The sequence below is a fragment of the Lepisosteus oculatus genome, chromosome 11 (assembly GCF_040954835.1).
Source record: "Lepisosteus oculatus isolate fLepOcu1 chromosome 11, fLepOcu1.hap2, whole genome shotgun sequence".
In the NCBI taxonomy this organism is placed as follows: Eukaryota; Metazoa; Chordata; class Actinopteri; order Semionotiformes; family Lepisosteidae; genus Lepisosteus; species Lepisosteus oculatus.
In genome coordinates this window covers 32,107,335-32,230,927 of record NC_090706.1, presented here as the reverse complement: position 1 = coordinate 32,230,927, position 123,593 = coordinate 32,107,335, and the positions used below count along the sequence as shown (strand labels likewise).

Genomic DNA, 123,593 nt, shown 5'->3' with positions numbered 1-123,593 from the left:
CAAGTGAAGTGGCTTGCAGCACGCACATATCAAGAAATATCTTTGACTTTTTTTAACACACAGTGGTTATTGTGGGGAGTTTTTTCTTCAGGAAAAAAAAATCTAAACATCTTATCGTACTCCAAAGCACAACTTCTTAAGTTAACCCTGCTTGCTTCTTTCTCTTTGCAGAAATACAGTACACACAAAATAATATTGAGCTGTATCACCACACACTGATGTGTTGACCTTCTTTTCAAAACAGAAAATGTACATTGCACAAGATGTGACATTTGTGCTCAAGAATCTGAAAAGACTTTTAATGCCGTCACAAGATTGGTTAACCACAGAGATTAACGTCATTTACCACAGAGCTAGGATGGTATAACTTATGATCTTTTGGTATTAAACTAGTGCAATTGCATCCTTTTATGTAGTTCATTTTTCATGTCTGAGTTTCATTAGTCAGCTCATGTCACAGATTCTACATCAGCTTACGCATCACTGTTTCATCTACTGACTGCAGGAATTTGACATAAAGGAAATGATTTGGTAAAAGATAATTATTATCAGGTGAAACTGATTTTGATGGCTTTAAATTTGCAATTTAACATATTTTTATCATTTTTTAAAATAAAAAAAATGCTCTGCTCCCACTAGTTTATGCACATAAGCATGTTAGGAAAGGAAAAAAAATGCAGTTTTTCAACAATTTTCTGCATCTGCTTTAATTCATACCACTGTAAATTCTGGTTTTGCATCTTTCATGTTAAGTGAGGTAAGTGAGGCAGACATTTACTGTATATTAATTAGTAATTTCTAATAAAAGTTGACTTCATGTGCACTAATTGCATGGTGATTAATAAGTAATCATTTCAAAATAAAGGTCTCAGTTGTGGAACAGAAGTATTAGTCCACTAGAGCAATTTTCCACATCCACAAGCTCTCTGTAGTGTTTTTAAAAACCAACAGGCAATTTGTAAATTAACCAGATAATTATCTTAATGATTATGGCAAGACATTTCTGTGTCATCTTTTGCCATCTGTGACAAACTGTTAAACATGAGCTATTCATGTAAAACATAACTTTTGTTTTAATAAAGTGTGCTTAATAATTAGTTAAGAAATCTAACAAATGTAACTAGCCCACTGGGATTATTCCATAAAACAAAGCCTTGTTAGTCGTATTTTATAAGGATATAATCTTGCAAAAATGTCTTGCACAAATGAGATAATTTAGCCTTCTTGAGCTGTGTCAGTTCAACATACCCAGGTTCCACTATTTATCCCTAGATCCAACAATGTTTGAGTTTGTGTCTTATTATGTACTTGTGATCTGTTGGGATGAAAAACATAATGGGAATGTAAGGGATGTATTCTCAGCAAAAATAATAATAATATGAACGACTTCTCTGTTCATACTGTTTTAAAACACCATGGTAAAAGATATTGGGGAATAGCTTTGAAAGCAAAGGAATGTAGCTTCATTTGACAGGGGACCAATGTAGTTAAAATACTTCAGCCTCAGGCTGACAAGGGACAAGGGACTTTGTTGAGATTTGACTGATGACACACTTCAGGCTACAACTGACTATTATTGTCTAATGTCTAAAAATGTTTTGTTCGATGTAAAACAAGCATACATTTGCTGTTGAATCAAGCAATATTTTTCATTCCATATGATTTCTATCTGGTATTCTCTATAAAGGGCTTTTATTTCTCATTTGTAAATTTATTACACAAATTACAGAGGACAGACTATTTTATGAAAGAGAATTATAGAGAACAGGTTTATATGAAACTGAGTCATTTTTTCATGATTTTTGGCTTTTATTCTTATGTTTTGATCAACAACTGTTTTGAATCTCCTTGCCTTACAGAAATTTGATACTCATTTAATAATTAAAATGTGTTTGTGTTGCCGGAGTAACAACGCAAAGAACTCAGAAAAAATACCCCAAAACAATAAGAGCTTCGTTTGTGTTTGCTTTTATAACACACAGCTTCACCAGCACTTGGCTTCTTGTTGTATTTTCCACACAGTATATCCTTTCATACTGTATAATAAAGAATGAGATATGTTTATAATATATTTAATCATATACATTTTATTATTTTAAGAAAAATATGTTTTAAATTATTTAAAATATATTGATATACATATACAGTACTGTATATATAATTTATATGTTCTGTTGTTTTCCAGACATGCTCCAACTGCAAATACAGGGAATGTGACTGATCACTGCTGGGCACTACCATACATCATACATACTCAGCACCTACGTGTGTGCGTTTGTACCCCTGAATATTTTTTGGTTTTAAATGAAGTGACACCCACTCAGTTCCTGCTTGAACTTGTTGCTTGCAACTAGAGGTGCACTTTGTTCGTGACACTGAGGTATTGCACGGGTAGTTGCCTTAAAGTCATACTGCTCCCTATGCAGTAATCGGTAACTGTACAGGACCAAGCAATCTTAAAGATATCCTCACGAACTGAGTCACTATAATTTCTACAATTAGGTATGAATTCCTACAGCCTGAGGGCCAGAGGTTTGAGCACAAGCTGTGCCACTTGGCAACATAGCCAAGAGAATGGGATTTGCCCTAAAAAGTCTAGAAGAGGTACAAAATAGGTAAGCACTTCTAAGTAAAAAGCACAGTACAGTACATTGTGTAGCACAGAGCCATTGCTACTTTAATAGCAATGGCAATTAGCATCTGCTATTAGCAACTAGCAGAGCTATCACATGTACAAATATCTGGTTGATTTTCTAAGATTTGGTTTTAAATCCAGAGATGTTTGTCAGCCACCCTTAGCCTCCAAAATTAACCGTGGTTTCCTGAAATTCAAAAATCAAACTAGGACTAGAATTGTGTATATTGCAGGTAAACAATATTTTTTATGGCATAGTTATTATTGAATAAGACAAGTAAAACTCTAAACAAACAGAATTCCTATTGATACTTATTGTGGCTTATAATTTCATACTCAGTTTTTATTTTTAAATGGAACAATTTGAAAATGGAACAATCAAAACAGACATTCAAATATAAATGAATGTGTTAAAAATATCCATTTGTTCATTTCTGCTTACAATTTGCTTGGAATCCATGTCACACAGATCTATTATCTGAATTATTCCAGCATTCATCAAATTTTGCAGAATCACAAAGATATATTGGTGGGAATGAAATATGTAGTGGTAAGAATGGAACATCATTTTTATTATCTCCTTACTTACAAATTAATTAGGAAATAATAATGCTTCCACTGATGTTACAGTATGTCCCATAGATGCCTTAAAGTGCCAAGTGTTAAAGGAGTTTTGTCTCAGAAAAATGCAGTACTGTATATTTCCTGCTGCAGTTTTAAGTTACAAAAGAGGTAAGCACTTCTAAGTAAAAAGCACAGTACTGTACATTGTGTAGCACAGAGCCATTGCTACCTTAATTTAAACAAACTAGAATAGAAATGTAAATATACCAATTACTTTAAATTCATGTGTCTGGCATAGACAAAAAAATGCCTATAAAAAGACAGATAATGTTCAAACGTAATGTATTCCAGCTAATCTATATTGCCACATTCTTCGTAAAACCAAATTAGTCTATCTCCATCAAAATCAAGACAGGAAATCATGCATGTTGATAAGCTGTTTTTTATGTTGGTGTTGAAATAAGGTCTTTGAAAAAAACTCTCAAAGATACAGTGAAATGATAAAAGATTTTTAACTCTTCATGTGACATACCAATACCACATAACACAGATACGGCCTCAAAAATTACTTTTAACTAAATTAAGCAACACCATTAATCGCTTTGTACTTTTCATGAAAGAATACATAGAATTTGAACAAACCACTGGGTAATATTGGTCAATGCAGGTGGAAAAAAGTGTATGGTGCAGGTTTGCGCCTGTTTGACCTAATGAATTCCGATGCAGTGCCTGAGAAGCACATGTGCTGCAGGTGACAGAATGTGAGTCGAACAGGTGGCAGCACTAGCAGCAAACAGAAGTAGCAGGACAAGCTAGATTGGATTGGAACTCAACTGGTTGGCAGTGGAAGGCGTTGGGATCTTAGAGCTACTGGTTAGTAGTTAGCTGTGCTGACTAGCTTGAGATAGTAACTCTGTGGTGGACAGTGGAAGGATCTGGGCCAGCTGCAGAGGAACCTGAAGGAAGAGAGCTAACGGTTACATCTACCAGCTCATTTGAGATTGGAACTCTATGGTGGGCAGAGGACCAGAAGAGCTGTGGGCCAGAGAGAAATAGCCTGAGGCGGAGGAGAGCTGCAGTTTGCTTTTACCTAGATAGGAAGAAGTTTCGAGCTGAACCCGAAAACAGGTGGAATTTAAGCTATGTACTGCATGTGGCTGGAAGCTTGGGAGAAAGAATAGTTGAAGGATGGTACTGACAAGTTAGACACCAACTGAAAAGGGCAGTAGGGTAAATGGGGATAGAACCCATCACTTGTCTATGCCAGGCTAGGTACAGCGTGGGGGTGAACAAGGAAGCTTGGATCCTATGCAGACTGCCTACTTGTGTGCTTGCACCCATGGGACAGAGTAGGAGTCAGCAAATGGATGGACAGCAAAAAGAAGGACTGATGAAAACATACAGTACATAAGCTAGGACCATAGATGTGGTGGGTTGAACATTTAACCAGAAACAAAGAGAAGGGAGAAGAGGGGAGAGTAGCATGGGTGAGGATGGCAAGAGAGGGAAGATGCAGGGAGGAACTTCCATGGGGAAATGGGCCACAGATCCTCAGAGTTTCTGAGAGGCTTGGTGACATCAGAAGACTAGAAAGAACTTTGAGATAGATGTGCAACAGGAAGTCCCAGGCGCGACAATAATTTACGTAGGCGAGAGGAAGTGTGTGAGATTAGGATCTACTCTTTTTCACAAATTTCTATTATAAAACCAAGGAATATAATGTCTAAAATTTGTGCTGCTCCGATTCAAGATTGAGACAGTGAATTTCTAAGCCCAGACTGTGATTGACGTGGATAGTGATGTCTATTCTGATTTTTTATATCAACAAGAACCAAACTGTTAAAAAAAATGATTATAGGCTACTCAGCTGAGTTACAAGGATAGTAATAGCTCAGTGCATGCATTCCTAACTAGTACTATCAGGGATAATGCAGTGCACTGCAAAAGAGGAAAGCGACCTCAATTAATTGTGATTAAAGATAGTTTTATTATATTATTGTAGTCTTGACTTAACATAGTCTTAGTTGATTCTTGATTTTGTAACACCTGATAGAGTGTCAACAGTAGCCAATACATTTACTGATAGAAGGAGCCAAAAGATAAGAAAAGCCCAAAGTCTTAGCTGTTTAGACATGTTCTTTTTGAGGTGACAAAAACATGATAAAATGAAAGAAAGAAACAAGCTTCTACACCACCTCCTGCCCCTCCACCCTCTTCTATAATACTCTCTCTCTCACACACACACACACCCTTAGGAGAATGGAGAGGAGCTCCTCCCAATAATGACTGCTCTACCACGCCTGATTTAAAAAATAAGCCAAGTGCAGTGCAGAAAGAGAGGTCTCTGCTGCAATCCTTGAGTGCATTCATCCTGTCAGTAATGTCTGTCTCTTTCTTTCATTTGCTCTGCGAATGCAAGCCCTGGATGCAAATTCTGTCTGAGCCTGCATAAATATACTCTGTGAAGAGTGGAAGCCAAATTAATCCTTTTCCTTTTTACTACACACAATGTATGGAAACTACCATGGATTGATCATGATATCAAGCTCCAGATGTCAATGAATGAGGGAGAAAAAAATGAAACAGGATTGTATTGCACATTTCAAGGAAATAATACATGTGTAAGTGTGCTTCTTTTAAAGCAAGTCTGAAGATCCGTTCTTGTTTGGTTTTGAGGTAATCTCAGTTCAGTGGGGAGTTCCTTCTGCTGGCATGAAAAATTACTCTCTGGCATTCCGATTGCTGATCAAAGGCACAAGCAACTTATGCACTATGTGGATGTTTTCTGTTTGTCTATGGATTCTCAATGTTTTGCCTTTCTGCCTTCAATATGAGTCTGAACAGGAGTACTATCAGGATGTGGAAGAAACAGAGGTAAGATGATCATGATGCTTCTGGACTTATTTTTGAGAGAGATATTCATGGTATGGAGAATACTTCTGTTTACAGATCTCTTCCAAAATAAAGACAGGGGCAGTTAATATAATCCAATGGCACATGTTTGCCAAGTCATAAAGTGTACCTCTTTTTAAGAAAGCTAAATCTAGTGTATAAGTGTTGTGTGTATTTATCTTAAGCACATATTTCTATTTCAAAACTGCACTTTATATAAACAACTGTGTTTATATATATTTCATTTTTCTTAAGGGTTTTCTTATATAATTTAAATTCTCCTGTGGTTTCACAATTTGACCTGAATGATTTCTCAGTTTGCTGGTTAAGATTTCTAACATGTGACACCTCTCACATCGGCAGTTAGGGAGTGATCTGCACAGCCAGTGGGGGACAGTGTCCACTGTAGATGAGCTGCTGGATCTCTTGTATCCAGAGTATGGCCTGGTCCAGCACTGCCTACGCAAGAAGGCACTGAACACGCACACATCAATCCAGGAGGAAGGGGACAGCTGGGGCAATCAAAAAAAGGCAGCACTCTACATCGCAGACAGCGCATTTGACCGTAAGATGGGCCCACTTTTGAGGCTCCTTACCTATGGAAGGGATTGAAAAATATTAATTTGCCTTATATAATGTACTCTTAATATAAGCTATCTGAGCTTTACTAACTTTCAGTGTTTCCCATTAATGTCTGTTTATGCAGTGAATGACAGCCGTTTCCCCAGCTATTGTGTTCCTTAATTATTTCAGATCCTATGTAGAGATTGTTGTTTCAAGATTGATTTAAATAATTTGCCTTATTAGTTTTTTGAGCTATCCACCAAATGTGGTTATTCTGGCCAAAAAATAAAAAGTAATAGTTAATCATGCCAACTAAGGATTTTATAAAAACTTGGTTCCCATGAGTAAATGTGTTGGGCCAGCAAAGATCTTTTGGCAGGTACAGGTATTTAAAAAAACCAAAGACTTTTTCAACAAATTAAGTCAAATACCCTCAAAGGAAGTACAATCCACATCGGACAACAAACATAAAACATTTAAAAGGTCATGCTGAAAGGCAAAATTGGCACCCTTACAGTTACATTTGCCTGCCAAGTAGAAATGAGCATAATGTACTTTTATGTACTTTGTGTACTTTATTGATTTTTTTAATGATTATTAGTTAAGGAGGTTTAAGCTCTCTGTCATCCTTTATTTCAGAACTTCTCAACAACTTTAAATGTTGTTTTCCATGACATTAAATCTTTAAACCTGTTTTTTTTTTCTTCTTGGTAAAATAACCCGTTGGCAGAAATGTTGAAGCTAAATCAGAACAAATTGTTTAAATCACAGATGAAAGAGTCTTCTTTTATTTTAAAAAACAGAGAAAAGGTGATTCATGAGTTTTTGAAGTGCCTTACTTAACATTATTGTGTTCTTATTTGTAGTGCTTCAGCAAGTAGTTATACGTACAATAGTTAAAAAATAAAACAAAAGCTTCCAAGTCCTCTTTGATATGAGCATGTACCTCAAAAATATTTGTTGTTTCTCAGTTATTTTGGATGAGATGCAGAAGACCTTGTGCACTCCAAGAGAAGTGTTCCTGGATGTTTCTAAAGAATACCCTGAGAGTACCACCAATTTCTACCTGCCTCGCTGTGTCTCTGTGCACCGATGTGGTGGATGCTGCAAAAGTGAAGCCCTCCACTGTGTCAACACCAGCTATACCTATGTCAACAAGACTGTAAGAAATTAGATGCTCTGTGAAAACAAAAATAATTAACCTTGTAGTATGTCTTGCACAAATACACTTAAATTTAAAAAGCTGTAGCATGTAAAACCTGGATGGAAGGTTAGAGTAGCAAAGTCCCTTTTTTGCAATTCATTTTCAGCTTCTACAGTACGTGCCTTAGGTGTTGTAATTCACTTCTTTAAAAGCATATGTGAAGGTGCAAATGTCTGTATATTACAACAATCTTCCAGTTCTTTGATAATTGCATTACTTGTGTTGCATACACACATCATAATGCATTTTTGTTTCTGTCTAGTTGATTGAACTCTCCATGCCACATATGGAAAAGACAGTTGTTATGGTCAGTTTTGTCAACCACACAGAGTGCGAATGCCAACCCAAGCGATCTCCTCACTCTGTCATCAGGAGGTCAGCCAATACACCGTAAGTGAATGCTGATTTTACTCCCATATGAGAAGAGAAAAAAGACACTTGCCAATTTTCTGTGGTTTAATGTACTTTGTATGTACGTGTTACCTTGTTTGCTACCATAATTAGCAAAACACACTTGAGAAAGAGTACAGGGTACAAAGAGAAAGAATACAGAGTACTACAGAGTAATGTGGAATAAATCAGTTCCACTTAGAGTCAAAGTAACAATAAAAGATGATTGTATTCTTAAATTGAAGGACCTAGTACTAATTCAGCAAGTTAGAGTAATATTTGTCTGTATCAATATATCTGTAAATCTGCACTAAGCTACAAGATACTAGATAGATACTAGATAGGTAAGAGAGCTTCCACTGATTTGAATTTTTTCTTATGATTTATACGACTGTTTCAAAATAAAACAGAAGTAAATTAAATTAAGAATCCGAAATGCAGTACACGTTATACAAAAATTAAATCAGAATCTGTAGTGGTTGTTTTATTTTCGTCGGATCAGTTGGATCTTAATGAATGAGACGGAGGATAAACTATGTAGAGCCTAGCTGAGGGAATGGCAGTCTCACCATTAAGGCTTCCCATCTCCCCTTTCATTATTGTGAGGGGTGAGCTAGGGAGTTGCTATTAGGGTGTAGATGGAGTAGCAGAAGGGATATGACAGAGATGATCAAAGGGAAGTTCTGGGTGTGAGACTTATACTGTACATGTAAGTATGTGAGTAGAAATGTGAGAGATTAGGATCTAATCTTCCTCTAGAACTTGTTATATACTCCATGTATCAGTGCTCTAGGAACATTTCTGAAGACCAAGCATTATAATGCATTAATCCCAAATAAATTGTGCTGTTTTCCAGATGTCCTGAGACAGACAGTACCTGTGCCGCTGGTCTAAATTGGAATCCTGTTACTTGCCAGTGCATGTCTGACGACATGAGCCTCTTCTCCTCCACAGAGCCAGGTAAGCCGGACAACGCTCATCAAAATCAGTTCCAAACTGGTGCTCCTAGCTTGGAGTCGAAAGACCATAGAATATATTCCGAAATGAAAGAAGGAATCCTTCTTTAACCAGACCAATACCCCAGAGAAACCTTGCAAACCATTGCTTCTTCATTAGCAAAACATCTAGATCTTTCAACTAAGCATTTTAACTAAATGAATGGGTGTCACAGTAAAGATTTTAGTACACATTTTTATATAGTTTTCACAAAGATGTTGTGATCATTTTAGAGGGAGGTAGTGCTTTTAAACAGTTAACTAGAAACTATGATTTGTCACTATGTCACTTTGCTCTTCTCAGCAAAGGCAACATGGAAACAGACCTGCTAAGAGGAGAGCTCCTTGTGAAATACTCTACATATGGCTGTCATCAGTCTCAGTTGTTGTAAAAATCAAATTTATTCTCTTTGCTTGTCCTCTCCCTTTTCCATAGACCCACTGGCTGAGGCTCTCATTGACCTCTGTGGTCCTAACAAACTGTGGAGTGAGGAGCACTGTGAGTGTGTGTGTCAGAATGGGCTAACCCACTTGAGCTGTGGAGAAGGATGGAGGCTTGATGAGGTTGACTGTGAATGTGTCTGTGAAGAACAAGCGGCTTTGGAGCCCTGCCCTCCCCACCAGAAGTGGGACAAAGAGCGCTGTGGATGCGTCTGCCAGGCAGACTGCCCAAAGAGTCAGCCTCTGAACCCCGGGAACTGCCAGTGTGAGTGTAAAGAGAATGCGAACACATGTTTACTGCAAGGGAAGAAGTTCAACCCTGAAACCTGCAGGTAATTTACAAGGACTCTATTAACCGAATTGTACAGTATGTCAATAATATGCAACATGTATAATTTCATAGTCCTCTGAATTGCAGAATGTGATTACCAACTCCCACCAATTCAGTTAGGAGATCAAAACATCGGTGTGCATTAACAGATCAAGTACATTCCTGTCCACTTTTTTTTTACATTTCCAGTAACGTCTGTTTTTAATGCACTCATATTAGAGGATATGTACATTGACTGACTTCTATAAAACCACAGAAAGTAAGAAGTAAGTTGAAAATAATACCACTTGCACTTGGACAATTACAGTATAGGAAAAAAACAAACCATTTTTGGAAAAGCTTTGTGCACCAGTTTTGTTTCGATGTAAAAAAAAAAACTTTCTTTTTTGATTCTGCAGGATTCCGTAAATTCTTCTTACTTTAAAACAGTCTTTTTCAGCGACTTAACAAAAAGATGGCCACACACCAAGCTGACTGAGGAATCTTAATGAGTCTTTTAAGAGCATCTGCTGCCTTTGAGTACAGACAATAAGAGAAAGACTTTAGAGCAATAACGTTTGTGTCTTTTCTTTGTTTCAGCTGTTACCGGCTACCCTGCAGGACAAAAAACAGGAAATGTCCATCTGGATATTATTACAGCCAGTATGTATGTCACTGCTTACCAAACTTCATGAGGTCATATGAGCAGTATTGAAGGGAAACATCACTGGGCACATTTATAAGGGAAAAATCACACAACGTGATCCAAAGACATTCCCAATATTTATGTCAGACATCTAAGCAGTAAATGAAGCACTTGGGTATGGTCAGTAGTAAAATCACACCATTGTTTTGAACAGACTTGTATTTAATCTGAAGGTCAGTGCTAACACACAACATATCAACTAACTGGGGGAAAATTTTAATTTCTTAATAACTCAGCAACTTCAGTGGAGTGTATATTATTTGTTCTTACTTGTTTACTAGTGTGCTAAGATTATTAAAAAATGGAAAAAATCATAGTTTTAATAATAGTTTTAATTTAAAGCAAATGAATGTGTCAGCTGACCCTTTTTAGGGTGTTTGATTTATATACAATAGAGATGTAATTCCTTTATAGTATGTTTTCAGCAATGCATATACTGTATGACAATGCTTTTAAGCAGCCTTAAGGGTATTTTATACAGATTGTGGAGTGTCAGACACAGCATCATGTTATATATGATATGCTGCAAGATATGTACAAATGGAAGTAGAATGGAGATATAATATATATACTTGAGAGCTACACAGGCTGAAAGGTCTCCTCATTGCTATGTTTGTATTAGTTCTTATGTTCTTTTTTTTTAGAGCACATGTCAGTAAAACAATTTCACTTGTAAAATGCTAAGCATGAAGCCAGTTTTTCCCTGGAAACAAATTGTCTTTTTTACTAAATTACTTAATTATAAGAAGATAGTGTGGCTAATAACCTCACAAAATAAGATGTAAATTAGAACATTATTTTTAAAAATCCTACTCTGAATTTCTAACTTATAGAATAAGATACATAACTGATGTCAATCCAAAATGAAAACTGCTTTCATCCTCAATATTTCATATAATAAAAAAATATTTATTTCTTGCTACAAATAATGCTCTCAGATTAAGTTAATCCATTCTATCAACTCATAGAAGAATGATAGATATTCTACATTAGCAAAAGAAAGAAAATGAGCTAAACTTATACTTCTCTGTTTTAATTTTAATTTGATTTCCTGTAGCTCTCTGTTCTAGTAAATGTATTCATCATCACTAACATAGATATATGTGCAGGTCACAAAACTTGTCATAAAGATGTATATTTGTACACCTATTGTGCTTAAGATAGTGCTGGACAAATGTTCGGAGCAAACTGGAAATGTTATTGTAGAAAATTACTTGAAAAAATAACTGAACCATCCACATAATTTGTAAACTATCCTTCCGTTATCAGAACCGAACCAAATAAAAATTAGTTCAGCAGGTCAGTTAGATCCTAATTAATGTGATACAGGGACAAAACACTGTATGCTGGGAGTATTTGGAGTGCCCCTCCTAGCTGGGGGACTGGTAGCCTAGCCATGAGGATAGCTGTCTTAACCTCCCCCCCACCCCACCCTCACTATTGCATGGATCGAGCTAGGGAGCTGCTGCAAGGTTGTAGATGGGGAGGCAGGGTGGAGATGCAGGAAAGATACGTGAAGGGAAATTCTGGGTGTGAGACTGATGTATGTAGGCGAGAGGAAATGTACGAGATTAGGATCTAACCTTCCTCCCGATCTGCTGTTAGAAACTTCATAAATGGAGCAGTTATGTCCCATGTGCTTGGTGTCCTGTCTAGCACCACACATCATCTCAGGTAAGGATTTTAAGTGATAATTTAAATCTCAAAGAACGATCTGAACTATAGCTCCCTAAGTTTTATTTTGCTTTAAAGCGAGCTGCTATTTTTAAAATCAGATTCAAGTTTTCATATATATATCCTTTTTTTTTTTACAAATAAATCACTTTGTGAATGATGCTTTGTAGATACCTTATGTTGTACTACTACTTTCTGTGCTTTTGTTTGTCACCAAGCCTTTGATAATAGGCAGAGAGCTGCTGCAATCAGCACAGGTCAAAAAGTGTGGATCAATACTGAGTAGTTAGCACACCATTACATGTTAGATTTTTGTTAGTTATTTCTAATTTGTTTTTTTTTTTATTTGTCCTTTTAGTACCTCAAACTTTAACAGCTCTTTTGCATTGAAACTGAGAAGGAAATACTTAGGGGCAGATTTTTTTACTGGGCAAACTGTCCATCTCTTTTGTTTACTATAGACTGGGCAGTTTTCCCAAAGTAGAAAACAAGAACCTTGGTGTACAAAGCTGTGAAATTTAAGAAGGCTAAAATACGTTGTATAACATTCATGTTTTATATGTACAATTCAAGGGCTTCTTCTATTAAAGTCATGTTTATCAATGTCCACGTTGTTTGTATATTATTCAATAAAATTTGCTTTTTATTAAAAACATATGTGTTGTCACAAAAACTAAACATGGTGTTTGTTTTTTCCTGAATCTCAGGAAGGAATCACAAATAAAATTGCTGCAGAATTAATTTGGGAAGGAGTCCCCACCCTTTTTAAATGTTGAGTTTAGTCTACATTTTGTGCATCTGATAATAGAACTTAGGATCAAATGTAAACCAATGCTGCATTGCTAGAGGGACTGTATATTCGTGTGCTTCTCAGAAGTCATAGTGAAATACTGTATCAGAGATCTGTGTTTCAACATAGTGGTGTAGTGGTTAGCTTTCACAGAGCTTGGGCCCTAGGTTCAATTATGTACCAGGGGTGCTATTTGCATAAAGTGTGTATGTTCTCCCAGTGTTTTTATGTGGGTTTCCCCTAGGTGCTTCGGTTTCTTTCCAGTCCAAAGCCATACTAGTAGGATAATTGCCTTCTGGGGAAACTGGCCCAAGGTGCGAGTGCATGTCTTTGTTTGCGTCTGCGTATGTCCTGCAGGGATTGGCGTACTGTCATAGACTCCAGCTTGTCTCCGCCACTGTATTAGATAAAACATGGAAGGTTGGATTTGCATTTGCATTAAAAGCAAAAGAAGCACAATATCAAAAATACATATGCTTCTTTTTAGTCTACATTAGACTATTTATTCAACCTTCTATTCTTTTGATGAAGCGTTTAAAATGTACACATTTCACATAAAGCCATTTACCACCTAGTATCCTTATAACAGTTATTTACCGGTAATCACAATCATAAGAATCCTGCATAACACATCCCTTCTGTTTTTAGTTTAACAAGATTAAGTCAGATTAAGACAGACAATTTTAAAGACCACCTTGTGAAATTTAATAAATGTATATTCTATTTCTATAATACATAACTCTAAGAATATAAATATGACAACTACAGTATAAGATTTTCATTCACTAAAATATTTTCATTCATCAAAAACTCACAAATGGTTAATATTACTGAAATAAAGTTCATCAGCACTGCTTTGGAGTAGAAGAAAAGGTTTCCCAATGCCTTTCCATTTCAGGAGATTACTAACCCATGTTTAATAAATAAAGGAGCTTGTATAACAGACTAAACACTCTTTCTAAAGTAACATTATACCCAGCTTGTCGTACTTTCCATAACAGGAAATACTTTGTGTAAGCCCATAACTAAGAAAGACGGTAACATGCAAGTGATCTTGAAAACAGCTCTTAAAATGTCTTTAATCTTAAGTAGTGAGTGGGACATCCTTCTTTTACCTAGATACTGAAAAACACATTAGACACAATACTTATACAGCATTGGTTTTCAAAGGACAGTGCATCTATCTGGGTACATTAAATAAAGCAGAGCCTACCTTTGAGGAACCACTTTTGTCACTTTGCAAGTATATTTCAATGCTAATATAAACCTGTAACATAAGAAATACATAACTATATGTATTTTGACTCGTATCATCTCTACATAATGTGTGTTGCGTTCTTAATTCAGTTAAAATCAATTGATACCTTTTTATGCAAATCTTCACATACTGGAACTACACAGATACACAGAAGCATTAATATCTCAAAGGTAGATTTTTATAATAATTTCTCATATGCTGTGATGAGCACTATCAGGCTGTGTCAAGCAGTGCATTAGTCTCAATTTTAACAAAATAAATGCAGTTTTAAATATTAACAATATACTGTATAGTCTTATTTTAATGCAAACACTAAAGCTGTTTTACTAACAATTGTTTGTATAGCCAAGAGTGTTTTTATTTTTTCACAACCGCAGCCACTTGGCCTACAGATTCATGTACAACAGCACAACACTGTAATATAAAAACAAGTACAAAGTACCTTCATGGAAGGTACAATTGCATTCACTCTGACCTGTGAATAAAGATGGATTAACAAACCCATGCCTGTAGTCCAGGGATGGTAAGCATTCAGCATCCATCCAAAAGCCTGTATAATGAGGCAAAGTAACAGAGCCCAAACATGCTACTTTTCTTGAATGGAACAGGAGCCACAGCTCACAGCTTCTCATGAATCCAACAGCTAGGAACAGATATTCAGAATACAATAAATAAATATTAACGCACCCAGATACACAAACAATGAATACAAACCAGATTTCTGTCAGTTTCACACAAAACAAGCTGTTTTAACATAAATTCAGTCCAAAGATATAATTACCTGTACAGATTTCATATTCACATAGTATTTTCATTTTTTCATACAGTGCATTTAACAATTTTTAAACACCCTATTATCATGGTTCTCAAAACAGCAAATCCAAATAATCATGTAGGCCAAAGGGACTGGAAGGACAGGACTGAGAAGAAATGGAATAACAAGGAATTAAAGGTACAAAACAACCCTCAGATAAGACAGATCTTAACTTTAATTGTCACCACAATTTAATCCTATTACAAATAAATCACATATCTGCTTTTAAGAATAGTAAAGTCAAATAAATGACAGTTTTTAGCCTTGCATTGTGCTGAACTGTTGGTTTCTGAATGCTGAAGTCATTAAGGAGGTGACCTTCCAATTTTTCCAGGAAAGATTAAGAAAATTACATATTTATTTAATTAATTTAAAGAGAATGATTTCTACTGATGCAATGATAAGTAAAATGTTTAAAAACACACATATTAAAGAAAGATTTACTGCATACCAGTACAGTATTGCAAGGTACTCCTGCCCAGCTGCAGACATGTGTAGTCAGGTGTTTCAAATATTTATATAGAATTCCATGATCACTAAACTTCATGTTTTTTCAATTATCAACAATAACTACAGAAGATTTCTTTAAGAAGACATTTCTTTTAGTGATTTAGGCAGCGAATCACTGCACAAACGTTCTCCTTTACAACATATCTTAATAATAACTTATGGCAGCACCCTGGTTCATTTCCGTTATTGTCTGAATAAAGCACAAGTTTAACACTCTTTGTACCGAGTGTGGAAACAGCCCAGAATACATTGTATGCTTTGTGTGCCGACTCAAAATGTCTTCTATTCCTTTGCTTCACAAAGGTGGTTAAACTTCTGCAAAGAATTATTGGTTTAGCTTGGTCATTGTTGCAAAGCACAAACAACAAAGGAGCTCCAAATCAATGTAAACGCAAGAAAGAACTACAGAGCCATTTGCTCAGTATGACAATGGAACATGTCGATGCATGAAGAATGTTTTCTTATTCTATATCCTGAATATCTAACCACCATCACTTACTAGCTAGAATCAAGTACTATTTTGCTGCACCAAAACATTATACTGCAGAATACCCATGCTCTACCGCATATCCCCAAGATCCAACATACAAGGGGATTTGATGGCTGTGTGAGTAATCTGCTGTTGAAAGATTGAAAATAGAGAAAGGACAAGGAAAACGTTCTACTCTGGTAGCACTGTCTCTTCCTCCACCTCCACTTCAGTATTGATCTGTGCTACACCCAAGCGGTAAAGAGTGTCTCGAATCACCACTTCCCCTGGCTGGCAGCTCTGCAAGATATCACTTATCTGCTGGTTAACAATGTCCTTGCTGGTGAGGAAATCAATGAGTCGGTTATAGAGGTAATAGTAAGCTGCATTGTCAAAGGCGAAGGGTTTCTGTCGGACAGCACTGGTCTTGCTGTCTTTCAGTCCACTAATGACAGACGTGTAGGGCTCCAGCTCTTGGCACAGCGAGAGGCAGTGGTTCCGAGCTGTGGGGTCTCCCGACTCCTCAAGGTCCTCCCTGGAATGTACGACCCAACGAGATGGAGATTTTGTGATGGGATGCACAAGAGAGCTTTCAGCCCCAGAAATGTCCATACTGTACTGCTGGTCCTGCAGCTCGGCACAGGATACATACTGTAAAGAAGTATGAAATGAATGCTTGAAAATACAAAACACTATTTCAGAGTTTTGCGGTATGGCAGCTATGAAATTTACTAAAAGATGGGTAATGTGGAAATCAGGAATATACAAAGGTGATACATTGATTTCACATTTATTTCAAATGGAAGCAACATTATTGCCATTCTGTTGATTCAGTTTTAGGAAAACATGCAAACCTCATGCAGAAAATTATACTTAACCTCCAAAAACAACAACAACAACAACAACATAAGGCATCTGTCATTCAAAAGAAACCAAAAGGCTGAAAGAGCTCAACAACTAACCAATGACCTCGGGAGGGAATTAAAATAAAAGAAAAAATCCTAGCAGTGAAGTTGGACCACTTCAGTTTATTTGGACATTTAAGCAAGACTATGATGGGAAGGTAGTTTTATGGAAATTGGGGAGCAAACATTACACTTAACACCGGCACAGAGTAAAATTCCAAATGTATACTGACCTCTGGGTCCGCCATGGGGTCCGAGAAACAACCCTGGTTCTTCCCCCACATCTGCGCTGCCAGTTCAGGGTACCGGACATCTGTGCAAACAGCCACCTGCCGGGGAGCGTCTGTTACGTACACTGGGGGCCAGTAGCGCGAGGACACCAGCAGATCCACATGGTCACGGGCAGTTTCTCTTCGTACAATGTACTTTGAGCCACAAATGACCTTACAGACAGGGACAGAAATGGTATCTTTTACAAAGAACAAATCACATTCCACAAGAATATGCCTGTAGCAGATGATTAGCAAAGTTGAAAACACATCACGAGTAATGATGAGGTGAACATCTTAAAGAAATATAATTCGGAAGGTAATTGATACTCGAGTATTTCACGTCATTTTTAGAAGTGTTATAAATTGAAGTTGGTAGTATTTTGTGAGTCCCACACCCTAATATGGAATATTATGCAACAAAGTCAAGTGGTACAAAGGAACAGGTGAAGGTTAATTCTACGCTAAATAGAAAAAACAAAACGTTTCGGCTATGGAGCGAAGAGGCACACCTGAAGAAGCAATGCTGAAGAATAAGGCCGAAACGTGTTTCTCAACCCCCCCCCCCCCCCATGGAACAAACCTTTACTCGTTCCTTTGCAGCCTACGCATGCTGACAGAGCTACCAACTTTGTCAAGTGGTACAGTCAATAAAGACAATTTCAAGATAGTTTAACATAAATTTGGCTGTAGTTCAAAACAAAAATTAGAATATGATAAAGACATATTAATGTTTTCAAAGTCTAAACTGGGCAAATAAAACCAAAAACAATTGGTTCAACTTCTAGTTCAATTACCTGAGCTCTCATTTGTAGAAACACTTATTAAATTACCTGGTGAGGACAAATCTTGTAGAATTTCCCAGCTGTTAGGTGAGCAGGAGGTTGCTTGGCTGTCAGTATGCCATTCTGGATATAGGCATAGAGAGCACATATTGCCATTCCCATTTGCTTCTGAAAAAGCAGAAAAAAAGAGACATCTTTAGGAAAGTATTAAGATGGCAAAACCAGGAAAAGTTAGTTTTGCCATCAGCTGTCCCTAATTAAATGTTTAGATTTCAGAGAACCTGATAGCATTTAAGTGCAGAACTAGCAAACTAAATAAGTCACTTCTAAGCATTTTAAGGTCACTTGCTATCTCCTAAATCAGAATAGTGACAGTAATGAAAAGAACATTCTCAAAATGTTCCACACGCAAGAGAAAGACTCATTTTGCTATCCAAAAACATTTTTCCAATCTCAGAAAAAATAAAGGCTTTGATTATGTTCAGTTCTGCGATTTCAAATATAACTATATGGTTTACAATGACCCAAAACAAACTGAAAAAATGGCATTTTTACTGGTATCAAAATACTGCCTGGAAAACCTTCCAGTGGGTAAAAGCCCAGAAAGCTGCATAATTAAGAGGACCTCGTACTACATGAGTTTTTATTTTTAAAACATTGAAGTGAAATTTCAGAGTAGGGTATTTTTCATAACTACCTTTTGTTATGTAGGCCCATACAAACACAACTAATTAGCAACAGAGACTGTCACCCCCTTCCAAACAACAGAATGGCAAGGAGAGGTAGCAGCTTCTTCCTACACAGGCTACAATAGCAGACAAGTGACTGTCCAGTGGTGACTCACAGGGGGCACTATCACGGCTCTCTGTGGCAAATTATTGTTCGTTGCCTCCGAAATCCTGTCTCTTCACTAATGTTCACGAGAAATGACAGCAGCCGAAAGCTTGGGAGAAATCAGAATCGTTTATTGGGATGTGGAGATTTGGCGTAACCCGCTTGGCTGAGGGCCAATCTCCCGGCCGTTGGACGGGGAGGATAGGACCCCCATGCGACCAATTGGGTAGCTGCAAAGGTGGAGAGAAGGTGGAGGAGGGATGCGGAAAACGAACAAGGAAGAGGAGAGGGTGACGTTTGATATATATGGAGACCGGCTGCTTACGTCAGGGTAAGTGGGTGGATATCCTCCGGGTGACGTAACCACATCGATAATAACATCATAAAATACCAACATCTATAAACTTATTCTCTAAACTGATTAACAGCTTTATCCTTCAGGCAGCTAAAAAAATTAAGCGTGCCACTTTAAAATGACACAGAGGTTCACTCTGCTCTTACCGAATTACAGCCATAGTAGAGTGTAAAAAAATGTTTTGCTCTAGTGCAGAGCGTTCTGCTCTGCCAGGCCAAGCCAAAGACATCATCTGTCTCTTTTCATACATAGCATCCAATCCAGTCTGTGTAAAACAGAACTTGAAGCAGAAAGCTTCATTTTTGGAGTAGGGTTTTTTTTTTCAGAGTATGCTTGGAATTATTCACAAAGCACAAAAACAGTAAAACACAAAATAAGCAAGGGATAGTGCTACCATGTTATTCTTTACTACAATCCTTCAGGCAGCTAAAAAAATCAAGCGTGCCACTTTAAAATGACACAGAGGTTCACTCTGCTCTTACCGAATTACAGCCACAGTAGAGTGTAAAAAATGTTTTGCTCTAGTGCAGAGCGTTCTGCTCTACCAGGCCAAGCCAAAGACATCATCTGTCTCTTTTCATACATAGCATCCAATCCAGTCTGTTTAAAACAGAACTTGAAGCAGAAAGCTTCATTTTTGGAGCAGAGTTTTTTTTTCAGAGTATGCTTGGAATTATTCACAAAGCACAAAAACAGTAAAACACAAAATAAGCAAGGGATAGTGCTACCATGTTATTCTTTACTACAATCCTTCAGGCAGCTAAAAAAATCAAGCGTGCCACTTTAAAATGACACAGAGGTTCACTCTGCTCTTACCGAATTACAGCCACAGTAGAGTGTAAAAAATGTTTTGCTCTAGTGCAGAGCGTTCTGCTCTACCAGGCCAAGCCAAAGACATCATCTGTCTCTTTTCATACATAGCATCCAATCCAGTCTGTTTAAAACAGAACTTGAAGCAGAAAGCTTCATTTTTGGAGCAGAGTTTTTTTTTTCAGAGTATGCTTGGAATTATTCACAAAGCACAAAAACAGTAAAACACAAAATAAGCAAGGGATAGTGCTACCATGTTATTCTTTACTACAATACTTGGTTTACTGCTGGGTTGCAGAGAGTTCTTTCTCTTAGTATAATTCTATTATTTCATGCTCTCCAAGATTGCTTTTGTAGTGTTTAAGTACTTGCTGTTAACTTATTTTTAAATTTTTAAAGCATTTTTAAAATTTTTTACTTGCCTTTTTGGATATGATCTCGATATGATCTTATCTTTTTTATATTAACTGCAGAACATTCTTCTCTCCTGCTTAATACTACTTTTATACTACTATTAAATACTACTTAATACTCAATGTTTTGTTACACATGCCCATCTTCCAGAGAAGGGGAGATCCTCCAGTCCAATGTTTTGAAGTCTCTTTAGTAACAATATCCTGGAACATGCATGGCTTGAATTTACATATCAAAATAGATGACTAAGAATAACCTGATCAAAATAACCTGACTATGGTATCTACCCTGTGGAGTATTCTCAGCAGAATATTTCGGATGAAACTCTCCGCTTGTGCTACAGTTCTCCACATGTTTTGCCTTACACTAAAGATAAATGCACAGATATCATGATCCTGGAGTAGGCATTTCTACCCTATGCACTGAGCTGATTCCACTGGAAGTTCCATCCTCCCATTACCTTAATCACTGTTGCTCATGAAACATCATCAAATTGTCCTGTAATGGGCACTGAAGCTTCTGCTAAATGCACCCCAACAATCACCCCTCTTTCTAAGTCACTGGGGTCTTCTCTTGCAGCCATGCTAGCCATGGTTACAGGCATCTAGACCAATCCAACATTTCAATACACGCTGTGTGCTGCGATGTTACTTCTTCAATCAACACATGGGCCACACGTGTGGAAGTCCTTGCTTTTACTTTACTCTGTTACCAAGGTGTTTCCATTTTTTGTCCACTATATGCATCCCCTGTTTTACATTCCCTACACTAGATTTCAGTTTATTTCAGAACTTCAAAACACTGTGTCTCATCTTCAAGGTCTTGCATTATTAATTCCCTGTTACATCAGTGGAGTGTTAATATGAAATTGTGTTTTTTTTAAACAATGATTTTAGAAATTCCTGATCTGATTGATTGATTTTCCCAGCCACCTTGCTTTAATGTGTTTGCTCAAAACACTGTAACAGACTGGGTTTCCCTGTTTATGTTACTGTAGTGTACTTCCATCTGCAGCAAAGCATTTCTTTACCCTGAACATCTGCCTTTGGTATTACCCTTGCCAACTAGTGAATTAGTTCATCTCAGTGTCACCTCAGCTCAGGTTTCACCTTTCCTTATTGTCCAGCACATTCAGTATCATTTTAACAAAAAAAAAGGTTTAGTCGTTATTTCCATCTGCTGTTCTTCATACTATTCAAAACACTTGATTGAAATTGCATCAATGTGTCGGGTCACAGTACAATGGAATATCAGTATATTGATCTTCCCTGATCAAAAGGTAAAATAAAACATCTTATTAGTGTTTGCATTTATATGAATATAAAAAAAACGGCAAAAGAAAAAAATCTTTAAAATGATACTGTATAAATAAAGTCTTCACTTGATTCTAGAGGCTCAGCAAGCTAGGGCACACCCCAGCTTACACAGCATTAAGTGTACAAGGCTCCATTCCAGAATGGATGCATAGTTACACATTTATGCATCTCAGTGACCTGAAGCAACCAGTGAAACTACCTTGTTCAAGGGTACAATGGTAATGTCTGCAGTAGGAACTATAACCCATAATCCTTTGGTAATAAATCAATAAGACATTAAACACTATTCTGCACCTTCCCCAAACACATGGTCTTAGAGCACATTAGCTAGTATTAAATCGTAAATACCAGTAGCATGCATTTATTGTTTGAACACTTAAAATACCAAAACAAGAAGAAACAAATCATTCAGAATTAAAAACAAAGAATTTACATATACAAGAACATGATTCATGTTTTAATTGTACGAAGTTACTTTAATTGTCCATTACATGTTTTTTCAGGTATTGTATAAATTAGATAAGCAAAACCACAAGATATAATTTGTATCTTTCTTATCTGATCTGAATGTTCACTGCTTATATTAATTAGACATTTGTTATGCATACCAAAACACATTTCACATTAATTAAAATGGAAAACTACTAAATCACAGCTGTTTTTAATGACGAATGACATTCTAAGTGATTTTGAAAGTGTGCATTGCAATACTATGTGTTTATAAAATCTGTCTTGCAGTTTATGTTACTTGTGTGTATAGGTACAGCAAAAGATGTAACAGGAACAACAGATGTATAATATAGTATGTACTCTATATCACATATGCAGTGCCCTCCATATTTATTCATATCCCAGATAAAAAAAATAACAAAAATAGCCTATAAGAGAAGTTATAGATTGGATTGTGGGTTTTTAATAACAAATAATCACAAAATATATTTTGAATATTACTGTAAATGTGATTTTGTTGGATTGTTTTAAAAGGAATCCTTCCAAGTGGGGATAACTGTGATGTTTGTGTTTTCTAGAAATGAATTATTGATGAGAAATCAGATTTTTTGTGTGCAATACTAATATAACAGTACAACATTTTTAATATTGTATTATACAACCCATAACTGATTCTATGATGTTTTTGTTAATAAAAAGGACTGTTTCAGAGTTATCCATTAGCCTTTTCTTGAAAAACATAATCCTTAACAACTGAGAACTGCTGATTCTGTGGTAATATTAAAGACCTAGATGGATGACTGTCTCATACCTCTGTGTCTTCTGGTTCATTGGGAACGCTGCAATAATGGAGAAAATCTCTCAGTTCCTCTTTGCTGTATTCATTCACTTGATCTGGTTTGAAAGTACCTTCATGAATTAATCTCACCAAGGCTGCAATGTTACCTAAAAAGCAAAAAAGAATGTCATATACGTCTTCTTTACTCACTTCCATGCAACACAATAAATATACATGCAGTCAGACAGACATGATTTCTTTTGAAAAGTCAAATTTAAGCTTACATGAAATGCAAAAATAAAATTATTTTATAAGTTGTTGCCTATGGTGACGTGTAGACATCACAAAATAAACAAATAACACTTTCTTCCCCAAACACAAGTTTTCTGTAGCTCTGTATCCGCTGTTCCTCCTGAATTTCTATTCATACCTACAGCTGCTTGATCAGAAAAATTTTTGTCCTTCTCAGTGTTAATAATGACGGAGTTCCTCATCAGAGGAGGAAAGAAAGGTGCGATGATAGATGCATCAAACTTGGTAATAGGGATACTGGAGGGGAAGGCTGCTTGCTCAATTGCTTCACTTTCCATTGTTGACCAGAAATCATCCACATTGACTTCATCAGGAGCCTGGAAATCTGGCCATGTAAACTGGGAAAAGGAAACAAAAATTAATGTTTTCTATTGAAAGGTTACATTATGCTATTTGGAGTCATTTTGACAGCAAAACAAAAAGGTAAACCATAAACACAGGATTTTAATTGATTTACACTTTAAAGTGCATCATGTTGATATTATTTATGAAAAAAAAATACAGGCATGTAATAGAAAGTAATTACCCAATGAACAAAAAAGTTCAAAACCAGCAATTTGGACTAACTAATATAGTCTAATTAATTTCCATTTATTCTTGTCTTACCTCCATATTTTTCAGATGGAGGACATTATCCGTGTTCCTCTGTGCTATCTCCATCTTTGGAGCAATGCCACACACCCCACAGATCATGTCGTTATAGTCCCTGACAGTGAGACACTCGAAGGCCCAATACCCACTGCACAGCAGCTCCAGAATGTGGGACAGTTCACTGGGATTCAGAGTATTCACTGGGAAAGAAACAGGCAATCAGGGCATCTTCTGATACATGAACTATCAGAAATCCCCACCGGAGATCAACCAGAAACCCTCATTCATTGGAAAGTGTCATTCGCAATGATGTACAAGAGCTGTTTTCAAGGAAGACATTATAAAAAAGTTTTCTTTGTGCAGTCCCAGGACAGTTCCATATGAAAGAAAAATCGAAAAGCCCAAGTGCTGTCCTAATTTTACTCGAGTTTTACTCGGTGGATTCATTTTGATAATGAAACAATTAGGAAAAAAATAATTACTTAATGACCAGAAATTCTTGAAGAATAGATTAATCATTTGGATGAATCAAATCAAATCTTAGAGAATAACTGATGAAACACATAATACTAGTATTTTCAACCAGACAAAATACATCATTGTTCATTTTCACCAACACCTTTGAAACTTTATGCTGTGTACTTTTACCTGGCTGGTTCTGAACATTTTCCAGAATTAGTAGTGCAGCTTCTTTTGGGTTGTGCCCCAGTTTGATTTGATTTCTAATCTTGAACAAAATATCAATGCTCACCAACAGCTTGTTGCCAACATTAAAGAGACCTACAAACACAAACAACAAACATTAACTCCTAAGGTTAAAACAGCAGGTAAAATAACTTGCATTTCAATATACTGAGCTATTAGATATGTTACACTGATTAGATGTACTTAAACGTTTTATTACATGGCACTTTTCATAAAATTCAGAGGTTAAAATTAATGCATCATTTAAAATTAATCTCATTCAAGAAGTTTTTTTTTTTAAACGCTGCTTCTACAACTCTGAGAAACTGTAACGAAACTGATAGGCATCATGCAGTCTGCTACCTAAATGGATGTCACTGAAGCTATGAAGTGCCAGACACTGAGGATTCAAACAAATCTTGAGCTGAACAGTGGCAGTTTGTATGTGGGAGTCAGTCAACAGCCAACAGTCTTCTTGTCCAGCTACTGAGCTAAAAATGTAAAAAAAAAACAAGATAATTGACCAATTAGATGAGAAGGCAGTTTCACACACTTCACACAAAAAATGTCAAACTTACTAAAAATCAGCAACAGGCAGAGATAAATGTATTGCTTTTTAATGGAATAAATATTGAAAAATTATATTTTAAGTTTGCAGTTTGTACTTATAAACCACAATAATCACATCAGTTCTGATATCTTCAGTCATTTCACTAGCACAGATTTATGAACCATGTTTTTAGTACTATAAAGTCTACATGACACAGAAGTGGTACACACTGTAACCACCCTGCCAAAAGAAATAAAAATATTTCAACATGCCCATTAAGCATATGTCAAGTCCCAAGCTTTGGTGCCAAATAAGGGACTCACTTCTGCCCGCCTTTGAAGAGAGGACAGTTGCAGAGCAAGCACTGGGAGGCAGAAGACTCATAATAGCGCGGCCATCCTGATTGTTCAATGGCAATGGTCTCTTCATTGGCTGTGGAAAGGACCACTTGGGTGCTGTTGAGCTCCTGGATAAGAGCCATGGCCTCCACCAGCTCGGCCTCACTCTCGGGAATCAGCACAGTCTTACGGAGCAGCTGCAGGGTGGACTGCCGCTGCACCTCCTTCTGGGCAGCGTTCAGGGGTTGGTAAGGGTCCAGCAAGCCAGGGACAGAAACAGGCACGTTCTGTTCAAACAAACACAGGCTCTCAGAGTCCGCCCTGTTTAAACTACCAAATCCACTCAACATCCGATCTGTTATGTACTTAGCTTTCCCAAGCTTTTAAAACCTAATTTAATCCCTGTTTTCCCAACAGCATAATGATGGTAAACAGCAAAAGAGACCTATGTTCCAGAACATCTGAAGCAAGCCTGCCTAGAAATAAGGTTGAAATTCTGTCTCCGAGCTGATACACACACTCATGTCAACTAGAGAAGATTTCAGAAAGAATTCCAGTTGTAAGCCACATTATTTCCTCACAATATGCACTGAATCAGTGACAGACCCCTTTTGGCCAGACCACTGTCTCTTCTCTCTGGCACAAAGTAAAGCAGAGCTCTATAGGCAAGGGCCACTTGTGGCCCTTGTTGAAACAAAGCAGCAAACTCCTGGACAATGATTAAAAGGCTAGATCGGCCAGCTACTTCAAGCCCAATTAACATGATGGGCAGAACTCTTTGCCATAAAAAATGTTTTGTTTTATTATGTATGCCACACCATACACACCCTGCATTCTAGTGAGAGGATCCAGATATATATCAGGAAGTTAAGCATTGTTAGCTGAGGTAATGAGTGATTCACTAGCAAATCAAAAGAGGGTGTTTTCATTACGATGAGCCCACATTAAGTGGGGAGGAGGGGGAGAATTCCTTTGTCTTTACTGACTGTTACTACAACTTAAAGATGTCATACCCACATTGGAACAAACAGAATTATAGACAACAGTCTCAGGGCACACTTACAAACATTTTGGGTTTCTTTTCCGTGGTTAGGTCCCACCCACAGCTGGGGCACATATGTGGTTTGTGCCTGTTTTTGTAAACATAATCACAGGAGGGGTTTTTACACTTTCCTCGTCCACGGGCTGTTGATAACCCAAGATCCTGATGAGAATAAAACACAAGTGCTGAATAAAAAACAATGATTTGTCTGTTACACTTTGGAAGTTAGGAAATGAGTTCATTTTTCTAATACTTTGTAGCTCTCAAATATTTGCCTAGAAACATTTTAGCTCCCCATATATTTCAATATACAGTAAGTTCATGACTGAATGGTAAGTGCTGGGGCGAAACTGGCTATGGGAATCATTAAGACAATACTTACAAGAGAGGTGATAGGACTTTGCTTATAAGATAACACTGACACGATCTTCACTCCTTTTTCAGTCAAAGCATTTGAATTGCTATTGATTGGACTAGGAAGAGCCTAAAGACATGGAACAACACCTCAGAAAAATGTAGGAATCATGGTGCACAAAAGATTAAATTGAAAGTGACTTGATAAGAAAGTATCCTGATCTGTTTCACATTCTCATAATTGACAAAACATTATTAATTATGTTAATTGATCTTAGACTTATTTTCTATATATTAATCACATAAATGTGTATTTGGAGAGAAAATGTAAAAATTGTACTAATACATCAATTGACTAAAAGAAGCAAATCATCTCACTTGTTCTTCATTCACTGATTTGACTGGATGTCCTAATTGCTTCAATGTACTGGGCTTCAGTCCTGACACCTTTACAGAGGACCTCTTTGCTATAAAAAAGAATAGAAACAAATATACTAATACAACCTTAATCATAACTTATAGCATTTATCTACAACTAAAAACAATGCAAAAGAAAAGCTGCAACAGTGTTTCAGAATATACTCCACCTTGTGTTAAGCATTTATCAAATTTGTTCACCAAAATCATGGCAACACTTACAGCTACCCTGCTCTAAAGGAACAGGTAAAAGTTTGTTCCATTCTGCTTATGCTTTCACTTCAGAAGTGAATGGCTTAAATTAATATGGTTAGCAATACTCATTCAATGTGTTATGTTCAATATCTCGTGACTTTGCTTTTAGTTTTGTCAGTGCCACTCGTTTAGAAAGTCTGCAGAATGCTATACCATGGTCAGCCTATGGTTTTGAAAGGATCTTTAATTCATAGTTTGGTTGCATGCAAGACAGATACCCAAGACACATTAATGGCAATGGCTAATTCACACTGCTCAAGGTTAAAGCTTACTTGTTTTGCCGTTATTCTTGGGTGTTTCTAAATCCTTCATTTTATCTGGAGGCAGAGCTACCCATTGGACATAAGTAGTACCGTGATCAGGACCTGTTAACGGGGAAAATAATTTAATTCTGATTGATGACTTTTTGCATAGTGGAATCTTATTCATGTGGATGTTTTCTTCTTTTTAAATTCTTCTGAATGTATTTTGAGTTTCAAAAGGTTTTACCCATAAGTCTTGTTCTACCAAAGTTAAAAGAAATAGAAGCCTTTTACAAAGACATTCCAGGAGACAGCGGAATAAATGCGCATATAAAACAAAAGTTCTTTAACATACAACACTTCACATTATGATGCACTTTTTCTTTAGAAGAAGTTTACAAACCCCTCCCACCCAAACAATATTCTAAAATGTGTTACTCAACTCCAAGTAAGAAGAAAATAATCAGTAACATCTCACCTGTCTGAGTAGGAGCAGGGAGAATGGCTCGTATTGGACGTTTTGACCCAATTACTGTAGACTTCTCTCGCAGTTTGGTCTTCATATTGGAGACATTTATAACGGGAGAACTACTGTGAGAAATCAAACTTGATCAGACTTCAAATTTTGACAATTTGATTAACCATTTTCTTAATCTCTTTACATCACTGAAAGGGGGCAATTTTCCCTACAGATGAAAGGTCAGTCTTCCATCTAAAAAATTAAAATAATTACAAAATAAGGACCTTAAAGTATAGCTGACAAATTTCAAATTGATAAAATATTCCACATGAGGGATAAACATAAAAAATTCCATGTATATTATATATTAGAATATTACAATAACAGTAAGAAAGTAAATTACTAGATCTATACTTAAAGGTGGTATCTTACACTGCAGGATTCTTTGTCGAAGGAAGCATTAAGGCTGGACTTTTGTTTCTGGTGCCCCCTGGTGTTGACTTCTCCGTAATTGCAGGCCATTCTACTCCAGTATTTTTGGTTCCCTCACTCTCCAAGTCACTTCCCTCTGTCCTGCACTGGGTGGCACAGACTGTACCGGCTGGGCTTGTTGCCAGCATTTCTTTCCACTGTGCTTTAGCGTCAGTGTCACATGAGGATGCTGCCACAATAAGCTGCGTCACTGACTCCGAAGACTCCAGAGGTGGTAAGCTGACCTCACCAACACATTTCTGCTGCTCTCGGGAAGAGCCTCTGTTGACTGCAGCTGCTGTTGTTGTTGCCCTGGACTGGGCTTTCTTTCCCTGCTGAACAGTGCGCAAGAGAAGCCATCAGTTGGGATCAATACAAGCCAACGCATTTTCCATTTCCGCAAAACGCTTGAAAGGGTGGCACTTTGTTAGAAACTGTAAGATTAAAGTATTGGCGAGGATTCTAGACTCCTAACTGGAGACTGTGTTTTGTAGTCCTCACCGCAGAAACGTCTTGTTGTACCTGTGAGGAATAATCTAGTCTACCCAGCTGTGTAAATGGGTACAAGTTTCCCCCAGCAATGCTGAGTAATGGACTTGCATCCCATCCAAGGCAGTATTACATACTGTAAACTCAGACTGCTAAACACTACAGAAACCACAGTGAGATTCAGCCTAATGAGGTCCTAGACATAAGTAAGGACTTTACCTATAAAAAACAGGAAGTCACTGCTGGTAAAAGATCATATTATGATAACTATAAGCATCTCGAATCCTGCTTCTAGTATGCCTGAACCTCTGCATGGACATTAGTGAGGAATGCGCCAGGGCTTAACCTGTTCTGAAACCCACACAGCACCACCTTACTGACACATCACAAACCACTAGGTTTTCTATCCACAAATATACAAAATTATAATAAGGCCTTTTCTGCAAAGAGGCAATCAGATAAGGTGTTTTTAATGGCTTATTGTATAAACAATATTAAGAACACAAAGATCAAAGATGGCATTCTTCCAAAGGCTACTCGACACAAAGTGCATGCATCACAGAAATGCTGTGCCTTAATACGATTTTCTTCTACCCCGCCCAGGCAGGAAGAAAGAAAGATTTGGACTTACACTGGGAACCCACTTCCCACCCAGGTGCTTTCCACACTGAGGACACTGTGGGGGCTTGTGCCGAGTGACATAGGTGAAGGAGCAGCCTGGGGTCTGACAGCTTCCTCTCCCCCTCCTGGTGTATTTTATTGACTACAACACACAGACATCACAAGCCTTTACAAACCCTTTACCAGATAACTGTCACCTCACTACTGCATCGAACCTTTAATGTCATTACCACACTGGAGCACAGGAGCAATTACAACTCATGTGGCACCCCCGTTTTCAAAAAGATGGCGCCTGCTGATTAAAAAAAAATGTTTTGGCCATTCATAGAAAAAAAAACATGAAGAAAGTATTTACTTTACAATTTGTGAGAAAATGTTTAATCACACGCATTGTTAAGTACTTCTATCACATTAAAAAATACAGATATAGCTGTTTATACAATTTTAATTTAAGTCAGACGAAAAAAGAGTAAATATAAATAAACTGACCAGTTTAAAGGATGGTTTTGGGTTTGGGTCAGGCCTTGTGTTCAAAGGAACCATAACAAGTGGACTGGTTCCAGCAGAGACATTGGTATCCACCAGCTCCTAGAGAAGGAATTGGAACATTTCATCATTTCTATTAATATCCTAAATAATATAAAGGTTTGTTTTACTGAAACAAAAACAAAATGTGTTGTGACACAAAAGATTAGCATAATTCACTACATTTCTCACACATAAAGCCTTGGGTACTGTTGATATACTGTATTAGGGATTGAAAACCCATCAAGATAGTTCTGTGGGTTTTCAGCAATGAGAAAGCTCATTTCTAAGTTTATGAAAGGTATCTGGAACCCACAGCCCTTACGTAGTGCCAGCCCTTAATGAATCCAGATGGCTGAAGGCTGTGTTGAGGTGAGGGAGAAGATAATAAATTAACCTGTAGGCTAATCCTACATGCTCAGATACGATTCAATTTTCTAATACGGCATGTTAGTAGTTCTGCCAAGTTCAATATTTGTCTCTGCTATAGTTCTAATAAGTCGGTCAGGCATATTACACATGTTTTTAAATAGGCGTAGTCATTTTTAATAAATGTATAATTGCCAATTACTTTTATGGCGACTAACTTTGAATCTGCCAATCAATATTTAAGCCAAATCACTTCAACACCTGGGCCACAGCAGGGACAAAGACACCACTTGGCATGCACCCAAGCATGCATTATCAAACTATTCCAATCCTTTGCACCGCAGGCCTTCAATACAAACAACAGGATTCTTGTGTTAGACAGGGGACTGAACTACTTCTAAATAATATCACAGCCTAGTTGGCTTGTCGGTACAGGCCTAAACTCCTCCCACCCCCGGTGGTGCCACAAAAGTCATTGCAAACAACAGCCAGTGCCGAAACAGCTTAGGAGGACCCTATTTACTGAGCACAAAAAAATTTGACACCCCACCCCCCCCCCAGAATCCAGCCAAACCTGATTTGGAATGATAGTGACAAGGTGGGTTTCTTCCTGAGTCTGCTGCACAGTCGGGCTGGTGACAGTCGCTTCTTCGATGAGCACGCTGACCGCTCCATAGCCTTCGGTCATCTCCACTGCCTCCTCTTTCACCACAAACCCTGTAGCTGTTCCATCCTGGCTGGCCCCGGAGTACTGGGACAGAATCTCCTGAAGGGCCCCAGACTGAGTGAGAGCCGTAGCCGTCTCACCACTCAGTGCCTCGATGGCGATGCACTGCTCAGACAGCTCTACCTCGCTGCCGAGGCCCATAGGGGAGAAGAGGGCCTCGTGAGAGAGGGTGTGAGGAATGGGGGTGCCCTCCTGCTGCTCCTGAGCCTCGGTCTCCAAACAGACTTCCACCTGATTGACCGCCCTTTCGTCTGCTACAGCACTTTTTGGTAAAATATAATAATTTGCGCGGGGCAGGATTTTGCGGAAACCTGGGACGTCTGCTGAAATTCCAGCCATCTGGTTATTCTGGGGGAGGGGGGGAGAAAAAAAGGGAATGTAACGTTGAGCAGTCATTAATTTTTCAGCATGTTTGCCCACATCAATCCGTTTGCAGGCCATTCATTGTGTAAATACGACCACTAGCTAAGTGCTGTGAATGACTGAAATGTCACAGAATTTTGAAGGCTTCAATCGTATATATATATGCAAAGCACGTAAATAAGGAATTAATTTGTGCCATTTATTGTTAAAAATCACCAGGAATTTTAGAGGTAATCATTCAGGCAAGGCTCACCGTATGCACATAAACACTACAGTTTTAGCAGGAGGGTGGAGGTGACAGCCACCTTAATTAAAATGAAAGGCTAATATAGTGGTCAGGCAGCAAAATAAGGACAAAAGTAACTCACTGGATCAATCCCTTCCTTCTCCAGCTTGGCTCTCTCCAAATAATAGCCCTTGTCTGCTACATTCAGTCTCTTCCAGCTTTCACTGATCCTCTTATTGATTTCTGATTGAGGGATGTCGGGATATTCCTGCTGCATACTCTGATGTATGTCAAAGTAGTAGAGCAGGTATGCTGACCTGAAAGCAAGACGATTAAAAATTGAGGACAATTGCTGTGTGATCGAATATACAATTAATAAAATAAATAGAAACCATCAAAAGCTTTGAGTGATTTTGTGGAAATTAAACCCACGGACACTCAGACTAGGAAGAGGTTACATTAAAGTAATCTCTAGATATATTTATAAAGAATATTTATCTACATACAGAAATCAATGGTGTACTTTAAAAATATATATATATATAAAGGCTATATTGTTTTATCACATGCAATACCTTGGCTTTTTTGCTTTTTCTGCATTTTCCCCATGATTTTTACTCTTCTTTTTCCTTTTGGGTGATGAGACCTCCATAAAGGTATAACATCCTTCCACATCTTCTGTTATTATCTTGACTTCTGCACCCTCATAAACAGCCTCCATTACTGCAGGCTACAATGATAAACGTGCAACAGTAAATAATAATAACATTTTGCATCGAAGCAATCGTAAGAAACTCAAAATACAACAGCACTAACGCAAGACACAACCAAAGTAAAACAAAAGAGAAAAAAAAACACATTGAATTGACCCAGTTAAACCAAGAACAAAATACAAGATTCTACAATAAAAGCCATTTTGAAAGGAAAGGTGTTTAAGTCAGTTTTATAAATTTCAACAAGAAGAGACTATAATTCTCTAATTGATTGGCACATATGTGCAGATGTAGTGCTGTACAAACAAAAGAGTGAGGGGTCTGGTCTTCAGTAGTGTAATAAGTTGTGAATGTCATATTAATAGGCTATACCCATGCAATAGGTTAATAATCTGGAGATAGATACCTCAGTTGTTTATTCACAGGCAAATGAACTTTCACGTCCACTCTTTTTTTCCCCCACAGGGAGCCAAAGTAATATACAAAGGAGGAGGATCATGTGCTGATGCCCAGTGTTAGTTAGCACACAAGCCAATAGAATTCAGACCATACTGAAGCTTCCAGGTTCCTTGGAAGTAACCCTAGTAAGTAAGGCATTGACATAGTCTAATATGATTTTTAACATTTTGTTTATAGTTTAATGCCATATCATGAAACAGTATACAGTCAGAACAGCCAAACGCCAAATGGAAAAATCCAAGATCTCAATCCCTATCCCTTCCACCCCCACCTGGAATGGCAATGCATCCCATACTTACAAATGCACATCATCAAATGTCAGCCAATATAAAGAACAAGTATGAAAGAAAACAAAAGAAAGAATTCCAAAGGCAGTCTAAACTTACTCAAATAGATAGATAGATAATACTTTATTAATCCCGTAGGGAAATTGATGTATTACAGCAGTCCAGCCCAAGACAAGCAAAACAGACATCAGAAAAGTTATAAAATAAAACATAAAGGCATGCATTAGTCACAGACACAGAACAACAGTGGAAACCTAGCAATTTAATGCAAGTATAAGTAAAGTACCCTTTTGATATTTTCACCATGCATTTCAAATGACAACAGAGGATCCAAAGAAAGACCAAGGTATCACCGGTCAAGGGCTTTATTTCAGTCGGCAAACACAACTTTGTAGAGCTGACATTGAGAGCCTATGTATCTTGTCACAGACTTATTTAAGTTGGGTACTTACTGTATGTAACTTTACTTAATGCAAAGTGTTTAAACTGCAGTACTGGTAGAGCATTTGAACTGCAAATAAATCTAGGTCTTGTCACAAAACTCCATGAAACACCATCTGTACGTGGGGCAGCATCAGACTTAAAATAGACAGGATTCATGAATTGGCTCCTGATATCCATACAGGAGTCAGAGGAAGTTTCCTCACGAAACTAGTTAGTGTCCTCTGTACTCCAGGAGGAAGCTGTGAATGACAGTATCAAAAACTGCACTTTATTGCATAACAAGCACAGAATATTATATGGCAAATATGAAAAAAAAAATCTGACTTGCAATTGAAAGTCATTATTTTGTTTCATTTTAATGGAAATAATCATTTATTGAAATTGGAATAGAGGCATGCCTTTGTGAATTCCTGGAGGCACTTTGTGACTACCACTATAAGACAGTACACATGCACTTCCAGTGGGAAATGCTTCACATAAAGCACTTCAAAGGCCAGATAGTGTACGGTGATGAATACATGACTACAACACAGGAAAAATACTTCCAAAGATGAGAAACTTCACCTGTGTTTAAGTACATACTGTATGATAGGGAACAGTATTAAGATCTAGGCTCTGAGGATCAGTCAGCAGTGAAAAATATATATTATAGCAGCAAAAGAAAATCAAAACGATTCACACTGTAGTCACATCTGGACATGTACTGTACCTGTCAAAATGAAAGTAAACACATTCAAAGCAGCACCTGCACGCGAAAAACCGACATCGCATGCGTTATAAAAGCCACAGCGATCGTGTGGTGCAAACCTGTACAGGTAGAAAATCATAAAAAGCAGAACGCTATTCCAGAATTGAAAGGCTCGTCATAACACCAAAAATGTTAAAGGAATGTATTTTATTCCACGACGACTGCATAGGGTTAAAAAATAAGACAATAAATCGTAAATATACTGAAGATGGTAAATCACACCTGTATTTCTTTTGACAGACGATAATTACATAATGACATTATTTTATAGGAACTTACTACTGCAGTTAGGCACATTAATTCGTATTGTAAATACGTAGCGATTTTTTTGTAGTGAAAAGATTTGCTTTCTGAGACAATGAGGCTAAAAATATCAAGAAGCTTGGTTTCATTTGTTTCAGCATTGTTGTAGTAATGAGCTATGTAGGTTAGAGACAAAGCACGTGGAAACAAAAGTAAAGAAATAACACTAGAATAATTACAGCTGTCAAGATAACAGTAACGCAGATACACCAGGGGGCTTTTTTATCAAAATCAATAGGATGTGGACCACATTTCCAACACGGGACCTGCATACTAAAAGTTAAAACTATGGTTGCAATATGATCCTCTCCTTTACTCGGCATGTTTTAGTGCATAATATAACTAACAACTGAAGTGAACGATTTGATTGTAATTTTGTTTCGTTTCAGTGGAAACATTCCCCTTTCAGCACCGGAAAGTAGTTCTCCCTCAGCTACTCCCTCCCAATTAAAAATCTGGGTTATTCGTGTGTCTCCATACTGACTTCGGGCACCGACAAGTATCCAATGAGCTGAAGTCTTATTGCAACCTTGCATCCTGCAGCACACAAACACTCTAAACACCCTGTAAAATGTTCGCTTTTCATCCCTAAACTCGTCCACCTCATTATATATCCTCAGTCACTGGAAACAGTTTGTTTAATGCGTTAGATCTTACCTCCTGAATCCATAGGACGGCCTGTTGCAGACGTCTTTGCTTCCCATCATCCTCATTCAAGATGGCGCCGCTGTTGCCTAAACAACGAACCAATCCAGTAGCTGGATAAATGTCAGCAAGCAAATCAGAAGAGACATTTTAGACACGTGAAAAATCATAGCCTGGGCCGAAGTCGCCAGCAACCATTCTCTTAAAGAGACATCTTGTACATTATTAAGTCGGTGTGTTTGAATCTATCATTGTTTTTATACTTAGTATACATAGGATTTTCTAACAAACTCTTTTTCATAGTACCTATGTGTTTAACCTTCCGTTATCTGGGGAAGAACGACCACACACGAATGGGATCGATAGCATATTTGCTCAAACAGTACATTATAACGTTCCTATTACCATAAACTACTTTCGATACCGAATTTCTTTATCTCCTCTCATTTATGTCTCCTTTTCTCTGTTCGTGCATCCCATCTGAAATCTCTACATCCATCCTGTTTTTGTTACTTGATGTGCGATGATAGAGACTTCTATCTTAGTCATTTATGCAGAATTCTACACAGAAGACATTGTAACTCTTAAGTGAACAAAATGAACCTCATATCTAAAATTATACACGAGCAAAAACTGTCCTATAATAGTAGAAGATAAATGTATATAATAGTAATATTCTTTCGTTATTTAACTACTAGAAACAATAAACTTTTCCCAACTAATTAATTGATAATATACTTAAGGGAGTCAACATTTTGTGATTAAAATACTGAATTCTACAAGATACATCACCTTAAGTTGAAGATTAAAATAACAGAGAATGTCAAGCACTGGTTTTCAATATTTGACCTTAACGCTAACTTTCCAGTAAGAGAAAACAATTCTAAGGGAAAAAAATGTGTCAGCAAGTATTTTAAGAAATAGATTTTAATACTTGGAATAAAGTGCAATCGTTTTTGTAATGGTAAAAGTAAAACAATAAAACCCATTTCCATTGCAACAAAAAGGGTCCCAAAGATGTAGAAATTAAGATAAAACGACATGTGAGCAGTGACTTAAGAAATTGAAAGTATTTTTTACATTGTTGCATACATTTCGTTAGCTTTGGAGCATTATTTTTAATAACATTACTACGGGTTCTGGAATTACAACCAAAACTATGGTAATAGTGTGTTTTCAATCATATAACAACATAAAAAAATAGTTCTTTCCTTGAAACTGAACCTGTAGCATCTTTAAAAGAACTAAAATAATGCATCTACATACACATTAAAAATATTAGAAACATGAACAGGCTCATACTGAATTTGACAATGGTCTGGATTATATCAAATGTTAATGGGAATGAAAAACAAATCAGGATTACTTCAACTGATCATTTAATGTACTGATATTTCTTAATTAACCATTAAGAAATATTGGGCATCTCTTATAAAAGCTCTATAAAGCATTTGAGCAATAGAAAGAGTTATGTTAGAGGTTTGTATTTTGATGATGTATTGATTAATGATTTATTAAATGTTTTCCTTCTTATAATTTGATAAAGCAGCTTAATGCAAGTATTCATCCAGCACAGAATATTTCAGAACCATTTCCTCAATACATAAATCTAGCATCAGGCATGTACACAACGTTATTCTACATTTTTTTGTATGCATGTTGATCATTTGATTGAAATTATGCCTAATTTTGAACAAAAAATGTAAACAACCATGGGGAAGCCCTTAAAAAAGGATATTTCTCAAATATTTCAGTGAGCAGTTATGATACAACATAATACTGTAAGACACAAATACACAATATAATGAGGATTGCTTATTTCATGACATGATACACCAGATACAAAACTGGAAATAAGCAGACATGATGACCAGTTTGTGTTGGGAATCGACTGTCTATACCAGAGCTTAGACAAAATAAAAACTTAAATGGCAACCCTCTTTATAACAAATGGATACTGAGGCAAGCAAGATGACAATCCATGTACTTCACTGTACTGCTATGCTAAATGCCTACAAAATATTCATTTACATTATCTCCAAGTGGACAGAGAAGGGACTAGAGAAGTAATATTCACTCCTGGTCCTGAAGGATGACAGTCTACCACATATTACAGGTCACTTAGAATTCTCAACAAGGAAAGACTGTAAACAGTAGTAAGACAAGTAGATAAAGTAAACTATCAGGTCATACAAAGTCGTTAACAGTCCAGGAGGAAACAAAGCCAGAAGACATGGATGCCCTCCATGACCAGGAGAGTCAGTGGTCTAAACAACGGAAATGTTTCAGATCTTGCCCGTTACACATAGGTTGCAAAATTTTAGTTAAAAACTGGTATAAACTCAAAATAAGGAAGATAAGCTCACTTGTTTTCCTAAAATGTGAAAGTGAAATAATATTTTTATCCTCATAAAATGGCTACATGCTACAAGAGATGGCAGATAATGATGTGAGGAACCACACAGCAAAGAGAAATAGATCACATTTCCTCATGAACAAAGATATTTTACAGTATCTGATAGCATTTGGAATGATGTGCAACCTGCAAAACCAGACTGAAATGGAAAAAAACAGCAGCTTCAAGTTTTTCAAGGAGCTTTCAAGATTCAATTTCTAACCCCCAAAAAAGTAGAACCCATACTTTTTCAAGTGAAAAAACTTCCTCCATTCAAGTACATTTGTTTTATTTTTCTCAGTCCAATGAAGTTTTGACGTTTGTTTGCTCTTCTGAGCTCTGTTCTTGTGACTTGTTGTTGAGAGCCTCAAGGGGCAGATTCCTCATCTCTGCAATGAGCCGCTTGACTCCTACCATCCACTGACTGACTTCATTAACATGATCCACCATCAAAGAGCGGTGCATCTCATCAGCAAGGTCCCAGTTCTGTCTCTTCATTTCTGTAAAACAACAAGTGCCACCATGGACAGGATTAGGTGTAAATGTTTCACTGCCAAGTATAAAAAAAATACAATCGCACATCAAGGCGAAAGATGAAAATTAAATTCTACATGTTGCCGACGTATAAATGAAAAGTGGATGAAGAGATGGAAGACTTAGAAATGCACGTCAACAGGTGTGAACACATTTCTGTGTTACAGCCCTCATACCTTGAATAAGAAGGTTCATTCTTCTCTTTACAGAAAGGGACAGCTTTCCGTTTCTCCACATCTCCTCAAAAAGTTTCAACCGCCTACCGACATCATCACAAACTTGCTTCTGCAAACAGAGAGAGTGTCTCAGGCTCTGATCAATCCAATCAAGACTCACTTCACAAAATAACATGTAATGTTATTAACATATTAATGTGATATTTTCTATAGAAATGCAGAATATGTCTATTTGTCAAGCCAAGTTTTATTGTATGCATACAAGGAGCAACACATTTCAGGCTTATTGTTGTATTGCTCAGAAGGGATATGGCTCTACACAGCTTATATATACTTTTCTCCACACCCTCCCCCTCCTGTCTTTGAGGTAGCTTTCTCAAGAAACTCCAGGACTCAGAAAGCACTTAAAACATTCCTTCCTTATCAAGAGTTTAGTATAAACATTCCCCTTCAGGGAGTTTAGTACAGCAGATGGAAGTGCAGTACAGGGAGGGAGAAGCATCTGTGCTAAACCAAGCGTGAAGGTTAGAGTTTAGCATGTGAATTCAGCAGGAGTTCACAGCTCCTACCACTATATGGGTACAGAGTAATATACAGATTCTGCTAGCAGACTCCATCACCACATTGACCATGGCATTTATATTTGTTTTTTAAAATTTCACATGCAACCACGCAATACTTTGTATTGGGTATATTTATACTGAAACAGGGCAAAATGTTTTCCACATAGCATTCAGAAAGCCGTCGTCTGACCTTGACTGTGTGTTTGCAGGCTGACAGAGCCCAGCTGAGCTGTGCCATGACATCGTCAACATCAGGTTCGTTTTCTCCAGCTGCAGGGTCAGAAGGTCCAGCGCGACTCACTGCAGGACATTGCAGAGGACGTGTTGCCACTCCACAGGGGGGAGGAGCCAATGGGTTCAAGGGAGGAGCAGAAGGCACAACTGGGGGCGGAGCTCCACTAGGAACAGAAGCTACGAAAATGCCAGGAAAACAGGAAAGAGGTCGTTTCAATTATTCTGTTGGCAGGCTGTCATTCATGGTTTTATTTTTATTTCTTCATCCAGGTGATCAAATTTGGATTTTTATTTAAGTTGCAAATACTCCAACTCAAAACAAAATTCATCACTGAGCAGACACCATACAAGAGAAACTTTACATAGACAAGTTTAAGGTGTTAGGTATCAGATGAGTGAGAACTAGAACAACCAATGCAAGGGAAAGAGCTATGAATTTATTCTGACTCCTCAATTTCTTAAACTATATAGTGTGAGGAAATACCAAACACCACCTGTACATGATATTAGGAACTTATTATCATAATAATACAAGGACTCTGCAACACAAGTTTAAATTCAGCTCAGGAGTGTTGAAGACAAATATCCAGGAGAGGATAATTACACAGAGTATTTTGGAAGAATGCAACTAGTTCCCTACCTCCATGAAATTCCTTAAGAAATGGATCAGAGGATTTAGCATCAAGGTACTAGCAAACCACACAGGCAAGATGGGCCAGATGGCAATCTCTCACCTGCTACGTTGATGTACCAAACTACTAAAACCTTTAATTAACAACATAATGGCACAAAAAAAAGACTTTTCCAATTTTACAGACTGATGTGAGCACATTCGAATGAAGGTCTAGGCTTCACCATACTCACCCTGTGACGCGTCAAGCTGAGGTGGAGGTACTCTTTTATTTAAGAGATTCCGTTTGCTCCCCACTGCCTGTGTCTGTAAGCCATAGGAAAACTGTGGAGGGTCATTCCAGCCCCTCTCCTGGTTACCTGCAAACCAAAGAATGTAACTGAAACTAAGATATTTAAATATTCCCTTGCAAAACTGAAATGGCTCATTAAATTAAGACCGTTTAAGTTTGAAACGCAAGAAATCGACACAAGTATTCAGTCCGCAAAACGCCTCTGTACTCTACTCTTTGTAAAACGTTCTGGACCCTGACTTCAAAATTAAAGCAGAAGAAGCTTGTAACCCTACCTGCAAGTAACCCCGATCCAAAACTGACTACAATGTATTTTTTTTAAAGTTTCGTCTCTGAAACTGTCACATATATTCAAAAGAAACACTAAAATCAAACTCTTTAAAAAGGAATCCAAACAGTGAAGCTAGACTGCAGTGCTGAAACCTTCTCACTCACACTTGACAAATGCATAACAAAAACATTTATAACACCTTTATCTTCCCATTTAATAAAAACAAAACCTCCAATTGCAATAGTCATTAATAAAATCACACGGAAAAACTTCAGCAACACTGAAAGTAAAAGTAAAACACGAATCGTGATCTTTTATTAACTTTACACTAACGTCCTGTTATACATTCCGACCCACTTAAATTAAAACTCAGTTCAATGTATTTTGATTTTACCTGGTTTAACGTAGAACTCTGCCATTGCACTTCCTGCCAAATCACCGCTTCACCCGATATATCCGGGATCCATGAGCTGTAAACCCTGACCGGTTGTTTTGATTCCGGGGAAGAGTTTCCGGCTATACTTTAGAACCACGGGATTGGTTGTTCAAAGTTTGTGTATATGAGAAAAAAAATCAATGAGTGACCCAGGTGCTATAGCTGTGGTCATGCAAACCACTGAAAATACATCCAGTACTTACACTCAGTGCTTGTACATCTCAGACGTCATTACTGATGTGAACACTTTCCATTTGACCTTCAACAAGTTATGAGTGATTAATACTACTTTCATAAGAGACACCCAGACAACATTTTATATATCTGTTTAGGGAATGTATTTTATATTTATCTTTATGTCTCTGGACTGAAAAATAATAAGCATAAGTGAACACCATTTACAGGGATCTGTTTATGTTCTTTTTGTATACATTTTTAGTGATTTCCGTCAACACCTCAACATTTCCATCATGATCTACCAAGTGATTTTGTGTTTTTTAATATTAGTTCATCACCAGACAGTCTGTCAGCATGTCTCAGGTAAGAACAGATAATCATACAAAGTAATTTTAAAATGTAAAAAAAAAGTATTTTAACATATCTGGATTTTATCCCTTCTCTGAATAATTTATGTACAATATGTGAAATATCTACAGGTGTTAAGTATTTTTCAATTTAATTTTGCTTGCTTTATTGCACTTCATATATTTTACAATATAAGCATTTGTCAGATTCACAATGTTGTTTAGTTCACATCATGTTTATAAAGAATTGCTTCATATGCTAATTTATTTATATCTACTTTTCCTGATAATTAAATCCAACAGATACTACTGTATATTAGTGACGTTTCTTCTTTACTTAAGGTCATTTAAACATTAAACACATCTAAAATTACAGTAAAGCAAAAGTAAAGAACACATTCCCTAAATTAATTTTACAAATTGTTTTATGGCATTTTAAAAGCATTTTCTACTCCGAATACATTAACAAAATATGCAGTAGATCTACAGTATAACAAATTAGGAAAATGTTTGTCCCCACATCCTATACAAAATTAATTGAAAGCACAAATGACTCAAAAATCATTATTTTTCCTTAATTATATTTTTATTATGAAAAATAAGCTTTTAATGTGCTTCATGGATCTGAAATTGCACTGTAATCATCACTGACAGTTCAAGTACGGTATTGTGTCATTGTAAGGAAAACAGAAATAGATTTTAAATTAGCTCTCTGCTGACTCCAAGCACCCACTAAACCTTATGTGTCAATAATAAATAAATACTACTTAATAAACTAATGAAATCATATAATTTACCTGGTATCTTCAGCCAGCTTTCAGGAATAGCGTCAAATGCAGTATGGACAAAAACCTTCAGTTTCATGGAAAATAGTTTAGATTTTTATTTTTAACATCTGTGTTATCCTTGCTCCTTATTTTTTTCAACAGATGTAGTTGAAATCAGTTGCACAGCTGGATCTACAGTTCAGCTCCCTTGTGAAGTAGGGACCAGGTTTTGGAATGCAAACCCTGATGCTGGAGTTTCATGGTACAGATGCTCCGATACAACGTGTAACCAGCTGCTCATCACCTACACAGCCACAGAAAAGCTGATCGTAAAACAAGACGCAAAGAGGATAAGTTTTCAGTCCAGGAAAATTAAGCAACCTCACTTCTCCATTATCATCAAAGATATCCATCACCAAGATGAGGGGTTGTACCAGTGTGTGGTGTATAATCTACATCAAATAGAAACAACACACACAGTACATCTCAAAGTTACCAATGGTAAGGCTTTGATGGCTAAATTCTCACCATGATTTTCCTAATCATTACAGACCTGTGTAATACCAAAAGCCTTAGGAAATCGTAACCTTTTCATACAGTGAAACACTTATTTTCAGTGTGCCTGAGATTTTAATTTCAAATGTTGTGAGGTTATGTGAGTAAACTGTTTGCTGAAAGCTTCTCTCTGCCTTTGAGCTGCTTCCTGTGTGTCGAAGTAGCTGCCATACAGTACATGTTTTTTAACCTCCTTTGAAATAAGGTCACCTCTAGAAGGTTATAACAGCATGGTAACTTCAAAATGAGAGGTTTGCATTAAATCGGGATGGTGTGAGATCTAATCTCTCCGTTGAATTCTGGATTTTTTTTTTGTCATCTGTGGCTTTATATGAAAATTGCCACTCTACTGTAAATCCTTGAAGATATGATTAAGTGATCAGTCTTTTATTGAAGAGAGGTTTTGCAACCTGAACAAATGAAGATCAAGGATAACTGAACTGAAACTGAGTTAAGAATGAATATATGTGAATATTGATCTAAACATTTTGGTAAATACTGTAGTGGGTCTGAACCTTGCATTTTTCCTACATTTCTCCTTGCAACATGTAGAAAATACTGTACTGCACATTTCTCAAAAGAATTCGGCATATTTTGCCTCAAATTGGCAATCAAGTTACACCTTTTTGTCCTGTTTTATTCTAAATTATAACAATATTTAATGGGAGTACATGGGGTTTGATAAAGAAAAGAGGCAACTTCATAAATACATAGATTCAAACATACAAAATGAAATGGAAGGAACATTATGGTTGTTCATGTTGAGATTGTGTTCATTTAGTGTCATAGCTTGTTAGGTTAAGAAAGAAAGCCTATTCACATCTTTCTCAATTTCTTAAAAAGCACTGTAAAAAGAGTAATCTTATAATATGAATAGACATATTGAATATTCATATGTTTCCTGCTCAGTTTTATTTTTCTTCTTTTTATTTATTTTTTACAAGCACAACAGAGCCATCTAAATACAAGACCTTCAGACAGTCTGAACATTCAAGCTGGCTTAACCACAGTTTCCTTTAAAGAGCAGTCAAGGATAGAAAGATCATCTCTGCTGTCTACTGTCACCATCACAGCACTATGTGTCACCTCCATTTTCCTCGGTCCATTACTCTTTTTCTTCTGGAAGTACAGACAACATCAGCAAAGGTGAGACCGATGGCACTCATTTTCAAACCGTGGAATCTACCCAGGTGTACTGTTCACATAATGTCATGAAACTGGTTGCACAACCTCAGATTACACACTAATAGGAAATGATGGAGAATTCTGAAAATAAAATAAAATCTAATCATTGAAGAGAGAATGCCACATTAATGCATGCATAACAAATTAACAATTATATTATTTAGATCTTATAATTGACAATAAAGCATACTGTAGTGAGTTTGCCACTACTGACCCAGTGTAGTGACTGTTGTTTTCTGTTTAAAATTTGAAGATATAGAACTAGGAAATATCTTACTATAAAAGTAACTGAAACATAAAAAAATCAATCCATCAGATTTTATTTTAATCTATGGATTGGAAAAATATGGACACACAAAATCAAAGGTCCCTTTTTGTATCTTATCTTCACCGGAATAAACTCTCCCACAGAAAGTTTCCATCTGCACAAAGAGTTTGTAATGTTGAAGTTTCTTTATGATAAAAAACAAGAATGTGTTTTTTTAAAATAATTTTCCCAAAATATTTACATTTGCGGTTTCACTGCAGTAGCGCTATTTGGAATATAGCATTTAATTATATCTCAAATGTCAGCCAAAGCATATTAGAACACGTCTGTATGCCTGTGGTTGATTAACATGCAATCTGAAGTATCCTGATGTCCTTTAAATCCAATAAACATCTCAAAATCAAATTAGCACTATCTCAATTGAATAGACAGTATACGGTACTGAATGTACAGTAGTTTGCCGTAAGCACTGAAAAACCATTCACTAAATAGTGCTGTTAATTCAATACAGTAGATAATTATACAGTTTCTAATTAATGACCAATGTTTGTTGATTCTCTCAATTCATTCTTGCAAGGACTGGAGGCACTTGTAGTCGGAGCAATCTTGGTCAGAGGATGGGTGATGAGCATATATACGCAGAAGTCTTCACGAACGCCTTCCAAAACAGCATTTCAGGTTAGCATCATTGTTTCTTAAGGTCAGGCTTAAATTCCAAATTCATTTAGTGGGTTATGGTAGCATGCCCAGGGCGGGTAATGAGCCTTCTGACCCCTCTGTTGCAGGACAGACCCTGGGTCATGTCATTAGCCAAGTATTACTGGAATGCAGAAGTGGACAATGATCAGGATTTTAGCATGGACATTACTTTTCCTGGATCTTCTTTGGATTTGAGAAAATAGAGATGCGCTGGTGACCTGCTGGGCTCTTGGCATAAAGTCCAAAGAACCTCTCCAAGCCTCCCCACTGTAAGGCACTCTGTAGCTTGCAGCATATGAAAGGATAAATAGCTTTGATGAGTGTGTCACAGGAGCATGACTCTGAGCCCTCATTCTCCACATGTAGTAGTCTAATTAACCCATAGGTTTAAACAGTTGGCAATCAGAGAATAGGTGCTTATTTAAGGCTCTGTAATGGACTGGTGTGTTCCCTCAGCCAGGCAACTTTGATACTAAACCTAAACTATGAAACATTTAGTTCAGGTGGGTAGCTGCGTCAGCATGTGTAGGCTGCAAAGGAACAAGTAATAGGTTCATTCCATGCTGAAAAGAGAAGAAAGAAAACACAATGTTTCAGCCGTGGATCCTTCTTCTGGTCTGATACATTTAGCCTTTATGTCACATAAATTAATATTTGGCTGAACTACTGAAAAGTATATTGGTTTATTATTATAATTATTGGAAATAATTTCCTTGTGAAATATGGATATAATAAAAAAAACAAGATCAATTATTCAACACAAGGCAACCTTGTGTTTTTTTAAGGAACATAAGGTATGACTAATAATGTTCCTGAAAGTCAAGGGACACAGGGGCCTTACCTAGGAAACAAATCAAATGTCAGAAATAAAATACATTTTACTAACGAAACACCTTTAATAATTTGAAATAATGTTGTTTAAAGGCTGTTCTGTTTTTCATTGCTATTAAGACAATTTTCATTTTTCTAAACAAGAATGGTGCCCAGCAAGTTTCCAAGCAGAACATTCTCTATTATAGAAATCCCAAAGACCCTATAAAAACTGCTTGAAACAACTTGTTGCTTTCTTAATTTTGTTCCTGATGTTACCATTCATCTTAATTCCTGTATAGACTCTGTGTTATGGACTCTGTGTATGGACCTAAATAGTCAATTGCTCCATCATGCAAAGAATCATGAGTGTTAACATGCAGCAATTTTCTTAAGGGGATGAAATGGAGGAAGATTATGAAAGTGTGCACTATGAGATGTTACGCAGAGACAATTCGTATAATGGTAAGTTGGATATTATAAATAAACAGGAACTAAAGGCAGCACATGGAGTTTAAAATAGTGAGATTGCAATAATAATAAAGCCATGAAGATCTAGCTTTGCTTTCACCTCATTCCTCTTTTCCCTTGCAGTATTATATTGTACATATTGTTGAGTGTTTTTAATTTTCCAAGAAACTGCAGAACACTTTAGTAAGAAATACGATCTCCTAACAATCATGTCTCATGTGGTAGATGCAGGAGTAGGTCTAGCATCAACATTTGAGTAAGAATGCTTAGACAAATGTCAGTTCTCAACCCACAATTTCCTATGACTGTACCTTACTTTTGTGTTTCCGTCTCATTGTTATTATCTGCGCTGTGCTTTTGAAAATGTTCTGTGGTATTTTTAGCTTTCAAGATATACCAAAGCCAATTGGAAAAAAATGTTTTATTTGTCTTGATAGATGTGTACAGCGACTGTAACCAGAGCTTTGGGATACGCTAGAGGTGGCAGAAGAGAGAGCCCCAATAGTGTGGATCTGCTGTACACGATGCCAGCTTACAATGTATTTTAACTGTTATCATTCATGACAGCTAGCTTGATTGGGCTGTGACGAAACATCATAGTTTGATTAGTTTGTTTTATTCTGGATGCATTCTAAGTTGCCATGGATAAGGACATCTGTTAAGAAATTATTTTTAAAAATCTCATTTACTGTTAAACATGTCATTTGAAACACATTTGTTCAAAAGGGAAATATAATGAATTAGTTCTTTTTCAGAAGAATACTTACAGTATGTCCTTATGAATGGAGAAGCAAAGTACATTTCCTTGAGAGGTTCATTCCAAAATCATATTAAAAAAATATGTATATTTTAATCTTACACTTGGACATGCAGTAGCATGTAGCTCTTTCTAATCTCTTTTCAATAGTCCTATAAAAACAGAAAGTTTGTAAACAGAAGAAGATCAAATGTATGGAAAGCTTCCCAAAACATCAATTGAACACATGAGTTTGGGGGTTTTTGTGGACATACTATACTTGCAATAGGACATACCATGTCCAATCCAAAAAAAAGGACAACAAAACAACTTAACTTTATCTTTTAGTATTGTAACAAATGCGGCAGCTCCAGAATAAAAGAGAACTGCTCAACAAGTAGTGAGTCAGTACTGAAAACAATATGCGTTTGGTTTTACTATGTTTCAGGTAACTTAAAGCTCTGTCCTATAATGTACATGTATCACGCGTCTGAAAGTACAGTGTGTGGTCACTTATTGTACCTGCTGATGCAAAAACGTTACCATTCAATAGTGTATTTTCAAGCAGTTTATTGTTCAAACAAGCACAGGGCATAGGATCCCTTCTGCACTTTGAATATGTATTCTTACAATAAAAAAAAATTACAATCAAATCCATACATGTTCTACTGTTGTGCTAATATGTTGCAGAATTTTTACCGGTAGTATAAACAGCAAAACCACATAAATTAAGACAGAAATCATAGTGATAGCATCTCATATAATTCTCCTTAATCAGGAATTCAATAAACATGTTTATACATGCCAGAATGCAGTCATTACCATTCTTTTTACCTGTATATTAATAAGGAGACCTGAGTTAATTTGCTTTATAATACACTTTTTCAGGGAAAAACAATTCATTGTAGAATTAAAAGTTCCCCAGAACATTGGCAATTATCTATCAACACATTCAGGGGATGTGAATAGGGTCATCAGAAAATACTTCAGACAAAGAAGGGAAAAAAAAGCACATGCACCAACATACACTATTCAAAAATATGCCATTTTAGTCTAAATTTGTATTCCTTCTCATAAGTGTCCTTACTGTAGTTTGTCAACTACACATTACAATTGTCACCTTTGCCAGAATGGTCATGGTGCTGATATATGGATTGAGAAACAAAGGCAAACGTTAGGCCTTGACTTAAGAGTTGCTCATGAATTGATATATTGAAATAAACCCTACTAGGGTTGTCCACTAACCTCGGTTGAAATAGATCCCCACTTTACTCTAATGATTATTTGTATTGCAATGGTCAGTTGTATACCTATTTAATGCCAGATATAATTTTCACAAAAAGGTAAACAAATTCTGGGTTGGGAGACGTTCTTGTCCTTCAGTAAACGTCAAGAAAAGTGTCGAAGCACAACAGCAATACAGAGATTCAGATGAATTATGTTTTAGTGTAAACACTTTCTATAACCTATACTATGCAAAAATAAAGAGTATTTTTCATATCCACTGATTTGACAGATTATTAATTATATATAGATTTTATGTGGGGAATGGAGTTGCATTAAGCAGTCTCTTATATTCCACACTTCACCTAAAGTCATCCCGCTCATCAGTGATGATTTATACACCTGTTTCTTTCTCATGTTAACTCACCTTTAAAGTATCATTTTGTATTTTTTTTCATACTTAGCATTTGGAGCCACTGAAGGAGAAGTATGGAATGTGAAAAAACAGCACCTTGATTTTTTTTTCATATTAAAATTGCACCTGAAATGTGCCCTGTAAAGATATGTAAATCGTTTTAGAGACAATAAAACTGACAGTCCCATTAAAAGCAGGCAAAATGAGTCCCTGTGCTCGGTGCATTTCCTGTGGATGAGGCTATCACCTGTAGGAGGATTAAAATCCCATCCTGTTCTGGACTTTTCCGACTTTAAAGACAAAGGCAGGACATGTCTGTCTCTGCTCTCTCTCTGTTCTCCACAGCGGCTAGGGCATAGGTACTGCTGACTGCTTGTTTCTCAAGGTCTCAAAGAAGGCCAGCACCCCCTTCTTCATGCTAGAGGCCCCAAACTTTGGTGGGGAGTTCCCACGGCGACGGGGGGCAAAGGACGAACTGTCCATGGAGGTGGCACGCTTCACCTTGGTGCTGGCTCGAGACATTTTTGATTTCAAAGGTGGGGTCTGAGCCACCAAACATTTCTGATATTGAACCTGCAGAAGAAGAAAACCACTGTTAGGACAGCAATATAGACAACAGATGTATTTATTAACATAACTAATATGAAAAGTAGTTATCTTGAGGATCAAACAGCGTTTGATCCTCTTTGTGTGTGTGTAAAGTAATTACTGTACATGTTCAATTTAATTAGTTAAGACATTCTATAATTATATTATCTTTATTAGTTATTTTATCTATGCATCAGATATCTATCCCTATCTATGCATCTGATCATTTCAAGCAACACATTAAGTCCAATACTGTGCATATCACCCCTTAGTTACTATCATGTCTTCGCAAACCCCATTACATTCCTAAACCCACTGTTTCACGCTCACATTCCTAACTCAACCCATCATATTCTCACAGCCACCAGATACCACAGATCACTCCTGAACCAATTATTCAACCACGTTCCTCTCCCTTCAGTATTTAAAGTTCCCTCACGCGCCAAACCTTGCTCACTATTGAAAAGCCTCTTAGTGTTTTCCAGTGCAAGTTATTTTCTTGTTGGCTTTTTCGGTTTTTGGACTTAACTTTTCCCTTTTGATCTCGTCTTTTGGATTTTGCCTTTGGATTGTCTTCTCCGTTTGTCTCAGCTCTTTCTGGTTAACTGAGCTCTAGCTTCGCCTATCGACCTTGCTTCTGGATTATGATTTTGGATTGTTTGCCTCTGCATCCCGCAGAGTTCACGGCTACGCACAGGATCCTCGGAGAACTACCTGCCGCATCCCTGATCTGCTATCTATACGGGTATAGTAGATCTGAGTGATCCATAAATGATCACTATGAGTAACATCAGTTGTTTTAGAATTCAGCAATTAATGTCACCACATTCAGACAAGGACATGAGGGATAAGGATGACAGCAAGGACAAGAACGAGAACAGGGTGGCATGGTGGCACAGTGGTTAGCATTAATAATTGCTAATTGCTCATTTGTATATTCTCCCCATGTTCGTGTGGGTTTTCTCTGGGTGCTCTGGTTTCCTCCCCCAGTCCGAAGACATGCTGGTAGGTTAATTGGCTTCTGTAAAACTGATCCTGGTGTGAGTGTGTTTGTGTCTGTCTGCCCTGTGATACACTGGCGTCCCATCCAGGGTGTATCCCAGCCTGTGCCCATAACTACCCTACCTGTAAGAAAATGGATGGATGGATAATACTTATCTCACACAGATCAATGGTAGAAAACACTTGAAATACAGTAAAGACTGAGAATTGAGAGCTTTAATAAGAACTATTTCATGTTTTCGCTAACTACTCATGATCTTTGTGGGCAGAAAAGGAACATTTGTTATGGTACAGTATGAAGGTCAAACACTTTATTTCCTAAACATGACCCAACACTGCTGGAAGCTGAATGAGTGGCTGCTCGTTCTTTGCGCTATAGAGACTTATCTCTTGTTCGGTCCTAGCAGTCCTCACCATGCAAGCCGCCTGCACTGCTTCGGACACGCTTCCAGCATCAGGCTCGCACCAGAACACGTGACACTCGAAACGCTGGCGCCCTGCATCCATGATGACTGCAAATGTGTGAGTGTCGTGCCCCACACCAAGGAAGGTCAAATACCTCACCTGGCATTCCCAAAACGGGTCGTCACCGTCCTGACAGGGAAAGTGGAAAAAGTTACAACCCAGAGCCTTTCTTGAGATCTATTTTATATGAAACTCACCACAAAGGAAGTTAAATTGTGCATCACAACTGTATCAGAGGATAGAAGAAATTCTGTGGTCTATCATACACAATTGCATCTCTGACCAAAATGTTGCAAAACTACATGGAATATGAATACTATATTTTCAATTTTTTAGGGATATTCTTTAAATTGTGATTTATCATCATCTGAAATGTGTTTATTAATTAAAAAAATTATGAAAGTGTTACTGTAACAACTACATGCAGAAAAACACAACAAAAACTATTTAATTAGTTTTTCACAGCTTGACATAATTCACCTCTCCTTTCCACAGTGACAAAAGAGTGTCAGACACATGGATGGTAATGGGCTCCCATTCATCTCTGTCAACTGAATTTGTGACATTTTCAATTGCTCTGTTCAGCACTTCCATCCCTGCAAATGAACATACATGCACATGAACACCTGCCTTCACTGATCACACAAAAACTATTTAATGATAACCTTGAAAGTTTTAATTCAAAAGCATTGAAACCTGTGGAGGAATTATTCTAAGTTCACCTGGACAATCTAGCAAGATAAAGAAGTTGCTATTTAAAAAAACATCTGGAATAATTGTGGTTTGGGATGTTGGAAATAATGTCAAATTCAAATGTATGGAATAGCAGATCATCATCAAACTCGTGACACTTACCCATAGCTCTGGGGACAGGCTGGTGTCCAATGTACAGTACCTGAAATTTCTGTACACTCAGTCTCACTGCATCCAGGAAATCTACTGTGAAAATAGAAGAGAGCCATTTACAAATCTGCAACACCTCCAATGTCCACAAGAGGGACCTTTTTCAGAGCAGCCGTCTTTCAAAATGGTCCTTGGCATTTTCTTTGCTCCCAGCCTCCTCAGAAAAAGAAACAAATGTGTTTTTCCAAACCTAAAGGCACTTTTAATCGATTCATCAACTCATTAGTTCACACAGTAAATTAATGGAGAGTCATTTCCTTTTCTGAAGAACTTGTATTCTTAATTATTAAGAAATTTGCCTGTAAATTTAATGCTACAATTTCCAATCCGCAGTCAGATTTTCTGGTAGAATAACATAATGTTTGAAAGATTTCTGTTTTTTCAATATTTGTTTTCAGTTTTAAGTCAAGAATTACTGATTCAGTGATTATTTACAAAATATGTTTAAAATGGAAAATACACACATCTAGAAAATATTTAGCTAGTTCAATTTTAAATATTCTTAAACATTATTGAATATTAAAATAAACTATTAAACCAAATAAACGACAGAAACCAACTAACAGCTGAATTTAATTTCACTGGATTCATAGAAAGGGGTGATAAAAGGATGAAACAGAAAATGGAAATAACTTAGTGGAAACATTACCAGTCAAAAAGGAATCAGAGTTATGAATGTTATAAAGTCCAGATGGGAGAGGATGAACCCCATTGTGCACTTTAAAACATATTCAAAGCTTTGTAAAAAGTGAAACTGTTTGATGCACCTGTATAATTCCACGAGCATTCAAGCTCACATAAACCGAAAATGAGCGCTTTACACTGACCAAATACGTTTGGAGCAAACTGGCCTCGCATTAAAACCTTGTCACTGTAATAAGAGATTGTCATAAATCCTCTGTAATCTCATTAGCCTCTCCTCACTACTCCAAAATACACTGAGCCTTCTTAAGCCTGGAGTTTCATTACCTTGCAGTGGTAAGTCCTCTGGGGAGATACTTTCCATGGTGAGAGACCTGGTCATAGAGGGGTGCATCGATGCGCGTTCAGCCATGATCTAAGAAAAAGTACAGATTTTGAAAGCTAAAGACAGCTCCCTTTTTTGTAAATATTATTAAAATATAGACCATTAAAGTCAACCTCTAGTCTTTAAAAACTGTAGGATTTGGGGATTTTTTCACCTTAATGACTTAATTGAGTCAATTAAAGATTTAAAAAATATGGTCAATTTCAACAATAACTATTAAATTACCATGCTTCCTCAATGATTGTGCCATCAAAGGGTTGATTTTGGGGAATACATGTTGTATGAAACAATCTGGGCACATGTGTATACAGTATGGTCACATAATTTCACTGCTCTTTAACATATTTACCCAACTTTCAGCAAACAGCACCATGAACAAGTTTAGGAAGGACTGGGAAGCTCTGCAGAATAGATTCAAATGGGTCTTAAAGGTTAATTTTGCAGAGTACGATAATATTGCTTTCAGGAATTTGTGAGCTGCTTATAATAAACAGATTGTATTTACACTGAATGCAGCATGTAGAAGTATTCGACTCTATTTCAGCAATAATAGTCTTAATCTGTCATGCTCACGCCCACTGGAGCACTGTAGAGTAGACTAGCACTATCGTGGTAGCCAGCCATGCCTCTGCTCACCTATCACTTAACTTCGTTCCTAGTTTCCCGAATTCTGCCGTGTCTCACCCTGGATTCTTGACCCTCGCTCCCTCTGACCTTGACCCCTGGATTTTCCCTTGTGCTTACCTCGACCCTGACCATGGACTCCTCTTTGTGCCTTGCCTGTCTACGTGGTTCTGAATCTCGCCTGTTTGGACTGTGACCCTGGACTGTGATTTGCCTGTTTCCTCCGCCCTGCTGCAAACGCCTGGCTGTCTGCTTCCCCCACCTGCTTGTTCTCACCGGGCAATCCTGACCTGCCGCCTACATGTGAGCTCACCTTTCCAATCCCAGACCACTGCTTTATTCAATCGCAGGCAGCAGACATTGCATTGCCATTATAATAAGTACATTGAAAAAAGCAGGACAGATTTGTAGGTAATGCCAGGCCAATCAAATGTACACTGGAATCGCAAGGAAAGGACAAAATGAAACATGACTGAAATTTTTTTTCCAGTCATTCTTGGAGCTGGATGTTTTAGAGCTGGGAGTGTTTTCAAGTTACAGGGACTCCCCTCACTTCCGCAAAGCAGTTCAGACTGTGTTGTGATCACCTTGGAGCACATGTCATGGAGAGCTGTGGCAATAGCCTTGGCAGGAACATCGCAGCGAAACACATGGCACTTCAGCATGCAGGTGTCTTTGTCACTGGCTACAAAGGCAAAGTCTCTGAAGAGAAGAGACAGAGAACAACCATAAAGAGAACTTAGCAGGAGAGTTGCGAAATTGGAAAGCTGTGCGCGCCAACTCCCACCTTAAGATTGCCTTATATGCTTTGCTTGCATAAGTACCTGAGTTTTCACATTTCTACCACGGGTTTAATGTACGCATGGAACTGCTATAGTCTGACATCAGAAACTGAATTAAACTACTTTAAAGGTTCAAATGCCTTTCTTCAATCTGACAAGAATAAAAAATAAAAGATGAGTGTTGAACTGGGAACGGTTGTATGTCTGGGGGAGGGGGGGTATACTTGTACAAAGACTGGAGTATTAAATATTTTTTTCCACTCTTAATGTGTTCTGGGTTGTTCAATTCCTCTCCCAAGAATCATAAGCTCTGCTAGTTCATTTCTTCTGATTTTGATCTTACAAGATCACTCTGTTCACTCACTTAATGTTTTGTTCACGTTGAACTTGACCTCTTCACAGATGCACTTCATTCAAGGGAAATTTCATGCAAAATGTTGAAGAGATAAGAAAAACAGCTGCTGCATTGTGTCAATTTGTCAAACAATTATACCATCTAAGCAACCACTACGTTGACTGGCCCTGAATATACAGAGTCCTGGGAGGAACTGAGTTTAAAATACCTGATCGGTACCAGTATGGCAAGTAATTTACGTGCAGACCAGCCTGGAATGTTGTACTGATTACACAAGTAATCAAGGATCCACTGGAGAACTTCTCAAACACGCAAGTCACCCCCATTTGAGATTTGAAATTTACACACATACAAGAGTTATAACAGAATCATAGAGAGACAGTTTAACAAATTAGATTTAATTCTGTTTTATTTGAAGTGCCTTGTTATTAATAGAAATTAGGTGTTATAAAAGAATAATATCTATTTTCTGTTGACCTGAACCTCATCTTTCTGATGGTGTGAGTTGAGAACCTAGAACTAATGACCCATTGTGGTTATTTGCAACAGTTTTGCAGTAGATGAAGGTGAAATATCCAGCTACAGGACACTTTATAATTTAATTAACAGACTCACATAACAAAATGTTTATTAGTAGATAAGAACTACTGATAATCTTTAAATTAAGACCCAAGAAGTTTAACAAATATAATCACCTAAGAAGTCAGTTAGGATTTTAAGCAGGATGTCTTTATTCAAAGCTGAAACAATACACTATATTAATAATGTTGTTCTTCATGCAGTTCAAGCTTGGTGTCCTGTATGTGTTATTTCAACACTTTAATGTGCTGACAGTAAGAGAATTGCAGTTCCCACAGCTTTTCAATTATTCAGGGCAAACACTAGGATCAAAGAGAAAGATAAATTATTTTTCTTTGGGTAGCAATGGCAGAATTCTAATTTCCATTTCATTATTTACATATTAATATTCACTTTCATAGATAATCTGCATGTAGCATGTGGAGTGACATTCTATACTTGGGTCAATCTAATTGATCTAAACACCAGAAATTCAAGTCAAAACGTACCCCCAAATGTGTAAAGTAGCTCAGTGTGGGGCACACAGGAAGATAATTATCACATGGTTTCTTGTTCTGTTTCAGAATTAAAACTTTAGTAACAGTTATTGCCTAAAACATATGTGTGGCAAGTTCTAAAATATTTTTCAACATAAGCAATTGTTGTATTAATTTTAGCAGTTCAAGAAGTAGTGCTGGGGAAAAAATAATAGGGTTAAAAATTATAGAAAGGCACTCTTTTCTTACTTTGGTAGCATTACAGTGAGTACTGGATAATGCACTGTTTTTGTTTTCAGCCTACATAAAAACATACGTTAATCCATTAAATCTAAAAGAAGCTTGCTTAACTGCAGATTAAAATTAATTGAATCATTTTCATTTCAGTGAGCTCTCCATAAACCTAAAAACATTTTCACTTCCTTTTCCTATAAATGACCTGAGGTCACACAACCATTTAATTAAAACTGTTATCATATTTTAAAACTACTGTACATCTCAGACATTTATTGATTTACTTGTTATCTTAATTATGTGGCAGAAAGTTGTTGTTTTTTATAAGGGCACATTATCATACAGCAGTGGTTATGTGGTATGTGGTATAGAAAAAATATTGAACTCTTTAAGCACATTAATCTTTAATCTTTTCTCTAATGTCTGACAGCCAAAGAGCAGCTAATTGACTCATGCAGGTTAGGTTTTTATTTCCTATTTCTTTTTTTTAATAAATGTACTATTTGTAGTTCAAAGGAATGGAGGGTGTTTTATTAAAAATGTCTCATCAATGCATGAAATGGATTCATTTAAGTATGTCCTGTTCATAATCTCAAATGTGTAAGGGAATATGTTTCCATAAGAATCTATGAGTTGTCTTAGTATGAAAATGATACTATACTGTACATGTACTAATGAAATGTAGAAAAGCAATATAACTTCTTAATGAATGATAATATATAAGCTTTGTGCCCTTTAGGCATTATTGAAAAGATTAGTACCATGCAAACTATTGCTACATTAATAACCTTGTAAACCAAAAGAGTAGTTACCTGTCTCTGTTTCGAGGGTAGCAATCAAAAATGAAAGAAAAAACATTGTTAAAAATGACACCACTCTGGTGGCAAGTTTGGCATTCAATGAGAAACACTAAACCTGTCATCTAATGGCTTGGCTTGTCTTATATGCATTCCTTAGAAGAGTAAGGCAGTGGGAATCACTGTAAATTACAGGAAATGTGTGCACATAACACAAAGCTCTTCATGGGACTGTGTAGTTCCTTAAGAATGATGCAAAGTATTTAGAATGCACATGCGTAAAGGGCATAATGTTGTAAAATAAACCACTGTGTTAGCATGCTACTAAAACCATGGAAGTATTGTACTGCATTAGAGCTTTCCCTGTAATGCATGTTACCTATAAGGGAAGGTTTAGGAGTGAGAGGATAACTGCAAACCCCTTATAGTTAATATTTTATTGCTGTGCTAAAATTGATAGCAACAGACAGAAACCCCATCTCAAAACAACAATGTATCCATAAATTAAACACATTAACTTAATGCTGATGAGCCACAGGAAATTCTAATTCATTTGACTTACAGTACAATAGTTTGTCAGAATGAATTCCCCTAGTAGTCATTTTTTTATCTTGTTAGCTGAGAAAACTTGTCTCTTCTTATCTTTATACAACCCAGTGGGAAAAACAAAAAAATATAGTTCCTAAAATTCATTTTAAAATGAAATGTACAGATTATCTTCAACCCAGTTTGCACCAGTGTGTAAGTACAAGGTAGAAATGAAGATTATATCAAAATATCCTAAGGCCATTGCATGCAGATATTTAACAGTTCTGTTCCATTTAATTTTCTTGGCATAATTTGCTATGTAAGTTCCAGTGGTCATAGTATGTGGCTGCATCAAATTAGACACCAGGGTCGCTTGCTGGTTATTCCTCAGGAGTATTCAGCAACAGTGCCAAAAAGAGTTCTCCACAGATGACAGTAGGAATTCTAATTTTCAGATCACGTCCTCTGCAAGCTTCAGTACTTAAACATACTGTACTGTTACCTCCTAGGTTGTTTGAAGAAAATCTCCCGGTACACTAATCTAAAGACTTTCCATTCTTAACTGAGGTTCTTTGCTGTGTATTAGTGAAGAGAATAACAAGAGGGACATTATATATCCTGTCATCACTCAGGTCTGTGCAATCAAGAATAGGCTGCCCTAGAATAAAACAGTTTAAGCTTACAATATAAATTTTTAACTGTGATTCATGCAAGGACCAAGACAAAAATTGGAGGCTTCAGCTGCCAACATTACACTGGCCAAAGGCTGTAAAATTCACAATGCTGGTATTATAAAATTCCTAACCACCCATGAATTAGCTTGGATTATCACACAAAACGTATCACCAATTCATCCAGCTCACCAATTTTTAACCTATCAATATTTCCACTATACACCAGAACCCTCTAACTTTAGGATTAATCAGTTAGCTTTACTATTCTGGTAAAGATACCTGATGTGCTTGAGATCTCCTTTTCATGTCATCAATGAAGTCTTACCTGCCATTGTTACAGCCTACCCCCCATACTCGGATATTAATAATGGGTTGACAGTGGATCAGGCTGTGGTCTACTGGGTCAACCAGACTAAGAGTGTCCTTCTTCAGAATCATTACCATGTCCTGGCCCTGTGGGTTGAAAACCGTAGTCAAGTAATGCAATGTACAAGTTATAGCCCACATAGAGCACATAGATACAGTATTTTCTTATTTTCGGCAGTGGCAGTTATCCATTGAGATTCCTATAAACAACCTATTAATTCACATCCGCTCTGGACTTCACTGTCTCCCAAGGTGTTTCTTATGCTTTATGGCACGCCAACAGTCTATTTCTATAATTCGAAAAGCTTTCTAAATTACCTCATTGGAAACGTCAAAGAAGTGAGTACATAAAAGACCTACCAAACCTGAGCTGAAGTCAATTAGCACATGAGACATTATCAGGGTACAAGTCCAGTACATTGAGTTCATTTGATGACTGCTAGGTCTGGACAACTAATAATCAAAAAAGTAATTGGGAATAAAGGCCCTGTACAATTAACCCCTATAGCAATTTCCTAGCCAGATAGATTACTGCCTTCCAGAAAATAAAATAAAAATCACGAAAAAAAATCTGCAAGGCTACATTTAAAAGTAGTAGTTCAGGTGGTTAGTTGCGTTAGCATGTGTAGGCTGCAAAGGAACAAGTAATAGGTTTATTCCATGCTGAAAAAAAGAAGAGAGAAAACACAACGTTTCGGCCGTGGAGCATTCTCAAGGTGTCTATTACTTTTTCATTTAAAAGTAGTATTTGTGGGGCACAGTGCTATTAATTCCAATGTTACTGAAGCAGCCTTTTATGTTGCCATTGCCTTCTGGACATACATTTGTCACTGATTCGTCAGCTGATTACAGATTGTAATTGGTATCAGACTGCAGGTTTTGTGGTTTCTGTCTTTCCTATTCACTATTGCATGTCTACACTGACCCAGTATTAATATGGCCATAACTAAAAGCCAGATTGCTCTTAAAATGTCTGTATCAAGTTTTGGTTAAATAAAAAAAAAATTAAAGTGTATAGACAGAAGGAAAACCTCTTACTGGTACTCTGCATATTTTGAATATTTACATTGAATATGTACATTGAATATTTACATTAGTGGAGTATTTTAAATAAGTAAGTTTTAATATGTTTGAAACCCAAGTTCTTTCTGCATCAAGTAACACTTGTGTATTAAAGTCAATTTTACCAAATGTTTCAAATATATCTAATAGATGGGGATGGTGCAATCAGTCTTTACTAAGCTCTAATGCACTGAACTACAAAAGAAAGAGAAAATGAAAAAAGCACAAGAATGACGTAATCCTTGACATTTTAGACACAAAATCTGAAAAACAAAAACAGTGGTAAAAATATATTCAACACAGTTAGACATTTCCTTCTCAGCTTGATGTGCACTAGGCCAGTGACTGAAAGGCGCTTCTTTCTCAATGCTATACTCACCTCCCCCCAGGCTCCTACAGCATCCCGGCCCTCACACTTACTGTGAGACAGCTGCTGAATGCAGTTATTGACAGCTATGCTGCTCTTGCCTGGAGCTAGGTCCTCCTCAGGGATCTCCACCCAGCCCAGTGAGCGCACAGCGAAGCACTATTGGGAACAGAGACAGGATCATGTTGATCAACAAAGACCAAAGAACCAGGATCCCAGGGAACAAACTTGATCCACCTCATACATATTGTTGATAGGAGCACAAATATTCTCTTAGACTGTTTGTTTATTTTGGTTTCATCTGTACCTAACTGTTTTTTTAGGAAGTCACTGTCTACATTTTCTACAGGAAGTAATTGAACATCAGTAGAGCTGTCAAAACTTTCATTCATGTCAAAGATGTACAAATTTGTGAATAAAGAGTGATCACTACCGTGTATGTAAATGACAATTCCCAAATGACTAAAATATCACAGACTTTTCCTCAGCCCTGAACTAACTATACTTCTTAGCAAAATAAAACTTGATTTTTTAATTAGGCTGTGGTTGTATTGTCTTTGCACTGTAAATAATGCAGAAAGTACCAGTGCAGTACATCTTTGTCAGTTCAACTGTGTTGTTTGTATTCAGCGGAGAGGAGTTTACAGTATGTTTCAGTTTTTATTTGTTTATTATAAAAATATACAATCTAGTTGCAAACAGATACAACACAATTGTTGCAATTAGTATATTGAATACGCTCACCTGACATGTAGAGACAAAGGTAATTCAAATCAAAACTAAATATATATTTGTCTTTTAATACTGTATGATGAGTTTTACTTGCCAATGAGTGTCCTCCGTGGACACAAAGAATACAAGTTTGTTGTGTGAGCTGTACCATTTATACACAGATGAGGCATCTCAGACAACAGACCTTGTTAGTTCATTACAGGTCTTGTGAACATAAAAGTATTGAATTATACCTGTACCTTAGAGTCAGGGTCACTATTGGTTTGGAAATAATCTTCCTCTTGCCAAGGAAGTGAGCTCCTGCAAAACAAACAGGGCCAATTTTACCAATGTTTATAGGTTAAGGGGGCTAAATCTCTTCTATACAGCAGCCTAGGGAACTATCTTATTCTCTGTAGCACAACAAGGATATTGCTCACAAATGGAACCTAAAATCAAATTTATTTAAGATGGAGCAGAGGAAACATTTCTTTCACAAACCATTATGAATTCCTGGAATTGGCTTCCTAGGTAGGAGGTAACTCTTTTTCTAGTTACTGGCAACACTTAGCTACTAAACTACCAAAATGAGTGAAAGAGAGAGTCTTCTCTTTGTATGTTCTAAGGGTCATAACATTTAGTCATTTTCTTTTCTGTGAACAGGAGTGTGACGGTTGTTTTAATTAGTTGTTTATCTGCTGGGTAATTTTATATGTACATGTGTATTTTTCATAGGGTTGCAAGATATTTGTTTTTTTTTTCTCTACAGGAGACAGCTGTGCTTTGGGTGACCTTGTGTGAGAGAAGTTTCAATATCACTGAGGTTTGAATGCAGTGTTTCCTTTTTTGTCTGGCTCACTGACACAATTTGTTGTGCTATTTATAAAACACAAAGATACATTGCTGAGACAGACTTTTCTTAACCTTCTTCCAGCTGCAGGGCTGCTCTGGCAGCTCGTAATGCTGTGGCACAGCTCCAAGATTTGATTCCAGCCTCAGGTGTCTGTCTGTGGAGAGTCTGCATGTTCCCCACCATGTTCATATGGGTTCTTTTCCATTTGCTCTGGCTCCTTCTACTTTCTAAAGACATGATGGCTAGATCTGTTTACTCTACATTTCTCACTGTTCGTTTCACAGTAGCCTTATAACTGACTGGTATCCCATTCAGGCAGAGTGCATTTGCGCTCTCAGTCCTGTCTTGTGACCTCAGCTTGTGGTGTAGACTCCATCTTGCAATGACCCACACCAAGATAAGCAGTATATTTATATTGACTGGGTGAATGATTCAGACTATGAAATCGTAAATTCACACAACACTTTAAAAGCATGTTCTGCCAGCCTTACCTAAATGTTTTCAAAACTAGTCTTGACCTGCAGTAAATGGGTTTCTGCACACTCTCAGAAGAATATGTAAGGCATAGAGGCACAGACTTTCCCTTTCAAAGCCAATGATAATCTGAATATTAGGTATCAGACAGAGATTTTGTTTAAATGTAAGAAAAAGGTGTTCTGTTGGGTTTCATATTACTATACATTACAATGCTTTTGCTTTTATAAAGGCTGTGCTGAATAAACCTGTCTAATGTATTGTATATTTTACACCTTTCGATACAATCTTAACAATCTAATATCAAAAGAACAGTTAAAATGTGCTCTCTTTCAGCAGGAATAATAATGAAAATTGCATGATAAGCATTCCTTTCCTCAGTGGAGACATTTCTGATATGATTTGTATTCTTTTGTCTTAGAAAATCATAAGAAAAGGTTTCTGCCACACTTGCGCTTTGAAAAGAAAGAAGCATCTCAAAGGTCTCAGATCTGTTTAATTCCCATCAAGGGGAATTATTTATAACATTGCTCAGGAGTTTGTCTGGTGCACCTGATTATTCATATTACAGTACCCCTGCAAAGCAGGATTCTGTCATAAGGATCTGCTATGAATATAAGGTGGTTGGATTTTTGCTGCCAATACCAGGAGTGCTAGTTCTAAATATATTCTGTCAAATAGCAGTTTAGGAATATATAAGCTTAAAACCCCAGACAACATATGTTTTTTATACTTTTAGAATTTTTCATAATAAACATATCACATTGAAATAAAGAACATTTTTTTCAGTGTGGCAAATTTGCTGTCAATACTGAAAAATGCAAGAGCATTGCCCATTGAGCCAATACATACCCTCTTGAATTCCTTGTGTCTACAGATGGACTGATTTTCCTTTTGCTCAGTTTCACAGGGAAATTGATTTCTTTATTCATTGAATGGATTTTATTTGTTACACTATTTTAGTCACAATCGCAAAAGTGACAAAGATATTTTCCCATAGGATATTGCAGAACTTGGAAATATTCAACATGTCTCTTCTAGGTAAGCCTTCTGTAGCAGAGGTACTGTACTGATATGATTAGAACTGGAAAGATCACAGATGAATACATCAAAGGTGTGTCAAAAGAAAAAAAGGAGAGAGGAAGGAAGCCAAACCAAGCTTCTCAAAGACTTCAAAAGCCTGATTTTCCACAAAGTGAAGGACACAGCCAGTTAATGGACATGTTGCATGTCCAAATCACTCTACAAGATTAAAAAAATGATCCCAGATTTACTGAATTTTTTTTATCACTCACAGGGGATGCACACAGCAACAAGGATACAGATGTGCTTCTCTCATTTATAACTACAGTACTTCCTTATGGGGGCAAAAAGAGGGGAAACTCATTGAGAAATGTATTATATTTGACATTGATAATGCAGCAAAAAAGGAGTCACATTTGCTGTAAATGTATATGGTTGACTAATTGGAACCAATAAGTTCATTACCTGCACAAAGCTGTAAAAAAACAACTAAGTATGTTACTTTTTTTAGTGAAGGGACAAGAATACAGTGTAGACATAAAGCAGACCAGAATAATACTTATCCCACAATGGAAAGCTAAATTTCCAGAATAGTATTGGCCAAACTAAAATCCATCCTTCCAAATAAAATAGCTCAGCAACATTTGTCCAAAATTCTAATTCAAAAACAAAGAAAATAGTTTGATGCCAACAAGTACATCATAAACAATTACTGTATATATAAGTCATACCCTGCAGATAAATAACTTTATATGCAAGGCAATAGCAATCACAAAAAACAATTTGTTTATAATAATATATGTCTGTTAAAAATACCTTTCATTTTCTTCTGACACTGAATGATGGCTGCAAATACAGTATCTATCCCCTATTAATTTCATACGTTAATTGTGTTCCCATGGAAATGACAACTATTAACACATAAGCAAGCACTATTTCTAAAGGGGAAAAAAGTCAACAGAGGGTTCTATATACAGTGTATCTGCAGCCTACAGGCAGTTATTGGTCACAAGGTCAGCAAGGAGCAACCAGAGCAAGGAGAGCAATAGAGTAGCGTTGTTTTTGCAGACACTGTCTACTTAAGCACTTCACGGCACTCACTGAAGCATAAAAGCAATTACTGTAAAAAATAAAATGGACCCTAACCATGGAATATTTGGGATGGCATACATTATTCATTGCCTTTGTAATAAAAACGATAACAATAACTTTCTTCTTTAATTAACTTTTTGGGCAGAACTATTCTGCTGTTGAGTTAATAACATAACTAATGAAACTCTGTAAGACAAATGACAGCAGATTTCATCTAGAATCCGTAGAAACCTGAAGGTTAGTAATCTTTCAATCTGATTTGTAAAAGTAAATGGCGACCACAAAGGAAAGTAATTCTAACCATATTGCTTAACTTAGAGTTTTATACACACTGTCTCCACGACAAGTCAAGTGATGGCACTTCAGATTAAAAAAAACACATACTGAAAATCTCCACAGGGACTGGTAAGTGCATACAGTACCTAAACTTTTGACCTAATTCACCCTCAGATGTGCATGAGGCATGAGAGGAAAATTGAGTTTAGACCAAGTAGGCTGCCTGCCTCTTAACAGACTAAAACTGGTACCTGTTGGTTATGGAGGCCATGGGGCTCTCAATCTGTCTTCCTCTAGATTGTCTTGATCCATCAGGATGGAATCCCTGGAGGAAAATGAGAAAATCATCTCACCTTAACATCAGAGAACCCTAAATAACACTTGAGGCTGGTATTGAAAGTGTGGAGGCACACACTGTTTCTAAGGGAATACAATAATCTCTGTATCATCGTTTAAAAAAAGACAAATGACCTAGAATGTGAATATGTCAAAATCCATTCCCACATCATCTTAGCTTTTTCAATAAGTGTCTGGATGTCAACTTTGCATCACTGAGATGAAAAAGAAAACTCAGCTAACACAGCTCCTATCCTGAGAAAAGCCATGTGTTCACTTGCCTCATATCCTGTGGTTGCAAATCCACTGACTGCAGTCTGGTCTCCATCAGAGCTGCAGGATGGGTGATGCCATTGAGTGGTGCCAGTTGGCACGTGCCAGTAATAGGTGCCAGTACTGTCCCTGATTGTCCTCCAGCCTGGTGGGAGATCCGAGTCCGGCTCCAAATTCTGGTCATTCCAAATGTTATCTGGGCAGAAGAGGAGATCATTTGGACAAGTTTTTTTCTCAAGTGGACTAATTTTTGACAAACCTTATTCAGGTCCTGAATGAAAAAAAAAGTCTTAAAGATACAGACTATATTAGATCCATTTCATTGTTTTAAGCCGTTTTAGTTTTGACGGGGACACTATACTGTAAAAAGGCGGCATCCTTCAGATGAGATGTAAAACTGAGGTCCTGACTCTCTGTGGTCATTAAAACTCCCCAGGTGTTTTTGAAAAAACTAGGGTTGGAAGCCTGGTGTCCTGGCCAAATTTCCCAGTGGCCTTTATTTATCATGGACTCCTAATAATCCCCATCTATGAACTGGCGTTATCACTCTGTTCTTCTCCCCCTAATGGCTGATGTGTGGTGAGCATTCTGGCACACTATGGCTGCTGTCGCATCATCCAGGTTGGGCTGCACATTGGTGGTGGTGGAGGGGAATCCCCATTACATGTAAAGCGCTTTGAGTGGAGTGTTCAAGAAGCACTATATAAGTCTAAGCAATTATTATTATTATTATTATTATTATTATTATTATTATTATTATTATTATTATTATTATTATTATTATTATTATTATTACACATACTAAAAACCTTTCAAAATACCACAATAAACATGATGCTGTCAATTCAAGGTTTTTGTAATCATTTGTTTTTATGAACCGCTTCCCTCATGGAATGTATCCTAGTGAATTGGGGGGGGGAGGGCAATAGAAAATGATACATAGTGGTTTTGTTAGTTTGTGCTCAACTAACTGTAGACGGCTTTTTCAGTTTTAAATTAATTCCACACATATCAATGGTTAATTATGCTGGGGAAATAAAATGACAAACCGTCAAGTTCCTTTAAAGATGCTTGTGTTGTTCTTTTGCTCAATTTAGTAAAGGCTGCTCATCTGAAGTGCTTAACCAGAGTGCCAACATTGCAAATTCTATGAAATACACTGCTTTTAGTTTTCTTAAAGGAAAATTAAACTGGGACATGTGACATGTGACTGCACTTGCATGGGTAGTAAGATAGCGTAGTTTTGCTGGATAGGCATGATAGTGGCCAGGCTTTAGGTTATTGTTATATACTGTACACTAAGTTGTCATATACAGTGTGAATATGTGATAATGATTTCTAGATGCTAAAGTATTGAAAATAATTTATATATTTTTATTTTAAGAGCGTTTATTTAAAACAAAACAGAAAGGGTTTACCTCACCAAGCATCAAGTATATAGTTAAGTCAGCATGTGAGCCAGATACATGGACAAAAAACTACACATAACAACACCATTTAATACAATATTAACAATATACAATATTAGTTAGATACAATATTAGTACAATATTAGTTAGATAAAGCAAAGTAACCTCAAAATGAGTAAGAGGAAAGTTACTTTTAGTTAAGGAGTTAAGGAATTCCATGAAATAATATCTACAGATATGCATACGTTAACTATTACTGTCTTTCTTGTAGATTATCTTCATGTATATGCAATTATTTACACCACTGTTTTGCTAATATCAATAAAATGCTATTAAAATGTTTCATGCAGTGCATACCTCAACAATGTAATGGTAAATTGCAACATTAACAGTTACAGTTGTTTTGATTAGTGTATAGGCAGGCAATGAAATTCCTTGTTTTCTGAGAATTCAGTGAAACCAGGCACATTTAAAACTCAAAATGTCCAATCCAGGCTCCATTCGTGGCATGTAATCATCTTTTCAGAACATAAAATACTATAGACTTTATGGTACACTTTAAAACGGTAGCTAGGCTATTTTATATGTTTATATTTGTATATGTTTATATGTTATACTTTCAAGAAATATGATTAGTAGACTTAAAACATATCAGATTCAATTAAGCTACATCTAACACAACAGATGTTTTGAGCTGTGAAGTGCTGAAAGCAGGATGCTGAACTAGACTGTGGAGTACTGCAGAGTGCTTTCCATAAACACTCTTTGTCCTATTTCTGATTGATTTCAGTATTCCTACCACAAACACATATATTTAAGATTTGTAACACACTGCAGGCTATCATTTTAAGCGATTAATATCACTTCAGGTAATACCATAGCGCTTTGTAGCTGTTGAAAAAGCAAGCATTTAATGACATTTGTGAAAAATAGCACAAATGGGTGAAAATTTGCTCCATCAATCTACAGCATGAAATGGATTCGCAAATACTCTTTGTGTTTACTGTATGGATCATGAAACTGATTTTCTATTCTTTGCAGCACTCCAATAAATTTAATTTGAAAAAATGATACATTTTTATTTATTGGATTGGAGATTGTTCTGCACAAAAGTCAAACAGATATTAAAAAAAGATAGAGCTCTGTATAGACCATTACATCTTGATTTACCCTGAAGCATAATAACAAGGCACAGTCTTGCCAAAAAATTAATGCAGTACCACAGGTAGCTAATCTTTTTTCCATTAAAAATAACTTATTTGTTTGATACATAGTTTTATTAATTATCAACATATTTTTCAGGTTTTTGTTTGCAGGTTTATTATTTATATTCAATTCATTCCATTATTTTTTCCTTGCTTAACTTAATGATAATGAAAGTAGTTACTGTTATATACTATGAAAGGTATTTTGGCAAGAGAAGATTGCATTACATTTTTACTTTTTTTGCTCTGAAGATATTTTTATCAATTAATATCTAGTATGGCAAAACAGGGTGACTGTTATCCCTAATAAAATAAATGATAAGTACCTTTTTTCAGTAGTAAATTATATATGAAGAAGAAATACTTCCAATGTTGCTTGCATAATCATTTATCTAAATATTCCACCACAGACATCTCAGACAGAGGCTGATGGCTTCCTTTTTTAGCCTCTATTTAAAGATTATGCCATCTTTAAGCAGAGTACCACTTACAGAACAAATCATCATAAATTTCATTGACATATTAGGAAATAAAAAGTATTTCCCTTAAAACAAACTCTGCCGTATGTATTCTATTCCAATTTTATTTTAAGCAAATCCTACTTCCTGTGTGTATTTTAAAACTAATGCATGACTAATACAGGACACAGTCCAGTACTGGCATACTGTATATCAAATCACAAGATATCTGACCATTATCAGAAAACCACTTAGTCCTGGAAAGGGTCCTGGCAGCCCGTAGCCCAGAAGCATGAGGCAGAACTACACCTTGAACAAGATATCAGTCTGCTACAGGGCATGCACATAAATCACAGATGAGTGATTTAGCAACTCCAATAATCTAGGCAACATCTCGCTGGAAGGTGAGAGAAAACTAAAGCACACACATGCACATGGGGTAAGCATGCAAACACCACACTGGAACAGAAGGGATTCCAGTCCGGAACTGAACCCAAGAACCAAGAGCTGTGAGGTAACAGCACTAACTGCAATGCCTCATTGCAGTCCCCAATCACAAGCTTTGATTTCCCCCCCAAAACCATTTTACAAGGTGCAAAACAAAACACCTTTGGACAGAGTGTACCTACATTCAGCATGCAAGGCGCCGGAACAATGTTACAGCGGTGTCTAATAAAAGAGCCCAGGCACTCCAAACGATTAAAGCTTGAACTCAAGGTCATTAGCCCATCCTTCAATCCTCCAGGACAGAGTGGGCAGGAATAAGATGGATTCACCCAGCCCCTGCTGCTGTATCTACTGCCAAAGACAAAGACACATGTCAAGGGAACGTATGTGTCTAGTGGATTAATTATGGCTCAGTGTCCTTCTAGAAAACCAGACAATTAGCAATTTACGTCTTAATTGTCACATACTTTTTAATTGCTGGACCTGAAACAGTGCAAAAGAAAAACAAATGCAATGATTACAATCTCAATGTTGATTATGATTATGTTTTTCCCTAATGCTCTGCCATGCTCTTTTACAGCAGATTCTCCTTGATCAGCATGCAAGTGGCTCCTTACAGTAGTTGCCAAATGGATTGTAGCCAAAGCTGCCTTTTTTAGCAGCCTGTGCAAAAGGTATTTATAATTTGTTCTATCATGTCTTGTCCTGCACATTGATCATTCTTCTCTGACAGCAGCACTCTTGTTTGATCTCATCAGTTCACAGACAATAAGCAAAGCTGAGCCTGGTCAGTATTGAGATAGGAGCCCTTTTAAAGATTTGGGATCCTACAGGATCATACATAATGCAAGGAAATATAATTAATAACAATAATAATGACCATTAATCCTACCAAGACACACAGGATGAACTAAACAACGAATCATGTCACTGAAGTGCGTAATAGCTAAAATTTACAGTAAGGACCTCATCTTCATTAGCTTCATACTACATAGATCTATCCACAATATTTTATCTGAGTCCACAGCACAGCATAACATATGACTTTAAAGCTTTTAGGGCCACTCTGAATTCAAGTAATTCAAGTTTTGAAGGATAAAGGAGTAAAAACCAATACAAAATGTGAAAGGTCTTTTTCTGTTATCAGGTTTCCCATATGTTGAATGAGCTTTTTTGCAGGGAGTGGCTAATCGTTTTGTATGGATCACTGGTATGAAAGCAGCTTAGTCACAAAGCACTTCCTTCTAATTCATTCACGTAACAATTACTATTACATGTTGTTGTACTCCCAATGACTAAATTACACACTGCTTGCAAAAATGTCACGCAAACCAAAACCAGATTTCAAAGAACATCTTAGAGGATTTCTAACCATCCTCCACTATTGCAACACATGTTTTATGTAAAAGGGATTTTCAGTTTCAGCCTGACTAAGCAAGGAGGAAATTAGCTTAAAAGTAATACTTCCCAATTTGATGACCAGACTTTTACGCAGATGTCCTTACTTGTGTTTTCAGCAGCCTGATAATGCTATCAGAGCAAAATAATGCAGGGATGCTCTATCTACATTTCAGACTAGGTCTGTGGGTGACCTCCTTTTAGAGAAGGTAAAGACACAACAAACACTGCAGATGCTGACAATATTGTCAATGTTGCTAGAAGCAGAGAAATGTAACGTAAAAATATCAAACAATGGGCTGTGGTAGATACAGTAACTGGGTCAAAGCAGCAGCTACAGACTGTGAAAGATTTTGTCATCTTCCTTATAAAGGATTATCTGAATGTTTACAGTTTATATTTTTGTATCAGTTTCTATAAATAGACAAATGACTGAAAAAAATAAGGATCATGAACATCTCATTGTGATATTTAAGGCATGTCTGAAAATAAAATACAGAACTAAAGTATTGAACAATGCAAGTAATTGCATTGATGATTTCTTGTCATAAAAAAGAAATGAAAAAACAATTGGATAAGGCTGACATTTAAACATTATGTTTAAATGTAACAGTGCATCATAGATTAAAAAAATGCAGCATTTGATATAGATGTGTTTAGTAGAAGAAGCAAAACTGAATCAATTTATGCAAAAATGCTTGTCTACTGTAAGACAATTTGTTAAGTGAATTTCCTGGATTTTCTTTGGACATTTTGATGTATTAGAGAGTAATCTCTTCCTTTCCAAAGAAAAACAGAAATGCTTTGTATTATTGATACATTGGATTCACAGGACTGGGCAAAGCGAACAGCTAACAAGAATTTTCATTTGTATAGTACTGTGATCCGTGCTCTGGATACTCTTAAATAGGCATTTGACATCTTAAAAAAATCAAGATGTTGCATTCAATAACAAATAGCTGCCATGGATTCTTCCTTAAGCCAGGTTCATACAGTACCTAAGAAACAAGTTTCATCATAGGATCAACTATGCAATTAAAAATACATATGAAAATTCAGTAGTTCTTAAGTAGCCATTGAAAAAAATAACAACCAGTACATAAGCCAGATAGAAAAGTGGATCCCATAAAGGTTCTTCTTATGTTGTTAAAAGGAGCCCTTTGATTTTTACTCAATATACACTAAACACCAGTATTCTTTAGGACTTTTTTATGCTACACAATATGGCAAAATGTATCACCTCTAATCTATTTAAGAGTATCAGGTCTCTATTTTATTTATTGGTTTGACCAACTGAAGTGTTAATTATGTTGATGATGCAGAAAACAGAGAGGTTCTCTTCACTTTATCTACAAAACCAAGGCTCAATCTGCACAGGTAGTTTTTTACTAAAGAAACTAGCACATTAAGCATTTGACCACCATCATCTGTACAATTAAGATAAAATAGAGTACAATGTATGCTTTGCCTGCTTCAATTCTAGGCTTAATATTAAAACACCCACCTCCAGCTAGTGCCTCAATATTTTCACTCTTATTTTAAATCATATATAAAACTAAATGTGCTCTACGTTAAATTACTCAAAAGCCATTTTTAACCAAAAACTACTTGGCTAGCCAAACCAAAAGAGATATGATTGTCCTCGGTTGCAGATTTCGTCTTCCATAGGACGTTTGTGCTCCGCCCAGGCATGTCTCCTTGGGAACTGTGTGAGAGGAGTTTTATCTTATCCACTAATTAATTTAATGATACATCTGGCATGGGGTAATCCCAAAAGAGAGGCCGAGTGCTTAATACAAGGTCAGGATTCTCTGCATAGCAAAAGATTAAAGTCTGAGTAGATCAAAACATCAATCTGGGCTTCTGCAGATGTTAAGGCTCAAGCTGCTGTAGCAGTCATGAGGCCTGGATCAATAACGTCAAGAGGTACAACCGCCTGGGAGACTTGCAATTTGTTTTATACTTTCAAGTGACACATCTTATACGTACACATTTCACAGTCCTCTCCTGTTCTGACCTTCCTTTACTCGATGCTTCTGTCCTTGATATACTATCCTTTTTCCAACTGCTTTATTCAATACAGGGTGGTGGGGGAGCTGAAGCCTATCCCGACTAGCAACAAGCTCAAACCAGGTTACACCCCGGATGGGATGCCGGTCCATATCAAGGCAGACACACACAGAAACACAGACGTTCTATGTAGGGCTAGTTTTCATAGAACCCAGTTAACCTACTATCATGTCTTTGAACCAGAGCACCTACAGGAAACCCACATACAATCTTAAAATGGCGATCAAACGGCAATGGCCATCCACAGACATATTAGATCATTTTTTTCTAATTTCAGTTCTCAGAGATATTATTAGGCTCACTCCTTCATGCTCCTATTGTGTTTATGCATTACTAGCTGTTGTAAATACATTGGATTAGCTCTCAATCAGAAATTCAATCACGTGTTCTGCAGTGCGCTGCTGAAGTTGTAACAAAGATACATGGTGGGAAACAAAGTGAGCATATTCTGCTCTCACAATTAGACACGTTTTAGTGTAAGGAATGCACATTTCCAACAATTCAGCTTGCATTTATGAGCATATAAACACGTAAAAGGGAGACAGTAATAAGGTATAGTGTTCAGGGCTCTGGACTCCACCCCAAAGGGTTGTGTGGTAAAATCTCAGGTGAGATACTGCTGTAGTAGCCTTGAACGAGGAGATTCACTCAAAACGCTTCAGTAAATGCCCTCTGGAATAATCTGGTTACCAGGTTATTGTTAGAAATGAGAGTTCATTCTTGGTGACTTACAGGTGGAATAATAACAACAATAATAATAATGATAGATTTAGCACAGTCTGCATAAAAAGCCCGTGAGCCTGGTCAGTACCTGGATGGGAGACCTCCTGGAAAAAACTAAGGTTGCTGCTGGAAGAAGTGCAAGTGGGGCCGGTAGGGGGCGCTCACCCACAGTCTGTGTGGGTCCTAATGTCTCAGTATAGTGACGGGAACACTATACTGTAAAAAGGCATCGTCCTTCGGATGAGACATAAATCTGAGGTCCTGACTCTCTGTGGTCATTAAAAATCCCAGGGCGTTTCTAGAATGGAGTACGGGTGTTACTCCGGTGTTCTGGCCATATTTCCCATTGGCCCTTACCAATCATGGCCTCCTAATAATCCCCCTCTATGAACTGGCTTCATCACTGTGCTCTCCTCCCCACTGGTGCTGCACATTGGTGGTGGTGAAGGCGAGTCCCCATTACCTGTAAAGCACTTTGTGTGGAGTGTTCAGAAAAGTGCTATATAATATATGTGTCAGGAATTATTATTGTTATTGTTGTTGTTGTTATTATAAATAATGTACAGTACATCAGAATGTTACATAATCCAATTTGAATTTACCCAATAGAAACAAGGCAATATAGACAAGTTTGAAAACTAAAGTGAAATTGGTTGTTATTGGTTTTGTTACTACATAAAAGGCTTCATCTTAATTTACTGGAGGCACCGCATATGCATAGTTTGATTTCATTATTCTCAGTTCTCCAGCTCAGCGGGTGGGTAATAGAAAATTGCCACCTCAGACATTTCTTGCTAGCTAAAGTTTTTAAATATTAATAAAGCTGCAGTTAAATATTAATACCCATGGCTCTTTACTAATAAAGAGCCTTGGTTTTTCTGAGCTTACATCCGCTTCTGATACTACTCCTGCATTGTTCACGCAATGTCTGTGGGGTCTCTTCCAGCTACATAGTCAAAGCTCTGCGTCGCTAATGGTAGGTGCCCATGTTAATCTCATATTTTCTCAGAATGGCTCCCCTGATTTTTCTGTAGTCCAGAGGCTCCTACCACCTAATCAATGTCTGATTAGTCCTGTCTCATTCTGGCAGGAAATCAGCCTAATGGCCCACTGCCTTCTGTCCCAAGAACACGCTGTAGAAGTTCTTCAAAGGTGATCAGTAATTGTTCAGTAGCCCGACACCTCATGTTTTACCAGCTTCGGTTCTCTCCATCTTCCAGGCAAAGGCACTGCATTTCAGCTTGGTTCACCCCCCACACTTTGCAGCTCCATGTGTTTATATCTGTGTTCCTGTTTAGTAGCTTCTGGATTATAGAGAAATATCTGGAACTTGCCAGTTCTTCTGCTAGCTCTCCCTATGGCATGTTTTCTAGAACTAGCAGGTCATTTTCAGATTTTGGGATCTCCTCCATTTTGGCATCCCATTTCTCCTCACCAAATGTGAAGTGTGTGCCTACATGGTTGGACTGTAATTCCATGGGACACTCTAACAAATGCAGGAATTGCAGATGAAACGGCCACAGAGAGTACAAAACAAAACAAAGAAGACAAAAGTGAACAAAAAGTAGGACGCTAGATGACAAAAACACCTAGTGACACTTAATCTTCATCTCCTATCTCGACAAAGTGAGGGACAAGTGCTAGAGGTGTCAGACAAATAAAGTGAAAAGCTAAAAACTAATTGCATAGACAAAGTTCACCCTTAACCTGCTTCTCTGCTGGACCTTAGAACAAGGCTGTCTGACAAATTAAAATATTCCCCTTTTATCCTGGCTCTTCCCCTGAGAGTAAACTAAACTAAACTAACACCTAAACATTGCCATTAAAACACATATAGGGCACAAAATACGTCTGCTGTACAACAAAGAAGAAGTATAAAACAAAATATATGTTTACACCTTAATGTAACCAATGATGTTTTTTGTTTTTGTGTCATTTCTAAATGTAAATACAAAATATACCTCCCTGGTTTATTACAAATTGATATGGCCAGGTTTTAGAATCCATAGGGTAGATAGATTGAGAGTGTTGCCACTATTATAAACTTTAGTGGGATTAGTAACCATAAATACATGAACAGGAATGTTTGATCAAGTTTGGCTGGGTGCAAACAAATGCTATAACTTCCATGTAGGAATTTTTGTTTAGTAAATTAAAACTTGTTTGGTAAAATACCTTTATTTTAAAATGTATCCTATAAAACATCAAGGTTAAATTAGCTTTTTTAAGTCACAAAGCGAGGTGAGACCATTATATAATTCTATGTGCACCTTTCCATCCACATTTACACTAGCTGCAAATACTACATCAAGAACTTATATTTTGTATGTTCGCATAGTTTCTTTAAACAGGGATGTAGGCTGCTCGGTCACAAAGCTCCAGAACAAGCAAAGACATGATGTTATTATTTAAAGAAATGAGAAAAAAAATCAACAAATGAAAAAAAACCTGTAAGATTATTGTGTTGGGCTTTACTGTCCTTATAACAGGTTATCTTTTTCAAAACACAGAACTGAGTAGTTAAAAAATGTCAGCACATAACTCTTTTGGATGCAGAAGTGGATACTGAATAGAAGACAGAGAGTACAGAAAAAAAATAAATGCTCAAATTGGGATCTCATAATTAGTGGAGTACCACAGGGATCTGTATTAGAGCAACTGCTCTTCCTAATTTATTTCAGTGACCTAGATAATGGCATAGATAGTAAACTAGTGAAATTCACAGGTGATTTTCAAAATAGTAGGAAACAGTAGAAGACGTAAAATAAACTGAAAATGCCATTCACAAAATTCAACACTGGTGAAATGCCTGGAAAACGATAGTTCATGTAGAGAAGTGCAGAAACATGAACAATGTTTATGTGGACACGTAATATTTATCTTCTAACTAAACAAAGTGAGGGAGACAATGTTAGGTTAAGTGATGCATTTATTTTCCAGCATGTGTGGTTAAAATGCGCTGGAAAGACTTCATTTAGAACAACTATGATCATCACAAAATCACTATTGCTGGATTCAGTCCAGAGTGGAATCATCAGCTACATTCCTTAAAGTAATCTCCTACACTGACAGCCTTAGGGTCTTGGAAATTGATTTTTTTAGTCATTTTAGTAGGACTACAAGGGGACCTGATTCAAGTATTCAAGTATACAATGTCCTTAAAGGCACCGACAAAATAAGCCCATTGAACTCATTCATAATCAACAGTGAAACAAAAGCAAGAGGATTCAAATTAAAACTGCAGGAAAGGACATTTAAAATGGAGCACAGGACACACGTTTTTACATTTTGTCTTTTGGCCTTTCTTATGTTTCTAATCAATATCAGTGAGTAACTAATACCAATGTAATAGCAAGGTCAACTGGGCAAACCTACAGGATGCATACAGTACAGTACATTATGGATAGCAAGTCTTGAATTTCACTTGGATTCTAAATGAAAGTGCCTGAGGATCAGCCTGTGGAACCCCTTAAAGGTTTGCATTATTGACCAGTCTACAGCCTTAGGCCCTTGGAAATGTTAAGTTACTACACTCTAGACGTTGGAGTGATCAAAGGCCATTTTGTGTCAGCCTCTGTGTTGCTATAAAGCTCTTGTGAATGGCCTCAACATTCTACACAGATTGCTCAGCTTTTCAAAACATCAAACCCTTCGCTAGGGATCTGTGACATATTGTACAAAGATGCTCACTTCTACACCTTTTCCCTCCATCAATCAATGTTAAAAGCTCTAGAGGAAAAGCTGCTCCACTTTTTGTCTCTCTCAAACCTGAAAGCTAATCAAATGTTTTTCAAAAGTTTAAACACAAAATGCATTTTATGTCTTTCACACCTTATTAATTTTCATTTTGTATGGCATCTTCATACTCTAATAAAAGTTGAAAGCTTTTATATTGCAAAGGATTATAATACTTAATAAAATAACCACTACCCAACCTGAAAAAGGAGCCCTCTCACATTATATCTACTTACAGTCTGTGGGCTCTCAAATGTGACAGGACATTTAATTTTTGGGGGATTCATCATTTTACGGAATTACAAATGATGGAAATTGTACAGACTGAAAAGACACCGAAATATGAAAGTAAAAAAGGGGGCTGTATTTTGTACTTTTGTTACAAGTGGGTGATCACTGAGGTGCACCAGTGATCTATAAGGCAGCAGAGCAGTAGTGAGAGTTTCTGTGTGCAGCAGACCATGCTAAATAGGGTTGTGGGCTCTACATCTGCAGTAGTGTAAACTCTAAAGCAAGCCACTTAAGAGCTGTCACAAAACGGCATTCTGTGCACTTAAGTCACGGAAAACGCAGCATAGAGTTCTCTTCAGCGCTTGAAAACACAGCCATACAGTCAGAAAACCACAGATATAAAGAAAAAAGCCCCACTACTCACCATCATAGTTGACTATGATGATAGCCAGCATGTAGTCCTTTCCCAGCATGTTGGAGCCCAGAGATGAGCAGTTTTCCAGCCTTGAACTGGCTAGCCGCAGTACATCTCACTCCAGCCCAGCTGCTGCCAAGACAACTCTACCCGGAGCACTTCTGCAAACAGGGAGAGCAGATCAAGCATGCCAAGGAGATTAAGATTACGCACCCTGCAACCTGTGTAGCCACACAAAGAGTAATTAACTCAAGCCCACTTCTCGGAAACTGCTGGTGGATCGATACAGCCGTGCTTGTGGAGCTGGTTCACTTCTCCTTGGGTATCCTGTGTTTAATACGCCTGCAGCTCCCACTTCGTCACTCCCCCTCGCCTCCCCTCTGTGTCCTATCCTCCCATGACTGCCTTAAGGATGCCTGCAACAGCAGCACATTGGCTGCAGGTCAGTGATGAAACACTGTTACATAGCTTTCTTGGATCTCTGGATTGCCAATAGTAGTGCTTTTTAGGACAAAAATTCATCCACTGGGCTGCATGGGGAAAAAAAAAAACAAAGCATGATTGCCATTTCCAGGTCAGAATTATGATGAGAGGCAAAGTTAATAGGATTTAATTTAATTTGGAGCTTGTAGCTGAGCATCTGCTGCAGTGGTGTAACTGTGAGCTTAATAACGTGGATCAAGTTTATACAAAAGCGGCAGCCACTCTCAAATTAGTCACGGCTGCGGAACAAAGGACTGGCAACTTTCTTGTTCCTTTGTAGCAGCAACAGCATTAGCATTTAGAGGCTTATTAATAGGGGCAGCATGGGGACGCAGTGGTTGGCATTGCTGTCTCACAGCGCTGGGGCCCTGGGTTCAATTCCGGACGGGGGGTGCTATCTGCGTGGAGTTTGTATGTTCTCCCCGTGTTCACATGCGTTTCCTGCCGGTGATCCGGTTTCCTCCCGCAGCCCAAAGAGATACTGGTGGATTACTTGGCCTCTGGGAAAACTGATCCAGAAGTTTGTGCGTCTGTGTCTGCCTAGGACTGGACTGGCATTCCATCCTGCCTTGCATCCATTGCTTGCCGGGATAGGCTCCAGCTCACCCTATGACTCTGAAATTGGATGAAGTGGCTAAAAAATGCATGGATGACTTATTAAAAGCTGAATGCTTTCCAGAGTTAAGAATATGTTGCACAGTATGTTATTGTTAGCAACTTGCATCGTTACTATTGATAGCAGACAGAAAACGAAAAAATACTATTCTGCAACTAGTATTCATGAGATTATTTTATTTATATTTTATGAGAATATTTTATTTCCGTAGGGATTTTAAAAATACTGGGACAAAGATTTTGCTAGCTGGGTTCACAGCAGCCACAATAGAGCAGAGTGTGGGCTGATGTACATCAACATCTAACAATGTTTTTTTGTACATTATCAGCACACATGTCAAAAGAGACGAAAACAGGAGCTAGATAATATTAAAGCCTGATTTGTGGAATACAAAACCTTTATTTCATTTACTTTATTCAACTAGTTGGTATATTTTATAAAAATCATCTGAAAATAATGTTATATGAGACTCAAAACAGATTGCAGAATGTTTAGGTTTTGGGCCCTAGATGTTATTTTTACAAACTGTGCTGTATGTGCATGGAATGACGAGAAATGTACATGGTGTTAACGGTGAACTGTTAAATATCTGGACTGCTGAGGAATTGAGCCAACCCCAATTTATTTCTGTTTTTCAAAGTTAAATTAAAAATGGTTGGTAAAATGAGCACATTCACAGTGATTTTTTTCCTGTTTTACAGAATGTTTCAGAGGCAGATCAGCAGGTATTATTCCTTTTGTTAAAACAATTCAAGACTCATTTGCTATCTTACCAGATTATTTAAGAGAAAGGAAATGTTTCACAATTTTCTCCTACTGCCATAAATGTATGAATATCTTCCAGCCTTCTACAATGTTGATATATCTGGAATACCATAATGCCAATTGTTTTCTCTAAAACTCTTCATTAAAATTTCTGTATCATTAACTGATATTTTTTTTACATCCTAGTCAGTATAGTATAGTATATATAACTTTCTTTTCCATCCAAAAGGGTAGAAATTATTCTTTGCCATCACCATACAAAACTACAAAAAATAACACTCAACATAAAATAAATAATCATTGAAAACAAACAACAGATCTAGCTATTACTACAAAAAATAAAACCTCCTCTTTCCCTAAACAATCACTTGATCAAATGAAAGAGAATAGAAAATCCCTTGATTTATATAATAGTTTTATCTTAATAGTTTTAATAATCAGCTTTTAGAGGAGAATTAAAACATGTACCAATTCATGAACTAAGGAGATATGTCTGTTTAAGAAAGTGAGGAAAATGTTTTACTCAAAATATATAGAATTAAAAAATAAAAGTGTTGATAAAAATCGTCTTGACAAACACACTTTTAAAATAGCTAAACTGTAAATAAAAGCTGAATGACATATGTGAAAATAAAATTACAACAGCCAACAGTACAGTATACACAGGACTATAAAAGAAAGACTGTAGTTTTGCAGAAGTCAAAGCTCACACAATGAAGAAAAAGATGATATATGACACCCTCATATCAACACATTAGAAACACTGCACTGATTGTGTTCTTCAAATGAAAATAAGACCGAAATTCACCTTTTCTTCATCTGTTGCTCACATGTTGGTTGCATCAGTGGAATGAAATTTTAATCAATCATCAAAGCCTTAGAGAAAGCAGGGGGAACAATTCTGAGCTATATCATAGCCTTTAACAGCTATATCTCACATACAGTATCTAAATATCCATCTAAATCTAAATGGACAACTGTTAAATTCACTCACCCCGTTGAGTCACCACTTCCAACACCTTTGTGTGTTAAAAGAAAACAATGTGCAGGTGCTGATGGCAGAAGCAAAAAGAATTCTAACATTTACAGAAACCGTTTGTTGGCTTTTGAACAAGAAATTATTCCCCTATTTATTGGGCTGCTCTTCACCATATTTCTTGACAATAAACCAAACCATACGGCCAAATCAACCAAGGATTCCAACAGGATAAAAATCTTAGACCAAGTCAATGTACTGATTTAAAGCCAACTGAGCTGGCATTTTATATGCTGAATAAAAAAATGAAGGCTGAATGCTCCAACAATAGACAAAAATCCATAATAGCTGCTCAATTTTGATTCACAAAGTCAGTTGAGCTCAATGGATGGTAGACTTCATGCAGCTACTGCTTCAAATGCAACTATATATTGACTTGTATACTCATAAATTCACTTAGTGAATGAGCTCCAATACCAATGGTCCATTGAAATCACTGGGTTGTTTAAGTGTGCCTTTGTTTTAATATGATCAAAAATATGCAGGTACCCATTCAAAAATAAAATAATCTCATGATTGCAAATACAAATTGCTTGACTGTAAAGCAAAAAAAACAGGTTTGTCGCTGCTGTTGCAGCACTTTTGGAGAACAGTAGCTGCAGAAACTCTGATTTGAAATAAATTAGAATTTGTGCAATGGCATAATGTATTAAAATAAAATAAATAAAAGCTTAATTAATATTAAAATATAATTAAAAGTTAATAATAAAGATGAGAATAATCTCAAATTAAACAAAAAAGCTCTCAAATTTAAGAGCTTGAAAAGGTTACTGCTACTCAGCTAGTGAGCAAATGTACTGAGATATGGCAGGAGTCATTAAAAGCAACAATACTCATATAACATAAATACCACAGCAATCTAACTTGTTATTAACAACTATTACTTGGTCAGCACATGCGACAAAATATATTTCATTGCAAAAAGCATAGGAAATGTAACGGGAAAGGAGTAAATAGCACTCTTTAAACACAACTGACAGATTTTGAACAGATCCACCTTAACAGAAGGTGGGCTTTGGGTGTTTTTCATGTTCCGTCATCACACTAACTCAACTCTGCAGCTGCCAGCAGCATCCTTTCATCACCTCCATCTGTTCCCATAGCAACCAAGGCCTAGCATCCAGACTGCAGCAGGGGCAATCACGACGAGAGTGGATTACAACTAACAGTTAAAGCACCCCCCATGAATAAGTCTACTGGGGATTTACCAACAAAAGAGTTTTTCTTCAGAAAAAAAAAACATATCCCCTTGAATACTGCGGCACTGACTTCTGTGCCCAACGGGGATTTGAATTTGTGTTCATTTGGAATGTATTTATTTGTAAATTTGTGATGTATTTGCCAATTATTTATAAACAATCAACACAGATTCACCAAAAGAGAGCAGTCCTGCTGAAATATGGATTCAAATGGACATTTCAGTGCAAAACATTTAGAATTTGATTTTAACAGTGCTTTGAAACTTTTTACTGTTTTGCAACACAAAGGTAAACTACAACTATTATTTATAATACATGTAGTTAAACTTTTATCCAGTTAATGAACTGTATAATGTAAGTACTGCACCATAGCATAATGTATAGTGAGACAAACGAAAACAGGTAAACAGGTAACATGTAAATGAAAACAGGAACTTATCACTTTAAATACAGAAATACGGAATAGGTCTTAGTTCATTTTAACACACATAATGCTTTTTAGTGATTATTAAGCACAGTTCTGCTAAGTCTCTGTCTAACCCCTGGCTTCCTTAAAAGTTTTTGAAGTTTCATAGTATCAATGCAAATATGCAACCAAGAAAATCTGTTAACGCAGTTAGCATACCAAACCTACAGGGAGAATTTAGATAAAGTGCAGAGGATTCCCAGGAAAGCATTGTGATACTTTCTAATAATCAGACATTGAAATTGTTTACTAGAGATTTTTTTCTAAATTAATTTATTGTTAAACTCTGGAATAATAATACACTGGAATTTTCTTCATCATCTAAACGTTGAGCCAAAAAAGACACTCATTCACTGGTGAGGTAAGAGTTGCAAAGACTATATGGAACTGTCTTTGCTCCCAATACAGTAGGTTTTATACATAATCATTAAATCATCCATTTCTAGTGCAGCAATTTAGCAAGTGATTTGTTCAATATAAGTCTTCTAGACTTTGTTAGGAATTAAACTACCAATCATTAAGGATGAAAGTTTCCTTGGGTACTTTACATCATTAATTGATAAACAACTTACTTGTGTTCCCTATGATTAGAAACAAATGATTAAGGGTGACCCTAAAAACCTTTTGGACTGGAGCATTCTGGAGCACAGGTAATGTCCTAGATTTCTTTTTTGATTAAAAATTATTTTAAAATGGTAGAAAAATCCTCTTACCTGTTTACACATTTTGAAACATTTATAGCCTTTTCTTTTCAACTACCTTTTGTTTTGTAACAAAAGGACCGGGCAAATAGTTGTAACAAGCAGTGACAGGTTAAATATTTGGTTATGTTGCACAAGTACAGCTGTCCAAAAACATAATCTGTAATCTGTAAATTGATTTGTTGACTTTACAACAAGCTCTGGGTTATGGTTTTCCATGGTGACCAACGTTTTTGTGGTCTTTTTCGGCAAGCATAAAAATAATAACAATAATTCCTTACAATTACTGTACATAGCACTATTCTGGACACTCCACTCAAAGCTCTTTACATGTAATGGGGACTCCCCTCCACCACCACCAATGTGCAGCTCCACCTGGATGATGCGACAGCTGCCATAGTGCGCCAGAACACTCCCCACACACCAGCTATCTGTCTGGAGAACAGAGTGATGAAGGCAAATCATAGATTTCGTGGGGAAATCATGTGGATTATTAGGAGGCCATGACTGGTAAGGGCCAATGGGAAATTTGGCCAGGATGCCGGAGCTACACCCCAACTCTTTTAGAGAAATGCCCTGGGAGGTTTAATGACCACAGAGAGTCAGGACATCAGTTCTTCGTCTCAACCGAAAGACATCACCTTTTTACAGTGCAGTGTCCCGTCACTATACTGGGGCATTAGGATCCACAAAGACAGCAGGTCATTACCTGGATGGGAGACCACCTGGGAAAAGCTAGCATTGCTGCTGGAAGAGGAGGTAGTGGGACTAGTAGGAGTTGCTCACCATAATGGGCTATTACTGTTGTGGACGTTCTCCTCACTAACAGTTGATGTGTGCTTAGAGTACTGGTGCACTTTGGCTGCCGTCACATCATCCAGGTGAGGGCTTACTTATAAAGCACTTTGAGTGGAGTGTCAGGAAAAGCTCTATATATTATTTTTGCAGGGCACACACACTCACACCAGGGTATAAAATTATCCTAAAAGCAAATTAACCTTCCAGTGTGTCTCTGGACTATAGGAGGAAACTGGAGCACCCAGTGGAGAGAATGCAGGTAGCAGCCCAGGTCTGCAAAGCGGCAATATTACCATCGCGCCACCGTATCGCCCTCCCATAAATCTGTTACACAGTACGAATAACCACTGCGACCCTAAATTGAATGAAACTGTTAGAAGATTAATGTATGTTAAGTTTTCAAGTGGGTTTTCAATAGAATTTTACTAGCTTTAAAATATCCTTTTTTTCACTTTGGAATATTTTATCCTTTTTTTCAAAATTTCTTACATGCTTTTTTGCACTTCGACACATTTTATTTGCATTCTCCCTCAAAATACTACTATATTTCTGCTTTGTACCTAAAATTTGGTCTGCATACCTAGTCAACGGCATCCGGTATGTATGTTTTTGTACAATAATACGATTAAATGTAAAAAAAGAAATGCAATTCTGCTTTAAATTCATTGAATTGAATTCTATTCTATATTGAATTCAATACCGAGCCCCAGACATGTACTCGCCCTGCGTTTCACCCGCACATATGACCAATACTCACACTGCAACAACTCTACGCCTGCACATAAGGATAACTAATCGTGCACAGAGTACAAAACACAATCCATCCAGACTAAACCAGTCTCCCCAGTTAACGAGATGTCAGTTTCCTATCCCAGGGATTCCCTTGTGACGAGCTAACATGGCGGAAGACAAGGTGAGTGTGTGTTTTGGATTAAAATAATTCCCTTATGTTAGTGCAGTGTATTTTGTTTTATAACGATTAAGTTCACAGGCATTTGTGTAATGGGACGCGGCTGTTTTGTGTAAAACAGAGGAAATTCTAACTTTATTTCAGCCATTTTGGGACATATATTTAACACGTATCGTCTTTCTCATGCCTTTAATAGACCCTAAATGGTTGCACTACCTTGAGTATGGACGGGTTATGCCTACTTGTTTCATTCAGTCATTTAATGGGCTGCAATACTGGATTGTTTACATTTGTACAGGAGAACGCATATGGTTATGCATAGGAAAACGAATACAATGATTATACTATATTATATTTCACCGACACTTTGAGCTTCCCTGTGCAGACCTGTGTAATCAATAGTAGATAATACTTCAGTACCTGCTGTATTGTTGTTAAATATTGTACCGGTGAAAGATTAACAATAAATCTGTTTTCGTCTAAATCTAGTGGTTGCAGACTAAATATATGTTTTGAGATCAGTAGTACTGGTGCATGCGCTGTGGTGACAGGAAAAACCGAATTTGTGAACGAAAAAAAGTAAACGTTGAACCACGCCCGATGACTTAATACTCACCATTTGAACGTAATTGCGATTCGCATTCCTTCTGTGGTATACCACAAGAGAAGATCACCCTAGAAACTGTATTACATTAAACATTAGTTAGAAAAAGTAAGCATGTTTTTCGTAGTCCTATTCAGTAATTTAAAAAAATCGAGCTTAATAACCTTAACAGTAAAATGGCTTGCAAACGTTGTCTTTTTTTCCTCCCTACGAAATCTTTCACATGTTGTTTTAAACCAAGCCAAAACAAAACAGTGAAACCTGAGTACATGTAGATTAGTTCTGAACGTTGTAGGAAGTCATACTTTGTACTGTAGGATTTCCAGCTCTTAAAATTGTGGAAGACCCAAGTAGGCATAATAATACCATATTTTTAATGCAGATACACAAAGGGACATTTTCTTGTGGTTCGGTGCAGTTTTTATCAGATGTCCTTGAAGTGACCTTTTTCAGAATGTGGTTGGCGAACTTATTTTTCTTCCTAGCAGTTCTGTTCATTGTTGTTGAATTGTGTTTGGTAAGCTATTGCCTCTATGCATGTACTTTCTTCCTTAAGTCAATCTCTCTTGCTGGTTGTGTGACAAAGCATATGAAATAAGTGTCAAAACTACACAATAAAATGTGCCCTGTGATTAGGTGTTAGTCATCAAAGGTCCGTTTTACAGATGCCTTCCTCTTGTCTGGGGCCTTTCTTTTTTTTTTCTTTCTATATGTACTGTTTTACAAATGAATGCATGTCTTTACAAAAGTATGTATATCTTAATGTAGTACATATATTCTCCAGCCTTCTTTTGAAATGAGGCAACTGTGTACTGAAACAAATGAATGAGGAGGAACATGGTAAAGTGATTCAGCACTTGTGAAGACCTGTGGGATAGCAAACTTCTTGTGGTGCCAGGGAGGGAAATTCAAAGAATTGGAAGGGGGTGAATGTTTGGTTTGTGGAAGTTGACAAAAAAAGATTTAATTTATTAAGCTTATCAAAATGTGATACATTAAAATGTAAATGTCATTTTTTGGGGGGGGTTTCTGAACTCAGGAACAGTTACTTGTGATATTTTTTGAGTAAACCTGATACAAATGCATTCTGGTATTAGCTTCTGCAGGCCTGCATTAAGCATGTTATTTTCTGGGGGATATTTTGTATGTTAGTGGGTGTCTTCGGGTACAGTCCCCGGTTTAAGTGCACATGAGCTCACCTGGCTGAAATGGATTTGTTGCAGGATCCTCTGAGGAAGCTGAAGGACCTTGCTCAGCTCAAAGATCAGCTGGAGGATATCCAAAAACGAGTGGAAAGCGAAGTGCAAGCAGGAATACCACAGGTAACTATTTGTTCTCTATTTCATCCGTGCATCTAATCCAGTACCATTGGAGATTATATATAATTGAACTCCACATGTTTTTTAAATCACTTTCACACCATAGGTAATGGGAGGTTAAGTTTAAAAGACTTTGCTAGAAACCATTGTAAGCTTCAATTGTCACATCATTTTCCAGGAGTTAATCAAAACCAGCTCTTAAAATGAACTAAAATAGAAGTCAGAACCAGTAAGCACTTTCCATTCTCCCGAGACCGCATTCTCAACCAGACGCAGTTGATCAAGGAAAACTGCTGATTTCCAACACTGTTGTTTTCATTTTTTAGGGAGGGAGCTTGCTGGCATCTCCATTTTTGAAGGGGTTCCTGGCCGGCTATGTGGTAGCTAAGCTCCGCTCCTCTGCTGTGCTAGGGGTGCTTGTAGGAACCTTCACGGGAATCTTTGCCGCGCAGAACTATGATGTGCCCAACATAGAAAAATCCATTAAGGACTACTTCAATTCCATGAAGAAAGGGCCCAACTGACCAGGAGAGGTCCTTCTGCAGAGGGCTGGCACATGCCATGCCTTTTCCTCCACTCCAGAAAGGGTCCCCAACCAAAGTTATTTCTGGAGGACACCTGTTTTCTATTTCCTTCAAACTGAATAATGCTTTGATATATTACTTGGAGGGGTGCAGTCCATTCTAGGGCACAGCATGGAAGCTTTGTGGGCTAATGCATGGCAAAAACTTAGAAATCAGGGTCCAAATCATACTGTAAAGCTGATCTTCAGAAAGTGCAATAGTTCTTCTACAGGGCAATAATTTAGACCTATGTTAATTCCTTTGTAAGAACTTTTTTAAAGTGCTTATGCAAGAATACAGTTTGGGTGGTTTGACTTTTAAGAATTGAATTGCCTTAAAGATGTTGCCCAGTGCAGCCTAATTTATCATGAATCTAACTTCTGTACAGGGGAGCAGCAATGTTGGTTTGTTATTGGAATCACTGTTTTGAATAGCTGGACAAAAGTACAAAGCAGATTGAATAGATCATCTCATAAGACTTTACAAACGAATTGTTGCACACTGGGGAGTTTCAAAAGGCTTTTACTGTGTAATGGTAATTGAACTTTCCATTTTGTCAAGCTCATTTCTTTACACAAGTCAGGATTTGTATGTTTTTGTTACATGGCGTCAGCCAGTTAGCGGGGCTACTGGGTTTTGTTTTTTCTAATGAGACATGGTTAATAACTGAGATGCAAAGAACAGTGCAAAAAGTCTAAACAAGTTTGTTTTACTGCTGTAGTAAGTTCTCAATCAAACCCACCTTTTTAACTTAAAAGGTCTTAAAGGCTAGCTAAAGGTCTTAAAGACTCCTTCTACTGGGTTGAGTGCATGTTTAGATTATCAGTATTTTGGTATTATGGAAGCTTATGCTGAAGAAAAAAATATTAAGCCTTAACTGGTTGAAACCACTATCACAGTGTTTTATAGGTAGTGTGGATGTGTATACTGACTTCTAAAAATGATTGTGATTAAAAAAGTGAGATCTTTGGATGTCTCTACTCAGCAAAAAAGCAGGTTCACACAAACTGGATGGCTATTCCTTCTTGTTTTTTCTGTCTTTATCTATGGCTCTCATGCCCCCCTGATTACGCTTTGTAAAGTCGATGGTAAAGTCCCCTTTAGCCCCTCATCCTGTGTGGTGCTGATTGAGGTAACCAAGCTCTTGATCTCCTTGGGGCTGCTATTGATCCAGGATTTGCACTCCCTACAAGTCACTCTTTCCTGGGGCCACATGGTTCCTTATGCCTTTCCAGCAGTGCTGTACGCAATCAATAATAATTTGGTGGTCTATATGCAGCTCTACATGGATCCTAGCACATTCCAAGTCTTGAGCAACCTGAAGATTATCTCCACTGCCCTGCTGTATAGCCTCTTTCTAAACAAACACCTACTGCCAGTCCAGTGGTGGGCAGTCTGTTTGCTTATGATGGCTGGAGTGTGCCATACATACAGCAGCTTGGATCACACTGAGGAAGAAAAAGGGGAAGCTGTAGTAGGAACACAGTTTCATATCAGTGTCCTGGGTCTTGTTTTAGTTCTCTCATACTGCTTTGTGTCTGGCTTGGCTGCTGTCTACACTGAGCTTATTCTGAAGACTCAGCGACTGCCACTGAACTTACAGAATCTCTTTCTCTATGTGTTTGGAGTGGCAGTGAATTGCTGTGCCCACTTTACCAATGCTGGCCCTGGGTTCTTTGAGGGGTATTCTTGGGTGGTTTGGCTGATTGTGACAACTCAGGCACTGAATGGCCTGTTCATGTCCCTTGTCATGAAACACAGTAGTAACATCACACGCCTCTTTGTCATTTCTTGCTCCATGCTTGTGAACGCAGTGCTTTCTGTTTCCCTATTCAGTCTCCAGCTCACACCTCTTTTCTTTGTCTCAGTTGTATTGATTGGTCTGGCCATTTACTTGTACTACCATGCTTAAGCAAAAGCTATCCCGATGTTTTTAGTTCAAGAACAAGATGGGGCAATACTGATGGACTTCTCTGACCTTCCCACCCATGAAACTATTTTTCCATACACCTCAAGTACCAACAACATAAAGGTGGCTCAGGCCAAATGAAGGTGTGTGCCTCACTGATTTCACCACAAGCAAATGGAAAGAGAAGAGAAGGCAATGGAGGATCTAATCCCTGTCATATCGCCAGTAGCACTAAGCCAATTATGTGCCAACATTTCAAGGAATCTAGTGATTATCATCTGATGACTTTATCAAGCCAGGACAGATATTTCAAATGGGAGTACATACTTAGTTTTGGGACTCAGTTTGCAAACTGGAGCTTGGCTTGAAGAAACATCCTTCGTCCTTTATTCCTGGTAGGAGTCACAAATTTGAGGTGCAATAAAAAAGCCTGACGTCCAAAGCATTTCAAAGTAGACTTGGGTAAGACCAGTCGAGATTATAGCAGCACCTTAGCAAACTATTGTTTTTTAAACAGTGGTTTGGAAAAATCCCAAGGAAATACAGTTTCATTTGATTGCCAAAGTTCAAGAGGATTCTTTGTTTTTGTAATGACTTTGTTTATGACTTTTCATGAAGATGGTGCTTTTACCTTGGGTCTGAATTGTGTTTTATTTGATACTCTTAAGCATCTTTACCATCAGTTTCCAGACAATAAGCCAATCATATTTTTGTTATTCTGAAATTGTAGGATGTCTCAGTGACTGTTACATGCCATATTCATTGCATATTGTTTGAGTTGCCTTCTTTTGTCTCAAACATCATAAGTCCATGACTTGTCTAAATGCAGTTTCCATATGCTTTACCATATTGTTTGGCCTTCAGAACTGCTTTATTTTTGTTAAGGGCTCTGCTAATAAATAAAGTGCTATTTACAGTTCTTTCGGTATTTGATTTTTTTATTTGAGTTGCATATAAAGTGTACATATTTTCTAAAGGAGCATATCCCAGCAAGCAATTGGTGCAAGGCAGGGTACACCCTGAACAGTACACCAGTCCATTGCAGGGCTGACAGACACAAATACAGACACACACTTACACCAGGATCCAGTTTTCCAAGAAGCCAGTAACCTACAAGAAGATCTTTGGACTGCGAGAAAAAAATAGAACACATGAAGTAAACCCACACAAACACTGGGAGAACATACACACATCCAGAATTAAACCCAGGGCCCCTGGCAACAATGGTAGCCACTGTGCTCCCCTTCTGATATACACTACTTCCTTAAAATAAATGAGATGTCTTACTCTTGTAAACATTTTTTGAGAAAAGTTAACCTTGGAACAATATTCCTGGGTCTGTTCTGACCAATGACAAAACATAAACACGAACTTTCTCCAATTTGTTAAGAGACACTTCAACCAATGTCAAGTTCCCTTCTCATTTGCAAATGGATATGACAGTCCTTGTAGGCTTTGCTTCTGTATTGAAACAAAGGTCATTTAAATAACAAGCTATGCTTTAAGAAAGCAGGAATAAAACAAAGGTAATTAAAAGGATGCTTTATTTCATTCAATTAAATATATATGCTTTTCACTTGTTCTTGTTTGAATTATTTTACAGTTCCGACTCCGTGGGAAAGGATTAAAATTTTCAGGTTTGATGTATTATTCAAAATTCTTACGTCAGATGTTATTATTTTCTTTCATAGAGGAAACCAGTGTAGGAATCGGGCTGGTAAGTCATTTGCACGATTTCAGTATTCATCTATGGAGTAACTTCAACATCCAGACACATAAAGAACTTTCAGTATGTGGACACATGAGACATGAACTGCTTACCAGTTCTGGATATAATCAAATACAGTGCTGTGATAACAGAGAACTGAATCCTGTCAATTTGTATCCTCCTCCATGGGTATTACGCACTGTGTTGCTTTTTTCCTTTCCCTCAGTTGACATTTTGAATGCCAGATCAATTGAATTAGCCCCACTGTGCGCATGAAAGCAGATCTTCCTCTCCCTGTCACAGTGAGGCAGTTTCCCGGTGATGTTGCTGGGCTCTCCTAAGGCCTCTCTCAACAGTAAGAGCATCTCTGTGTTTTGCCAGTGCTAAGTGAATAAAAATAGAAAACCTGAAGTTACTCCAGTAAATCCTCAGTAAAAAAGGCCATGTTCATCACGCTATAGGATCATGGTTAGCACCATCACCTGTGCTTTTTTCAGAAGGAATATTTTACAGTACTAACAAGAAAGAAGAAGAATACAAATAATAATAATTCACAACACAAGTACAGCCATCAAGCTACATGTGTAGTTTGTGCAAATTATACACTGCTGTGATTTAAGACTCATTCCTGGATTCACATTATAAAATTCTGTAAGCCTTCTGTAACAAATCATACTAAATCTACCGAAAGACAGGAAGCATGCTGAAATCTTTTTTTGGTTAGTATTCTCTACATGTTGAAATTTTCTACCCTTAAAAAGTGTTACGGCCTCTTTGACTTGTCTCACCCTGTTCGAGCTGCTTGTTCTCTGCCTCCAGCTCCTGGTTCCTAGTTGATAGGTACACTGCGTCCTGAATGACCTCCAGCAACAGGCCACGATAGCGCTTCTCCAGGGTCTCTACCTGGTCCTCAAAAACCTCTCGAAAGGCTCGAAAAACCTAAATGCAGGAACCGGTTTAAGCAAACATACTGTAGTTTGTAATCAGGATTTAATCCAAATTGACAGCATGCCAACCAAACAACTGAAAACTATCCTTGTTGTGTCTTACATTTACATAATAATAAAAAATACATTAGAAACATAAGACAGAAACGTATCTTCTCTAAACTTCACTGTTTAGGCTTCCCCCAGTTTATTGGTTTATAAGGGATTAAATCCCTGTAAAACAGGTTAAAACTGTAGATCCTTGTAGTGTTTAATTTTAATCTATTAGAAGGGATAGGTCTTCTATCTATCTTTTCTTGGACAGATAACTGCAAAACACTCGGGTGTTCTGACACCTGCTGACCTGAAGGCTCTCTGCCTGGAGTGAGTCCATTTCCTGAATGCGTCTGTGGTGGTAAGCCTCCAGGTCTTTCTCTGCCTCGGCCTTCTCTCTCCGTAGTGCCTCCAGCTGCAACACCAGGATCTCCCGCTCTCTGTCCAAGCGCCGCACCTCCACGGCCTGGCCTTCGTCCTGCACATGACAGAGACAGCAACCCTCAGGACTCATGCTTTTGCAAGCTGGTTCAAAACCAGCTGCTATATCACCCTGTAACTCACAACTGGCAAGCCACTGAAGCGCAGCAGGTGTGAGCCTGGCCAGTGCCTGGGTGGGAGATCTCCTGGGAAAGCTAAGGTTGCTGCTGGAAGAGGTGTAAGTGGGGCCAGCAGGAGGCGCTCTCCCTGCTGCCTACAATGTAACAGACAGAGCTGCATCAAATCACCAGATGTTTGGTTGCCTTGTTCTGAATCTCAGAATATGGCACTGCACATACTTGGAAAGTTTCTCAATTTTGTGACGTAAATTGAAGGTTTTACAACTTACTGTGGACCTTTTACTTTTATTGTGGTTTGAAATGCACTCATCAATGATGATTCTTTCTAACCCCCGAAATGTAAAAATAACGTTGCAGTTCCCCTTTAATTGTTTCCTAAGGAGTGTCCACTAACATGCACACTGAACATCCCTGTCACCTTCTCAGCCTCCAGCTCCTGTTCCATCTTCAGCAGTTCCTTGTGAATTAGATCACCATGTTCCTCCTTCAGTCGTCTCCTCCTGTTCAGAGCCTGGCTATATTCCAGCTCCGCGTCAGACATTTTGTCACAAGAATCATTTGCCTAACAGAAAATGAGTTGTTGACAATTTAAAACAAATCTAAGAAGCTTAATACTAAAGGTAATAATTTAGCCCAGTTATTACGGTAGACTATTTCTGAAGGGTGAAACAAAAGTATTTGTTCAGTTTTCTTTTATTGTTTGTATCTGCGCATAGGAATCATATTCTTCATACTACGTCATATTTACACTGCAAGGCAATTATTAGAAAATTATATGCTTTCCATCTGTTAATTTTTAGAGATTATCTTTCAGTATTTTCTATACTAGCCTTTAATTCAGGGCTGCCAAAAACAAGACCATGGAGACTACCCCTTCACCTACTGGTTTTTATTCCCTTCCTCGAGATAGTAACCTTTAATTTGAATTCTTTCATTTTCTATTTTGTTTTTACTACTACATTTTGAAAGTTACTTGAAATCTCCTGCTTTTGCGAAGATGAAAACCTTGAAAAGGCTACTTTATGGGATGAAAGAATGTGCTGCATCTTTATATTTGGATGTTGCTGCCGTATGCCTTTCTCACAGTAGTTATATAAAACATGGAAATAAACCATGTCAGTGGGCCAAGGTCATACAGTGAGATACAAGGGCTTTGCCATGTAATCCAAATGGAGACATTTCAGGATGAAACCAGCAATGGTAATGCTGTTTGGCCAAGTATTGCATAATCTCCATCAAACACTTTCTTATAAAATAGTCCAAGGGAAGAGGGCATTAGATACCTGGTCATTGCAATGCTGTAGATGGCCTGACCCCTGATCAGCATTTTTGCGCTTCCTCTGCTCCTCTCTGATGGCTTCCCTCAGCTCCTGGATCCTGCCCACTCTCTCCTGGTTCTTGTCAACAGTAACCTTCCCATCTGTGGTGGAGGTCAAGCTGAAATCCTGCCTTGCTTCTTTCTGTATAAACTCTTCATTGCATTGCAGACAGCCTGATACCCCTTTTGAATCATTTACATTTTCTCTTCATAGATGAATCACAATGATGACATGTAATTAAACAGAAATCCCAGGTGGGCAGTCTTTCAGTGTTGCACAGTATTTAAAAACCATTACAAATTATCCAGTGGCTACTGACTATCAGTATAAAGAAACTGAGATCAATTTAAGGACAGGCTGGTTTGGGTTTTGGATTATAGTTACAGTTAAGTCTTTTTTAGAGGTGAGAGAGAAATTTTTACTTAGGAATTCTCACTAATTGGCCAAGAGGTACCCCAAAAGAAATGGAATCTTGGTAACTTTAAGGGTTTCTTTCAGTATTCCAGGATTATAGCAGCATTGTGTATAATTATACATTCATTTAGTTTAATATATTTTAGATCTTATGATTACATTTGGAACAATAATTCAGAGGAATTCTAGGTCTCCAAAAACATAAACAGATGAATGCACCTCCAGAAAATAAATCAATAACATCCAACACTAACAAGATCTCAGCAGATCACTGTGACTCACATACCATTGCAGTAAGAAGGCTTTTGCAATGTAGATACTCATTTACCTCTCAGATGTTCTTCCATCTCCTTCTTCAACTGCTCCTGAAGCTGCCTAATCTTCTCCTGGATATCCCTCAGCTGAGGAGCACCATGGGATAGCGTCCCCACATCAGAGGATTTGACTGCACAGCTCTGCCTCAGCAGCAGAACACACACAGTTCGGTAACAAGCCCTTTATTTAAATGACTAAGAAAGGCTGTGCCTTCACTAAGTTGTTTTACTATGAGATTAGGTAGTAATGTTTAAATAATGTTTGTTGAATGGTGTAAGCAGGTATATTGTTAAATATATGATTTCTTCCTTCTTATCAAAAATGAAAACAAAAGCATACCTATATGTTTTAGCTGACTGTTCCATCAAATTATCATCTATTTTCAAAAGTTTCAATGAAACATGTTCTTTCTAAATTTCCTTTGATATTAAATAGCTGATTACTATATTTCAGGGAGTCCATGACTGGCTGTTATTTGTTCCTAAATAGAGCCCAACCCAAAAAGGAATTTGGCCGCATTTTATTCATGTCCATTTGGAAACGACAATAATATTAAAACACGTTGTGATGGGAGGAAAATAAAAATTTGAAAAGCAAACCTTTCGTTTTTCTTCATTCTCTTTTGATTTTTCTCTTTTTTTCTCCCAATCCTGGTTCTTGACAACCTGATCACGAAGCACAAAAGGGAGATTAAAGGGGCTAACATTTCCATCTTTGACTTTTTTAAAGGCCCCTTTTGAAAGACAGTATCTCTTTGTCCCTTTCTTTTAATTAACATGTTAGAAAAAAGTAGAAGCTGCTGTTAGTCACTGCCATTCTTAAACTACTCTGATTCTCTTATTTTCATTCTGCGTTGGAACAAATGACTTCACACTAAGTGAAAAAGTACCATTTGAGTTTCCTGCTAACTTACGGTTAATTGACCCACAACTCCCATGTCAGAAATGTGCACAAGAGCCTGAAATGTATTCTCCAGTGTTACTTTGACTACAGTTTTTCCCTTACCTGCAGTGTTTTAATGAGTCCAGCCAGCTCTCTTGTTTCATCATCTCCACTCTCCCCCTGTAAAACTATGCTGTTCCTCAGCTCCCTGATGACTGTCCGCAACCTGTGAGTGGTCCTTTGAGGACTCCAGTGCCCGGGAGACACCCTTGTTGTCAGGCCTCTCACCCTGTGAGCCAGTTCCAGAGCCCAGGGGGTCTCTTCATCCACCAGGCCTACAGTAATGCACACCAAAGGCTTGGGGGTTTGAAATCTAAACACCATTGTCTTTCAAAACACTTCCTTCCTGGCGCCATAGTTCCTAGTAATATTGATACGGGGTGTTTAAAACTTTATGCCAAAGAAAAAAGAATGAACAAAAACAGGTTTTCCGTTTTTTAAGCAGTAATAATGTAAATGTAATCGACACCCGCTATGAGTCAATGAGCCAGATTGAGAGGATGTTTTCTTAATTAAAAGGATAATCAAAAGAAAATGGAGCATGTAAACAAGAGGAATAAAAAAACATGGTAATTAGACAGAATTTCTATCAAAGGAAAATGTTCTGTTTTGAACTGGTTTCTTTCTTTGAAAAATTTAATAATAATGACTCATAATTCCTTAAACTTATACAGCTCTTTTCTGGACACTCCAGGTAATAGAGACTCCCCTCCAACACCAACAATGTGATTTCTCCACCTGGATGATGCGATGGTACGCTCATCACGCATCAGCTATCAGTGAGGAGGAGAACAATTCATAGCCAATTGAGAGATGGGGACTATTAGGAGACCATGTTTGGGAAAGGCCGAAGGGAAATTTGGCCGGGACATTAGGGAAGCACCCCTACTCTTTTCTAGAACTGCTCTGGGATTTTTAATGACCACATCTCATCCAAAGGACTTTGCTACCTGTCGGTTACCATACCATTCTCTCTCCTTCAGTATCATAATGCTTCTCCTGATACTCACCCTGTGGCTTAATACAGTACAGAAGAACATTGTAGCAATTTCCATGAAGTGCTGAAGTCAATACAACAGGCAGCAGACTGTCAGAAGGTGTGGAACGAGACTCCGATTGGTCCAAGACTTTCAGCAGGGGGCTAATCCTTTAGAATTAAAATATTCCAGGAAAACCAGGTCATTCTAAAGGAATAAAGCCAACAAAACTCTGCCATATGGTCCAGTACCCACCCATTCAGATCATTCCTGAATGCCCCACCAGCAAGATCAAAGACCTGCAATCTGGAGAGACTGTATTCTGCACATTCACTGTCAGACCGGAGCCTCTTCTCAGCACTGATGGAATAAAGGGAGCTACACCTAGGGAAGAAAAAATTATAAAGACACATTCATACTCAAACTGAGACTAAACTGTGAATGTGTGCCTGTTTACGCATGCTAGTTTGTCTACAGTAAATGATTTAAATGCTGTGATATCAAGGAATTTTAACTACACATCCTTTGTGAAAGATCATTGATACAGAATTTCAAAATCCAAAATCTCAGATGAATTTTGTCTCAACTGACCAAATACCTCACTAATACAGTATGCAGAAGGATTTTGTGACTGACCTGCTGATCAAATTCCCAGTGGTGGCTTTTTGTGTTTCCCTGCCTTCGTCATACAGTTTCCAGGCATCTCCCGGAGTCTGCACTACAATTTCACACACATTATCTATAACACTAAAAAAAGAACAGTCAGTATCAGTAGGTTATTCCATAGCCCGGACCAGAGGTGGTGAAAAATGCATTTTGTGGCATGATTTATTGTAGTTGATGAAGATAAACTGTCTTTGAATCTACTTTTAATTTGTTTTAAACTTCTTTGGGAAGAAGAAAAATTCAACATTGTAAGGAATCAGTGTATTGGTTGGAGTTCTCCACTCACATTCCCAGTACTGGGTGAGTCACAGGCTTCAGATCCCGGTTTTGTGGATATAAGAGATCAACTGCAGTGTCATCAGGGTAAAACTGTGGTGTATTGAATGCAAACAAAGCAACAAAACAAACACAACACCACATTATTGTCTTAACTACAAAATAAAAATCAAAGTCCGTAATACAGTAACTAAAAAAAGTGTGTTTGATTTACCATCACTATGCAGTATCTTATTTTGATTTGTCCACTGTACTGTTTTCCTCCGTGTTAATTTGCAGTCAGTGTGATCTTTAAGTCTTATATATAATGGATTCAAAGAGTATTTATTCCCCAAAGAGGGGATAAAGAGAATAAAGCACAAGCAATCAAATGTAGAGGTAGATTTGTATTTGATTTACCTGTACAAAGGACACTGTTGTAAACCATTCCCCATCTGTCATCTTGTTTAATTCATTGAAAAAATCTTCAATCAGCTAAAATAAGACAAACAGTTTCATTTATATCTCCATATGGCTTCTCAAGTCCTGTAGATTATCTATCACAAACATCAGTTATGTTATTGCTGTTATTCTATGATGGAATTTCAGAATCTAGTCGTAGCTTTCCCATTCATTGCTGACCTGATTGGTTGCCATGGCTGAGTTGATAAAGTGCACTGTTTGATTTGCACTTCATTAGGTAAAGACAAACAATGAGAAACTTGACAAAGCAATCACTTTGAAATAGATCTCTCATGAGGCAATGAAAGAACGTTTTTCATTGTCCCAAAATAACTTTGAAACTCCCTGAAAAGTTCTGAAAAATAAAATACAAGGGGAACAGTAAAAGGGGTTGTTAATAAACTTTACTTTATTTATTTATTGTTATTGTCATCCTGTAAAGCGCTTTGAGAAGCCACCTTTAAAGGCGCTATATAAAATAAAGTTTATTATTATTATTATATTACCTGTCTGACAATCACTTGTCCGCACAGGATATTCTCTTTCCCTGATCTGTGCGTACCTGCCACCAGCACATTCCAACTGTAACCAGACACCACCAATGGCACCAGAGGTAGCAGGAGCTCAGGGTAAAGTTTCTCCTAAAACCAGTATGAACTCAAATTGTTATCAAATCTAAATTATAGGGTAAAAATCCATACAAATGTACATCTGTGGAGTTCTAATTAAACATACTTTAGCAACACATTTTGTTTAAATTTCTTACCTGTGCACTGTTATGGTTCACAACAGCATCAAACGAAAAGGCACATTCCTACAAAAACATAGGTGATGATGCTGTATCAACGCTGAAAAATGGCCACACAACATAATTGTTAAAAGGGAAACAAAAATGCATAGATTACAGGATGAGTCCTGCACCAAGGAAGACAGAGGTTTGAGTTGAGATATTGTGTACCTAAGAGTCACCAGTAGCAAATACTGAATTGACCTCAATAACAGCGGAAGGCCACAAGTGGGATAGTATTCTTACTCCACATACAGTATAAATTATATATTACTCAATTAATGTTCTTATACTATACATTTAAATTATATCCTGCTTCAGACTTTAAAGTACATTGTAACACACTCTCCTCATTCTTCAGAAAAGTCTATACAAGTAACAGAATGTTATTTCATCCTATAGCAATCATGTATTTCTTACCTTGCTTTCCCCTTGACAATAAATCACACAGTTTTCATCTTCATTTAAAGTTAGTCGTAGCTTGTTTTTTTCATTTCCTAAAAAAAAGTTTTAAGAAAAGCTACAAGTGCTTTCAATATTTACCATGGGATTTTTCAAAATATTTCTGAAATAGGTTGAGGCACACAGATATTGTTGTTTCAGGCATTGTTGCCTGCTTTTCCTGAGAATAGTCATTTGTCAGCTGTAATGTTTTTCAATTATCATTGTCTCTGGAACCCTAGATGTTCTAAACCTGTCCTCGTAGTGTCAAATACATGTTTTTTATACAGTATTTACGTCTACAATACAGTACATGCAATGTGGAATTATAAAATAATGATTTTCTGCACCAGGTTTTATGTTTATCTGCCAGAATCTTAAATGCTCACTGGATTCATAATATTGCCATTTACTATATTCCTAATCATTCACACACAGGTTAATTATACATTAACTAAAATTAATATTTTGTCACAATGGAACAAAAAATAACCCAGTGGTATTGTTAAGAAATAACATTTTACCTGCTTCTGTCTTACAAATCATCTTAACTTGACTCCCTAAATGGCACCAGAAGGAAAAATACACTATAGACAACAAGTTATTTTAATAATAATAATAATAACACTTTTACCTGTCTTCTGTGTAAATATCACACCCACTCGCACAGCAACATCCTTGGAACTCTGAGAACAAAAATATGTCAATATATGTTCAGGTGGGGAGCTGCGTCAGGATGCGTAGGCTGCAAAGGAACGAGTAATAGGTTTATTCCATGCTGAAAAAAAGGAGAAAGAGAACACAACGTTTCGGCCGTGGAGCCTTCTTCACACCTGAAGAAGGCTCCACGGCCGAAACGTTGTGTTCTCTTTCTTCTTTTTTTCAGCATGGAATAAACCTATTACTTGTTCCTATGTCAATATATGTTTAGCCACTCTCAAATCATTTCCTATCTCCAGCAAGTTGTATTGGGGTTTAACACTGACCATCCTCAGACGTTTAGTATTACTTAGTTAAATTTATACACCCTGAACTGTCAGAACTGTCAGAAAAGAGCTTTAGTAAAGCAAGTTGAGCCCAGCCTCAGAATCAAAGAAATTCCACAGTCTGTAATAATTTCTGAAAAGCACCTATCTTTAAAGATATAACATGAGGGAATCTTTATTTTTGCAATTCTCTCCAAAATAAGGCACTTTTCAAGTCCGGATTGCATAAACCAGATTGTGTAATATAAAACAAAGAGTTATAAAATTTGTATAACTACTTACGTCTCCAGAATCCATGTCTGAAGAGATGAAGCCTTAGGTAAGTTCTGGAACGAGCCTGGAATGTGTTCAGTTACAAGGTTGTAAAATATTCATAGAAGCAGTCTCCTGTCAATCTGTCTTCAAAGATTAGATTTCAAAGGGAAAAGTCTCAGTTAATTAACTAAATATGAAGACTAAAAAACTAAGCATGTCTTTATTAACAGAGACTACATTGAGGTACCCTATTGAAATATATTGAATATTTCAATAGTTTATAACACCATAAGAAGAAAAAAAACAATGTTATAATACAGAATGAAGATGTATATAAAAAAATATATTAATAAGAGCTCAGGAATCATTGCTTGTCTTGGTTTAGTTCCTGTAGAAGTTCTGGTTGCAAAAAATTGTTATTTGTCCTTGTAGATGCTTATAGTCAAACTATTTGATGGCTTTAACTTCCTATTCTGTTCATTAATTCTCTATGATGATTTTTATTATTTTTTCATGTATTTATTTATTATATTATTTTAATATTTTGACATTAGTTTTTACAGGCAGCACACGTGCAGAAAATTTACAACATCAGAAATACATTTGGGAAGAAACCCAGACCAGCAGTTGTGGTATATTTCAGTGGATCTAGTCCTTCAAAGTAAACACACTTTTAAGTCAGAAAGTTCATCAATTTTTAAAAAAAAAATTTACATAGGAGGCACAAATGCTTCAGACTCAGACTTTGAATTTGCAGCTGAACTGCCCTGGCGCCGAGTCTTTGTGAAGATTCATTAGCATGACCCAGGCAATTTGCTCAACATTAGGTCATATGAACAGCCTCATGCTCTGTTTTCCTCATGCCTTCCAAAGACCTTCAGGCTAGGTAAATAGGCTCTAATTTGTCCATGTGGTTGTGTGTGCTTCCTGCAATGCACTGCCTTTCCACTGAGGTGCTGTCTCACCTCATAACCTGTTTTGCGAGAAGAGACTCCATTTTGCTGCGACCCTAACCAGGAATAAGAGCCTTTCAGATTGAGGGGTGGTTGGATGAACTGCTTAAAAATAACACTATACTTTATGACAATATAAGGTTTAAATAAAAAATGTATAAGCCTACTGTATGTGTTAATAATATTGTAGTGCACTGCATTAGAGGAAGCATAAGTTACAATTACAAAGTACTTCATTCTTTGCATTGTTTCCTTGATATAAAAAGCTATATACTGTAAATAACATAATAAAATCTATATACAGTTCATGGCTGGAATAAGAATCTAGATAAGCATTTAATAAGATTTTGTACTGAGCCATTTTACACAATCTCTTAATCATCTTTACAATATACTGTATAACACTGAGACATCGGAGGAAAAAAGTAACAGTATTCATGTATGCACTTTTACAAATGATTTACATTGAGAATCACATCTGCAGCTATAGGACTTCAGAGATATATAAAGTAAATGGCAAACCTATCTGGCAGCTGGAATATAATTAATAATAATAATAATAATAATAATAATAATAATAATAATAATTGCTTACACTTATATAGCGCTTTTCTGGACACTCCATTCAAAGCGCTTTACAGGTAATGGGGACTCCCCTCCACCACCACCAATGTGCAGCACCCACCTTGATGATGCGACGGCAACCATAGTGTGCCAGAGCACTCACCACACATCAGCTATTAGTGGGGAGGAGAGCAGAGTAATGAAGCCAATTCATAGATGTTTTTAGATAATAATTATAATGTTAGAACATTAATGCATGATTTATTTTTCATTTCACTACTATTCTTGTCATAACAAGATTCATAAACTCAGGATATTGTGTTTTAGATCCATAGGTTTTAGGGTGGGTTATGTGTTCATTTAAATAAAATTTACTTGATTCCTTCTTCCTAGAATGATGCTGTAGTATTAGTGTGATTTTTCCCAGGTTATCCATTGGTATATTGTGACCTCTAGTGACAAACTTTGGTATTCCTCTACTCAATTTACTGTTGTTCCTAATGCTGAATAATGGGAGTTGTTTTCCAATTTTGCAGATTATGCTAGGTGTGAACAAAATGCAACTTAAACTGTATGTGTGACGTTTGTTGAGTTAGAAAACTCTACAGAGGTAAAAAACAAATTACCTATGATTCTAACAAAAATAATTTATAATGTCTTTTGAAGTTGAATGTTATTAGTTAAGCACTATTTGCAGATTCAGTTTCCCTTTACTTGTTATTACAGCATATATGAAAAGTAAATGTCTAGCGTATTGGTAGATATCAGGAACTTTTGGGAGCTACTGTACCATCCTGGCTCATGTCACGATTGTCTGAGGGCTAGAAATTTTCCTGGTGTGTTTGCCAAGTCTATCAGGAATCTGAGGGACTTTCCATATGCACTCCTTCCAAAGCAGTTATTTCTCATTGAGCAGAGGAAACAAAAACAGTGAACCCACAACCATGAACTCACTGGTGATTTCCATCCGCCCCTTTTTTTAGCTGCTTTTTCCAGTTCAGGATTGCAGGACAGCCGGAACCTATCCCAGCAAGCAATGGGCACAAGGCGGATACACCCTGGATGGACGCCAGTCCATCAATGGGCAGACAGACACGGACACACACAAGCACACACTCACTCACTGTTGATTCAGTATTTCTTTTTGCAAAATTTGTGAGCAAAGTCAATTTCTAAAAATACTCAAAGAAAAAGGTTACTAAGGCAGGCAATCATACACAAAAACAAATGCCACCTGAAAAGTATAACTTGTTAAAATGTATGTAAAACAACCAATTAAGTACATCTTTTCCATTGTTCTAATCTGTAATTTATGAGATATGTTTTTGTAATTTATCCTAAACTTCTCATATATTGTTATGTATGTGGTAATTTTCCATCAGTTTATCATTTGTCTTTCACCAATTTAAGAAAAGTAAATCAGAAAAAAAGTGATGGGACATATAAAAATATAAAGAACAATGTATCAGTTGTATTCTCATTCTACGCAATCCCCCTCTAAAAAGTATGTACTGTACAGTAGTCTCACTTCTTTATAAATAGAAGAATAGAAATTAAGAAAAAAACAATTCACTGTGTGTTTTTGTGCTTTTGTTTGAGAAAAAAAGGAACTGAGGCTTCATGCTTCATAGGTTTCCATTTAAAATGTTTAACTTCTTGCAAGTTTTTTTAAAAAAAGACTAACTTCATCTAGTCAAAAACTCAGCAATTTGCGTCAGCAAACCAGGAGGAACTGGCATCACTTTGCAGGAAGTATCAGCTGATCTGTTGTTACACGTATGCGTTACACTCTCCCCCACTTAATTCGCCATCCTCGGGGAAGGGCTATCCCATCCCACTCTCACACCAATGTAGCGCTCTCAGGTTCATGCGGGTATGCGCCCTCACCCGTGCCACCTTAGGTCAGCCCCCCAATGCTGGGAACTCGAACCCAGGCCTCCAGCGTCACTCAACAGGGATCCAGCCAGTTGAGCTAAAGAGAAATCTCCCCTCAGCCCGGCAGCTGAGGTCCCTGCTATTTACAGGGAAGGGCGGTGACATTACCATGCTGGTAAGCCGGCTCGCACAACCTGTAATGTCGGCCGTGTATGTTACATTACTATAGTGTTTTTATCAGTCTGGAGACAGATAAAAGCAAAAATATAGTGGATATGAAATCAAGGCTTTCCAAGGAGTTTGTGCTGCTGTTTCACTGTGTTTGGGGCAATTCAGTAGATATCCCCTTATCCATTTTAGTAGTTTTCTCATTACAGTGAAATAGTATCCTTATTACTTTACTTACCTTTAACAAATCATTGTTTTAACTGGCCTTATGGACACACTTTCCTTTCATTTTGTCTTGTGGTAAAGATTTTGCTGGAAACAAAACCTTCCATAACAATCTTTTGAACTGCTTTGAAACAACCAGTTGATGAAAGTGCTCTTTCACAAGACACTTTTGTGTTCCTAATACCTTGGAACATTTAAATGAAAAAGATTGAACAGAATCTTTAAATCCAGTGCAGTATTACATTTATATGGAAACACAGATGTAAAGCATCATACAGCTACGTTTATTAGGAAAAACCATCTTTAATTTCCATTTCTCAGATACATTTACATCTCTTCCAGTCTTCAAAACCCTGCACTTCATAACTTCGATCTTAGCAAATATTAAGCACAAGAAAGACAGAAGGTATTGTATACATAAAATATGGACAGTAATTATTCATTTTATTCAATTTTAATTAAAAAAAATAACTGCAGTGAGGATTTTGTTTTGGTTGAAGTTCCAAGGTGTGGTTTGTGAGTGGACGTACTGGGGACATGTTGGGGACAATTCTACAGTAATACTTAATTGTTTTCAGGAGGACAATAGATTTTGGATGGTGTCTTAAATCTGCTACAGTATGGGCGGCTGTAATTAAGGTGCTTTCAAATGGCTCTTTATTGATGGCATACCAATTTAAGTGCAAGAGAGGTTAATTTATTTGACAAGAAATATTTAGCCACTGTTATAAATTGAATGTAACACATTCCAGTATGACTCACTGTTATAGACAATCGAGAACTAAGTAATAAAAATAAAAAAAATGCTTTAGCCCCTCAGAAAAATATGCCCACTAATGTCAGTAATGGTTCTCTAAAAGCTGTTAGCATGGTTTCAAGCCCTGATCACAGATATTTAATGATTACACAATTGTAGGTTTTAGGAGCGCTTCTTAGCTGTCACTTGTAAGCATCCTTCCCATGTAATTTACTCATCTGGAAAACAAACATTAAAGAGTTAGATATCCTGACTCTTGTGTATATATATATATCTGACAGCAGTGTGGCACACCATTGTATGTATTAAAACTCAAAAAGTAAATACCTGTATATTCTGTGGTAAATACTCATCTGACAGACATAATATTACTATTTCTATTATAAGATAATAATTAGTTATATTTAATTTTTTACACATTAGCCGCGTGGGATTTCAATAAGAAAGGAAACTGTGCAAGGTTGACAGTCCTTGCTTTCTACTCTCATACCATTTTTGGAAAGAAAATACCTGAAAGAAATTACTCACATCTTTTCATGTAGAAGAATTAAACAGATCTACATGTGAGGAAAATCTAGCAAATTCTGGGTGAGTCAACAAAAATCAGCAAACCCCTGTTTGTTGATTAATGTTTCTTATTTCACATTAGTGCTGTTAGTTAACTACACGTTCATTCGTTTTAAAAGAGGTTAGTATCACGGCTTCTCTTCTTAGAACTCACCTTTCAGCTCCATCATTTTGGGAAAGCTTGGCAAAGCCATCTTACGGCCTTTTCCTGTTAATCAAAAAAATATCTGTTGTGACGGACAGGCTCATAATCATTTTTATTCTTAATTGTATTTATTGTGCATCACACATAATATTCTGAACCAATATTTGGCTTTATTTAAATCATTTTATGTGCCTAATTGGCCATTGTTCTGAAAATTCACTATAAACCAGACTGAAGTAGTAATGGGACAGAACTGGAGGCACACAGATCTTACAGTATATAAGGCCTGATCATCAAATTGTTTTTCTTTTCTGAGGTTAGCAACCAAATCATGCCATTATAAGGGAAATTCAAAGCTATAAACACCACTGGTGCTTAAAACAAAAATCCCCAAAGAGTGTGTCAATCCGGCTTGACCTACTGCATTTCACAGAAAATATCTATGTCGCTGGTCCCTGTGACATCTGAGAGAAAGAGAAGACTAAGGCTAGATTGACTATAGACATTTATCCTCTTGACTTGGAGGACACAACGCAATGGGTGTAAGGTTACAGTGATGGCCCTCTGGTATAGGAGTCTTGTTTTAGGCATTGGGAGTTGAATTCTAGGTCTGATTCCACTGCGAACACTCAGCGTGATGCCTATCAGTCACTATAGATGCTGCAGAGTTTGGAGTTGGGGTTTTGAGGAGCATAGAGTAACAGGTCTCATAGTATGAGATAAAACTAATGACAACGACAGCATTCAATGTCTCCCAAGAGCATTCACGATCCTCACAGTGAAGCCTACATAAATGCTTGGATAGTAAATGGAATCTGGGGTCTGACCATGCACACCATGTTAACATGCATCCTATTAAACACACCATCTATTAAGCTGTTATTTGGGTGAGGAGAGGGGGGTGGGTAAGGGGAAGGTGGTTTTTTTTTGTTGTTGTTGTGAGCAGATCTGTTCAATCTAGCACTTCCATCTTTGGAAGGACATGCAAATCTCAACTTAGATTTAAGGAAATCTCTGGCCTACCTTCCCCACTATCACACTGAGGTCTTCCGAATCGGACTCTGGTGCCTGGGAGCTCATCCCCATTCTTGTCCACACACCAGCAGTAGCCCGTGCTGGACCAGCACTGCATGGGCAGATAGTTGCCCTGTTCGTCACACTTGGGGCGGAAGACCCCAGGATGCACAGACTTGGCATTGGCCTCCAGCTGGCATTTTGTCTGGATACCAGACTCTGCAAATAGGAATAAGAATATCTGAGAATGTATGTCTATAAACAACCATGGCAAATCTTTGGAATTTTTCTCTATTGCATGCTTCCAAATAATTATACATCCATTCCAAATACAAATGTGGACAATTCTCCTTCTACTCAATATTTCAGTAAGAGAGAACCTCAGGACAAAAAGCATGCAGCTCATTTACTGGTCAGGAATGCAGCCAGGGTTGTCCCCTTAGCATAACTACCTACAGTAGTTATGGGAAAGGTCATGGCCATTTGGGTTTTTGCAATGATTTTATTTCTTTTTTATAAAATCCCCGTCTGTCACTCTTACCAACCCTGTTTCTCACCTGACATGGGGGTGTTTTTTTCCTCAGGAACAGGGGTGGGCTTTGGTGGTTGCTGCTGGGCCATCTGGAAGATGAGCCAGCTGCGCATCCAGGACTCAAAGCTCTGTAAGGCAAGCATGGGAAAAGCATGGTGACCCTACAGTCCTACAATCTTCAGCTCCTGTAGGATAGTGCCAATAATGGTCACGCGGTATCTAAAGAACATTCTTTGCTACCTTGATGCTCTACTCATGTACTGTCTACACAAGCCCAGAAGCAGCAAATTCTTACAAAACAGTTCACTGCTGACTGCATTACTTGGTTTGTGATAGAAACACATACCAAAGCTCTTCTGAGCTGCAAAACTTAAACTGTATGCTTAAAATGCATATGTGTTGCTTAGGCAGCACATTCATTAACATTGCTGTTTCACAGCTCTGGGTCTCTGGATTTGATTCCCAACCTGAGGTGCTGTCTGTGTGGATGTTATATGTTTTCCCGTGTTCATGTGGGTTTCCTCTGAGTGTTCCAGTTTCCTCCCACAGTCCAAAGACTTACTGGTAGGTTATTTGGGCTACTGGGAAAAACTGGCCCGGGTGTGAGTATTTTGAGTTTCTTTGGGTCAGCCCTGAGATGAACTAGTGCCCCATCCAGGGTGCCCCCTGCCTTGCACGTTTAGCTTGCTGGGGTTGGGTCCTGCCCCCCACGACCCTGATTCTGAAGAATAGTTTAGATGCTCAGCTCATGTATGTGTAGTTCTGACTGGAAGGACTGTTATTAACTACTTCCATCAGCTACTGTGACTTACCTTCCACTCACTGTCCTCCATCTGACTCTTCATTCCCTGCAGGTTACCCAGGAAAGTCTCGTTGAACTGAGGAAGATTCTCATCCTACATCGAAATAATTAATACAGAATCAACAGAATCATCAAGAATCATCATTCTTGTGCTAATCAGTCTGAGATAATAATGAATCACCTCTTTTAGAGGGTTAAAATCATCTGTTGATGATAACAATGTTTCATTTTCTCCTCTGTCATTTTAATCTCGACAAAGCAATTTCATTTAAAAAAACAACAACCTGCAAAGGAACAGAACATCATTTGCTTTTACCTGCAGAAGGTCCTTCACTTGCTTCTCCAGGCTGACAGTGGCAGTGTCCTCAATTTTCTGTCAGAAGCAGGAATAACAGCAATTCATCTAATCCTCACAGCATTAACTATGAATCGCAGTCATTAGTCATTTTTATTTCTGAGTCATTGCAGAATACTATAAATCATTAATACTGTGATAATGGGGCTTGATTAACACAAACACCACCTAATAACATTTAGAATACATTATGAAGACTTGTTCGTGCATAGTACTTATGAGCGCTGCAGTAATCTTTGTAATTTTAATTATAGTTGTGATTTGTACTTTCACCGTGCAGCTGTATTACCGAAAATAACTAGAATGAGTGCAGGAATAAAGCAAAGTTACAACATTTCTTAAACTGGGGAAATGGTTGTTCCCGCACTGTAAGGAGACTTACAGTGCCATTGTGCAGGCAAGAAGACTTTTCCATAATAATCACAAATTGAATTGATGTCATCAATGCACAAGTTGCCTATGTCTTTCTGGAGTTAAGAGAGAAGTCTTTGAAGTAGCAGCGGAGGTGATCTTACCTTCATGGGGACCTTCTTGGAGTCCTCGCTGTAATCCATCAGCAGAGGCATGTTAAACATGGGCATGTGCAGCATCTTGGGAGCAGATGGTGCTGGGGTGCAAAGGAAAGAGAGGGGCTGCCATAAGTTTCAATGAGACAAGACCCCTTCAACCCCCCCCCATTTCAAAACGTGGGGATCCCTGGTTGTTTTTCAGGGTGTGGCTCCAGGGATGAGCGTGTGCTTGTGGGTCAAGGCAGCGTCATGTGAAGGAACGCCGTTCCTGTGGACTTACGGGCTGGTTTGCGGGTGTTGAGCTGCTTCTTCAGGTTTTCGGTGTGCTGCTCCAAAGTGGTGATCTGGCCCTTCTGGGACATCACGAAATACACCGTGACCGCCTGGCCTGCGATCAGGAGGCATGCCAGCAGTGTAAAGCCGGCGATCTTATACCCCCGGTTGGATGAGCTGCTGTGGAAACAGGAAAGGAGAAGAAACTTATCGGAATGAAATGAGGGACAATGTGAAGCCCGAAAACAAATAAGAATGATCTCACTGTAGGGAAGAAGTTTCTCTCGACACAGTGGGTTTATTTTAACCATTTGCAGATCTGATAACAATTCAGTAGTTATGCTGCCTGTTTTGCCTTTAGAAAACTAAGGTTTATACTAAAAACTGATCATTTTGTCATTAAAACAAAATCTTTAGTATTTGTGATATGCCATAGCAATGAGACAAAAAAATAAAATAATCTGTTTTAGCACCAAGTACACACATATTTAAACTCTGAAGAGTTGGTTGTCTCTGTTTTCATCTTAATTACCGAAATCATAGGGGCCGGAGGTTGTACACTCCAGAGCAATATTTGTTCCCCCATTTGCTGAAATTAAAAGACTTAAATCACTATGATTCCAATCTTAGTAAAGATATGTAAACATTTTCTGTTTCTTTAGTTTTTTAGGCTACAGCAGTTACCTTAACTGAGGTTTATTTTGATTTCTAGAAAATGTAGTACTAGAACATATGACTTTGAAAATCACCTTATTGTATAGTTTTGTTAGTAGTAAAATAACACTTCAGAATACATGTTGAACAACTGCAAAGGGAAGCTGGGTAGAGCTTGATTCAATTTTTGGAACTAAATATAAAATCTTAATTTTGAGTGTTCATCAGTAGCTCTGCATGTAAATTAGTAAGAAAGAGATTAATGAGTTTAAGAATGTGCTCAGCTCTAGTCTTAAAACAAAACATTTAGTTTTGCTGTCTTTGTTCTTTCTTTTCAGGATCTGTGCACTTTGTAGTCCAAACATTTGAACCCATATATGGCATCAATGATGTGGCACCTATAGCATCAGTTGTTGCTAGGCAAGAGGTGCTCTTGAGTTTTCGAGAATGTCTCAAGTTTGAAAGACACCAAGACATACAACAAAAAAGAGAAGTGAAAAACCACAGAGCTGAGATTGAAAATATTATATATAATATTATTATATACAGTATATATATTATAGATATCAAGAATTAACTGAGATGGGGAGGCATGTTCATGTTACTGAAACTGTGCTTTGAGAATTATTGTACATCCAACACAAAATATATTTCTTTGTAAAACAAAAGGCTGTCCTTCCTGGAACCAAAAAATGAAATTATATATACAGTATATTGAATTAGTAGTAAAAACTTGTTCCTGTTAAAACGTATTCAGGCATCGATAGGAACATATTCAAGGTGATAAAATAATAAGACTATTTAAACTAAGGTTTGTAAATTTTGCTCCTGCTTTTTATTATTTCACAAAAACAAACATATTTTGGCCTATTCAAAATCTCCCATTTTTGTGACTATGGAGTATAATTTACCCCTCCCACCAGCAAAAAAAAAACAATACTTTTAAAAGGAAAGGACCTTCAACAGCTGTTAAGGGTGTTCTAAACTACTGTATGTTGTCTTTTACATTATATGTACACGTTGAGATATGCACAAATAATCATGTAAATCAAAAAGCATAAATAAAATAAGCCAACGAGTGTGGTGGCAGCTTATCATAGCTCAAAAGAGGGGATTTCTTAAAACCGCCTTCGGGAGTCTTTTCTGGTCATTACAAACATAGAGGATGTACAAATGAATGGATTTTTTTATGAAATTATTTAAAAAGCTAATTGACTGCAGAATACTGCAATCGCAAAGCCAATAAATATTTTTTGTTATCCTGTCTAGTAGTCGAGTGGTTTCACTACAATTTAAATTTGTAAAACGTATATTACAAACTCCTGCCCAAGCCTAGTTAGCACTCCACATTTCTCCGGCAACAAGTGACGTAACACCAAAACACTTTACTTGATTTGAAGAGAAAATATTTTTTTAGAATGCTTTTTTTCCCACTTATAATAAAGTCACCTGTCAATTATTGTGCAAAAAACATACACAGTTTATTATAATAGCCTATACATACTGTAACTAGCGGTTGATGAAACAAAGACCAAATACCTACAGTATATATAATATTCAACCGAACAGCAACAAAGCAATAAATGATATATAACGAAGATACACAATAAATTATTTTTAAAATATTGTTGTAATCCAATCACTTTTAGGGTGATTCTTTTTTTTCTTCTTTCACAGATGTGAAAAACGGAGCAAGAAACGACACTAACAAGAAAATAGGTGCATTACAGTTTACACGAGCGTTTTATTTCCTTTTATGTTTCTTATTGACAGATTCCCTACCTTCTCTGCCCGGTCTGAACATTAACAACCGTCTCCTCGCTGGGAGGCCCTTCGTTCCTCAAGAGCGCATCATGCTGTTCCTCGGCCATCCTGCCCTGCTTGCTTCGCACTTTGACGTCCTCGCTAGGCGCTGTACCAGTGGTAATAAACGCGCTGGCAAGCCTGCGCACAGTTTTAAGACTCTTCAGAAAAAGGAAGAGCCTGTCCTTGCACTAACCGCTAAACAGGAGGGGGTGAGCAGAAGTGAAAGCACTCTTTCTATTGGAAACCCCCCAATTCTAAAGGTGAGGGGGGTGAAATTGGCCGTCTAGTTTCAGTGCTACTTGAGTTTCCAATTGGCTGCTGAGGGAATCATCATCAGTTGATAGACAGACTTTACCTGAGAACAAACCTAAGGAGTAGCTGACTTATTGGAGCCATTTAGAATTTATTTAAGACTGACAGTTTTAAATAAGTAAAAAGGGGATCGTGTTGCATTTCCCCTGTTTCTTGTTATATATCTTGCACCTAAAAATCAAAATACTGTATTTTGCAATTAAAGTCTTAAACATTTTTAGCCAGGTCCTGCTGTCTTTACACCCCATCGATGAGGAAACAAATGTTTTGCTTCCTGTTGTGTGAGATTCTCCAAAATATCATTAATTTAAACAAAACACACATTCAACGTGTTGAACACAGCAATCCCGTTAAGCACAAATAAACTGCTGTGTTGCTTTGTTGTCTTAAAATATGAAATATAAACCATTGGGCCACACCAAATAATCTATTGTTTAGTTTAAATTAATGCATATTGGAAAGTGATGTTTTGAAATGATCATTTTTGAGTTTTGTCATTTAATGATTAGGTATCTTGAATAAGCATATTAAAATTAATATCTGAACATCAGGGCGGCACAGTGATTAGTATTGCTGGATCCAGCACTAGGGCCCTGCGCTTAATCCTGGACCTTGGGTACTGTCTGTCTGTGTGGAGATTGCATGGTCTCCCTTTATTCTTGTGGGTTTCCTCCCACAGTCTTCTGGGGAAACTGGCCCTGGTGTGTAACTGTTGATATCTGCCATGTGATGGACTGGTGCCCTGACTGAGCTATATCCTACCTTGTGCCTGTTGCTTGTCAGGGTAGGCCCCAGCACACATGTGACCCTGAATTGGAATAAGCAGTCTGAAAATAAATAGGATGGTTGAGTATGAACATCAAGAAATTAACTTTTAGACTGAAGATTAGATTGACTTTTTAGTGTGATTGTGTTTTTTCATGTATTTTAAGTAATAGAACTCTTATATTCTAATGTTAAAGTTTGCTAAAAAGTGAAATTTGTGGTTATTTCCTATTTTTAATAGGAAAGATGGCATATGAAAATATATGTTTTACATCATGAAAGCTCTACAATTGTCAGATGCTACTGTGAAAGTGGCCTTCCCTAGCAACATATGCGTAAGTACTGTTAAAGTTTTGGATTGGCTGATTTTCTTTTCAGCCTGCTCCAGCCGAGAGTACTCCTATAAAATGTAACTAATGGTAATCCCCTTTCCCAATAAAAAATAAGGATATGCATAATTATCCCCACGGTGGTGAACTTACATTATTCAGTGCTGAAACTATATTTCAGATGTACTCAATTAAGATGTTATTAATTCTGTAGTCAAAATCCAGTGCTATACTGTATACAGTAGATGTTTGTGAAAAAAAATATTCCTTCATTTTGAGTATGTGATATGTTTAACAGATCTTTATTTAGTACATAGCACATTTTGAAAATGATGATTAAAGATTTTTATATGAATTCTACTGTTGTTGCTCCTTATATTAAGTAAAATATATTTGTTAACCAGGTTTAAACTTGAAGGAAAGATAGGAGCTTTAATATGTTTAGAACAGACTAAGCAGTAGTCTTGTTAAGGTTTTGCAGTGCCTTGGTCATCAAACTCAATTAAAAAAAAAGAGTAAATGATGGACCTGATTTTGTTAACGTGAGCTTACTGTTATTATTTTAGCCTGTGCTCATATCATTATCATGTTGACATCTGCCGTTTTTGAAGGTTTCGGTGGACTATTAAAAAGTAGAACCATTTGATGTTATTTCTTTCAATACAACCATCATTATTTTCTTAAATACAACGAGAGTAAATTATACCCGAAGACCTTGTATAACATCAGTTGTGTCATTTAACGCAAATAACATCAATTTTGTGTAATTGAAAAGAGGCTTGGCCCTTTCCTTTCACAAAAATGTCTTCGGCAGGACATGGCGCTGGAACTCCTTAAAAAAAGGAACAGAAAACTACACGATTCTGTCATAATATCACAGATTTACATTTTACCTGCTGAATTTCCCCTTTCTCACAAATAATGCTTTCTTAAAACAGTAGACATTCAGCATTGTAGAAACGTTTTACCTCCCACTATGATTATTTTTCATTTTTCACTGTTCAAAAAGGTTTAAAAGTGCAAGATGTCAAGGGCAGAGAATAGGGACAGCTGAGATTAGAAAGGTTAGCCAAAAAGATTTTGACTTTGATTTTCTATCCACTAAATATCGGAAAAGCAGAGCATGTCAGTTATACTCAAAACTCACATCATAAATTGCAATCTGTATATGTGGCACTGATAGCCAGTTAAATATACAGTACCGTAGTATTGAAACCTGTTTAACTGTTATGCAGATAAATATTTAACCCTGATGATGTAACTGCTATTCTTTTAATGTAGTCAGGTAGATCATTAGTCATAATGTGTATTTTTGTGAGGTTCCAAGGACAAACAGAACACAAAGAAGTATCATGGACTAAACAGCCACCTCTTATACTGTATATGTAAAATGATTAATACCCTCAAAATATTTCTTAAGAAAATAATGAAATGGTCTCTGTAGAAGCATTCTGCACAAGGGCATCGGCACCACAGCAACCCCTAACCAAAACAGTAACACTTTATATTAGGGCTTGCAAATGTTATTTCTAAACATTTTATAAATGGAATATTGATGGGTGACAAATGTGATACCTGCTATGTGATCAACCATTTACTATATCTTAAATGGAGGATAGGCCAAACATCCACTCCAGGGTATCAATATGGGTCCATAGGCCTCTTCTCTCAATGGTAAACAATCAGTGGTGACACTTGTGATTTACTGTATGTACAAACCCCAGCACAGCACACTAGAACTGGAAGCATTTGTCTACCCAGAATCCTCTTTAAAAAGTCAGGGAGGTGAATACGATGGATTAAAATATAGAAAGCTACCCTTAATACACTTTTTTACTCAAATGATGTTCCAAGAATGAATAGATTTAGGTAAAATGTACTGTACATACTAGTCTGTGTAATGTTTTATTTCAGATTACAGTTCACTATCTTTGATCAATCAAAAGGCAAGTGGTAAACAGAATAAATGTTCATGTGCTAATGCATTCCCAAGAGAAATGGTGCCCAAAGTACTATTTCACTGCATGTAAATGTGGTGAGAAGGAGCAGACATTCCAGTCCTGCCAGTTTTACAAGTATTAATAATCCGAAAAGCAAAATCTGTATAACAAAGAAACAGTTCTGATTGGCCTGTGTAATAAAACTGGGTCCCAGAAGAAATACAATTCCTGTCAATTTCAACCATTCAAAAACATATGAAATAATTGCTACACAGTTACTAGTTTGCAAGTTTTTTAGTGAATTTGTCTTATTCTGTTAGATCTAAAACTGAAAAGATGACTCACTGATTTTTAAATTAGGGAGAAGACACCTCAGCAGAGGAAGGATATGTTTCTGGAAAACTCCAGACAGACAGCCTGTCTGAGTTTAACAAGCTGTTAATAATAATTAGGGAAGGTAAACGTTTCAGAAATTGATGGTTTATGTCCATTAAACAACAATTTCAGATCATTTTACACTTTGGGGTAACTCTGTCTAATCAGTCTCTGGAGTCCTCGTAGAAAACATGGTGTGTAAATATAGATCTTTTTTTACAGCACACAGGCTAACATGCATAGGTTTATCACCATGTTAGGCCAGATGTCGTCAATGCATATTCAATTGTATTTCACCCCCAGCACTATATTATATAACATTTCTATCTTCAACCCTCACTCCAGAAAAATACTTTCTTGGCTGGCCTTCACAATATCTATATCTACAATGGTAATGCTCTTTTAGGAGTACCACCGCAAAAAAGAACAGAAATGAAAAGACCTCTCTTTAAATTTGGTTCACAGGAAGCAGAATGTACTTTTTATGAAGAGACTTGCTCCAACACATTGAATTGCATCATGTGCCCTTACCACGCTGAAAAATCACATGACAAGGGAGCTGATTATCAGTGCCTTGGGAATTAACACATACAGATTGAGGAGAGTAGAACTGAGGTCATGCTCTTGGAGATCCATTTCATAAGTTTCAAAACGGTGTTTGGACGCATTCCAAAACTTTTACTGTCAAAACTGTTCAGAGAGAGACTATTTTCTTACTTGCGTATCAACTGAAAAGCAAAAGAGCAAGGAGTTACGCTTCAGTGAAAGACAGATTGGTACTCACTCCCTCTTTCCAGTCACTTGCTCTCTGAATCAAGCCTCACATGTTCACGCTCTGTGGTGGAGTCCCCAAGCCCACAGAGTTTTGTATGTCTGTATACATGAACAAAACTCAACATGTTGAGCCCTAGTGTGAGTGAGAATACTCAATGCTCTTTCTTATACCATTTTACTTTTAAATACATTTTGTAATTGAATTTTAAACCACAGTAAAACATTTGGGGACCTTTTTTTCCTTCAGATGATATTTCCATGGTGTCTTAATGTCTCCATGTGTTTTGACTTCAGTCAAGACTGCTGTCAGTCGGAAGGCAACAAATAATGTTGAAAATGTATCTGCGGGGATGCCACGAAATATTTTCACTTAATAATAGAACACGTACTAGAACACTAGTAGAACACTGTACTCCAATATTTGTAAAATTGGCATTAATATGGGGCAGCAGGTTGGTGCAGTGGTTAACAATGCTGCCTCACTTGGGGATCTGGGTTCAATTTCTGGGGTGCTGTCTGCGTGGAGTTTGTATGGTTCTCCTCATGTTCACGTGGGTTTCCTGGCATAGTCCAAAGACATGATTAATGATTAAATTAAATGGCTTTGATAAAATTAGCCCTGGTATAAGTGTGTGTTTGTGCCCCTGTGTACCCTGTGATGGACAAGCACCCTGTCCGGTGTGTTTACTGCCTTACAACCATTGCTTTCCAGGTTAGTCACTGGCTCCCATGTCACCCTGTATTGGATACTGGGATTAGAAAGTGGATGGATGCTCAGATACATTCTGATCATGCTTCAATATTACCTGCTGGAGTCAAATGTTAACAGTCACAAGCATTTCTCTGGACACTCTTTTTAAATCATAACTGTGGCAAACTGCGTTCATGCATAACAATGTATTACTAAAAAGTCTTATCAAATTGTTATTTTATGATGAAAACCAATTATTTAAAAATGTTTCAAATGTACAGAGTTCTGTGCACCACCAAAGTCATATAAAGGTTTTGGCCTATTTACCTTGTTCAACACAAACCATGGTTTGAGGAAAAAATGCAGTTTTTGTGTAGAAAAAGAAATTATAATTTCTTAGGTTTCTGAAAACTCATTGTTCACCTAACTATGATTCAGTGAAAACGTTTTCAAAGGTCTAACATGAAATCAAAGTTTCAATTAGCACTTTTCCAGACTATTGAATTTATTTCCCTGTTTATTTTTTCTGTTCCTCAATAGCACTCTTTATCAGATTATAAAGTCTTTACTTAATTTCTAAAATGTGACATTTGAGTGAAATGCTGTTTCTCATGTATTAGTTATCCAGATCAACCCAACAGCTGAAGCGTTCGTCTGAAGAAATACAGTATGTATTGTTTTTGCTTTGTTCTCAAAGAATGGTTTACATTTCTGAAAATGCTCACTAGCCCTTTTGTCTCTACTTGTATACAGGCAGTGCAGTCACCAATGAAACCAAGGGCTGTGTGTTGACATTATATTGTGTTGGGAATGCTACCTTGGTTATATAAGAAAATGATTAAAATTATTAAAAAACAGCAGAAAAGTAATGGTTATTAGTTGTCCTGCCACACAGCGCACAGCTCTTGGGTCTTAGATTTGGTTCCAGACTGAGTGATGTCTGTGTGGAGTTTGCATGTTCTCATTGAGCTTGCATGATTTTTATAAGTAGTTTAGATTTCTCCCAAATTCCACAAATGTGCTGCATAGGTGATTTGATGTTTCTTATTTGTGTCTGTGAATCTGTGTGTGACCTACAATCAACTGAATTAGCCAGGCTAAAGATCCAGTCTGAGGCATGTAATTCAGGCTTAGGGTCTGAGTTGCTCTTCCACTTCCAAAAAAGCTTTTCTTTGATAACAGATTGAAGGATGGATGGATAGGCAGGAAGAGTAAGAAATCAATTAAAGCTATATTTCAGAACTCCAGCTTCAAGAACAGTCAAAACATTACACTTAGTTGAATTTAGCCATTGCTCTTTTCTTGGCACCATCTCTCTTCTAAGTATTTACAAACATTTGTTCAGTCATTAATGATAAAGACGACTATGATTTATGATGAAAAGAAAAGAAAGGAAACACAAAGTTTTAGCTGTGGAGCCTTCTTAGTGTGAGAGTAGTGATCAAGGGAAGATGATGTGGAGCTGTTAGCCATAAGGATTCCTTAGCTTCTTTGATGTTGTTGTCAGGAAGGGTAATCTGTGGTTTGAGGGAGAAAATGGTAGAAAGCATTAGTTTCTGCAAACATTGTTGTAGAAGTCTCTGAGTGTTACTCTGGGTGGTGTCAGAGTAAAAGGAAAAAGTGTTAAATTTCAGGTAAAATCCTTTGGGAATGATATTATAACAACAGCATCTGTAAAGGAATAGGAGGTGGTTAGAAAGCCTGGTCTTGGAACAGATCGCTGGGAAGAGATGGAATGCTGGTTAAGTGAGAGACGGGGGCAAGTAGCCCAGGGAGGAAGAGAAGGAACAACGAAGAGATCTAGAAAAAGATTTAGAGGAAGGCAGCAGCAGAAGTAGCTCAGGTGGGCGTAGAAGGATTCTCCCACCTGAAGAAAGCTCCACAGCTGAAACGTTGTCTCCTTTTTTCTCTTTTCAGCATGTAATAAACCTTTACTTGTTCCTTTGTAGCCTATGCATGCTGATGCACCTGACCCACTATGATTAATGATTACTTAATAACCAATTGGTTGCTGCTTCCTGCCCAAACCTCCACCTTTTTCACTGTCTTCCTTCTCAGAGTACATCGCTCACTGCTGCTGAAAGGGCAGGGCAGCCTCAAAGGAAAGGGTTAATGGCCAATGATACACGGTTGAAACCCTTTTCATGTGCAAGAAACATTTACTTTCATGAGTCTTCCAGACTGAAAGTACTTTGAGAAATGTGATCAAGTAACCAAAATGCAGGAAGGTCTAAACAAAATGCATAAAAGTCCATTTCTGAAAATATGTTTTACAATACAGGCAAGGAACATTAAAGTGATTTTAAAATGAAGTAAATTAGGAAAAGGGTGTCTGAAAAGACAACCAGGAAAGTGAACCTGATTAAAATTCCCTGACTCATTTGGCTTCAATGTCATTGTAGCAAAGAAAATGAGAGCAAAATAAATCTAAAATAGTTGTTGCCTTAACATGTTAGTTCATGTTATGGGAAATCACACCAGGTTTGCACTTTTTCACAGAAATAATATACAGTCCGCTTGTTTGCTCATTAAACTTAAAACATCAAAAGCTTTCTTTAGCACTAAATCACATGCAGGATGTCTGCAACACTGCACAGTGTTTTTTTACTCAAGGGATATGTATTTATTTGAACAGTTTGTCACCAATACAAGTAGCACAAAATAATCACTGAAATGTAACCAATTTCCCCTTTAGGTGCAAGATTAAAAAAGATTAGAGTATGACATTTTGTTACTTGTGATTTATGATATATGTGTGAATAAAGACATTGCAAATGCCCAAAAGGTGTTTTATGCTGTGGTGTCTGTTGCATGTTATAGTGTAGAAGTGAAAACAAGGAAATAAAAGTTTGGAATTGCAGTAAATTTCCACCACTTTGAATCATTATAGACTCCCATATTCTCATAATGAAGCACACAGGGGGAATCTACAAAACCACTGCCCAGCAACATGTTATGTCACTACTGATAAAGCTATGGGATTTGTGAATAGAGGTGTAAGTCACACACTAGAACACACTTCTTGACTAAAATTCTTAACTATGAAGAGTTTTAATGTACATATGAAATATGGATTAGGAAGATTTTATATTTTTGTACATTACTCATTTTTGCTAATTATGTTGACAAGAGATTTTGATGTAAGAACAAAGAAAAATGAATTATCCATCCCAATATATTTTACATTTTTTTTGCTCCTTTTTTAGAGGCAATTCAGTTCCGGACTGAGCCATGTTTTAAAGAATACATACGGGAGAGCTGCAAATGTACAAATGGCAACATTAATAAACATTTTATTATACAGAAGATTATACAGCTGTGACTGAAACTGAAACCATGGCATTTTTCCATAAATTGTGATTCCTGTAAGTAGAGTCCTTTTATTCTGGAGAGGTACTTTCCCAAATACAATGTTTGTCATTATGAACACGGAAAGTTTCTAAGGGAACTTAAGCTCTGCTCCTCATGCGTATCTTAAAAGTGCAAAGAGAACTGAAAAATAGGAGATTAGAACCTTACATCTCTTTTTAGTCTATTTTTTTTATTAAGATTAAATAGCTGAGATTACCATTACAAAAAATGAAAACTATAAGAGTGAGGATTTTTTTTGCACTATTAGCAATTACAAAATTTAACGATTTAAAATGTTTATGACCAATTTGCCAGTAATTAGGAGAAAAAAGTACTAAAAATTAAAACTTCTTTTCTCAATGCCACTGTAGAAGAAAAACATTAGCTCCACCTAGTGACATTCAACTGAAAATATCTCTAATTGCAAAACTGTTGACTGCTACCATAGAATGTTCCATTCCTGTCTATTATATATAAATGTTAAAGAACCGCTGGAAAACTAGGTTGCCAACGGCAGATTTTGGCAAGTGTAGTGCTACAAAACCAGTCAGAGACTAATTCCCATCAAAGCATGAGTGCAGTTGGTGAGAAACGTACTGAGGGTAAGAGGCTGATTCATGGCCAGATGCGCTAATATATTGTCCCTGCTGAAGCACAATGTAACTACATCATGACACTTACTGAACAACACAAGAGATGCAATTACTCCCGAATCACGGCAAGTAACAAATGACCTAAACCTTAAAATAAAAAAATAACTCTTTTCAATCACAGGTCTAGGTTTATTTTTATGAGAAGGGGTTTGTGCAATTAAATGAAAAAGTCTTCTGAAGAGTTTCACTTAACATTAACTATGAAAAATGAGATCTGTGACATTAACAGTTTTAACCACAAGGGATTCTGAACCTCTTTTTCATTTGGTCATAAAACATGACACTATGGGAACAAATATTAATTGGGTAGAATCTCACGTACTGTATGTGAAAAACAGCATCTACATGAAGCTGATCTTCAAAATACCTGACACCTTAATAGTAGCAATATTGTACTTATTTAGGGCCTTTTAGTTTAAATGGTAAAAGTACAAATCACATCTTCATCAGGGGTTCCCCAGTCTAGTAGGTTTTATTTGGTAACTGTTAAATTATTTTTTAAAGAACTTCGGATGTAACAAAACTGACTGGATTGGGTTGAACAGAACCAGTCCTGGAGACACCAGGGTTAAATCCATTATGCCAAGTTATTCCATTTGGGATTCCTGAATGGAATACAGATGTAAGAGTGCCACCTGCTGGACTACAAATGTCAAGGAAAAATATGCTTAAATACCTCCACTCCAAGTGATAGTGAGGCTTTGCCTTAAGTCATGTTGATGCCTTTACAAAGGTTTATATTTGGACTTTATAACTAATGATTTTAGCACAGCTTAAGGCAAAGTTACAAGGTAAAAGTCAATGTTTCAGCTGTAGAGCCTTCTTCCCCACCTAAAGAAGGCTCCACAGCAAAACCGAGTTTTCTTTACAGCATGGAATAAACTTTCACTTGTTCCTTTCCAGTCTATGCATGCTAATACAGCTACCTACCTGAACTTAAAACGAAGTTAGACAACTGTATTCCACTTTGCAATATCTACTTTCCTTGTTCTGTCATTCTATTACTTGAAATTAAACAGTTAATTTTCTGCCTTTTATTTTTACTAATCATTATGACGATCAAAGTTCCAACTATGAACTTTAGCTCACTGCCTGGTTTCAGATACACAATTTTTCATTTTCAAAAAACCCACATAGTGAAGGTAAGCTTCGAAAGAGAACACCACCTGATCCATAAATTTATATTTTCCTTGAAATGCAGCTGAAAATCTAGAGAATAAACTGTGCAAAAACAAAGGCATGAAAAGCGGAGCAAAGTGGATTTGACGTTTTTATTGAGTGATACAGAAAAAAAATGAACAGTTTACAGACGTCGTCCACGGCGTCCACCCTTTCGGCGGGTGCTGTCTGATGGAATTGGGGTGACATCCTCTGAAAGACACAAATACCAAAAATTACTTCAGTATTTCTTGCAATTAAATAATTCTGCATGCACAACTACTATAGTCTGCATGAAGCCTCATCATCTTGGATCATTTTAACTATATCCTAACCTATAACCAGTAAAATGTAACTTCTTGTATTCTAATACCCATTTAGGAACAAAACCTTCAAATCAGCTTCAGAAACCCTGGGAATAAAAATAGCCATTGCATGCATTGCAAAAAAATGTAAGCATTCTTGCTTAGGTTATTTAAATAATTCAGTGTCTTACCGATACGGCCGATCTTCATGCCAGAACGAGCCAGAGCTCTGAGGGCAGACTGTGCACCAGGTCCTGGAGTCTTAGTTCTGCAACAGTAAGAACAATTTCACTCAGTTAACTCTGTTATGCACAAAGCTCTCTGGGATCACAGGGTAATTTCCATTTTAATAGTCTAAAGCTGTATCTTCACGGATAGATCTATGTATTCATACTTCCACAAACCACGGAATTGTCAGGGAACTGGATGCAGCTGGTGGACCCTGTAAATTGTGCTTCAGACAGTACACCAGACCTTAGTGACAGTGCATTCCAATAGTAAGACCAGGATGGCACCTTCACTAATGTCCGCACGTCTCATTGGCATAAGCCAAGTCTCAGCTTATGTGCGTCTGCAACCATATTTTTTGTGAACAAGGAGCACAGTTCCTGCCAACAAAAGTCAAAACTACTAAATAAGATTAAAACTCTGGACTAATCAGTAAGAAAGTGCCTCAATTGCTTAATAGGTATTTGATGAGGGAAAAACAACATGCAGATATACAAATGGAAAAGGCACAAAGATCATGCACGCCAACTTGCCTGTTCCCTCCAGTGGCACGCAGCTTGATGTGCAGGGCAGTGATCCCCAGCTCCTTGCACCTCTGGGCCACATCCTGAGCTGCCAGCATAGCAGCATAGGGAGAAGACTCGTCTCTGTCGGCCTTCACCTTCATACCACCCGTCACACGGCAGATCGTCTCCCTGGAAGAACAGTGCATTGTCAGTGAACAGATCCAACACTGATGGGGGAGAGGATCAGGCCTGCTGAAGTTACTACTGCACTTTTCTCAAAGAAAATCTTATTTTGCCTTTGTTTCTGCAGCTCACTGGCAACAAACTCTTAATACTAAGAACTAATAGTTCCTTACACTTATAAAGCACTTATATGGACACTCCACTCAATGCACTTCACAGGTAATGGGACTCATCTCCACCACTATCAGTGTGCAGCCTCACCTGGAGTACACTCCCCACACATCAGCTATCAGTGGGGAGGAGAACAGAGTGATAAACCCAGTTCATAGAAGGGGATTATTAGGAGGTCATGATTGATAAAGGCCAATAGGAAATTAGACCAGGACACCGGAGTAACACCCCTACTCTTTTCGAGAAACGCACTGGGATTTTTAATGACCACAGAGAGTCAGGACCTCAGTTTCACGTCTCATCGGGAGGATGGCAACTTTTGAGAATAGAGGTCTTGTCTCAGAAGAGGTAAAATCCGTGCAAAACACTTACTTGCCCGACAGGTCGGTGACATGAACGAAGGTATCGTTGAAGGAAGCGAAAATGTGGCAGACTCCAAAGACATTTTCACCCTCGGCGACCTGAGGTCCCAGGCTGATCACCTGTTCTTCCTTCTTTTCCTTACCCTTACGAGGAGCCATTTCTGAGGAAAAGGTACAAAACCATTGCATCAGTCTAAGCTATTTACCAGTGAAAATATGTTTAATATGTTTTCAGCTCTAAGCGGTACTGAGCATTCGCAGCCAAGACCTGAACTTTGTAGGAGCATTTCCAAGACACACGACTAACGTCACTCAATTTCAGAAGAATCTCCCAAAAGACTAGTGGTGCATGACTAGGATTTACCAAAGCAGCTGCGAATCGGCTTTATTAGAGTAATCCTAGCAAATAAAAAGGCCAAACGCAGGCGATCCGTCAACTATCAGACATCACTGAATGTAATTTTTGGAAGTTTCCCCTTGTTTGCCCAAGCATGTTGTTTAAAATGTTTATGATTCGAAAACAATCCAACGTGACTCAAAGAAGAACGATGTGACTAGCTAGACGAGTTATCCACCAGCCTCTCTACAGACCACCCAGTCTGCTGAAAACGCACTTCCCTCATAAGCAACTATCCGGAGTTAAGCTGCTTCACACAAAAACACTACTGCTGCAGACTAACGCAAAACTGACTGAAGTGCTCACATTTGCAATGAGTGGGATTTAACCATAGCGATTTAATGTTAATAGCTACGTTTAATTCTGACACGCTGGAGCAAGCGCCGGCTACAAAGATTTGAGTCAGGACTGGACACTAAGCAGCACCAAACCGAATGAGCGGGACAGCTTCAGAAAGCAATTGCAGAAAATACTTATATTTTGTAAACATATATATATATATTCAACCAACACTACGAAACTGATAACTGCATTTTCGTTTACCGCT

General features: G+C 37.3%; 10 protein-coding genes across 16 annotated transcripts in view; 4 read left to right on the top strand and 6 right to left on the bottom strand.

Moving 5' to 3' along the window:
• The first annotated feature begins 3,008 nt into the window (after window positions 1–3,008).
• Window positions 3,009–13,053, top strand: LOC102696645 (vascular endothelial growth factor C-like). Its single transcript, XM_006631971.3, has 7 exons — window positions 3,009–6,073; window positions 6,455–6,656; window positions 7,627–7,817; window positions 8,122–8,249; window positions 9,106–9,209; window positions 9,681–10,017; window positions 10,596–13,053. Exons 1-7 carry the CDS (start codon window positions 5,912–5,914, stop codon window positions 10,708–10,710), a joined length of 1,239 nt encoding a protein of 412 aa, XP_006632034.2. The 5' UTR covers window positions 3,009–5,911; the 3' UTR covers window positions 10,711–13,053.
• A 584-nt stretch (window positions 13,054–13,637) lies between these two features.
• On the bottom strand, window positions 13,638–35,865 carry hmgxb3 (HMG box domain containing 3). 4 transcript variants are annotated; one of them, XM_069196108.1, is made up of 22 exons: window positions 35,780–35,865; window positions 34,080–34,310; window positions 32,744–32,898; window positions 32,311–32,485; window positions 31,427–31,927; window positions 30,448–30,546; window positions 29,969–30,100; window positions 28,810–29,183; window positions 28,396–28,508; window positions 27,948–28,040; window positions 27,382–27,470; window positions 27,032–27,133; window positions 26,671–26,811; window positions 25,593–25,894; window positions 25,083–25,210; window positions 24,684–24,815; window positions 24,051–24,235; window positions 23,563–23,782; window positions 23,166–23,299; window positions 18,224–18,343; window positions 17,355–17,564; window positions 13,638–16,867 (listed from the first exon to the last, which is right to left on the bottom strand). In XM_069196108.1, the coding sequence occupies exons 3-22, from the start codon at window positions 32,887–32,889 to the stop codon at window positions 16,409–16,411; spliced, it is 3,855 nt and encodes a 1,284-aa protein (XP_069052209.1). In that variant the 5' UTR covers window positions 32,890–32,898; window positions 34,080–34,310; window positions 35,780–35,865; the 3' UTR covers window positions 13,638–16,408. The 4 variants fall into 4 exon arrangements, with proteins under 4 accessions (XP_069052209.1, XP_015205492.2, XP_015205494.2 ...); XM_015350006.2 differs by lacking the exon at window positions 34,080–34,310 and having other exon boundaries at window positions 35,780–35,859; XM_015350008.2 differs by lacking the exon at window positions 34,080–34,310 and having other exon boundaries at window positions 28,396–28,505; window positions 35,780–35,859.
• Window positions 35,866–36,676: 811 nt separating this feature from the next.
• Window positions 36,677–41,373, bottom strand: sra1 (steroid receptor RNA activator 1). The gene is made up of 5 exons (XM_015349830.2): window positions 41,258–41,373; window positions 40,534–40,659; window positions 39,626–39,846; window positions 38,873–38,981; window positions 36,677–38,662 (listed from the first exon to the last, which is right to left on the bottom strand). The coding sequence occupies exons 1-5, from the start codon at window positions 41,280–41,282 to the stop codon at window positions 38,460–38,462; spliced, it is 684 nt and encodes a 227-aa protein (XP_015205316.2). The 5' UTR covers window positions 41,283–41,373; the 3' UTR covers window positions 36,677–38,459.
• An 81-nt stretch (window positions 41,374–41,454) lies between these two features.
• On the top strand, window positions 41,455–47,735 carry LOC107077701 (uncharacterized). The gene is made up of 6 exons (XM_015349829.2): window positions 41,455–41,839; window positions 42,753–43,091; window positions 44,090–44,291; window positions 45,176–45,276; window positions 46,504–46,572; window positions 47,016–47,735. Exons 1-6 carry the CDS (start codon window positions 41,770–41,772, stop codon window positions 47,054–47,056), a joined length of 822 nt encoding a protein of 273 aa, XP_015205315.1. The 5' UTR covers window positions 41,455–41,769; the 3' UTR covers window positions 47,057–47,735.
• Window positions 47,736–47,867: 132 nt separating this feature from the next.
• apbb3 (amyloid beta (A4) precursor protein-binding, family B, member 3) lies at window positions 47,868–84,716 on the bottom strand. Of its 3 annotated transcripts, none has more exons than XM_069196105.1 (13): window positions 84,502–84,716; window positions 76,921–77,072; window positions 64,829–65,016; window positions 64,463–64,536; window positions 60,754–60,814; window positions 59,795–59,941; window positions 58,313–58,440; window positions 54,150–54,264; window positions 52,881–52,968; window positions 51,864–51,947; window positions 51,489–51,604; window positions 50,958–51,137; window positions 47,868–49,526 (listed from the first exon to the last, which is right to left on the bottom strand). In XM_069196105.1, the coding sequence occupies exons 2-13, from the start codon at window positions 76,967–76,969 to the stop codon at window positions 49,302–49,304; spliced, it is 1,455 nt and encodes a 484-aa protein (XP_069052206.1). In that variant the 5' UTR covers window positions 76,970–77,072; window positions 84,502–84,716; the 3' UTR covers window positions 47,868–49,301. The 3 variants fall into 3 exon arrangements, with proteins under 3 accessions (XP_069052206.1, XP_069052205.1, XP_069052207.1); XM_069196104.1 differs by lacking the exon at window positions 84,502–84,716 and adding an exon at window positions 77,171–77,312; XM_069196106.1 differs by lacking the exon at window positions 84,502–84,716 and having other exon boundaries at window positions 51,864–51,944; window positions 76,921–77,314.
• slc35a4 (solute carrier family 35 member A4) lies at window positions 83,784–86,666 on the top strand. Its single transcript, XM_069196107.1, has 3 exons — window positions 83,784–83,888; window positions 85,713–85,811; window positions 86,135–86,666. Exons 1-3 carry the CDS (start codon window positions 83,874–83,876, stop codon window positions 86,330–86,332), a joined length of 312 nt encoding a protein of 103 aa, XP_069052208.1. The 5' UTR covers window positions 83,784–83,873; the 3' UTR covers window positions 86,333–86,666.
• Window positions 86,667–86,758: 92 nt separating this feature from the next.
• On the top strand, window positions 86,759–89,199 carry LOC102695854 (probable UDP-sugar transporter protein SLC35A4). Its single transcript, XM_015349828.2, has one exon. The coding sequence runs from the start codon at window positions 87,312–87,314 to the stop codon at window positions 88,281–88,283; it is 972 nt and encodes a 323-aa protein (XP_015205314.2). The 5' UTR covers window positions 86,759–87,311; the 3' UTR covers window positions 88,284–89,199.
• Window positions 89,110–99,430, bottom strand: golga6l9 (golgin A6 family like 9). Its single transcript, XM_015349823.2, has 18 exons — window positions 99,375–99,430; window positions 98,741–98,792; window positions 98,086–98,162; window positions 97,645–97,692; window positions 97,385–97,519; window positions 96,837–96,911; window positions 96,448–96,530; window positions 96,132–96,242; window positions 95,751–95,879; window positions 95,529–95,665; window positions 94,582–94,793; window positions 94,176–94,241; window positions 93,590–93,716; window positions 92,812–92,948; window positions 91,947–92,090; window positions 91,279–91,446; window positions 90,777–90,927; window positions 89,110–90,371 (listed from the first exon to the last, which is right to left on the bottom strand). The coding sequence occupies exons 1-18, from the start codon at window positions 99,387–99,389 to the stop codon at window positions 90,286–90,288; spliced, it is 1,953 nt and encodes a 650-aa protein (XP_015205309.2). The 5' UTR covers window positions 99,390–99,430; the 3' UTR covers window positions 89,110–90,285.
• A 3,985-nt stretch (window positions 99,431–103,415) lies between these two features.
• On the bottom strand, window positions 103,416–110,749 carry LOC102695660 (H-2 class II histocompatibility antigen gamma chain). Of its 2 annotated transcripts, none has more exons than XM_015350030.2 (9): window positions 110,523–110,749; window positions 108,094–108,266; window positions 107,820–107,911; window positions 107,266–107,322; window positions 106,960–107,043; window positions 106,173–106,275; window positions 105,625–105,834; window positions 104,611–104,664; window positions 103,416–104,107 (listed from the first exon to the last, which is right to left on the bottom strand). In XM_015350030.2, the coding sequence occupies exons 1-9, from the start codon at window positions 110,609–110,611 to the stop codon at window positions 104,100–104,102; spliced, it is 870 nt and encodes a 289-aa protein (XP_015205516.2). In that variant the 5' UTR covers window positions 110,612–110,749; the 3' UTR covers window positions 103,416–104,099. The 2 variants fall into 2 exon arrangements, with proteins under 2 accessions (XP_015205516.2, XP_015205517.2); XM_015350031.2 differs by having other exon boundaries at window positions 108,094–108,263; window positions 110,523–110,747.
• A 10,244-nt stretch (window positions 110,750–120,993) lies between these two features.
• Window positions 120,994–123,593, bottom strand: part of rps14 (ribosomal protein S14) — a 2,927-nt gene continuing 327 nt past the window's right edge. Inside the window, exons 2-5 of the mRNA XM_069196103.1 lie at window positions 122,660–122,810; window positions 121,961–122,122; window positions 121,391–121,467; window positions 120,994–121,107 (exon numbers count right to left, since the gene is read on the bottom strand). Of these exons, the coding sequence (XP_069052204.1) occupies window positions 121,040–121,107; window positions 121,391–121,467; window positions 121,961–122,122; window positions 122,660–122,808 (456 nt within the window). The 5' untranslated portion in view covers window positions 122,809–122,810 and the 3' untranslated portion in view covers window positions 120,994–121,039. The remainder of the gene's footprint in view (window positions 121,108–121,390; window positions 121,468–121,960; window positions 122,123–122,659; window positions 122,811–123,593) is intronic.

Bases quoted from the DNA above. Each gene is read 5' to 3' on its own strand.
- LOC102696645 (XM_006631971.3), top strand. From the start codon at position 5,912: ATGAAAAATTACTCTCTGGCATTCCGATTGCTGATCAAAGGCACAAGC. The intron at 8,250-9,105 runs GTAAGTGAATGC...GCTGTTTTCCAG, and splicing joins AGGAGGTCAGCCAATACACC to ATGTCCTGAGACAGACAGTA. The intron at 10,018-10,595 runs GTAATTTACAAG...TCTTTGTTTCAG, and splicing joins TTCAACCCTGAAACCTGCAG to CTGTTACCGGCTACCCTGCA.
- hmgxb3 (XM_069196108.1), bottom strand. From the start codon at position 32,889: ATGGAGGCTGTTTATGAGGGTGCAGAAGTCAAGATAATAACAGAAGAT. The intron at 25,211-25,592 runs GTGAGTCCCTTA...TTACATTTTTAG, and splicing joins CTCTTCAAAGGCGGGCAGAA to CTCAGTAGCTGGACAAGAAG. The intron at 23,783-24,050 runs GTAAGACAAGAA...TCCTTTTCCCAG, and splicing joins TCCATCTGAAAAATATGGAG to TTTACATGGCCAGATTTCCA.
- sra1 (XM_015349830.2), bottom strand. From the start codon at position 41,282: ATGGCAGAGTTCTACGTTAAACCAG. The intron at 40,660-41,257 runs GTAAAATCAAAA...TTTGGTTTGCAG, and splicing joins AGAGTTCTACGTTAAACCAG to GTAACCAGGAGAGGGGCTGG. The intron at 38,663-38,872 runs GTATGAGGGCTG...GTTGTTTTACAG, and splicing joins AATGAACCTTCTTATTCAAG to AAATGAAGAGACAGAACTGG.
- LOC107077701 (XM_015349829.2), top strand. From the start codon at position 41,770: ATGATCTACCAAGTGATTTTGTGTTTTTTAATATTAGTTCATCACCAG. The intron at 41,840-42,752 runs GTAAGAACAGAT...TTTTTTCAACAG, and splicing joins AGTCTGTCAGCATGTCTCAG to ATGTAGTTGAAATCAGTTGC. The intron at 43,092-44,089 runs GTAAGGCTTTGA...ATTTTTTACAAG, and splicing joins ACATCTCAAAGTTACCAATG to CACAACAGAGCCATCTAAAT.
- apbb3 (XM_069196105.1), bottom strand. From the start codon at position 76,969: ATGCTGGGAAAGGACTACATGCTGGCTATCATCATAGTCAACTATGAT. The intron at 51,948-52,880 runs GTAATGAAACTC...CTATTTTCACAG, and splicing joins AGAGGACTTACCACTGCAAG to TAGATTTCCTGGATGCAGTG. The intron at 51,138-51,488 runs GTGAATTATGTC...TTTCCCTGTCAG, and splicing joins TGTCACTGTGGAAAGGAGAG to GACGGTGACGACCCGTTTTG.
- slc35a4 (XM_069196107.1), top strand. The intron at 85,812-86,134 runs GTAACTATTTGT...TTCATTTTTTAG, and splicing joins TGCAAGCAGGAATACCACAG to GGAGGGAGCTTGCTGGCATC.
- LOC102695854 (XM_015349828.2), top strand. From the start codon at position 87,312: ATGATTGTGATTAAAAAAGTGAGATCTTTGGATGTCTCTACTCAGCAA.
- golga6l9 (XM_015349823.2), bottom strand. The intron at 97,520-97,644 runs GTAAGAAATTTA...TACTGGTTTTAG, and splicing joins TGAACCATAACAGTGCACAG to GAGAAACTTTACCCTGAGCT. The intron at 96,531-96,836 runs GTAAATCAAATA...AATACACCACAG, and splicing joins CAACAGTGTCCTTTGTACAG to TTTTACCCTGATGACACTGC.
- LOC102695660 (XM_015350030.2), bottom strand. From the start codon at position 110,611: ATGGCCGAGGAACAGCATGATGCGCTCTTGAGGAACGAAGGGCCTCCC. The intron at 108,267-110,522 runs GTAGGGAATCTG...CTGTTTCCACAG, and splicing joins GTTCAGACCGGGCAGAGAAG to CAGCTCATCCAACCGGGGGT. The intron at 106,276-106,959 runs GTAAGTCACAGT...CTTGCCTTACAG, and splicing joins TGGAGGACAGTGAGTGGAAG to AGCTTTGAGTCCTGGATGCG.